The sequence below is a fragment of the Parasteatoda tepidariorum genome, chromosome 8, assembly GCF_982258835.1.
Source record: "Parasteatoda tepidariorum strain Cologne lab strain chromosome 8, Ptep-v5.0, whole genome shotgun sequence".
Classification (NCBI taxonomy): Eukaryota; Metazoa; Arthropoda; class Arachnida; order Araneae; family Theridiidae; genus Parasteatoda; species Parasteatoda tepidariorum.
The window spans coordinates 49350997-49495175 of record NC_141762.1 but is presented as its reverse complement, the minus strand read 5'-3'; the positions used below and the strand labels follow the sequence as shown (position 1 = coordinate 49495175).

General features: G+C 29.1%; 3 protein-coding genes across 8 annotated transcripts in view; 1 reads left to right on the top strand and 2 right to left on the bottom strand.

Moving 5' to 3' along the window:
* The window catches only part of ATPsynO (ATP synthase subunit O, mitochondrial), a 19187-nt gene extending 10541 nt beyond the window's left edge, over positions 1-8646 (bottom strand). Inside the window, exons 1-5 of the mRNA XM_043039200.3 lie at positions 8367-8646; positions 7364-7411; positions 5164-5274; positions 2324-2396; positions 1257-1316 (exon numbers count right to left, since the gene is read on the bottom strand). Of these exons, the coding sequence (XP_042895134.1) occupies positions 1257-1316; positions 2324-2396; positions 5164-5274; positions 7364-7411; positions 8367-8396 (322 nt within the window). The 5' untranslated portion in view covers positions 8397-8646. The remainder of the gene's footprint in view (positions 1-1256; positions 1317-2323; positions 2397-5163; positions 5275-7363; positions 7412-8366) is intronic.
* Positions 8647-9414: 768 nt separating this feature from the next.
* Positions 9415-52170, top strand: LOC107446916 (uncharacterized). Of its 4 annotated transcripts, none has more exons than XM_087150271.1 (14): positions 9415-9651; positions 11733-11914; positions 13241-13556; positions 17786-17931; positions 20505-20647; positions 22172-22384; positions 25657-25761; positions 27436-27516; positions 27593-27687; positions 28705-28872; positions 31795-32031; positions 34064-34179; positions 37607-37696; positions 50466-52170. In XM_087150271.1, exons 2-14 carry the CDS (start codon positions 11816-11818, stop codon positions 51891-51893), a joined length of 3237 nt encoding a protein of 1078 aa, XP_087006397.1. In that variant the 5' UTR covers positions 9415-9651; positions 11733-11815; the 3' UTR covers positions 51894-52170. The 4 variants fall into 4 exon arrangements, with proteins under 4 accessions (XP_087006397.1, XP_042895130.2, XP_087006398.1 ...); XM_043039196.3 differs by having other exon boundaries at positions 9586-9902; XM_087150272.1 differs by lacking the exon at positions 9415-9651 and adding an exon at positions 10077-10333.
* Positions 52171-58475: 6305 nt separating this feature from the next.
* fwd (phosphatidylinositol 4-kinase beta fwd) lies at positions 58476-132344 on the bottom strand. 3 transcript variants are annotated; one of them, XM_087150274.1, is made up of 15 exons: positions 122249-122463; positions 121923-121970; positions 105579-106396; positions 73340-73457; positions 71981-72112; positions 70549-70637; positions 70292-70464; positions 69614-69704; positions 69360-69502; positions 67974-68195; positions 66469-66618; positions 64602-64784; positions 62154-62419; positions 61207-61339; positions 58476-60703 (listed from the first exon to the last, which is right to left on the bottom strand). In XM_087150274.1, exons 3-15 carry the CDS (start codon positions 106321-106323, stop codon positions 60398-60400), a joined length of 2751 nt encoding a protein of 916 aa, XP_087006400.1. In that variant the 5' UTR covers positions 106324-106396; positions 121923-121970; positions 122249-122463; the 3' UTR covers positions 58476-60397. The 3 variants fall into 3 exon arrangements, with proteins under 3 accessions (XP_087006400.1, XP_042895135.1, XP_042895136.1); XM_043039201.3 differs by lacking the exons at positions 121923-121970; positions 122249-122463 and adding an exon at positions 131718-132344; XM_043039202.3 differs by lacking the exon at positions 121923-121970 and having other exon boundaries at positions 122209-122499.
* Positions 132345-144179: the final 11835 nt, after the last annotated feature.

Genomic DNA, 144179 nt, shown 5'->3' with positions numbered 1-144179 from the left:
ATTATCCATTAAAAAGAATGTCTGCGGCTGCTAACCTTTTAGGTAACAGAATTAGTACCAGTATTTGTTTAGTACCATAAGTGCATAAAAGATTTGATATTCATGCTATAAAATTAACCAATTTCAACAAATTAACTTGATAAATTCATTTTTCCATAAACTATAAGATATAAACCAATAGCAATAACGTTTGAAAATCTTTAATCACATTAAATAATCTATTTAAATTTTTTTTCCTCTTAAGAACTTAAATAAAACTTTTAAATTGCAGAACTTTTTCTTAAAATGTAAGAACGAAAAATTTACTTATAGAAAAAGTATAATCTTAGGCATGGCTTTGCCCCTTTATTTATGAAACACGAGGAGACATACTCGCAACATATACTTCTAAACAAAAATAGTGGGTACACATTCTATTAAAAAATTCACCTAAAATATAAAACAAAGACGCAAGAATTGAAAGCTTTGTCAATTGAAAATTAGTATTGAGGGATCGAAAAAGCTCCAAACAAAATTCTCAAGCTATATACAAAAATATGGTTTTTATACTTATTTTTAAAAAAATACTGTTTGAAATTTTAAAATTTAGTCAATCAGAGTAGAAATAATAACAACTTGCTTAACTAATAAATAATAACAATAAAATGAAATAATAACAACTTGCTAAGTTAATGCTAATATTAACCTAACTAGAAGTCAAATATATGTTCCTATTCAAATAATCAAGCTCTAATGACTTCTCTAGTCATATTCTAGTGTATAATGGTTCAACTTTATCTTTTTACATCGACGTTTTTTTAAAAAAAAATTTTTTTTAATGAGTATTGAACGCGAATGTAAAATTGGTTTGTTTTTATACTCAAGACTGATCAGAATTATTGTTTTTTATACATGAAAAAAAGGGGAAAAGAACTAATAAGTAGAATATTAACAGTTGAAGAAAAATGAATTACTTAAGAATTGATCTAAGGCTTTTTATAAATCATGACTGTTATATATTTTACACTTTATTCTTAAAAACTAAAATTATCATGATTGCAAATGATATTCTTTTAATTAAAAGTGATTAATTAAGTGAAAATGAAATAACATAGAACAAGGGATGCCAATAAAAATTTAAATAAGATTAAAAAATAAAAAAGGTACAGTTTAGTAAGAATTGTACTAAAACATGAAATTGGAAGAAAGTATTATTAATACTTATAATAAATAAAAATATAAAAATAAATACTTTTTTAGCAGTAAACACATCTTACCCAATAAATTACCAGTAAGTGGTGAGTAATTTTTCTTAGTACAAACTTTCCTCAAAATATCTGAAAATATTTTAGAAATCTTTAACTCTTAATTTTCAGTAATACAAAATTATGCAAATCAAAAAATTTGCCATTGGCAATAAGCAAAATACATTGTTGCTTATTACCAACAACAAAATTTAACAATAATACTTTTTAAAAAAAATTATAATTATAAGAAAAACACAAAGATGAAACATGTATGAACTATAAGACATAATCCTAATAATGTTTATTAAACTATTAACAAGAGATACTGTGCGCCAGTAAGTATATTTAGAAAAAGTCCAAATATCTTGAAAAAATGAAGTAAAATAAAAAGTTATAGTTGTAGTAACATACAAGAAATATTTTAAGTATGAAAGATTTTGGAATAGCAATTCTGAACAAAAGGACTTCAATTAAATTAGCAAAATTTTTAAAGTAACAGTAATAGATTCAGCAGTTAACCTACCTCTATTTTTAACAATTGATAAATAATTTGAATAGTTTTCACACACATTGATAGGTGTACAATAGAAAATTACGATAAAAGTGATATTTTTCTTTGCATCCGTAAATACACACAAGCTCCACAAAAGTAATAGAAAAGTGTCAAAGTAATAGAAAATAATCATTAAAAGAGGAAAATCAGAAAAGAATAGGAGGGCAAACAGAGTAACTGCTAGTAGAAAAAAGAGTTTTTAAAAATTAAAGACTTCCAATAACTAGTTTTAATTAAAAAAATAATAAATAAATAAATAAATGAAAACTATCATAACCAGAAAACGATAAAATTTGAGAAGTAACTATATGACTAACATACTGAACACAAATAAGTAGACAATCAAGAGGTTTTTTCTTGCACTTTATACTCGAATAGATCATGCCTAAATTACTTTAACATGCAAGAAGTTAATATGATATAAATAATTTTCTTGCACTTTATACTTGAACAGATCATGCCTAAATTACTTTAACATGCAAGAAGTTAATATGATATAAATTTTTCAATAGAAGCTTATAAAAAAATTAAAAAGAACATTCACCTGTTTTAATTTTTGGCTTCATTAAGGGATTGACAATGAATTCTGCGAACCTTTTGTCTTTTTGCACCAAATTCTATGAAAAAATAAAATATAAAAATATTAAAGTTATGAAAAGTTATGCAAGTTACTGATGCGAGACAGTGGGTTTCTGTCCATAAAAGAGTTCAAAAGGAGTCTTATTTTTAAAATTATGACAAATTCTGCTTTTAATGTCGATGACTTGAACATGAGGCATGATGATTTGAACAATCAAGCAAGTTTGAAGTCAAACTTAAAAGACAAACAATGATATCAAAAGATCTCAGACTTTTATACTAAAATGTAGTTGTATTATAAACCAATTTACAATACACTGCCCCTTTTACATCTTATTAACTTAACAAAAAAATAACAAGTTTAGTTTTAGCATCCGTGCACATATTTAAAAGGTAATAAGTTATAGAAGAGGTATGCTACTCTTTCAGGAAAAAGGTCATAACCTTGAACTTTAAATTTTTCTACATCAAGATGAGTTGGAAAAAGCGTAATATGAGGGAAGATCCAACCGATTAGTCAAAATATTTCAACATGGTACAATCTAGCTTTAAGTAAGGATTTTTTTTCTTTATTTATTATGTCTTAATAAATTATTTTCAGGTACTTAATCACATAATTTACCTAAAATTGGAATTTTTTAACTAATATTTAATGCTTTAATGTGTTTGCAATTGCTTTGCAATCATACACAATAGAATTTTGCACATTTTGAAGAAATCATTGAAATGCATAATTTTTAACTTAAAGTTAGATCAAATACATTCATTTATTGTATATTCAATAACTATTTTAATGATTTTTAAACATATATTTTTTACATAATTTGTTGTTCGCAATAGATGCTGTAATTTCACAATTTTCATGAAGCTAAGTTTTGTGGGTGTGGCGTATATCTGAGAGCAGCATTTCTCAGTGAAATTGCATAGTGATTTTTAGAGTCAACCATATAATGTAGAGGCACACAGCAGTCTCTGACCTAGAGTATAAATAGAGCTCTTGAATGGTAAATATTCAGTCTTGCCCTATTCAGTTTACACAGTGAAACCTCGGTTAAGGGAACATTCTTGGGATTGAACCGAAACAATTGTTCGTTTAAGGGAAGGATACCCTAATAACAAAGTTTAACACCGTAAATTGTTTTTAGAACATTTCAAAAGATATAGAAATAATCTACTATAACTATCTACAAGGATATTTATTTAAACTTTAAAAAATTATTTCTTCAATAAAAAAGAAAATATAAAAAAATTATGCGTGGAGTCTCTCCACGCGGAAGAAGTTAAATTTCGTAACCTGCAATGTTAATTGTAGAAGAATCAGCAGTCGTAGAAGGATCACTAGTTCCATTCAACGACTCTTTTTCCTGATCCGCTCGCTTCCGTGCTCTGTAATAACGGAAATATTGTATATTTTCCCCTCGTGGACATCTTGAACCAGTGGAAGTGCTTGTGGTTGCCTTATCGTCTCGCCATGGAAAATGTATTTGTATTAATAATGTATGTGAATGCGTCATAATGTAATTTCAAAAGAGAAAACCTAACAATCAATTGATATTCACAAGAGACGTACCTTGACATAACCTTAAATCCGTGGGATTGTTTTCACTCATTTTTTAAGATTGTTATCCACTAAATTTGAAAATAAAAAATACTATCCTATTAAATTATATGTGTATCAATTCAAACTAAAAATATATTTATAGAAAAACAATACTTTTATGACTTTTATTATTTTCATGCTAGTGAGAACCAAAACAATATGGAAATGAATGAGGGAAAACTGGATCCTACCACGTGATTTCCCGGCCAATAAAAATGTAGCGTTAAACGTTTAACGCAACCTTGTTGGAAGTCGCATAAGAAGTATAACTTCAAAAAAGTTTGATATAGATACATAATTCTAGAAATATCTACAGATAAATAAATATAATTTTCCTATTAGCTCAGACAATCAAGTTAGACATATGATAAAGAATAGGAGCTTTCAGTTCTCAGTCGGTTTCAATTATTAGGTTTACATCCCTTAACACCTACCTATCACTCGATAGGAAACAGGGTTAATACCTCCTTGAAAATATAACTCCCCCAATTGACAGAAAAAAAGTAATGCATACCTGTAAGTCATGAGGAGTCTGAATAAATGTTTCATTTATATGAACACCTCAAAGATTATAATTCTGTTCTCTTTTTCTTTTTTTTTTTACCCCACCTGTGTTAAATACAGTCTTCAAATTGATAATAAAATGAAATAAATTTTCAGTGGAGAAGAAGCATTGAGAGCATTTAAGACGTCATTTCAACTTGAGGGGTCTCATAACCGGCATGGTCCAGATGAAGAGATGCCGCTGTCCAAATTATTTCACAAGAGCAGTATCATTTTCTCTCCTTTCTTTACAAAGATAAGGCAAGGTGACAGGAGAAAGACTGATTCTTCAGTAGTGAAATAGCTTAACAAACTTTTTAGTTATGGATAAGGATAAAAATTTAATTGCTTTAAAAATGGTGAGAAGTTGCATTTTAATTCCTGCAATTTAAAGCAGAAATAGTTTTTTACAATTTCAGAAAAAGCAATGTCCAACTAGAGGAGATAACAAAAAAAAAAAAAAAAAAAAACGTTTCAGAGCAAAAATCTCAAAATAAATGCAGTTCAAAGAATTATTTAAAATTAAAATTATTTATTCACAGTAAAAAAAAAATTGTTTCTCATACAAATTTTATTAAAAAAAAATTTTAGATTTATAAACAAATAATTTTAAAATATTTATTTTTAAAAATATATACTTTCTATAAAAATACAATTTTTACCTTCAAGTCAATCAAATCTTTTTCTACTGCATCAATTTTCTTTTCTTTCATTGCAGCAGAATAAAAAGCTGTGACATAGCGACCTGCCACACCAAATACAGCAACGGGGGGCTAGCAATGAAAAGAAACATCACTTAAAATAGTAGAACTTTATGAATAGCTTATAGCATGTTATTTTTATTTAATAAAATAACATTACAGATACCTATAAAATTTTATACAATAAAGAGGAAAAGATTATTATTTAAAATGCGTTTCCAAGCACTTGAGTTTTAGTAAACCATGAATCTTTGAATATTGTTACGAATACATTAACCATGTTCTTTTGAATCAAGCAATCTATTTTTATAAAGCGTATTAATACTACTCTTTATTACGAAGATGGTTCAATTATAGCATTTAATAAATAGGGTTGGTTAGCCTACCCTCTCCAGTGCCAAGGAAGAAAAAAAATTCTGCCCAATATTAATACACACATGAAAATAACAATTGAATAAATTGTAAACATTTCATTAAGTTAGAAAATTTTTACATGCTTATTGTTATCTGAATGACTGGAGGAAACAGTTATTGTATTTTCCAATATAATGCAAATTTTTATTTATCATGAAACAGTACAAATTCAAAATAAAATGAATACTGAATATACAGGATTGCACAACCTATGGCCCAAGGGCCAAAATTGGCCACTGAAATTAATGACTTGACCCCAAAGTTAGTTTTGTCTTCTTCATTTTTTTTTTACTGGCTATTTTACTTTTTTTTATTTACATATTACTTTAGTGCATACCTGAACCATATTGTTTTTCAAGTTTTATTTATTCTCACGAGTTCAATGCTTGGAGGATAATGCAATTTCTTAAACATTTTACACATTATTTTGAGTATGATTTCGCGTGTTACTTTCAATTAAGATCTATGTAATCATAAAATTTTTATGATTACAGTTTTTCCTCACTTGTCGACCCCCAAACATGGCATTTTTTAGTTTCTGTGGCACCCCTTATCAAAAAAAGTTGTGCATCCCTGGTGAATACAATTCATCCTGATGAAATACACACGCCATAAGTTTTTATAAAAGAGTTATAAAGTAAATTGCTTTCCTTAGTGTACAGGAAGCCTTTCTTTCTCAGTTTTGGAGGTCAGTAAGTAAAGATGATGAATAGATAACCACTCGGTCCAGCCTTGTTGAGATATAAATTCAATTCCTTAGATCGAAAATGCCATTTTTTTTTTTTTTTTTAACGCCTATAACAATGTGTGTATGAGGCTGATCTTTTTAATATAGAGCTCAAAATATAGTTTTATTTTTTTCATTCCTGAGAAATATAATTCATAATAAGTGTTAAGCATTTTTGCCCTTTCTATACAAAAATGATTTCATTGATAATTAGGGATTTCACGGGGTTTCTAAGAGAGATATACACTAACTTTTTTGATTAAATTAGAATTTAGTGTGATAAAAATGTCATATGCAAAATCAATCTTAACCAATGGCATTTGTCTAAAAAGTAGGTGTTATTTTTGGATACACATGTTTTTTTTTTTTTTATTAAATAAACACATACTTATTTTTTACATCATACAATTGCAAATTTTAAATTAAATTTAAAAGGAACTTTTCGCCTTCACTGGTGAGTAAATTCAACCATTTTATTTTATTTATTTACTTTTTTAAACTGCCACCACCTAAAAAATACTTAACACATAACAGTAAAATTTATTTGAACCCAGTGACAGGAAGTTTAATACCGAGCGATGAAATGAATTTTTAGACTATTTAATAAGCTATATTAATCAAAATGCTTAGATGACCATTGAACTTCCTTTTAAGATTAGAGAAAGTATACATAACATTGATGTATAGACACAACAATTTTTATTTATCCCAAAAGTATAACATCTTAAATAGAATTGATTTATTTTCTGTTGATAGTAAGATTTTGTTTAGTTATTGAATTCTGTAATATTTACTTCCATAAAATGGTATCTGAAAAAAGAAAGAAAAAAAAGCTCTAATACTCTTTAATTTTTAAATAAAGCTCCAAAGCTTTAATTTTTAATAAATACAGTTGTGTATATATATATGAATGCTGTAAAAGTTTCAAAAGAACAGAATAAAAATTGAAGAGGTTAATGTGCAAAAAACAAACAGTTTTGAGAAAACTTGTAGATGAATAAATTATGCATATAAACTCACCTTTATCATAGCAGCACATAATGATGGCGAGCTGCCAAACTTTCTAGTCTAAAGTAATTAAAAAAAATTAATTTTATAAGAAAACTTATAACTAAAAAAATGTCTGAAAACTCTATCACACAAATTAAAATTTAAGAATACAATTGAAAAAAAATCCTATGTTTTATCATAAATCACTGCTTTTAGATGTGTATTAAAGGGGATATTTCCGTGTTATGATCTATTTCTCTAACTACAGCCGTTAAGTCACTAAATGGATTTTAAATTTTCATTTTTATTTTAAAAAACATGCAAAGGTTTGCACCGAGTTCATAAGAGTTAGTTCCCTTCACTTATAATTTTTTTTCCATTCCTCGTGAATAGCTGGTCAAAAGTTGCCAAGACACTCCAATGATTCTACCGCAGATCACGATACAGAAATCTTTCCATATTAAACTAAACCCATCGAAGACAAAAATGGAGTTTGTTGAATGGCGATGTTTGCGTATCGTAACTTGTCGGGCCAATTACAACCACTGAGGCGTCACATAGATCTTAAACCGGAAATTTGGTATAAAAAAAAAACGTGGAGAGATTTGCCCAGGGGAGGCTACAAGTTATAGGCTTTGAGTGATGTTTTTCTTAGTTTCCCCAGGAGCTGCTGCCCTGAAGTTGCGTAGATCAGGAAGCGAAAATCCTCCCTGTTGAACCTTGTACACCCAACAATATAATCAAAATAATTTATTTTCATATTAGTTTGAATATTTCTTGAACGTGAAATTTCTGTTTTAAATTTATTCACTATAAAAATACCTTGCGATTATAATAATTAGAAAAATGTATAATTAGACGTATCACTCATTGAGAATATATACATCTTTTTTGCTTATCTAACCATAAAATCAGAGATACTGAATTCAGTTATGCTCTCTTACATCTGCGGTAGCTTTTAAGCTACTATTTCAGAATTATATGTATATTAAAATTAAACAATCATAAGGAAGAAACTTATGAAAAGTCTTACGCAAGTCACCAAGTTCTTGCTGATTGACATATTAAGTATATAATATGAACTATACTAGAAAGGAATAATATAAAAATTTTATTTATTTTAAAAAGTTCTCAGAAGAAAATTTTTTGTGAGACTCAGATTTCGATGCAAACAGAAGGTCAACCAAATACGTGTTGCCATCTAAAAATTAATAGAAAAGAAATTCTCAAAACTTTTTAATTCTGTTGTTGTTAATGACGTCGCACTAAAGCTGCACAATTGGCGATCGAAATGGGCTGCAGGTGGCGTACAGCAGAACTCTTTTCCTATGGCAACACTTCACATGCTTTCCCCATTAGCGTGCGGAAAGTCATAGAGGAAGGAAGTACGTTAGTTTCTCTCTTGATTTTCATATAGATTAAAATCTTTCAACTTGAAACACTATATGAAACTGAAAACTGCATTAAACATAGTTCTAAAGAAAAGTATCACGGAAATTTTAAAAAATATTTTGATTAAATAAAAAGGAAAAATATTAAGAAAAGGGAAAATATCGTAGTACATTCCTATACAACTGAAAAGAGGAGGAGAGGGAAGGGAGAAGGGCTAAAGGCATGAAACCGGTCTCTCCCCAGATGGCGTATTCGAGTGTTGCGATCGCGAATGTTGATCCTCTGTGGAGGGGAAGGCAACCCCGCTTCGGTAGCCCGACGACCTGCACGTGAAGTCGAGCACTTTACGGTTGCACAGTTTAACGAGGACCAGTACCGCACACCCTCGATCCCTACGCAGACTGATCCAAGTGGTCACCCACCCGCACACTGACCGTAGCCAGTGATGCTTGACTTAGGTGATTTGCTGGGAACCGTGTCTTAACGATCAGTCCATTTTAATTCATTAAATTGCGGATGCAGCATGTAACTCATTAACGTGAGTGGCCCCTGAAAGTTTCGTTTGAAAATTCAATAAAGTATAAATCATTTGCGCAAATAAAAAAAAAAGTTTATCTTTCTGAAATATATTATTAATCTGTTACAAGCCCTCTAAATTGATTATTTTTTTGTAAATAATTAAAATAAATGATCTACTGATGATAAATGAGCTTGGGCCAATTTTTCATTGCGAATATAAATATTAAGAGACAGTACCAAAATTTAACTGACATTATATCGAATACATGATTTGATATTCTAAGCTAAAAATATCAATTTATTTAGATTGTTTATATGCAAAGAAGTACTCAGTATTACGTAATTCAATGATATTTTAAGTATTTTGCAGTACCGCCACCTCTCGTTTGGAGTTGTAAATTTACGTGGTAAACAACTTTTATTTGTTTGGAATGGATCCAGTATTGCAAATCAAGGAAAAGTTATTCTTTTTCGTATTTCAGAACTGAAATTCATTTGTCGTCTGATATCCTTCAGTAGTTTTTCATTTCGATCATATTATGGTTGTTGTTTAGATAATGTTGTATAATCGCCAACAAATATTTTAAGCCCCATCTAATTCGTCTTGTCGCAGTACGTAATATTTTTCGTCCCACCCCTCCAAGGATTACATGATTCAGTTAGTAGTTTCACATGTTTCGTTGTATAGTAATATTAAATTGTTTCAAAAATGTGATTTTTTTTATTTAACTTAGAGATTAAGTGTTAAAAAATCTACGAATAATTTGAAAAAAAATTTATTATTATGTTTTTATTCATGCTATCGGCGCATTGAACATTTCCTGGTAAACAAATTCCCATGACGAGGTCGTTTACGCACATGACGTGATTGTTATTTAGGAAATGTTCGGTTTTGTTTATCAATCTATTTCTTATAATTTGTCTCTTCTTTCATTTATTATTTATCTTAATTAAAATTTTCGAAAATACAATTTAAAAAATGTGTATAAAAGCTTGCTATTTATGAATTTCTAATTATATAACTATGTTTAAAAACACTCTTTTTACCAAGCAATAAGTTATTTATTTCACTTTTCTTATATTTTTTAAGTATGCTATATTTTCAAACAATTTTTTTATAATTACTCTTTAAATAAAATCATTTTATTTTTCTGTGTTCAGTAATTAGTATGCTCATCATCTAATCATATTTCAACATATTCATGTTAGTTTTTGTGTGTTTGTCATTAATGATAATATTTTTAACTATTTAAAATTTGTTTTATCAAGTAAAGTCAGGTTTAAGTTTGTTGATCTAGAATTAGCTTATATTGATATTTTTAGTTTTATCAGTCATTCTCATCATAAAAACAATATGCTCTGTAAATTAAACTGTACATGATAATCTTTTAGGATATTTCGTTTTCAAAATTATTAAAATATATTATTTCACTTCATATAAAATATATATATGATTTCATTTTGTATAAGAAACTCAAAACTTTCAAAGTAAAATTTTTTTCTAGAATTTCTTTCTCTCCTTAAATTTTATCTTAATGAATTTGTCTGAAGATTTCATTTGAATAATTAATCAGTGTTAGATTGAGGTTCTTATTAAAATATTAAGTTGCGACTGATTGGTATGTTAAAGTATTATCTCTCGTTGATAAATATTTCCACTAAATTACTTTCACTTTGAAGCATTATTATTTTATCTCATTTGAAAGTGCAATTGAAAATAAAAATCTTTTTTCTGTCTTTATAAACATCTCATCTTGATTGAAATATGAATTTCATGATAGATTTTTATTATCTTTCAACTTCGCTGTTTTTTCCTAAAGTACAATTTTTGCAATTTTTTTTTCCTATTTAGTTTTGTGGGAATCCAGGTTGGAAAAAATCTTTAGATAGGAGTGTTTTAATAAGATTAAAGTAAAATTTTATTTAAAAATTTTATGTTTGTGATTGTGAAAAACTGTAACTAGAAAAAAATCATGTATAATTTTTTTAAAATATAGTTACTATTCCTCAACTACCGTTTTAAATATCAAATTAGAAAAATTTTAATATTTATATTGCAAAAATTAGTAATTTTTTTAAATCAATTTTCTTAGGACATAAAAAATTTTTTTACATATTTTTTTGAAAAGTTTAAAAGAAAATTTTTGCCATGCAAATATATGAAATATGCAAGTGTACACATGACCCTTCTTTGGGCAACCTGCTGTGTAAGTGACTCTTCACTCCAAGAGGTTATCCACACCTAATTAAGTCTGTTTATGAATGATTTGTTCGCAAGTAATACATTTCTTTGAAGCTAGTTGTTATCAAGGTTATATCACTGTGTAATAATATAATTTTTTCCTGCAGTTATGTATTTAAGAATTATATCTAAATTATTTGGATGTTTAGAAAAAAATTGCTTCTGCATAATAATTAAAGGATAACAAAAATGTTTATAAATTTTTTTAATGATTTCCTGATTCTTACTTCTTGTAATTATTTTTAGGATAATGCAGCATGATCTTTAAGTTACTACCAACAATGTAAATGTAACTCTTTTTAAAAAAAGTCTTCTAGACTTTTAAAATTATGTCTGATAAAAAAGACGATAAGTCAAATATGGCTAATCCAGCAGGATCTGGATTACTATCTGACATTCGAAAGGCTGGGATTCTTAGAAAACTAAAAGTAAGTTTATTAATTCATTTAAGCTGCATTCTGTAATTTAGTTATACTCAACTGCATGCTATTAATATTTAAATATAAATCTTTAATATTGATCCATATGTATGTTTTAATGTTATAGAATAATTTTGATTGGCCAATTTAATAAAATAAAAAAAAACTGACATTTTCTTCAAGAGTAACTATTTTAAAAAGATGTTTTTTTAAAAAAAAATTTCTTTATTTAGTAAATATGCTCAAATTGATTTGATGGACAATGACATTTAAAATTAAGGTTACTAATTTTTAACTATAAAAGCAACTTATTTGATTTGTTTAAGAAGTATTCAAAATTAATGATATGGAAATTTATGCAGCTTAAGAGTAAATTTAATCTTTTTAAAGTTTTTTTTTTTAAAAATTAAAATGAGGTAAAGGGCCATTAAAATGTTATGTAAACATACTATATTTTTAAAGCTTTCAGACTCTCTTGTGAGCAAGAATGAAACAAATTGCAATTTTTCCTTTCTCCACTGTGCTTATATGATTTTTCTTTTTAATAAGGATTTTTATTTCAAATGAAATTATTTTTCTATTTATAATTTGTTTTCTGACATAATGGGACTTTATTATCTTACATATGTATCTCTTATCTTAAGTGCTTACATAATATTTGAACTGCTTTAAATAGTTATTTTTTACTTTACTAGAAAGTTGATGAGTTTCTATTTCTTTATCTGAGTTTTGAAAAATTATAATTTATTAAATATCCACGTTCATCACTTTGTCAGGTTAAAATGCTAAGAGGGACTTTAAAAAAAAAAAAAGTTTATGTGCTTGTTGCCATTTATAGACGTAATAGAGAGTTCTTGCTTAAATGATATTAATAAGAACCTTCATGAAGCAACTGAGTAGACGGTATCATTTTAAAGTTTAACATTTGAACACAGTTTTGTGTATCCGTTAAAATGTTATTTTTTTCCACCACAGATATAACCTGAAATAAATATCAGTTTAATAATATGTTCGCAAAATATCATGGTAGTTACATTTTGTATAAACAGTTTTGAGAACATGTTTTAAATATTTAAGTTAACAAACTTAATGTATAAAGCTTTTAAGAAATAATATTTAGCTTATACATGGTTATTTAAATTTCTAAAAAGAGTAAAGGAATTTTATTGTTTATGATAATAGATTCATTAAAGAAAATTATTAACAGTATTATAGTTGCTTAAAAGGTCATGAAAATTTAATTCAGAGTTTGAAATAAAGGGAAAATAAAATCTTTGCACTTAAGCTCCTTTTAATTTTAAGTTTTTGTATAAAAGATTTTCTTTTATTTTTCAGACTATGAAAAAGAAGTATTTTGTTTTAAGAACTGAATCTGATAGTGGACCTGCAAGGTTAGAATATTATGACAGTGAGAAGAAATATAAAGCTGGAGGTGTTGCAAAAAGAAGCATATCTATAAAGACTTGTTTTAATATAAACCGTAAAATAGATGCAAAGCACAAATTTGCTATTGCATTGTACACTAAAGACGATTGTTTTTCTGTTGTTACGGATAATGAAAATTCTCGAGAAGACTGGTTAAATGCCATGTTGGAATTGCAGCTTGATGGTCCATGCATGAACGGTGGTGCTAAATTAAAACCAAAGTTTGGTAAGTATCTACCAAACTTTTTTTTAAAATTTATTTTTGACTGTTTCAGAGATGTTTCTAAAGAATGCTGATTGTGAAATTTTATAAAACTTCCTAATTATCATGTAAGGAAATTTTAAATATAAAGTAGTTATTGAAGGGAAATTAAAAAAAATTTGGAAATGAAATGTACAATTCTCTATTTGTTAACAGAAAATTGAAGGAAAATATTTAAAACTCAATTAAAATATATTTAAAAATCGAAAACATCAAATGTTTTTAAGTACCTGAAACATAATTTTAATATCCTAACAAATACAAAATGTTTTCTTAAATAACATCAGAATTTTAAACAGCTTTCTAATATTTTCAGCTAAATCTTTGCATTTATTATTATCTATCAACATTTTATATTAACCGTTTGATGGATGGCATTATACAAGGTTTAAAAATTGTCTGTTTAAGTATTTTTCAAAAAAATCAAAACCTCAAAAAAGAATCCTTCACAAAATTTGAAAATTCCTTAATCAATCCTTTAACAAAACCCATTTTTTAAAATTGTATTTGATTAATCTTTTATTTTGTTTTTATATTTTCAAATGAAAAAGTAATTTTAAATTGTAGAAATGAATTTTTGTGGGAATAAATGTGCATTTTTATATGATGACTTAAATAAAAGTTTATTTGCTAACATCTGTTGTAAGACTGATATTTATTTTTCCATTTCGAAAGTGCTTGTTTATAGATTTTTCTGTATTTAAAAATTCTTAAATGAATGAAATTCTTAGCTAAATTATATGTATGATGTAGGTGTTATCAGTTTTAATTTTTTTTGAAATTTTTGCTATACTTCCATTTTTTTTATTCTTATCTTATTTCTGTTGCTATATAGTCTAAAAGTTTAGTAATCAATAAAGCAGTTTTTGTGACCACAGTTTTTACTACAGCCAGGGTGCGTAGCGTTTGTAAAAAGTACTTAAAGGTGCTTTTTTGGGCATTTCGTTTTTAAAAGCTTTTAAAGGTGCATTTTTCAGCTGGCGTTTTTAAAAAGTGCTTTTTTTTCCCCTTCAGTGATATCTGGTGGATCCCATGCATTTCACGAAAAATGGGGTGTTTGCTACGTAATCATTCACGCTGACTTCAAGTCGTACCCACGTTATGACTTGCGCATGCGCACAGACTTGAAACCGAAACCCTAGTGCTCCAATTCGGATGGAGAATATCAGATCCTTATGAAATGTTTTTCTTCTTAATTTATTTTGATTTTATTATTGTTTATTTTACTTCTAACACTTTTTTGACGTAGGGGGTACGGGTACTTTTGTTCTGAGTTCAGGGTCAAGTTGAATTCACTCGATGATGTGGGAAAGTACTGATTGTTTCGATTTACGTCTGTTTCTTTTTGGGTTTTTTTTTAATGCTAAAACTGTTTGCAAAAAGTTTTTGTTTTTCAATGATATCACTGATTGAATATGAATTTTTTGAGTGCTTGAAAATTTTTGTAAAGTGCTTGAAAAGTTTTTAAAAAGTGCTTATTTTTGATTCAAAGATTTGGCTACGCACCCTGTACAGCACATTGTAAAAAATTTACTTATTTCTGTCACATTTTGTATGAACTTATAACTACCAAGAAAATTGCACACTTAGTTTCAAAATTCCTTAGACTTTCAAATTTTTTTACGGATTTGCAATGAAGTCTTCATAACTCTCAAGCAGCAAAAAAAAAAGACAAAAAACAAAAAATAATAAAAAAATTTTATAGTCGGAATTTGAAATTCTTGGATTGTAATAGCATATTTTTTTAAAAAAGAAATATCAAGATTTTAAAAACTAAATAAAAATCTCTCCGCTATAGTCTGATTTAGGAAATTGCATGGATTTACCATAAAATCCCCACAGAGTTCCTCTAAAAGTGATTTTTTAAATGTTACATTTGAAATTCCCCAGACAAAATGTCTTTTTAAAATATTGAAAAAAATATGTGATAATTGCCGAAAAGGAGATTGACTAAACAACGTTAATTTTATCGCTGGTAGCATTGTGAAACGAAAAAGTAATGATTCAAATGTGATATTCTTTGTATGTTTTAATGAAACCATCGATTTTAGAAACTGCCTAACAATAATATCAGAAGTTATTGGCTAAGCCTTTGTTATCTTGTTCAAGGTTGTTTTCTTTTCCTTTATTGGTTGCACCACTTTTTTTCTCATTATGATTTTCCATCATTCTGCATTTGCACACAGAAAAAGGTTTTTATTTATAGGACTGCAATATAGTATATCCATTTTTTATGCTTTTATTTGTCCTTAATTCACTTTGCTTTACATTATTGAAACAAGACCTGCACTAACAACTTCAAATTATTAGCCAAAGGCAAATCTTAACAATTTTTTTATGATTAATTTTTTTCCCATTGAAAAATTCAAATCAAAATATAAATTTACTTTAAACTGAACTATTTTATAAAATTCAAATCAGGAGTAATTTTACAGTTGGGGAGAGAAGTAAACGAGCAATGAATGGGAGATCGGATGAAAAATGTAGATGTTTTATCATCTTGGAGGAAAATAAATAGAAATATGTTGGGGATCATTTTTGATAACTTCTTAGACTAGAGTAGTAATATAAGGATAAACCTGAAGCAACATTTGGTTCTATCAGACTATCTTTTAAATGTATATATATTTCATTTTAAGTTAAACGTTTCATACAAGTCTTATTTTTAATAAAAGAATTCTTTACTGTCTCGCTTATTTTTTATTGTAGCGATGTAATCATTCGAAGAAACAAGAATAACTGTAGAAGATAAGTTATTTGAATAATGTAATTCTACATCATACTGATTTAAGGTGTTTAAGGTAGATGTGTAAGGTAGCCACAGATATTTTTTTTTCTTTCTATTTCTAGGTTTTTTTTTTGTAAATTTTCAACTATATATATATTTTTTGATAGCTGTTATTCGTGTTTTATGTGTCTTGCATTTTTATTAAAGTTTTTTTTCCCTTTACCTTATACCAATAATACAGTTAAATTTTGATTATTTATTAAAAGCGCCTAAACTTATTTCTATATAAAAAATAATGTGTTAATGATTTTTTATTTTATTTTAATTTTGCTGCTCGGCTGCAGAGTATTCGGTCAAATCACTATTCCTTACATTCTTAGATACAAGATTTGTTCAGATAAAATTCGTATTGATGTAGTTTTCAGGATTGAGGAGAATCTGTTTTTATTATTTTAGAAATACTCATTAGCCAATATTCTTTGCCAAAACACAATTTGTTTTGCCAAATTTCGGATTTGATCGCATTTGGCGAGGTAGCAAATGCTTAACACGAGCCTTGTCCAAGCCATAAGATTTTCTAAAAAATGGTCAGAAAAAGAAGATCTAGAGATTATTACTCAAAAGTTCTATTTAAAATTGTTTGTCATGATAATGTATTAAAAAATCAGGATTTTAAAAATGGAGTAAATTTTTATGGCACTAATTGAAAAAACACTATAAAAAATTAAGGAAGATCTAAAGCTAGTGAAATTTAGTTTTGCTCATGTACAGCAAAAGAATGTACATTTCTTTTGTTTTACTAAGCAGCATTACATAATGTTTATAAGTAATACTAGTAAGTTTAAGTCAAATGTACTTCATAACAGTCGAGAGCTTATATTTTCAACTATAATGCATTTCAAGATAGTGAGTGAATAGAAATACAACACTTTCAAGACCTTGGAACTTTTTTCAAAGGGATATAAGATAAATTTCTAATTAAATTTTTTTGTAACTTTTTAAAAAATTTTATTCTTATGCCTGTAAAATATATATCACTATAGAAATATATAGAAGTTATTAAAAAAATTTATTTCTTCAGACCAGAACCTTTATATTCAACAAATATTTTTCACAATATTCTCTATTGCTTTTCTTGAAATCTCGAAACGCATGCGTGATAGGAAATCTTAGATTAATACCTGTTGTAATCCGTACTTTTGCACAATTATTTCTGTTACAACAGCTACAAAAGTATTTAAAATGATCTAAACATATCATCAGCTGTGGAACTAATTACACCAAGTGGAAAATACTAAAAAACATGCTAGGATGTGTACCATCTCTAACAAATATTCAAACACCACTTTTTTTAAAAATAAACAATTTTGGGATTTTATATTAGGTTATGCAATTGATAAACTATTTTCACAAAACCTATATAAAGTACCAGCTTGTGAATTAAAAATCACTTTATTTTTTCCAGAACATGTTTGGCAGGTGACGGTTGGAGATAAATCGTTAGCATCTTCACGCAATATGAAGGGGCTCTATCGACTATGTTTAACCCCTAGTGCTTTGGCTTTAGTCAAGGTTGATCAGTCTGATAATCCAGAAACACTGGAATTTCCTGTAAGTTTAGTTTACTCAATTGTAATGATTGATTTTACATTTTGTCTCTTAATGGGTCTTCTCTACAAATAGGCTATTTTCAGTTAGAGACAACTGGAAAAAAAAAATTGTTAGAAATTTCCAATTTTGTTTGTAATTAAATACAGAAGAAGGTACTAAATAAAATTAAAAAAAAACAAAAACAAATCTGCCACCATGAACATCACAGTGGCTTAGTTTTTGAGAGGAACCAAATTAAAATAAACTCACAATAGTTCTCTAAATTTCATACACAAGTAGAAATTTTTTATCTGCTAAATATTTGCAAAGAGATTATTTTTATCTCTTTCTTGTTTTTTCTTGATGAATTAAGTTGATGATTCATAAAATATTTATTTATTTGTCTAAATATTTAGGGAGACAATAACTCCCTATCACCATCAACATCCATATCTGTCATGTTTAATATTTAAAAGTATACTAAGATTATTATTATTTTTTTAAAGTGAGAAAGTGGTAACAAGACACAGGAATAATAATTTTAATTATAAACATGTTTAAAATAATTTCAATGCATATATTTAAATATATCTGTCTTTAACTGCTATATAAAATAACGTGAAAGAAATTTTTTTTTTTTTTTTTGACCGTCACTAAAATTTAATATTTTTACTGTAAAAAAATTAGAAAATTTTTGTTTTTAAAGCTTAATCTCATAAATAAAATTAAAATAACACTATATATTCTTAAACTATCTCTTTAGAGAGAATAAAACATTTATTATTAATACATTCTTAGAAAGTAACTTCATAAATTACAAAAGTTTAATTTTCTCACAATGCGGGAATGATAAGTGAGGGAATGAAAATGTAAACCAGGGGTCTGTCCAAGCCGAATTTACTACCATTTAGCCGTACCTTCACAAGTTCAACTTTAGGATACAAAATACTTTTTCTTAAAATTTTATTTTTGTATCCCTTACGAAACGATAAATCCATATTTTTGTGTGGATTTTTTGATATTTTTAATTTTTCACAAATTATGTCTAAATTTTCACAAAATAGGTACCTCTCAGAAAAACCTAGATAGACCCCTGTAAACAGTATTTGCCATAAACTAATTCCCATGAATGAAATTAAAATAACATTATATATTCTTTAAGTATCCTTTTAGGAGAAATTGAAACTCTTATTACATTTTTTGTAATAGCATCATATTAAAAATATCGAATATAAAAACCATGTAAAAAATGCTGTTAAAATGATATATAACTGACGCAAAACTTATCATAAAACGAGGAGAAATTGTGGTAGAATCTAATGCATCAAATAGTGATAACTCAAATTTGAATTTTGAACGTTGCGAAAAAATTATCAAATGACTTAAAATTATGATGAAATCATCATGAATCGAGTGCTTCAAAAAAGTGATAACTCAAGTTCAAAAAACGCATGTCGTAATAATGTATAAATGTTTGTCATATGACATATAGGGGAGTGTCAGGTACCCCCGCCCACTGCCAATTTCATATGTATAGAATATTTTTTCAAGTAAATGGGCCATTGGACATTAATTGTTATATTAAAAAAAGACTATTTTCAAAGTTTCCAAGTATTTATGATAAAATATTCGTGATATACTCAAGTATTTGATGTACTCAAGTATTTGTGATAAAAATGATAAATGAGGTTTATCTATTGTCAATACATTGGTCATTTTCATTTACACCTGAAAAAGCAGTCAAAAAACATAATTTTTGTAACTGGGCGGGGCTACCAGACACATTTTGAAAAGAGCTGAGAAACATGTTTTTTTTTAAATTTCTATTTTTTTAAGTTAAGCCATTTTTTTGGTTTATTCTTTTTGCATTATTTAATTAGATGATAAAACAATCGAAACATACAAAAATATTGATTATTACTCAATATTATACAGGAATATAAGCAATACTCTTTAAGTGGGCGGGGCTACCCGACTGTCCCCTATTATATACAATTTGAAAATCTATAGGGGAAGGGTCAGGAAAAAAACCAGATTGATTCCGGCTGAAACACAATATATTTCTGTTGAGAGAACTAACAGAAAACCACGTGGATTTACCAAGGAGGAAAAAAAAAGACATAAAAGTCGTTTAATATACGTTGTTTAATATATCGGGGCGCATGTTCAGATTTGTAGGGCATGCGGGTCAAATTTTTTTTTTTTTTTTAGATAGGCAAATGGGGCGCACCGCAAACCCCGCCTAGAATTAATCCTGTATAAGGTAAAAAAAGTAATTGAAAGACTTTTAACATACTTTATTTGTATTTTTTTTAACTTCTTAAGCTGTGCACTATGAACTTCCTTTAAAGCAAATATCAATTATATTATGTTTAATAAATAGTAAGTATTAAATATTTTCTTGAATCTCAATTTTAATGCTTTTATTTATTTAAAATATGATTTTTTTTTAAAAAAAGGTAACTTGTTTGAGCAGTTTATAGTTTGGAAATAAATATTAATTTTGGTTTATATCTTGAAAATAAACATTAATTTAGCCAGCATTGTTAGCATAAAGCTGCGTAATCAATTTAAAAATTTCATTTATTTTTTAGTTGATGAGTATAAGAAGATGCGGGCATACTAACAATTATTTTGTTATTGAACTTGGTCGATCTTCCGTAACTGGAGCTGGGGAATTGTGGCTTGAAACTGAAGATGTTGTCATAGCTCAAAATATGCATGAAGTCACTCTTAAGTAAGGAGATCAGTTTATTACAAATGGTGTAAAGTTTATTAAACTCTTAAATTATTTAAAACTTTTCCACATTCAATGATATGTTATTGCTTTTGATTGTATATAAATTTAAGTTAATCTAATATTTTAAATTATGAAATAGGGCACGTAAACCTACTGTACATATTTAAAAATACTTTATTTCAAACGGAATTGAATTCTATATATTAAAAATATGAAGGATTGCCACAAATTGAAAAATATGGCCCCAATGGTTTCGCTCAAAGGTTTATTTCCTTTATTATTAATTTACTGAGATAGTTTCTCCCATAGTGATATGATTTAATAATATCCCTATATAAGACCCACATATTAAGATAACCAAATGTTCTACCACTCTTCTTATTAGATTTTCGATACTGTAATTTTCTGTTTGTTGCTATCTCCATGTTTTGATGGCCAAGAATTTTTGTAAAGAAATAAAAATTGCTTAGTAGTCAAACTTTCCTTAAATTTTTATCAAGTTGATTGGTTTGGTTGACTTTGGTTTCTCTCTACTTAATAGTGTTAGTTATGTCTATTTGTTTTCCATTGAATCATTGTATTAATTTTACCATAATATCCTTTTTAAAAGTTATGTTTGAAAAACATAAATAGCACACCTTTTCCATGTTGATTTTCGATTTTCGCTACGAATCATGCAAAAAGACGCAGTTCACATTGTTCTATTTAACATTTTCACAGTTAATTCAACCCCAATCTATTTTGATGTATTGTCGGTCCGTAGCGTATGAAAGTGCCATTTGTTTTACATGATTCAAAACTTCGAGATTTTTGACAATTGTCAAAAATAATGCCAAAAGTTTTTTTTTTGACATGATGGTTGAAACAAGAAAAAACAGTCAATTTTTAAAAACTTTCCAATCCTGCCTAATTGTGATATTTTTTTTTTTAAAGTGCTAGAAAATATTTTTTGAGTGCTTGAAAAGTGCTTAAAAGATGCTTATTTTTTGTTGAATAATTTGGCTAAGCACCCTGTTTAATTAGTTCAAGACCAGCCTATATTAGTAGGGTTTCAATTCATTAGTTTTTTCAGTTTTACAAAAATAATAAATTAGCTAAATTGCTAGTACCTTTAGACATTGTTTTACATTCTAGAAAACCCACTTTTGGTGGCCGACTTCCTCCGGGTCATGAATTTCATGGACATTGTTCAGCCCTGCTAATTTTGGACATTGTTTTATAAAGAAATTTTCTTAAGTCTACTATAATAGATGGTGCAATTTTTACTGTTCTGCTCTATCTAGTTCTAAAACAGAAAAGTTTCTTTTAGACTGCATAAATCATGTATCAACAGATTAGTTTTTGTCGCAAAAGTCAGAACTCTAGGAATTTATTTTTTGTTATAAATCTTGGTTGATCTAAAATTGTTAATCTTAAGTTTATAAAGATTGCTTCTTAAGACTGATCTAATAAATTCAGCCACATAAAACTAGCTTAAATAATTCTTGAAAATTAAATTAGCTCTTTTACCATTGTTTTTAGTGCGATGAAATCTTGTCGGGAGCATGAAGATCTGGGTCCTCTTTCAAGACCAAGGAGTGCATCTAACAGTGAAAATTCCAGACCTATTGCAACTAGAAGACCAGTTGCTGTAGTTAGTCCACAAACTATATCTTATGGAGGTATCAGAGATCGTTGTGATAGTATGCCCTCAAGATCTCGCACTATTAGTGAAGGACAGCAAGTCAATAACAGGTATTTTCATACTTAAAATACAATCGAACTTCAATTTGACGGCTCCTAAGCATCAAAAGATTACTAGCATACATACTAGATTGATGTTACCCTATAACTGTGGCCTATAAACCCCGCATTCAATTCAACCCTATTACTCTTATGACAATAAATCAAAATTTGAACTGATAGAAAACTACAATTAAACAGGAAAAAAATATATTGATTTTTCTTTCGTAATATTGTATCATTATTTCTGATAGAAAAAAAACAAAGGTGTTTTATTTTCTCAATCTCTTTTTTAGATGCTAATAATTTTGAGTAATTCTACTCCTAGCTGAATGCTTATACATTCAAAACTACTTGAAAAGGGTTCCCAATAATTCGAAGTCTTGGATTTTTCAATAGACATCTGGACCTGTGAATATCAGATAACTGGCTTTATTAATCATTTGAGAGTGATATATTTGCATGATAAAATATTCTAAATAAGCAATAGTTTAGTTTTTTCCTTTTCTTCCTTTTCTACTAGATGCTATTTTATAAAGTGAATTTTCTTAGTTTAAGTTTGTTTTGAAAACTAATTTTTTCTCTAATGTTCTAGTTATGTTGACTGTTTTTGCATATGTGTATAAAATTTTATTGGTCCTTTTATTTTTATCAATGATAAAGCAAATCTGTTTTTAAATATTTGATTATGTTGAAATGAAAAAGCATTTTTAGGAATGTGCTCTTCAACCAAACTTTGAGAGTCATTCCATAAATTGCAATTCGATTTTGGAATAGTATTTTCTCAATCATTTTATTTTGTTAACCTATGGGCATCATACAGGCGTACCACTTTTCTATGAATTCTGCTAAATTCCTCCTGTATTCTATCATAAGACTTAACAGTTCTAAAACTCCATAAATTGTTATGTTGAACTTGGGGACCATCTTCAAACTGTACATAAGTGATTGAAGTTATCTATTCTAATCCATTACTTTCAGAATTATTTATATTTTTAAATATTGCGATGAGAAAAGATTGATAAATTTTCCTATCATAAAATTTTCCTATCATACTATAATTAAGGGTCTTATAATTATTTACTATTTTAAAGAAAATCAATTTTATATGGTACAGCTGAGTTGCTTCAAAAATTTGCATTTTCTTTGTAAATTTATTTAAATGCTTTTAAATTCACGATTACTGTAGTCACAAATAAAGAGTTGTAAACAAATTATTTGAAAAAATAATGTTTGGTAGCATTCAAGTCTAAAGAAACATTTTAGTTAAAAATATTAAGTAATGGTAAAATTATGAAACCAAATTACAATTTTTAACCAAGTAATAAATAGTTAAATTATTTTTTGGAAATGGTTTGGGTTCAATTAGTAATGTTATCTTGAAACATAACGAAAAGTTATGTAACTTACCGTAAATAATGTAACTAATTGTAAGTGAAATTATTTTAAATAATTGCTTAAAAAAAAGTATTTTTAATATAATATATACTTTGTATAATCTGGCATTTCGTCTGAAAATTAATAATTTTAATTTTGGTTAAATTTGTAATTAATATTTAATTTATGGTTTGGAAAATAGGTTTCTAAAATTTTATGCTGCTATGCAAAGTTCTTTTCTTCCAAAACTGTTGTAGCATATATTAATCCTATCTTAATGGATGAAGCAATAAATTTCATCTCTCTATCCTTGTAATTTTTTAACCTAAATCGAAAGACAAAAATCTTCTGAGACTAATCTAGGAAATTAATCCACATTTGATTTACATTTCGAGATAAAGTTCCTGCTGATTGATTAATTTCTGCCATAACCTGTTGTGAACCTGGTGGTTGTAGAAGTTTAGACTCCTCAAGTAGTTGACCAATAGCATGCTGTTCACATTGTGAATAAAGTGGCTTAACTTCTTGGACTAATTAGTACAGATTAATCTGAACTTGGATGAGCTTTAAGCTGACAATGAGGATCGAATTCTGTCTTTCTTTCAAGCTCACGCCTTTAACCACTATGTCATTGTGGCTCAGTTGTTTTTAATGTCTGTAGGGGTAAATATGTTTAGGAATAGATTAGTCATTTGCCAGGATTTGAACCTGGAATTGAATAATAAATCTTAAATTTCATTTGATTAAAGTATTAACAAAGTTTAAACTCAATTTTAATTATGGCACTGAAATAAATCAGATTATCGTTATTTTTGACAGAAATGTTTTCAAATGCTTTATTTAAGAATCAAGTTTATATTATTTTTAAAAACAAACGTTACTCTTGCTTAATCTAATTTCATTAATATTGTACAGTTTTACAACATTTTTGAAATAGCCTGAAAGATAAATAAGTAACTTGCAGTAGATGGAATAAAATAAATTACAGTAATCTACGAAACTGGAAGTGATATACTCAAAAAAAAAAAAAAATACTGTTTAAAATTACGATTTTTTTTTTTTTTTTTTAAGAGCAGTCACAATGACTTTTACATGCCTTTTTGAGGTAATTAGACTCACAATTGCTTCAATAATGTCAAATATTTACTAAGTATTTTTGACACAAGACACATCTAATTGCTTGGCCTTAGTCTCTTACAAGAACAAGGTGATAATTACTGGTTTATATTATCTATCAATGAATTATCATTTGATATTAAATTAAAATCTATAAATTTTTTGTATTTTGTTGCATATTTTCATATTTACTTTTATTTTTAAATTTATTATACTAGTTCTTCTTCTCATTGGCACGACAGCCCAGGATGGGCCATGGCCTTCTCAACAAGCCTATGCCAAGACATTCTTCCCTTAGCCAAGGTTCTCCAGTTAATTATCTTTAAAATTTGTAGGTCCTTTTCAAGGCAGTCTAAAAATCTTAGGTTTGGTCGTCCTCTTTTTCTTGTACCTGTTGGCCTGGCACAGAAAACTTTTTTGGTTGTCCTGCTATCCTCCATTCTTATAATGTGGCCTGCCCTTTTAATCCTTTGAATTTTGATAAATTTAATGACATCAGGTTCTTTATATGCTTTGTAGAGTTCCGTATTTGATCTTCTAAACCAGGTACCGTTTTTACTTATTCCACCAAAAATGCTTCACAGTATTTTTCTCTCAAAACTAGCTATCATATTTTCATCTCCGCGATTGTCCAGGTCTCACATGCGTATGTAAGCACTGATCGTATAAGATTATTATACTAGTTAGCAGAGATTAAATTGTTTATGCCCAATCTGTAGTATTAAATAAAATGTTTATTTTTTTATTCTTTGTACTTTTTTTAATTTTGATCATTTTATTCTATTTTTCAGAGGAATTTATTCACATCAATTTGTGTATGATTCATTGAGGCCACATAATAGTAGTTATTCCAGAACGGTGTCCTGCTCACCTCCTGGTAACCATAACCCTCTAAGGTAGAGAATCTTTAGCATTTATTCATTATAAATTTATTTAACATTGCAATAGTGTTGAAAATTTCTTTAAATATAGTAAATATAGTTTAGATATAGTGGAAGATATCAATTTAAGACTACAAAAAGAAAATTACTACATGCTTTTATACAAAACAATTTTGTCGTATGGGCTTAACGATACCTTCCAACATACACAGATTAACTTTAATAACTCCTCAACTTACTCATTTTTCCTTATTAAAGCTAAGCGTACAAATCGAGGTAAATGAGATCAAGAAGTAGTAAAAACTCTCTTAATAGTAACAAAGTAAATTTAAATGTTATTTCTTATATGGAAAGAGATTTTAATGAACATTATAATATTAAACCAATGAAAGACTTTGTTTTCTCCCTTAAGAATAATGATTATTAGAGTCAAAATCTTATTAACTTTTCTTTTATTAATTTACACTTCAAAATTCTTTGTTTCGATCTTGTAAAAACTGAAATGAGTAAAATTTCCTCAAATAAAAAAATTCATTAAATATTATTTTTCCTGAAAAATTAATCTTGCTTCGTAATCATGATGATAATATTAATTTTAATTTTTTGGATTTAGGTATTAAAAAAAGAAGAAATATCTGCTTTTTTGATTTATACAATAAAAGAAATTATTTTAATTTTGATATGAATAAAGTAATTACTTTGATTTCTAATGTTTCTAAAAAGAATCTATTTAAATACCATTTTTAGTCAAATGAATAGAATTAAAGGAATATGTAGTAATGTTTATTTATCCAAAAAAACAAATAGTGAAATCAAAACTCTTTCAAAATTTGATTTAAAAAAACATTGGATACCCAACTAAAGTAATTAAATTCTATATAAAGTCATTAAGTTAATTGTATGTTATTATCAATAAATTGATTAACAACTTGTTTGTTGATTTATATTTTTTCACGTGCAAATCCAATTTGGACAAATCTGTGCAAAATGAACAAGTCATAGTCTCTCTCTCTTTCTTTTTTAAATTTGTATAATTAAATATCAACCTTATTAATTGTAAACTTCTTTAAATTATCCAGTATACATATCCAGTATAATATAACCTTGCGTTCATCCATTTTCGTGCCGTTCCTTGGTAGCTAAAAAGTCAAACCCGCTTCAGTACTCCAGTAAGAACGTACCATAAAACAAAATCCCTCTATTTACGCTTTTAGCTCAATTTGCACTTCAGTTTTCATATTTTGTAATCTGGCAATATTATTAGGAAAATTTTTTAGCATTTTTGAAAGTTTCCCGTACATATAAGTTCATTTGAATTCACTACTTGCTTTATAAATTTTGCTATTTTTGAATTGTTTATTGAAAACATTAGTTAATAGTTAAATGAAATAGTTTAATTCTATAAAATACTTAAGAATAGTTTGATTAATTTCAATTAAGGGCTTATAATATTAAAAAAAAAAAGAAAAAAAAAAGGTTTAAACCAACAAAAGAAAAGTTTTTTTTTTTTTTTCAACCCTGATTTCTAGTTATAAGTTGGTATTTACATTATTTTTTTTCTTACATTATAATGTTTGTTTTTGTTTAGAAAATGAGTTGGTTTGTGTTATAAGAAAAACAAGCTATCATAACAAAAATAACTAAATTTTATTAATAATTTTTTAATCATGTTTTATTTATATTTTCTAGCCCCAGCTCAAATGATAGTGCTGGTAGTTCTCTTTCTATTGATGAGTTTGATGCTGGTCAACAAACAGATTTTGCTCATGGGTGAGTATTAATTTCTCTTGATTCATAAATCTATTTTTCGCTTCACAAATTTAACGCAAACAATTTTAAATCTTAGACGTTATATCCATTGTCATCCTACTGATGGAGCACTTCATACTGAACCTCCCATCAAAGAAGAGCAACTGGATGATTATGTGCCTATGTCTGTAGGCAAGTATATGTTTAGTTTCCATTATTTAATACAAATAAACTGTTTATAAACTTAGTGTAAATAAGTTCTCTCATATTAAATTTATTTTTACATAAAAGTTTATACTTTTTTTAACCTACTTCATCTAATTATCTTACCGAGTTTTTGTGATGCTAAGGATTTCCTTCACCTGTTGTTTTTTCTGCAGCAAAAATAGTTTTCTTTCTTGTTGTATGATGAGAAATTTTTGTATAAGCTAGTCCAAATATGTAACTCATAGTCAGTTAAGGCACTTTTCTTATCGTACTACCAGCGTTTGAAATCTGCGCTCATATAACTCTGGAGTCTGAGATCAAATTTTCCACAAACACTCTTTACAAAATCTTCAATAATTACAGATGCGACCTACTTTTGTCCTAACCATGCACATTATGTTCATTTTCAAATGTTTTCTTTTTTTAACCGTTCCCTTTTTCATAATGTTTCCTTCATATACTTTATTTATCTGGCTATGAATTTCAGTGATTTTTAAGGTAAGAAAACTGATGACAGCACAGTTCACATTAGGTACGATTTTTCTATTAGCAGGCATTTTCAATCATCACAAGCATGTAAACATAACCATTGAATTCTTCCACAGGTAGGCCTATGTGTAGTCCACAGGTATCTCAAAATACATGGTTTAAAAGGCCACCAAATTTCAAAGTGGTACTTTCAGGACATGCCTTTATTCATTCTATTTATTCTATTTTGCTTTTTGTTTAAAAAAGAAAGAAATAGAAATGTTAGTGAAATTTGAAGTTATTGCTAAATGTTCAATATTGTTTTTATGATTTATTTAAAGTTTTTTTTTTATAGTTGGGGATTTGAGTGTAACTGTTAAATCTCAATTTTTTGATTTTAAAATTTTAATAAACAGTTAATTTATTGAATGCGTAATTAAAATATTTGCAAAAAGTATTCTTATCAAAAAGTAATGATTCTTTTTTTTTTTTTTTGTGTGCAAAAATAAACTTTTGAATCTTTTTTATTTGCAGGAAGTTGTAGTAGTACTACTGATGGTTATTTATCAATGGCTCCTATATCTTCATCTGTTCCAACTAGTATGTCTTTACATTTAAACACTTCTGATGCCATTTCATATCCAAGTTCCTTGCCTTCGATAACTCAACCTAATGACTATATGGAGATGAAGTCCCCTACTGGTAGAGTACAATTTATTTTAATCTTTTTAATTTACTCAAATTATGTATAATATTTATCATGTAAAGTAGTTGGAGTATTCATAGTAGTTAGTAGTTCAATCATGAAATATAACTTCATTTTATTATTTTTTTAATATTAAGGTTTACATTTTATATGAACACAATGTAGTTTTTAACTATGAAAATATTTTATTTAAAATAACTTTTAACTGCAGAGTTATAAAAACAATTTAGATGACTAACTTTTACGAAGATATTTGGCAGTGCTATCTTTTTATGATTTTGTAATAGCAAAGATTTTTTTCATTTATCCTGTTTTTCACTTTTATTATTAGAGCCTAGATTTTAATGACCTAAAAAATTCTCTTAAAGGACTAATTAATGTAATATGACTAATTATTTGGGTTATAACACCAATATTTGTCCTGGTTGAATGAGCTTTGATTTAGTTTATAACAATTTATGTCATGAGTATTCTTTTTTACTATTTATATTATATTAAATATTGCCTTAAGTTTTGCACAAAAGTACCTCATAATGTATTAGAAATAATATATTAGAAATTATTGAAAATTTCTAACAAAGTAGATTTATTCGAAAATATTTTATAATTCGAAATATTTTAGAAATTTATGTTTAATTGAAAAGTTTGTGTATTAGTATTAAACCCTTAGAACTAAATGGTTAAATAATTTAATTATTAGAATATTAATTAATAAGAATTATTAGTAATTATTTTTAATTTGAAAGTTTCTAAGAAATAATGCTTCATTACATTATATTTAGGGAATGAACATCTTTAGTAGTTTTTGAAAATGAAACTGTTAAAATATCTCTTGAAAATTTTTTAAAACATTTCTAGGTTTGAAACTTATGAAAACAATAGTAAGACAGGTGCCAGTAATAGGTGCATATAAGGAATTTCTTTTTAAAGTTACATTTTATTAATAGTTATAGATATAGTATTTAAATATTTTTAAAGAATATATTAATCTGTCTACAGAATTACTAATTACAACTAGTTTCAGAGCTGTTGATCAAGAATATTAACAATATCCCTTGATTGTGAAATATGCAGCGAATTATGAAAAAATGAAGGTTAAATTTTTATTATTTAAATTGACCTATACAATTATTTAACAGTAACTAATAAAGAAATAGTTCAAATATAAAATAAATAAAATTTTGTATAATACTGGAAAATGCAATTCTTTTAGTCTGAAACTTTTTAAAAAGTAACTATTTTTATATTTGTTTTAATTTTATACAGAATTTTTAAATAATTTATTTTAAATTGTAATTTATGTAATAATTATTTTCCTAAATATCTTACTAATCACTTATATGTTGATAAATTGTGTGTACTTATATTGTTTTCAGTTTACTAAATATTTTATTTAAAGAATTATCTAAAACAAATATTGCTTGCTGAAATATTAATTTAAAAAATTAAAAATTATTGAAAAATTATCTAAATTTTTGAAATGGTTAAATTTTTATTGCAATTTTTTTAATGAAATATAATTTTTCGTAATTTTATATATTAGTTTTGTTTTCAATTAAATTTCTTTAAAAAAAAACTTTTATTTCAAATTAAAATAACTAGTTTTTCTTTCTAAATTTGTAATATTAGTGAATACTAAGCAAAATACTGTAAAGTTATCAAAATGTGAAGGGGGAAAAACAATCTTAAATATAACATTTATGTTTGGAAACTTACTAGTTTTGTTTTTAAAATAAAACTTGTAAGTCTTTAGATAATTTTCAGTGGGTTAGGGTCCCTTTGCCATCAAGCTAACCATGGGAGGCTCTCATGGTCTTCCTCTCCATGTAACGCAAATGCGGATTAGTTCCATCAGAAAGTCCTCCATGAAGGCAAAATATCTCCCAATACTTGATCCAAGAGTTCCCTTGTCTTCTGAATTGGGTTCAAAATTACAAGGCTGAGGAGTTAAAAATTAGTAGTCATAAGCTCAAAAATTGGGTCGGCTGTTCAACAACTGTCATAAAATAAAAACAATTCGGGAAAAAAAATCAAAAATTATTTACATTTTTATATCAGAATCTTCTTAAACATTAGACAAAAATATTTACAAAATTTCATATTTTTCATCCATAAGTTTTTGTGTAATACCTATATTATATAAAATGCTAATACGTATGTATCAATAAAACCGATGATATTTCTTTTCTCGCGTTGGCAACATTTTTCTTTTTAATTGATAGGATTCGACGCGCAAGAGCACACAGTGAGCATCATGTGGCTAATCTATATTATATGAAACGCTAATACGTTTTAATTAATAGGCTTCGTCGTGCAAGAGCACGTAGTGAGTATCATATGTCTAATCGGGTGAATTCTCACCGAATTATCAAAAGCATTCTCACAAAATGATCTTCATCGAAGCCGATGCTTTACATCCGGCGTTCAGTACTATTTCATATTGTTTTACAACACATGGTTTTAGCCCTCTGGTGGGAAAGACTTTAAAAGAAAACTTACAACAGTTGCTTTTCTCAACAACTGAAATTTAGAATGGTGTGATTAAGAAAAATATGCGAACTGTTTCCAATTTCAACTTAATATTGAAATGCACAGGTTTAGAATTTTCTACATTGAAAAGTTTTCGGAACTTCAGTGTTCAAAAAAGTATACAAAAGCTAGACGTTAAGAACATATCCAATGAGCGAGCAAAGCAAGCATTGGATTGCGAAGCAATCAGAAATGAACTGCGAAAGCAGTTCCAGGGATTGGCGAGCGCCAGCGAGCAGGAGGCGAAGCCTCCTAGTAAGAAATAATTCTTTGAATGAGTAGTTTTCCTTTTTCTTTTTTTTATTATTTTTTTTCATTTATTTATAGAGGGAAAAAAACTTTAAAAAAATACTTTCAATGTCTTGCTAACTTTTAAATTAAATTTTCAGAAGGCTATATAAATATGAGTCCTCTAAGTATTGCTGCTACTTCCAATGAACTTAACACCAGTAAATTGTCTTCCTCAATGGACATTGTGAATAATGATTCCAGTCAAGTCAATGATGGATATATTCCTATGGCTCCGATTCGTGATCATTGTTCTTCAATTTCTTCAACGTCAACAACTCATGATGGTTATTTAGACATGGCCCCATTATCTTCATCTTTGCCAAAAACATTCTCTGGTGAGATACATTGAAATTTTTTAAATCATTTATTGTTGTTATAAAATCTGTGTAAGAATTATTTAGCTTCCACCTTGCTTTATTAGTGTCATGTGTACACTGCTGAGTAATAAAAATCAGTGCATCAAAAGAAATAAAACATTTCATTTTATTGATCTTTTTTCAATTAAATTTATGTCTCTCAATTTTAATAGATATTTCAGGTCACTACTGTTTTTTGGCTGTTTAGACCAATTTTCTCATATTTTAAAAAATTTCATAAATTAGAGACATTTATTAAAAGCAAAGTGCATTTTTTCATGTTTGTATGTACCATGTAAAAATTGAAGCATTTATTAGGTTTTCCTACCTAATGTTTAGTGAAGATAGTGCCTGAACCAGTATAATTTATTTCTTTTTCATTATTATAAATTTTATCCTTCCAAATTTCGCCTTAGCTTTCTGATAAACGATGAAAATTCAAATTCAAGAAATAAACTTCATTTGGATTAGTTCTCTTTACGCCAGGTGGCACATGCAGTGGTGGAACGCCACAATTTTGGCGTTCCACCACTTCCCTTGTACTCCACCAACTCAGCTAACCCAAGATGTCTCTTTTTTGTGGCTTTCTGAGTTTCTATGACTAGCTCACATATAACAGTTACATATATTTTGAGATAAATATATTAATTATAAAAATGGCTTTGTTTCATTTTTTCCTACTTTAAATTTTAGCTAGATATTATTAGAATTCTGAAATATTATTTCATAAATTACCAAAGTTCTTTATTCATATTCATAAATATAATTATCAATAATTATTTATAATTATTCCTAAATTTCAAATGTTATCAATAGATATTCATAAATTTCAAAAATAGTTTTTTGAAATTTATGAATTATTTCTATGTAATGTGTTTTAGTTTTCATAGTTTGAGAAGCATAATTTATTTTTTTATTGTACATAAACAGCAATTTTATGATAATTTGATAGTAAGGAAAACATTAGACATGACTACTCTTTCAATTGTCTGAAGATTGTGAAACATACTTTTTTTTGAATTATACCTGAAAATTGTGAATTGATGAGTATCATATGCTTGTGAAAATAATGAAGATATTCTTGAAGATTTTGAAAGCATGGTCTATGATATCTATTCAAACATTGTTATTGTTCTTTCTAATGCCACTTGCTGATATGAATTTAAGGCCGAGGGTGCGTTTCTTGTTTTTCAGTAGTGCCATATTTGGCGAAGGATGCGACTTCAGCCCTTTTATAAAGCGGGCCCATACGTACGTGCAGTCATTCATCCACAGATTTACTTGAGATCGACAGTGACCCAACAGATTTAACGTGCACCAGTCACCATTACTACGGGAGTCTTCGGCCAGTGGATATTGAACTCAAGACCTCTTGGACATGGGCCCAACGCCCTACCAACTAGGCTAACCCGGCCTAATTAAACTTTTGAAGACCGTCTTCATATTCTCTCATAATCATGCTACTGTGGAATGGAGCTTTTCTGTTTTTAAGCAAATTATGGCTAATACAAGGTCAAGGATTAGTTTAAGCACATTAGTAGGTCTGAGAGTTATTAAAGATTTGTTTAAATAAAAGGCAGCTTGTGAAGTTACTCAAGATGCAGTATTACGACGAAACACGCAGCAATAAAAAGTGCAACAAGGGACGTATGGGGAAATTAGATGTTCCCAGAAAAACAAATTTCAACCTAAACATAGTCTATTTTCAAAAAATAATTAACTAAACAAGAATTTTGAAGATTATTGTTGGAGAAAAATCTGAGATTATAATGGAACTCTATGAGTTACATAGAAGCTTTTATTGAGGTTGGTGACAATCGAAGCATTACAATATGAATTACTGCATATTAAAATCAAACATTGTACGTAATAAAAATATCTTTGAGCTTCAAATAAAATGTTAATAAATATAATGTACATAATCCAGTTTTTCTATTATTTAATTTGGATTTTCTTTGTTAAATTAACTATTATAAGTCTGCTGTATCATCTTTGATTTACTTTTTTCTAGTGATTTCTAATCATAGCACTAGTATGTCATCTCGTAAGGACAGTAACTCAAAACTTTCAGACACACCAGTGTCAACTCCGAGCAGCACAAATTTGGAGGATTTCCCTCTTGATAAGGTATCTTTCTTGCATTATTTTTTAACTGTATTAATCAGAGTATATACCATTAAATTCGTTGATTGCTTTTAAGGAGATTTTGAGATGTATATTGTCTAAGGGCAAAAACCATTGATTACACAGGTTTGCAATGAAAAACTGATCATAAAATCTGTAGTGTTTTTATTTTATTTATTTTGTTTTATTTATTTTTTGGGGTGGAAAGCTCATTTCTAGAAAATCATGAAAACATCTTATGTGCAACAACAACAAAAATGAACCACCCTGAATAATTTGTGATCTAATGATCGGATCTTGATGTTTTGGGACTCAATTCAAATATGCTAATTAATAATGGCAGAAGATATTTTAAGAAGATATTCAGTCAAATTGTTCCTTAAAAAACTAGTTTTAAGTATGGGACTTTTTTGAAATTGAATTTCTCAGGAACTATTCAACCGATTTTGGCTCCAATTTTGTTTTCTGCTATGTAAAATTATCTTAAAAAATTGTGAAAAAATTGTATACCTTACAATTCAAAATTTTTTGGAACCATTATTAAATAAAGTATTAAAAACTATTAAATATTTACTAAAAGTTAACTTTTGCTTGGAGTTAGTTATCTTTGGAGGAACAGATTTTATAATTGTGTGCAAAAAATTTTAAATTCCCTTAAAAAGTTCTTGAGATGCAGCAAAATATGCCAAAAATTAAATTAACATTGAGGGGTCCAAACTTTGGAATGCTCTCCTGACCAAACTATTGGAACCTTATTTCCCAAAATACAACTGCCACCTGTATTTTGGGGGTCAGAAATCCGTATCCGTTGAAATGTTTATTCAGAGAAAGTGCATTTTTGTATCTTTATATGCAGTCAGTATTTTGTAACTTAAAATATTGTCTGCACTTATTAATTAGCATATTTGAAGTCACTCACTTGAACCATTAAGGTTGAGTCCTAGAACGTCAAGATCCGATCAATAAATCAAAAGTTATTCAGAGTGGTCCTTTTTTTTGCACTCTATACATTATCACAAATCTCATGTAAATCATTATCTTAAATTTCAATCTTTTTTTTTTTATATATATATACAAATTTAGCATATTTTATCTATTTGTATTCTTTTTTACGAAAAAAAGATATATTTATGCAATACTTGACAATAATATTTATGAACTTAAAGTAGTACATTAGAAGATAAAATAACTAAGCAATAAAGAAAAAGCTATTTTATTCTAAAATATTGCGGAATCAAAAAGCTGTCATTATATTATTTGTGGCAATTTCTGTTTCACTTGTTCAGTAGAAGGGTTACACAACAGATGCAGAAAAAAAAACAAAAATCATTATATTAAGAAAAAGTGGCTTTAAGATCTTTCTCAAAATTATTGAAATTGACTAGTTGGTCAGAAGAAAGAGTGTTACTTACACCACTTTATATAAAATTAGATCTTATGAAATAGTTTGTCAAATCTCTCTCAAGGAAGGTGAATGTTGCGTATACCTTTATGAACAGGGCCTGAAATGAGAAAAAGTTTGACTATTCATTGCTAACAAAACCTTTCAAACTATAGTCATTACTAGTTTTCTTGGAAACGAAAGGGACAGCAACTCTTGATAAAAGAGAAGATTTTTTTTTTTCTTCAAAAAAAAACAAAAAAATCCAAATTTTATGTTGCGTGAGCTTAAAAGTTGACTTTCATGATTTAACATTTGAACTATTTTCCTGAAAATTTAGGTACTGATAGCAGGGTTGGGAAAAAAAGTTTTTTTTTTGGGGTTTATTTAAGGCAAAAAATTAAATAATATTTTAAGCCCCAAGTTAAAAGTAACTAAAGCTTTAAAAAGTATTTCACAGAAATCTTTTTTTAACTGTTAATTAATATTTTGAATTATAAACTCAATAACATTTACTTCACTCCAGTTCTATAAATATGCAAACATGCTAAAAAAAATATGACTAAAGTAGTAAATATAATTATTTACTACTTTACAATTCCCCTTAACATGCAAATAAACATTTATTATCTCTTTCAGTAGTGCATGCATGTAAAAGTTAGTGTCCTCCCATTGATTGTCAGTACATGTAAAAATGTTGTAATGCAGCATTTTGTCTTAATGTTATTATCTAGCATTCTTCAGTATGTAACATTATCCATTACTTATATAAACATTTCTTGTTTCTTCTTTTTTAATTTATTTATTGATTCAGTACAAATTTTAGTATGAAGTGCGAGGTATTCAAGGCAATACATATTTAAATTAAAAATTATTTAAAATAAGTAAATGAAAGGAAACATATGGGCTTTATAAATACATATAAAATAGTAAGGGTGTATTTAAGTGTTAATGGTTTGTAAACTAAACAATAAATTACTTTTTCATTTATTTCAACATAGGTGCTTTAAATTTAACAATATTCTTGCTTATGTATTACATCATAAAGTAACTAAGAAAAAATTGTTTAAAAAAATTTTAATTGAATTTTGAATATTTTTACTTTAATTTTTTTAAAAAATATAACATAAAAAATTTAATTGTAATGAATAAGTTGCGTTACAATAATAAATAAGTGTAAAATATTCCAATAATGAATATAAACATACTGCATAAAAACAGTACAAATTTGCTTACACTGCTGACAGAAATAATTCTAAAATTAAAATGAAAAAATAAATAGAACTATAAAAATAATAAATAAAAGAAAAAAAGCAGCGGTAATCAGTGTTACTTTTTTACCACTGCTTTTTTTCTCTCCCTAATTTATATTTAAAAAATGATCATTTTTTATAATAAAAATTAATCATTTTTTAAAAATGGTTCAATTTCCCTGACAACAAAATGGTATTTTTCACTTTTTTTTACCCCTCTTTTAGTTTGAAAAACTGTTAGGCGCCCTGTGTAAAAAAAATTATGATACGATAGAAATAAATTAATTTCGTTTTCAGAATCAGTATTAAAAATAAAATAAAAATATTTAGTCCTTAAATTGGAAACTATTTTCGAAAAGTGTCTTTTTGCATGACTATGTTATTAATATTTTCCAATGACATATGAATGTGAAGTTGTTTATTTTTAATTTGCCTTTGCTGATTTAATTCAAAGTTTATTTAAGAGAATACTGTAAGTATCTCTTTAAAAAAAAGTGTAAAATTTTAAGAGAAATACAATAAATAAATATTAATATGTGTATTCTTAAAGTTATTCCATATTAAAAAAAATCATTTTTATTACTAATTTTACAGCTTAAATTTTAGTATTTTGTACCCGATTTTTCTGATTTGTTCTGATTGCCATAAGAAATGTAATGAATAAGAGGTATAAAGGTTGGTGTAAATTGTTGTTTGCAATTAAACGTAACCTGTAATTTTGTTAAAATTTTCTTATAGAACCTGTTATAAACAAAGAAAACAGTATTGATACCCTTTGACTAACTTCTAATTTTAGGTGAAATCTTTTCTTGCTGACCCAGATGATTCATCTTGTGATTCATATATTCGTCCAGTTCGTGCATATTCAATGGGAAGCCGTCCTCAGGTTGGTGATGATACTTTAGATAGCGATATTGGCTTTTGTTTTTGCTTTTTAAAGTTGTGTAGATTTGTTCGAAAAGCTTTTTGTGAGCATTGCAATTAAATTTGATTTATTACAAAATATTAACGATTCCATTTTACTTCATATTAATTCTAAATATATTAACTATTACATATGAAAAGAAGCCAAATTAAATATGAAAAAAAATTTCAGGTTCTTATGCCTCTAAGATTTAATAATTTTAATGAGTTCTACAAAGGATTAATAACTATTAAAATTACATGTGCGTGTACTGCATGCTATCTCTGGTGAAATAGTGTAAGGAATTTCTTAATTTTTTTTATTTTATACAACATGTATGTTAAAGTATGCCTTTTTTTTAATCAGAAAATTACACAAATAGTATATTTTTGAGATTTTTTCTAAATTTCCGTTTTATAGCTTCTTTAAAAAAAAAAAACTAAAATTACTTTTTATCATTTTAAAATGTTAAATAGCCATATTTTGTAAAATGCTTGGAAGAATAATTTTAATAAATTTCTAACAGGGAAAAAACATAGGAAAAACAACAGGGAAATAGGAAACAGTGAAATTTATTTATTGAAGTTTAACCAGGCAATTAATTAGAGAACAATTAAAAAAAAATAGTTTTAATACTGTCAGCTTTAAAAATATTATGAAGCTGGTTTAGAAAATTAATTGAATTGCATCTTTTTATTACTCTTTATCCTGAGCAAATATATGTTTTTTTTTTTTTAGCTTTTATCTCTTCATATTTTCTTATACATAGAAAAATAAATATTTATTCCAGCAGAGCAACTATTACCAATGGTATAGACATTCATATACAGAAAAAATAATGATGTATGGTTTGCTATCTTTTACAATGTGATACGTGAACTAGGAATTTACTCTACCCAAACTTAAAAATTAGTTATAAATAAGATTGACCTATGTCACTTATAGCTAAACAAATTACTTAATAATATGTCTGTTGCATATCAGACCATGCGAACTGAAATTTTTGTCCTCAGACTATACATTGTTGCTGCAAAGTATAATTATTTTTGAAACAATATTTTATAGTTTTTCACATTTTACCCCGCGTTGATGAATTTTTGACTTTGCCTTTTGTGACTTAGTGAGATTTATAATTTTTTTCTAAGCAGAATGCAGTAAACTGTATTATCTTCTGCCACTTTTTTTTAAATTGATTTAAATCGCCTGTTATTTTTGACTCCTGACAAGCCTAGTGCGAGAAACCTTCCAGCATGGTCTACTGATATTCACAGTATTTGTAGATTAATTTTGCTTCATGAAATTAAAAGATTTTACTTTAATATCATCTACAAGTTTACCTTTTATATAGATTTTTTTTCTTTTTTTCCTGCATTTTTCCCCTTCTGATTTCTTTATTGTGCTTTAATGTGTACAACCAGGCCTTCTGCTCTAGAGCTGAGCTATTTATTAAGTCCTACCCTTCCTTTTTAAGCATCTAAACTTGTTTTTTTTTATCAAAGTTATAATGAATTTACAGATTATCGCTTTGGACAAAAGAGAAATTATTACTTGATTACTGGCTTTTATAGTACACGAATAAAAATTTAAGCTACTAAATTTTTTCTGCTATTTTTAAATACCTTATACCAGGGGTGATTGTATCCGGAGTGTACCCCAGAATTCCGGGTTTTTTGTATCATCCCTCTAGGTCTAGGAGCAGGGCATATGATTTTTCGCAGCTAAATTTTTACTGCAATCTAAAATTTTAATTTTGAAACCTTTGCTGAATCGCGTTAACAAGACGATTTCGTACGCGTAACTCTTCCGCAATTTTGAAAATGCATATTTTTGGGGGGCGTTTGCCCGATTTTTATGGTTCTTAATCTTTGAAACTATGCCTGCATCCGCTAATATCGCCATTCATATTCACGCGATTTCAATATCAAATATTGATTTTCGTATTTACCTGATTTAAAAGTTACTCATTGTTAAATAATGTGATTTAAAAGTCTTACATAGTAATTCCTATTTACATGATTTTAAAATCCAATATTGCAATTTGTATTTAACCATTTTTAAAATTAATATTGTGATTCATTTTCACTCGAGTTTAAAATCCAATATCGTAATTCTTGTAAGTACTGAGCTTTTTTCTTAAGTTAATTACTATAGAAGTATGATATTCTTTATTGGTAGGTAATTTGATTAAAAATCTTAGTTCAAAAAATTATATAAAATATGAATACATGGTGCGTAATGTTTTTAAAAAGTGCTTATTTTCGATTTTCGTTTTTTAAACGCCCTTAAAAGTGCTTTTTTCATTAGGTGTTTTTAAAAAAGGCTTAATTTTCCCTTTTCGAAAATGAGAATTTTTTTCTTCACCATGTCGATTTTTGCCACGTATTATGCAAATGAATGCTTTTCACATTGTTCTATTGAACGTTTTCACAATTCATTTAACCACAACCTATTTCGACTAACCATCGCCCATAGCGTATGAAAGTGCCAATCATTTTACATGTTTGATGAAATTCTTGTGAGTGCGCACATGTGCGTCTACTGAGCTGGGCTTGATGAGATTGTTGCTCTCTTGTGCAACTCTGCTGCAATTTGTAAGATATTATGAATTTCAGGCTTCATTTTCCACTCTCTGATATTGAACTGAAAAATCTCTTGATCATTTTATAGTGGCTAATATAATCAAGAAAAGAGTTCTTTGTCAGAAACTAGTTATTTAATCATGATCATGTAAAGTCTTTCAAAATTATTTTGCATTTTGTTAATGTCTATAGTGCTTAAAAGGTGCTTATTTTTTGTTGATAGATTTGGCTACGCACCTTAGAATAGCATATAAATTGATATTTTATCGAGTTTTTGCACATAAAACTTTCAGGGGTTTTCACTTAGTGTCACAATCACCCCTGTTATATATATTTGTAAATTTTGCTAAGTGTGTATGATTTTTTACATTAATAATCTCTATCTGTCTACATTGTTATCACGGACCAATTTCAATTTATGGAAGTAGTCTGCTAATCAATGCGTAATTTTTATAGCTATTTATTAGAGTCAGTTCTTGACTGTAAGAAGTTTAAAATACTATGAAAACTTATTCCTTGAATAAAGAAACTAACCAAATTGTAGTATCCTTATTATATGTTTTTATATTATCCTTATTAAACAAATTACCGAAATAAAATTCACCCATGGATTCCATTCTAATTTGTTTTTTTATTCACCATTTAAATAAGAATTCAAATTATTTCTTATGGATTCATGATTGCTTAGTATGAGACATAACTTTCAGTCCAAAATAAATATAAATAAGTTTACACTGTACTAAAGATTTAAAAATTCAAACCCTATTTTCTTCAAAAGTTTTTCTAATTTTTAATGTTTTATTTAATAAAGACTCTTAAATTACAGTGATTTGCAATAATTATTTTTTAGATGCATTTTATTGTTCACAAGTAAGCATAATTTGCAATTGATGTTATTTTGTTATAAATGTAGATTTACAAAAATCAATTTTTTAATTTTCTTCTGTCATTTGATTTTGGAAGAAACATGAAATTATTCTTTGTTATTTTTCCAAGTTTTCTTTTCAAACTTTCCAATGATGTTGAATGTTTGTTTTATTTGCACTTCTTTTTAAGTGTTTTATCCTTTTTGATGTTGGAAAGTCATCCTAAAACAATTTTGTGTATCTATATGTTATTGTACTGAATTCAACTTGAATCTTGGCCTCCAAAATGTTATTTGCTTATGAGAGAATTGTTCACAACATTGTTTCATTTATTTTTAAAATGTTGTGAATTGGTTTAGGAAAATAAAATCTTGCGTGTATAGAATCTTATTTTATATTGCCTAACTGTTTCATAGTACATAATATTCTGTGCATTTAGTTAGTTATATTTATAATATTGGATCACTCTAAAATTTCCATTGTTTCTTTTGCAAAATTTTAGTAGTATCTTCCATTTCTGCTGCTGTATATATATTAATAAAAAAATATTCTTTTTTTTTAACCAGAAACCATATGCAATTGCAAATAAATTTACAGTCTTTAAATGTATCAGTTTACTGACATTAGATTTCTGTTAACTAAACAAAATTAAAAAAGTGATTTCTGTGTGCATGAATGCCTACTCATTTTGGAATTGTCTTGATAAATAGTTACCATTAATGAATAATCATCGTCCAAATGATTATTTGATATTTGAATTTTCCTCCTTCTGTCATAAATACTCAAGAGCTTTGTTGTTTTCCTTTTGGATTCTCTTAACCAAAGGAATTTTTCATTATCATACTTATAAAGTATTGACAAATTTCAAATTTGTAGCTCTTTGACTACTTTGGTGATATTTTTGAATTGTTATTTATGCCTGTTCCAATTTTTCAGTACTCTTTGCACTGATGAATAGACTTGGGCTTTGTTATATTCATACAATTATGAATATTTATCTATTTACATTTTCTATTATACTTAGGTTTTATTGATAGAGTATTATTCTTTATTAAAATAATTTTTTAAAATTTACAAAGTTTTTTCTTGATGTATTTAATTTGTTTATATTGTTGTATGAATAAATTTTCAAAATATGTCTTCATCAAATTCTTTTTTTTACTCATATTTCTTTCGTAGACAAAAAAAAAATTTTTTTTCTTCTGAAACATAGGAAAATTACTTTACAATTTATGCCACACAATACTCAATATATGAGATGCTCAATAAGTTCTCAATTGGTATTTTTATCATAACATAAACATAAAACAAATCTTCTAGTGCTTAATAATTTATAACCTAGAATTTGGGAAGTATTTAAAACTGATGTCCTTGGGTGCAAAGCTTTCATGTAAAGGATCAATTTAAGGCAAACCATAAAAACTTGGTGCCAGGATTTCAAAACTCATCTTTAACCTCTTGCCTACCACGGGTGTATATATATATATGCTTCACTAAGCCAATGCGTTCACTACCCCTAGCGTATTAACCTACCCCTAGCGTATTCACTACCCCTAGCGTATTTTTATATATTTTAATATTAATAATATTATGCCTTTCCAAAGTATACAATGTGCCTTGCCATGTGCTGCTACTTGTAAAACTACTCTCACAGCTTTGGAATGCAATAGAATAAACTTGAGAGTGTTTTCAAAGACTTTTAGACTACATGGATGAGATTTTTCCGCTTTTTAGCGGATTTCTGCTTTTTTCACTTTTATCTCTTGAATTTCAGTTTTTTTAATCAAAAATTCGGATTTTTCTAAAAATTTCACTTTTTTTTTTATAAGTATTCCGCTTTTTCAGAAAATTCTCCGATTTTCAAAAAGAAACAGAAATTCAAACTACGTAGCTACCAATCCTTTCTCATTTTTACTTATTATAGCTATTTTCTCCCCTTTTACTCGCAGCAGATAAGATTTTCCGAATTTTTTTTTCCCGCCCTCCAGATAAATCTCATTTTTGTAGTTCAAACGACGCTGCTTCTGACAAGCCATTTAGAGGTCCCAAGCCTGGAATCTGCCAATATCTCGATTCTTATTCACACGATTTTAATATCAAACATAGCTTTTCATATTTGCATGTTGCGATTCTTATTCACGCGACTTAAATATTGTATGTTGCGATTCTTATTTACGAGATTTAAAAATCCGATATTGTGATTCGTATTTATGCCTTTTTAAAAACCTATGTAGCGATTCGTATTCACTCAAGTTTAAGATTAATGTTTTGATTTGCTTATGCGGTTTATAATATCAAACATTGATTTTCGTATTTATACATGATTTTAAAATAAGGCATTGGGATTCGCATTCACGCATTCTAAAAATTATGCATCATAATTCTTATTTATGCAATCTAAAAATTACGGATCATGATTCGTATTTAAGCGATCTAAAAATTGTGAATCGTGATTTGTATTTACGCGTTTTAAAAATTCTATATCCCAGTTTGTATTTCCTCATTTTTAAAATCGTATATCTGGTTTCACATTTATGTGATTTCAAAATCCATAATTGTTATTCATATTCACTCAATTTTAAGATCAACTATCGCGATCCTTGTAAGAAGTAAATTTTTTTAAAAATTAGTTACTATAAAGGTGACTGTTTTTCTAACGACGATTATTAGTATATGTAAGTGTTACAACATCAGAGAAACTGGAAGGGAATATATTCAAAGCTTACATTCTGTGCTTGCAAAGAAGAAAAAATAGGATTTGTCACAAGATGTTTGAAGATGGACTAACGACTAAATATAGCAAACATAAAAGATATAGCAAACAAAAGCAATCACTTAAAAAGGGATTTAATAAATTTTTTTTTGGACAAAGAGTTAATTAACTCAACATCAAAATTTTATTTATAATTCCTGTTATTTATGCTATAAAAGGCAAAATTCTTATCAAATAAAAAACAATTATCTAAGCAGTTGCTGATTGTCTTGTAATTTTTCAAACTAAAATAGCAATTTTTGTATGTTAAGGAGTTACTATATATTTCTACTTCACTGTTATTGATATGTTTCAAAGGGCTCTAGTTAAATTAGACTACAATATGAGCATAATGACTCGGTCCATTGTAAAAGTTTTTTTTTTTCAATATAATTTAAAAAGCAATATTACTGATATATTTAAATATATCACATAACAACTATAAATCACATAACAGTATTTATTAAGAGAAATGAAATATTAATGTATATTCTCGGTAGTTTTAATTTGCTAAACCAGGTAGTTTTTCAAATAATAATTGTCTCTTATGTGAACTGAGGAAAAATATAATTTCCAGCTTTATTTTTTCAATTGGTAATTTTTATTTTCACTAAATGTTAAGTAGCAATGTAATCATTTATGTAATAATAGATTAGTACACAATTGTATGTCAACACATTATTTATTACCTTAAACTGTCTGGAATTTCTTATTAAAGGGTTGCGCTTGCGTAAAATTTACTATCGTGGAGATTCAGCTTTCTTGCCTTTTGGCTAATCTCATTCCTGAGACTAGAAAAGGATAAGAAGGGAAAGCTTCTAGAAATTGAGTCACTGCTGTGCAGCTTCTCTTTTTTAGTAGTACGCATCTTTTTTACTTTCCTTTCGCTTCTGTTTTTGCCTACGTGTGTAATAAAAGTTTTTATTTTTTGTGCAAATACGTCTGAGATTAAATTAAATGATTATTTTCCTTCATTTTCGGAATCTGGCATTATTATTTTTTCATTTATTACAACAATTTTTTTTATTATTATTCTTCTGTTATACTTTTAATTTTGTATTTCGTTATTTCTTTCTTTTTTTGTGTGTGTAAAAGTAAACAATTTTTAGAAACAGTCTATGAAAATCTATGGCACTAGAGGTATGAATCTAGAAATTTTCCTCGGCAGGCAAAGGGTTAATAATTTGGAGAAATTTCTAAAAAGGAAAACTTTGTTTTCGCAAAAGAGGGAGTTTAAATTAGTGTTGAAGTCTACAGAAAATAAATTTTGCAGGGAGTGCTTTTATCCACTTCTAACTATGTATAAGGACTATTATTAACTAAGAGCAAAATGGTGCTCCTTTAGATTGAACACTTTCTTCCATTTGCACAGAAGATAGTATATTTGAATTTTTGCAAAACATGACTGGCCTCCAAACTCTCTGAATCTTTATCAATTCTATTATTTTCCATGGTGTTACATGCTATTAAAACTGACTGACGTAAAGTGCACAAATTAGAACCTATTTTCTAGTATTGCAGATTGAGTACGAAAGAAAACTCAATGGATGATGCTTGGTTTTGTGCATAATATTGTTTCTGTTGGTGTAAATAAAATAATTTTAAATCTGTTTAAAATTTTTTGTTCAATCAGTCTGAGGACTAATCGTACACATTCAATATGTTGTGAGTTGTAGTGATTTAAAAGCTTTTTAAATTGCATTTGCTAAGCAAGAATTTAAATAAAGAGAGTTTAATACCAGAATTAATAATCTTCCACAAATAATGTTAAAGTTGGCAGCTATATTCGAAGCTGCATGGTCAGAAATAATAATTATATAGATGGCCCAGAATCTAAAAGTGAATGAAAGTGTAAATGTGAGCAAGCCTTTGAGAGAAATTTTAAAAAAATTATATTTTTACGGGTTAAAATTATAATATTGGGGGTTTTGTTACCTCATTTTATTAAAGTTCCTCTCGAGCACATGAAAAGATAAGATTCTACATTCTGCGAGCAACCCATATTTTACAGCTTTTAGTTAATTTGACACTGAGCCGTTTGTTCACACGTTGGCAAAAATTTCAATATAGCACCTACAGTAACATTTAAAGCAATAGTTCTTTATCATTTACAAACACATACACCAAACCTTTGTTCAACTCTGCAAGTGGAAAATCTATTCTTCAAAGAAAAAAATATTCAGATATTTAAAGTGTCATTAAATCAACCCATTAGGTAATATTGTAATTTCAATGCTGAGTTCAAACTAAAAGTCAAAATTCATTTACATGGCCGTTTACTTAACCAAGCATTTCACATAATACAGGGTGCCCACTAAAGCCTGTATCCACTCTCCTAATTTTTAAACAGCTAAAGTTATAAAAGTGGTGCATTGGTATAGTAAAGTAGCTATGTGGTATATGAGACATTTACAGCACCACCTGATGAAAAATTTATTTTCCTCTTCAAAAACTGTTCAAGAAATTAAAAAAATAAATCTGAATTACAAATTTGTTCAGCATCATTAATTAAATACTAATTGAACTCGAGTGCAAAAATTTCTAAAAAAAAGTTAATTTCAGTTTGTTATTGATATCCTACATTTTAATGTTAAAGAAAAATGAGTTTTCGCTGTTTAACTTTATTTCTATTAGTTCAAACTTCTTTTAAGCTTTGTATGACAAAAATAAAAATATTTTGATCAATTTTTTATTCTTTTTAAACCCTTTCGTGACATGATTGAGAAAATCATGAACAAACAAGTGATCACTTGTTTTATATTTTTTTCTTAGAAATAATTTCTTCTAATTATCGATTTGAAGTAAATCAATGATGTTCTACAACCTTGTAAATGTTCTAGACCCTAAATCATTTTCAAGATAGAGACCCTACATTCAGTTTTCTACTAGATAAGTAGTCTCATTTCACAGTGTATAGCCACTTTACTATATCTAGATGCAACTTTTATAAATTTTGTTGCAGCTTTCCAAACTGAGAAGTAGGGACGTGGACATAAATAGGCACCTTTTATGGTGTTTTGATTAAATTTTCAAATATTAGTACTTATTAAACAATAGATTTTTATTCTAATTTACTAGCTTCTCTCTCAATTCTCTAATACAATTTGCATCATTGTATAAGATAGTGCCATTTTCTTGTAAGATAGACCAAAGAAATAATTGCAACAGAAAATCTTTATATGAACTCAACTTTATTCTAGTTAGTTGAAAACCTGAATGCAAATGTGCTATTTATTTTGAGGCTGTTTAAATAATTTCTAAGTTATTCCTTCAAAAACTGTTTTATTGAATTGCAAAGGAAAAAAGAGGTTACAATTTAATTCCCATTAGCAGAGGAAAGGTAAATTTCTTCAATTCGTAAAAACTCAGTTTTCAAAATCATTAAAATATTTATATTTTGATTCTGAAAAGCTGAGTTATTCTTGATAAAGAAGCGGCCCTGTTTTGGTTCATATTATAGAAGAACTTCTATAAAAACTGCCCACTTGAATTGTAAATCCAAAACATTTTTAAACTTTTCTGGAAACAATGTTAGATAAGATGAACACAAATGAATTTCCTATCATTGTGAAATTTCAGTTGTCTGAACTGCTGAGACTTAATGCTAATAACAAACGTTTATTTTTTATCGCAGCTTGAAAGGTTTCGAAAAACTTTTTGGAAACCATTCTAAAGATCTTAAAATAAATACTTGATTTTAGTACCTTAAAACCTGTATTAAAAAAGTGTCTGTTATTAACGTTTTGTTTGTGACAAAATACTACATTTCCTTGTTTGAACGAAACTTCAGAGTCTTTCACTCTATTCATTAAAAAATAAATAAACTCGTATGCAGCAAATATATCTTTTACAATTAAAAGTTTTTTACTATTCTTTTTTTCAGTTATCCAATATTGACTGCATGCAGGGTGGTCCATAATTAAATTTATTAATGTTTGAATAGAAAAAATTTAAATTTTCATCAGTTGAATCGTAAGTGAGGAAAATGGGGCGAGCATCATTAAACTCATTTAAGCTGGGAAGGTTTTTCTAATAATCTCCTTTTCCAGCAATCAAACAGGTTTTAATGTTTTCAATCCCATTTTTCTAACTTGTGATTCCGCAAATTTAAGTAGCGTTCTTGTCTTTTTCTCTGCTTAAATATTAATTTGCAAATCCTAATGCACCAACAAAAATTTTAAATTATTCATTATGGAACACCCTGTGTGTCAGTCTAACATATACAGAATATATAGGATAGTTGTTTGAATTGCTCTGAAAATAAAAATTTTATAGTAATAAACAGGTGTTAGATATTGAAACTTTTGTTGATGCCCATATAATGGTGTTTTGAGTAGATATTGAAAAATCTTGTACCTTTAGAATATTTAATAAAATTTTTTTTTTATTATTTTAGATTAGATAATTCTAAATGAAAAAACTAGTTTTATATAGGTTGTGGTTTCCAATTTTTTTGTGATGTGAAATTATTGCATGCTCATTGTGTCTTATATGCTTAATTGTTAATGAGAACACTTTGTAAATAATTTTAAAAATGATGGGGACAAGGTATATTTAAAATGTTTCACAACATTCCTTATCAGGGTGCTTTGGTGCCCAGTTTAGAAATCTCTGGTATTGAAATCGAGGGATTTTGCTAAAAGGATGAAGGAGCATTAGTTGCATTAGTTGTTTTTATGTAAAACCAAAAATTTGTCATAATTCTAATAATTACCTTTAAATTATCTGTATAAAAAATGCTTTTATTTCAATGATGTATTTATTCTAAAAGCTTCAAAATAATCAAGTGACAGTGTTGCCATTAGAAGGATATTTTCAAAAGTAAACTTGTGTCCAACTCATTATTTTATAAATTTGGCAACTTTTAAACCCCAGCACCTGAAATAGGGAAAATTTTCTAGAGCATAAAAAGTGCTTTTTCAGTTGATTGTCATGTACTATAGTTATGTCAGAAAAATGAAATAATCAGAAGGGAGTGCTTTGACATTTATACACTTGTTATATGTAACTAACTAACTCAGTGGCGCGACAGCCCATCTCAGTTTTCTTGACCTTGGGCTCTGGGGTGCAGGAGCATATGTTCCGGTCAGGTGGTCAGCCGAACGCGGAACCCCCAGTGTTAGTTCCCAAGCATGCTTGGTACTCATTTTATCGACCCACTAAAGGGATGAAAGGCTGAGTCGGCCTTGCCCGGCCCAGGGATCGAACCAAGGACCTGTGGCACGGCAGCGCGAAGCGCTACCACTCAGCCACCGGGCGTCGTTATATGTAACTAACAAACTATAAAACCTGAATATGGCTAGTATAAAATTTAAAAAAATCAGATATAAAAACATTCAGCTTTATAAATTTTTCAAAGATTATTGAACATAAAAATTAAATAAATATTCAGGATGTGTGTGAATAATTTGTTTTTAAGCTTTACAAATTTTGCTTTAATTTTTCACATTTCACTTATAATTGTTTAATTTATTACAGGGTTGGGTTTTTGCCATCAAAAACTGGTTTTTGACATGACAGTGGTAAAAACAGTGTTTTTACCAGTAAAAACCGTCAGAAACCTACTGTTTTCTTTAATTTGTGGTATATAGCAGACAATATATCATTTTCACATAATTGCCTTTATAACTGAATGTTGTAAATGATTGCTATTGATTTTGCAACTATATACATGTATTCTTATAGAAGGATATACATTCATATAGAAATATTGTAACATACTTATTGAAAATAGTGATACTTACTTTTATCATTATAGCTTGATTTGCAAAGGATTCAAAATTTTGCACTTCTTAATTGTTACAAACAAGGAAACAAACAAACTAACTAACTAACATTAATAAATTCAAGAACTAAAAAGAAGAACTTAAAATTTGGCATTTCTTAAAATATTACAAATAAACTAAACAAAACTTTCAAAGCTTGTAACTGCTAACAAACTCTAAGTCAAGAATTACTTGACATTCTTCAGTAATGTAATATGTCAAACAAAATGATTCTTGGAAATGTTGAAAATTTTGTTTAGTATCCTAATATTTTACTTCAAATAGTATGTTTTGATATAATCATGTTGGGAAAATGCAAGAAACTGTTCTTAAATATCTTTTAACAACTTTTTTTCTAATTTTATTGCCCAAAAATGAATTAATTTTAAATTATAAGCAGTTAAACTCAAATAAAAATACAGTTTTACCAAAACTATGGGTTTTTGACAGAGGGGTTTTTGACGTGACGGTAAAAACCATGGTATAAACCGGTAAAAACCGCCATGTGTCAAAAACTTGCCAACCCTGTTTTATTATATATTTTAATAACTTAAATGATAAAAAAATCAGATATAAAAACATTCAGTTTTATAAATTTTTCAAAGATTATTGAACATAAAAGTTAAATAAATATTCAGGATGTGTGTGAATAATTTGTTTTTAAGCTTTACAAATTTTGCTTTAATTTTTCACATTTCACTTATAATTGTTTATTTTATTATATATTTTAATAACTTAAATGATAAGTAAAGCAAAATATATGCTGTTAATATTTTTTTCTTATTTTAGCCTAAAAAGTCTCACCTGCCTGTGCAACTAGATGGCTCAAGGATTCGAGCTTACTCAGTAGGAAGTCAAGCAGCTCAGAAGCGAATTACCAATCCAGCAGAGCGAGAGTTAAATAATTTTATTACTATTGATCCTAGAACTGGTGCTAAATCATCTAGTGCGCCTCTTCTAAATAACAGGCCACCAAGGGTGCGTTCTTCTGCTAGTCGAGGTGATGTTGGGGAAGATCTAATGGAAATTGATTACAATAGATTAAAATATTCTTCATGTGGTATTGACTTTTGTGATTCAAACTTCACTATTGAACCTGTTGGGCGAAGTCGTAGTGGCAGCTATTCATCGTCAACGAATGCTGCTATAAAAATCCTTCATGACAGAGATAAATCTAAGTCACATTCCATTGGTCAAAGTTGTTCTGACGACACACAATTATCTAGTGACTATCTACAAATGTCACCTGTAGGTGACTCCTTGAAATCTTTATCACGATCACCAGCTTCTTCTATCTGCTCACCGTCTACTCTATTATCCAATACTTCTACTGCTGCTAGGCAAAATGAACCTATGCACCCTTCCGGTGATTATGTGAGCTTAGATCCTACTAGTACCTACCAAAAACTTGAAAATAGTCCTATGAGTAGTTTATCGAAAGGGTTTGCCCCTGCTATACTTAGAAATTCCCGGTCAAGGAGTCCACATTCCTCCTTATCATCAACACTGAGTCACTTGGAGGAAAAAAGTCAAAATAATAGTAATAAGGATATTTATGAGCATAATGCCTACAATAATCAACAGTTGTCCACCACAAAGGATGCAGCTTCAGATTATATGTGCATGAATTTTAGTCAAAATGGTGCTGAAACAAACTCTTTATTGCAAGCAAAAAAGTTGACCACTGACCATTCCTCACCTAAAATATCTAGAGCTAATTTTGAAAAGCAATTGGTGGAACCAAAACCCGTCAAGAAATGTCCTTTACCTCCCCTGCCTCAGGTAAATGAATCCTCCAAGCTTCCTTCTCCAGATTCAAAATCACCCTCTCCTCAACTAAGTGGCTCAGTATCTAGCAAGTTTGAACCTAAAACACCTCCTCCATCACCTTGTTACGGTGCCATATCCCCTCAACTCTCTGGTGCTCCTCTTGTTGAGAATCTAGTACGTCGCCTTTCTCAACCTTCTTATCCTGGAGGGACACCATCTGACACAAACTCTTGCAGTAACTCAGTTTGTGGAGAAGTACGCCTAAATTATGCTTCTCTGGATTTACCGCCTGCTTCAGACGATGATGCCAAACTTGTGTGCAACAGGTTGAAAAAATCACTCGAAGGTGAAACCAAAGAAGCTCCTCTGACTTATGCACAAATAGATTTTTCTCCAGTCAAAAAGCAAAAAGCTTTCCAAGACACTGAGAGTTTGAGCCATTTGTAAATTGCTGTTAGTTCCCATTTTCTTTAATCCAGTGCCTGGTTATGAGTGTTATCTAACAAAAGATATGCAGGATTCTTGCTTTCAGAGGATTTTCTGATCATCATGTAGCTTTGATTTTTCAAAATAATGATTAATATTTTGAGTATGAAGTGTATTTTCTTTAAATGTTGATCTATTCAACAAAACTTCTGGGGGATCTAGTTATAATGAACCCATTCCTTCTCTGAGTGTAATGTCATAACAATAGTAGAAGTAAAATTAAATCTAATTTGTAGTACCTTTGCTTACTGAATTCTATTTTCTTTCGCTTAAATATCATCATTACAGTAAATAAATATCTGTATCCGTCTCTTGTTTTTAAAATTATATTTAAATTACATTTCTTATAAAAACAAAAACTTTAAATTCTTTTTTTAAAGTTGATATTTAATTTTATTCTAACAAATTTTATATATTCTATATTAAATTATTATTTCTAAGTAAATGTTTTATTTACTAAGTTATTTTATTTTGGCTTGTGTAAATTATATATTGTTATATATTATGTAGAGTTTCGATTAAATTATAATTAAGTTTCATCGTTATCAATTATTCTAATTTTGATTCAGTTTTTCAAAAAATTTTGTTTTTTCTTGTTCGTAATTTTGAAATCCAACAAAATAATCTTTCGAAATTATTAAAATAAACTACAAAATATTCTTTGAAATATTTTGTGCCTTACTATTATGTTTTCTCGTTAGAAATTAAACAATTTAAAACATAACAAGTAAATATAAACTAAACATTTATTAAAAGACAAGAAATATTTTGAAAAAACTGAAACTTATCCTTGCTTGAACTTCTTAGTTAGTTTTGCATGAATAAAAAGTCAAGTTGTAAAAAAAAATTAAAATTAATTGCAATGCGCATATTAAAGTAATTCAAAAATAGGGTGAAGTTCAAGATTGTCTAGCATCTTTTAAAAATAAAAATTGTGGCCTATAGATGAAAGAAATCTGTTAATATTTAGATGTAATGACTGCAGTTGAAAAGAACATTGCCTAGAAAAGTAACAGATTGTTATTTGATGCATTAAAACAAATGTTAACAAAATAGAACAAAACTAGTTTGACTAAATTTTCTAAACTTTCAAATTTTCTGTTCATTAGTTTCTGGGCTTAAAGAAGTGCTATATAGCATATGTTCTATTTTATTTTCCAAAACTTGAAATCGAGAGATCTCATCTGAGAAAAATTTTGTCGGTATATATAAATTTAGGAAATCTTTAATGTCCATCTACTTTAATAATCTGCAAAATTCCTCTCTGAACTGGAATCTATATTTAAGTGGTTAATTTACATGTGAGAAATGTATCAGAAAACTTTAAATATGTTTTTCTTTAAGTTAAATGTCCTCAACTGTGTTTTTCTTATAATGTATATATACTTACGTTTAAGCCATACTACTAAGTGATATACTTGTTGAAATTTTGATATCTATTTTATAATTATTTCTTGGTTAAATAATCAAAATTATCATTTTATAGAATTATTCAAACTTAAAAGATAAGTTTATTCCTATTTAAATAGAAAGCAACTCTTGTTAATTGAAGTTTGTATGAAGCTATTTGGAATAGTATAAAATAGTTCAAGTAGATTCAAAATCAGTAGGTTTCCTTTGTAATTATATGCTAGTTGCAATTATATGCCTTTGTAATTATATGCCTGTGAACTAAGAAGTGTTATGAATATAGGTTTGCACCTGTTTTTATTGATTTTATTTATACAAAACAAAATTATTTTATTTAATTGAAAGTGTAATTTAATACCGGACAACTATTATTTCCAAAATAATAATTTGTCGCTAACAATAATAATTTGCAACACCTATTTTTCAGTTCTTCCCCCCTTGAAGATCTAATAGTTATTGTGCCTTTTAATCTAAGCTTAAATTATACAGTATTGTTTGATGAAGCATTTGGACTTTGTGTCATTAAACCCTACATTTAATCAATCTAAGCATAATTTGCATTTCCAATAAAATTAAATAATTTTGATTTATAAATATCAAAATATATTTTTAAAAATTTTAATTTAGCTAAAGGCATGTTATAAAAATTATTTCAATATGTTTTATTAAAAGTAGATTTTTTGAAAACATTTATTTCAATCTAGCATTTTTATTAACCTTTGACAACTATCTCTGTTAACCTTCTTGCATCACTTTATAAAATTAATAAATAAAATATATTAGTTTGAAAATAAAAGTTAGTAATATAATCAGTTTATCTGCATCTGACTCTAAATATATGCTTAAACTTCATATTCCAATACCACACTTTGTTTTAAACTGGTTATTTCACTTTTTTTTTTCGTTCTTAAATATACTTATATGACTGATTTTCAGCAACATTAAAAATTAGGTTTCATGGATGGTATTGTAAACCTTATAATTTGAACCTATTGAAATTTGCTTAAAAAGTCTTATCTGCTCATATAGATAAAATTACTCTCTATTGCAAAAGAATTAATTATATGCATGTAAATTAACTGTTATATTAGTGTATCATTCAAGTTAATTTCTTATCCTGTAGGTTTCTGTCTATGGGTTTTAATAATTTTTACATCTAATCATTTTGGCTTTCCAAATTTCTGGGGTAACTTTTCTCTCAATAAAATAATATGAAGTGTATAAAGTCGTTCTGCTGTGGAGCTGTTTAGGATGAAGGGTAAATATATCCATATGTAGGACCTTCAAGAGGTTATAAATAATTAACTTTTGCTATATAAACATATAGTTGCTTTTTTTCTACCCTTTCATTAACAAATAACAAATATTCTAAAGCAAAAGAAAAGGTGTGCCACAGGAATGTCATTTGAACCCTGACTTCATATTTTTGATTAAAACAAAATACACTATTTTTGTTGTTCCTGAAGAAAAAAAAATTGTTATTTTGTTGTGTTCATATAAAAATTCATTTATATCATATAAATGTTGGCTAGCAGTTATATGCTAAATCACTATGTGACATAGTTTGTATATGTCTACGTGTTGTCCGAATTAAGTCTATGAGAGAGAGATAAAATAACATTTAGGTATTCCTGTACATTATTATACCTCATAAATAGTTATTTGTTAATGGCAATTGTTTTAAGTTAAAGTTTAAACTAACACAGATGTTAAACTTATCTATTTAGATAGCTCGAGCTTTTGTGGTAGTTGTTGTTTACGAGTAAAATAATGTGTATGAGAGTTTTAATTTTTATAAATATATATATATATTATGAACATATAATCATCAATAATAATACAATTACTGTGTACAAATGATTTGTGGAAGTTTTCATTTGACTGTAAAAAATTGTGTGGAGGAAGTTTCTCTGCCACAAGAAATATTGGATATGTATAGTGTTAATATTTTTTAAAAAGAAAATTTAATGAAGAATATTAAATGAAAACTTGCATAATTGTGTAAAATATTGAAACACTGCCAATGGCTTTATTCATATAAATTAATTGATTTATTGGAATTGTTTTCTTTGCCAAAAATAAAGTCTTAAGATGCTTCAGTTTGTGTTTTTATTTGATTTTTTATCAAAATGGTTGCACAGGAAATTATTTTCTACAATAAATATACCAATCATAGTAACACCCCCTTTTTTGGTGTTTTAATGCAAGTGAGATGGGTTATTAAAATAACATACATGTTAGAACTGTGGTTACCAACTGGCGGCCCGCGGGCCACATCCGTTCGAAGCCTTTTTTTGAGGCCCGCGAACTAAAATATATTAGTTGTCATTCTTATGGGGACAATTTTCGTAAAAAATATACGTGGGTTAAAAATACTTTTCTTTCGTTAAAAAAACATAATTTCTTCGTTTCTGTGAAATTTAACATACCAACGGTGCAAAAAAATTTATTTCTCAGGTAAAAATCTACTTCTTATTTTAATTTGTAATTCAATACTTTTGTGTTGTACAACTTGAAAAAGTCTGACAGTAATATTTAATGTTCCTTCAATCATAAAAGAGTCCTATATAAAATTTTGATAAAGTTGCGGCCCGCCATTTGACTGGTGTTTTTAATTGCGGCCCCCGGCCTCATGTAAGTTAGAAACCCCTGTGTTAGAATAATGGATTTCGATAAGTCATGGCAGGTAATTTATTGTTATAAAATATTCTATTTCTCCATTCTATTGTTATAAGGGTTGTTTTTACTATATCATCACTGTTCCATATTTGAATGAGTTGTGCCCAGATACAACTAGTCTCATTAAGGTACTACATTAAGCAATAATTTTTTTTTTTGTAAAATGATTACAGTATCATTACATATAACACCATGCTTTATATTGTAACGATATGTAACATTCAAAATTTAAGCCACAATGTAGGATTTTCTGAAATGAATATTCCTTCATATAATAAACTAATCTCTATTTTTATATAACATTCATTCATACTTGAACCTTTACTGAGATAAAAAAATATAAACCATTAAAATTATGCTAGTTTATATTGCTCAATCAACAAAATTTTCTATTAATTACTTTTTATTTTGGAAAATGTGAGTAAGGATGTAGCACAAATTGCTTCATTCTTTATGTGTATAAAATATTAGTGAATGAAGGTACCAAGTGGCAGTCTGAGCATTTTTAGGATTAGAAAGTATACGTGCATTTAGAAACAACAGTGAAAAACCTGTATTAGTATAGAAAATTAAAATGCCAAACGTGTTAATGTTTGACTCAAACAGTTTTAATGAGAGTTATGGATTTGTTGCTTTTCATTAGAAATTTACTGACTAACTTAATAAAATAAACTTGTACGTTTTTTTTCAAAGTGTAAACTTTAAAGTTAGTTACTTTAATCCCTTAAAACTTACTAAAAACTATTTTGATAAAAGAAATCTAAAATTATGTATATAATTTCAAACAACTCAATAATAACAAAGCACCAGGAATCGGCAGCATAGACAATATTATCATCAATAATTTAATTCACCATTTTCATAATTCTCCAACACATGTTCAAGATTATCAACATTTCCGAACTTTTTTACATTTGGCCAACTCACTCTATTCTTAAAACCTGGAAAAGATACAAAAAAAAATGTTTTGAAGAATGTGTTTTTAATTCATATATACTGAGTGGCTAAATTATTATGACCACCTAACAGTTTATGCAAAATGAGCTATTGCGTCTCAGGGTCCCTGATAGAGGGCGAGATAGCTACGAAAGGGAATGCAAGGCAATGCATCAATTGCAATCGCTTGGAGATATGGGTAAGAAACTAGTTTCAATGCAAGATGATTGCAGACGCTCAAAGCGTCGGAACCAGTATCAGCAAAACTGCTGCTCGTGTGAAGTCTTGGAGAGCACCAATTATTGTTTACAGAGAGTGGACTACCAAGCAGAAAACTGGGTCTCAACGCCAAGCTTGTGGTGGTCACAGGCTTCTGAATGCTTGAGCTGATAGGAGACTTGTGAGAGTGGTCCTGCCCAACAGGAGAGTGACAGTATATCAAATATCTTAATAAAGGTGCAACTGCGAACGTCTCTGAACGCCACACATGACACAATGTAGATTACCTGCTTCTGCTGTCAGTCTTGAACAAGAGCAGAGTCTCCAGTTTTTAAAGGAGCAGACAGTAGGTGACTAGAATTGGGTAATGTGGTCTGATGAATTAAGTTTTTAATTACACCATGCAGATGGCAGGGTTTGGATATGGCGAAAATTGCACAAAGGCATGGGCCTCAGTTGCATTGCCACAACACTTTGTTTTCTTGACATTGCACGAGTCCTTTGATTCCTGTGGAACGTCTGAATGCCCAAAAAGTTGGCTGAATGCTCGAAGTGTTATTTCAGGGATATTGCAGATTAGGTTCATTCTGTTATGTTAATGGCGTACCCTGCCAGGGATGAATGCTTTCAGCAACACACTGTTTATTATCATACAGCTGATAGTTGTCAGATGGTTTGTAGACGGTGACTTTACCTTGCTTCGTTGGCCTGCACAATCACCAGATCTCAATCCAAATGAGAATTAGTGGGATGAGATTGAACAAGGCATCAAACAGCTGGATATAGTGCCATCCAATCTGACAGAACTGAAAAGTGCAGTTCATCAGATATGAGGTCAAATTCCTCTTACCAACTCACATAGAATCTACACCAAGCTAAGATGGTCCAACATTGTATTGAGAGGGTGGTCATAATAATTTGATCACTCAGTATATATTTTGATCAACTCAAACCTAATTATAGTGAAGGGGGGAATATATAGGAAATCAAAACCTAAGTTCATACTGAGAAAAGCAGACATTTTCCGATAGAAACTTTTAAAAAAATATATATGTGTTATTTTGTCTTTATACATTGGAGTAATAGTTTATTCTAAAAATATTTTGAATAGATGGCTTTTGTTCCTCGGGAAATTGTTTTCTTAAATATTAGATAAAATTATACCAACTTAATGTTTTGTAATAAATTTTTAAGACTTTCAATTCAACTTTAATTCAAGGTAGTGAAACTTAAAATATTTTTTTAAAAAAAATTTCATCATGTTTTAAGTGTGTTATTTATAAAAACTTTCAAGATAAATATATATATAAGAATTTATTTGATCTTTAAGGTACATTATCAATAACATATGTACAAAAAATTACACTCTAAATATATGAATAATGTTTTTTAACAGAATACATATACCAAGGAAGTGCTTTATTTTAATTGAGACTGAAAATTATCTTCAGAAGCATTTATTTTAAAGTCACACTATTATGTACAATACTTTTTACATACTATTAGGTCTTTACAAGCTTTTATAAATATATTTTTGTAAAACAATGGTATTGAGATCAAAATACTATATAAATTAGAATCATAAAATATCAACAAATAGTCAAAAATGCATGCAAAAAAAATTAAAAAACAATCTATTTTCGTTAACCTGCAATATTTGTTAAAAAGTGACTAATAAATACTTGTATTCTTCTGTATTAAATTATCACATGAATAACATACAATAAAAACGGCTACAACTCTAAATGTTGCATTTGGTTATTTTAAAATTGTTAATACCTATTAAACCTACTTATTGCCCTATTTATTGGATTATTGCAATATTAGATGGAAGAAAAATTGTAATGAATATTTTATAGATAGTTTAATGACTCAAATTATCTTAAGTATATAAATTAACCCTTTAATAAACCTTATAAGGTAAAAAAAAATGGTTTTTAACCAAAGAGTCATACATATTTATAAAACAAATTAATACTTAAAACATGAAAGTTTAATAATGGATAAAAAAAATTTCATTAATTCAAGATGTGATGTCAATCAACCAGAAACCTTAATAGAATTATATAAATTAGTGGTTAAATGCTTCAACCAGAAATTTCAGTGAAAACAGTTTTCATTAACTCTGGTATAAAGTTGCATAATTATTATAAGTATGAAAATCACTTTGTTGAATATGTATAATTATAGGGGTTATGGTAAGGCTGACCTTATATATTTTAAGAATTTTTATCAATATTATAGTCAATATGCATTAAAAGTTGCCAATTAATGTTATGGCGAAGAAAAAAGACAATATTGAAATCTGACAAATCACAGTTAAGGAAGGTGGGTAAACAGTGCATCAAAATCTGTTTGATTGCAGGTTGAAACTAGAAGGTATTACTAATTAACATCTTTCAACTTATGTTTTCTCCCAAAATGAAACAGGTTTTGACACGTGCTATCCTCAAATATGATTTGGCGTGTTTCGATAGTGTTTTCATATTTTTCCTTGTTTAATTATTAATTTGTGGTCCCCAAAGTGTAAACTTATGTTTTTATTTTTACCCAGGGTTCATAATATATGTATCATGGGTGATGTTTACGAAACACCCTGTATATGTTACTTTAAAATTAACTTGAATAGAGAACTTTATAATCCAACTTATGACACAATGAAAATTGTATAAAATTTTTATGTTAAAGAAACAGAATATTTTCCTGGATATTTCGATTGTTCCTGGAAAACAGAAGTTTTTCTTATTTTATTTTCAATACTATTTAGATTGCACTGATCCAAACAACTTTCTAAATTTTTTGTTTTTGAAAATCAGTCAGAAATGCATAGCTCTCATATAAACTTTGGAAATTTCACACACGACAATAACTTACACTTCACATAAATTAAATTCATAAAACATGTGGGGTTTACTTCATTGGAAGAATTAAAACTTTTTGATTAAAAAAAAAAAGTATTAACACATCTAATCCAAATCCAAAGCAAAAAATGAACCCTTAAAAAATTTCTCATATATAATGACACAGATATATTAACATTAAAAAAATAAGAAATCACTTTAAGAGCAGTCAAAAAGTTCATCAGCGCAATTTACAGCATAAAATACAATTGTTTTTATATAATACATATCATTCAAATTGAAGCTGACTACTAACACAACAAGAGCCAGATGATTACATATTTAAAGTGCACTTCATTCAATTGGAAGAAACTGTTAATTTCAAAGGATTCCATTGGTAAAGTATTGAAATCCATCGTACAATTTAGTGGTAATGGAGTGCATGCTGGATTCAACCATACTGTCAACCAGTAGTTGAAGTTGTTCTTCAGTTAGACCCATGTGGAACCGTTCCCTAAGCGCACGAATAGCACTAGCACCGTTCTTAAAACATGGAAGTTGGCAGGAGGCTTGCATAATTTCAACAAGTGTGATGATACGCTCACAATGTTTACGAGCTGCAACCAACCCCTGAAGCATCAAGATTTTAAAGTATTCAAACATATCATTGCCAGGTCCACCCATTACCTGAATAGAAAAAAAAATTAATGACAAATTTTTTTTAAAGATTATCATTCATAAAAAATGTTTCAGATTATTTTAAAGTACACCCAATACACATAAATAGCAGAAAATCTGTATTAAAAGTATGTCTGGGTATTTTGGTTTGAAAAGTTTATGAAAGATATTTAAATCAATGATAGAAAGTGTAGATTAATAATGTTCATGTAGTAATAATTCTCAACTTTTTCAATTATTAAATCATAAAAAAATATTGTTCCTAAACATTTAAAAGCACAACAGACACAAATGACAGAAAATTAATCTTAATTGAAAGTATGCCCGAGTATCTTATTTTGATTAACAAAGTTTTCGAAAGACAATTTAATTAATGATAGAAAATATAGATTATTCATGTTCAAAGCCTAGGTACATGAATAATTTCATAAATATAAAAAAATAAACTACAATCTTAGTTGGAAAAAACACCTTACTAAATTGTACAATTAATAGAATATCTGATTACTTACATCAACAAACTCTTGGGTAAGTTTAAAAGGAGAATTCTCAAAGCCCAAATTTTTTGGGGAAGATGACAATATAAATCCAAAATCTATATGTATAATATGGCCTTCCCCATCTAGAAGAATATTGCCATTATGCCTGGAATATAAAGAATATATAACATTAATTAGCAATAAATTAAAAAGGCACAAACAATAAAAGAGTGAAATAATAAGGTAAACTAAACACAATACACAAATGATAAAAACACAAAATTAATTATGCTTGCAAACACTAGAGTCCCTATATCTAATACAAAATTTTTATAATTAATTTGATAATTATTATAATAATTATATATAATATATTATAATTAATTCAATATTAATTAAAATAATTTTTTAATTTTTTCAGAATTTTAAAACAAAAATTACTTTTAGTGTAGAAAACATTAAAACTTTGTTTTATATTTTATTTGTATAGATAAATGCAGTAAACTAGCAAAGACATTTGAAAACAGTGTTTTCCACATTTCTGTTAATAAAAATTCTGTCATAAATTTCAGAATATTTTTTTAACGAACTCAAAATTTGCTACCAATCGACAAAACAATTTTGGATTTAAAAACATCAATAACACTTAGCTTCAATAATTTTAGGTTAATAGTTTCATTAGGTTTTAAGTTTATTTTCCCCATTCGATATTTATATTAATAATGTTTGAAACTGTGATTCTTTTTCATGCTTTCTAACTTACTAAACATTGTTTAGATATAGGAACTCTAGCCAACACAACACCAATTGAACTTTGACTTTTTTAAAATCAATAGAATACAGGCAAAATTATTTTGCATGCCAGTAGTTTCCACTATGATAATAATCAACACTCTTTTCATAATACACTGTTGAAGAATGCTACATACATAACTTTGTAAAAACAGTAAAATTCTAGAAAGAAAAAAATTTAAACCTACCTATCTTTTACTTGGACTAGATATGACACCAAGCAGTAAGCAGCACAGCTTTGCACAAAATTTCGCTGAGCTGTCAAGAAGTCTTCAGAGGTTCCACAGCCAAATTCTTGAAGAAAATATTCCAATAAAGACATCTTGCTATGTTTTTTGACTTGATGCAAAGATACTGTATTCAAAATGGGTTCAATCATGCCGCTATCATCAGATGTGACTAATATACGGTAGGGTCGAACCCAAAGAGGCACCCTCTCATCTTCCCAAATTTTCTAAAATTGAAGCATAAAATTTAGATTTTTCAATTAAAAGTAAAGTCATCAGAAACAGCTTATTGAAAAATATTTAGATATCAGCATTTATAATACATAGATTTATCAACACTTACGAAGCGATGGAACAACTAGGGAAAAATCACTTTGGGTTGAAACTTTGTGTACGAGTAATAATATTTTAGGTTTTCAACCCATAAAATAGAGAAAATTTGTCAGTCTTTAAAAATTTGTCCAGAATAAAAGTTATAAATTAATTTAACTCAGACTAACAGCACTGCAGCCTAGGTAGAAAAGTACATAACTGCCTTAGATTCCAGCTGATTGTCTATTTCTTATTTATTTAAAAATTGTTTCATGAAAAGAACCATAAGAATTTTTATTTAAGACTATACCAATTTTGATGTGTAACTTTACCAGTGTGTTTGGGACTCATGTTTTTAATATAGCTGAAGCTATAATGTGAAAGATTGGAAAAAAACATGATAGTTATAAACAAAAATTCTAATAGCCCTTGTTATCAACAAACATAATTAAAAGCTTTAAAATATCCCACTTATCTGTCATTGTGTCTGTCGTTATTATCAGCACAATTTATATCAGTATTAATACATCTTATTTTAAACATAAGATTGAATCATTTCTGAAATTTAAAGATTAGAACCTTTAAAAAAAATTAATAAAATTTATTAAGAGTTTTATTTTTAAAAAATTTCCTATTTTAAAGAATAAAAAAAGTCTATAATTATCAACCCCGAACATCAGCGTGTCAAGCAAGTATGCTACAAACAGTTTCATTGGTTATAATGACAGTTAACAAAACCAGTGCACCATTTAAATTTTTAAAAGCTTTTTCCAGATATGACTAGCCAGTGTGCACCATTATTTTAAGTGTTGAGTCCCCTTAAAGTATACTACTAATATACCAAGTAATTAGTAAATTTTCAGTTATACCCCCCTTTTGTTTGTTTTATTAGTAAATTTAATAGAATAAATTGAAATTTACAAAACGTTCATTAAATTTATTCAATTAGATCTAGATTTTTACCAAGTTAGTAAAATTTTGATAAAGTAAATGTATTAAATATAATTAATATAATAAAATTCCTTTCAAGCACCAAGTGCAAACAACTGGAGTATCCTAGTGCGGAAGAAAGCAGAATGAAAAAAGATTCCAAAGATTCTGTTAAAAGTTAACAAATTTTTTGTTACTACATATTGTTTTTTTTAAAATCATTTTTGTATTTCTTTTTATTGGTCATTTATTTAAATAATGTGTAATAAAAGGGAGCAGTTTGGAAAAATTAGTTCAAACTGTTTGCAATACGGATATAGTGAACTCCCGCTTATAGTGGACCCAAATTTCGGTTCTTTGAAGGTCTGACTGTACTTCTAAAAAAATTTAACAGTATAATTTTCTTTATCAACCTGGTTGATGATCACTCTATTTTAATTGCTTTCTTTAGCAATAAAAAAAAAACGAATTTTAGTATTTTAATTTGCAATCTAGAAATAACCCAAAATCACTTATGGTTTTTCATTTTCATAATAGCTCCACAGAATATCAAAAGCCCAATGAGTGTTTCTAACCATCCTATTTTGAAGAGAAAGCAAGACTCAAAATTAATAATTTATAATGAGCCAGACTCTTTTAAAATTAATAATTTATAATGAGACAGACTCTTTTAAAATTAATAATTTATAATGAGACAGACTCTTTTAAAATTAATAATTTATAATGAGACAGACTCTTTTAAAATTAATAATTTATAATGAGACAAACTCTTTTAAAATAAATAATTTATAATGAGACAGACTCTTTTAAAATTAATAATTTATAATGAGACAGACTCTTTTAAAATTAATAATTTATAATGAGACAAACTCTTTTAAAATTAATAATTTATAATGAGACAAACTCTTTTAAAATTAATAATTTATAATGAGACAGACTCTTTTAAAATTAATAATTTATAATGAGACAGACTCTTTTAAAATTAATAATTTATAATGAGACAGACTTTTAAAATTAATAATTTATAATGAGCCAGACTCTTAAAATTAATAATTTATAATGAGCCAGACTCTTTTAAAATTAATAATTTATAATGAGATAGACTCGTTTAAAATTAATAATTTATAATGAATCACAGCAATAAGTGATGATGTAAGATGAAAATACCTGCAAAGTGGCTAATAGCTGATAGGCCATTAATTCTTGTCTCAGATCATCACCACATTTGATAATGGCTGAGAGAAGATTCCAGTTAGGAAGATGACCATAAGGGGAGGATTCTCTAATGCGCCTCACTTTTTCTTCCCAAGGCTCCTTCAGTGCTGCAGCTGAAGGATCTTCTGGATCACGCTGAAGAGGGGAAAAAATAAAGGCATTGTTTAAAATTGTTACTGTTGGTAAACAATAGCTTACAGGTATACATTTTAATTGCTTCTCTCACCAATTTCTTTTTTTAAATTCAAAAAAATCAATATATTTTCCTATTTTATTAATAAATACAAGAAACTAAAACAAAACATAATACAAAAATTAAAAATTTTTTTAATGTGTAAAAAAAAACTTCATTTACCATCAGTTTACTATCACAAGTTATCTCTGGCAAATGAAAAGAGTTAAATATTAGTCTTTATATGATAGTTCTTAAGACAAGGGACAACACAAAGGTGATATTTTTCAAACACCAGTGAAGTAATACGGCATTCGTCTTTTTTCTATGTAAATTCAGCAACCATCGTATATACAATCGCACAAAACACTTGTGCAGTTCCACAATCCAGTAGCTAAACTCCCAAACATAACTTGGCAAACTTCCAATCACAGTAGATTATTATTTTTTTTCCTACTTCCGGCAAAGTAAAAACGTGATAAAACAAAACGTACTGATAAATTCTGCTACACCCAAGTTTTCTCCGGATAGTAAATATTTGCGATATATACATACCCTGGTTAACTCAGGACAATCAGAGAAGCAGCTAACAGTCACAAAAAACTGCCATTTAGCAAACAGAGAATATTATATAAGAGTTAACACAAAGTTTGCTAAAACCAAGACATTGCAAATTTTAGATATTGATTCCCATTTATAGGTAGTAGGCAGATTTATTAAACATATTTTCTATAGTATTTACAAATGCAATTAAAATCGAATAGACATTTTTGTATTTTTATAAAAAATTAATACTTTATTTTTTACAGAAAAATATTAAACAATTCAAAAAAAAGAAAATTTTTTTTGAACAAATTGACAAGCCTTACATAACAAGTCTAAGAAGCCTGTATTATGAGTTTAGGAATAGGGAATTTTTTTATAAAAATAATAATATTGGTAAATATTTTATTAAAAGCCTTGTAGAAAAATTAATAGATAAATTGGAGTACAGACAAATTTGTATTAACAATCAATATAATACTTAAAAGAATAGTTCAAAATTTCAAATTTTTAAAAACTCATTATAAAACTATTTTTTTTAAAGATGGAAAAAAATCTAATATATCTGAGAGTAATAATATAGTACTAAAAATAAAATTAAAAATAAAACAAATTTAAATGAACCGATGTATCAGTAAATTCATTTTTTCATTGATTGATTTCATTTCTTTTCAAAATGTGTCAGTAATTAATATTTTCTACAATTAAATTTTTTAAAAAAAAGAACAATAGAGTAGATTAAAATTTTAAATATATATATATATATATATATTAAGAATTATTTCTACTTTTGCAGAGGGTAAACACCACCAACATTACATATTTAGCATCACAAAATCATACAGTGTCATAAACAAAGCCCGGCATAAAAATAGTCCTAATTAATTGAGAAAACATCACTAAAGAATAAAGTCATAATTAAGAAGTTATAATAATTTGCATTTCCAGATTCTTAAGTATGGCTATGCTTTCTTAAAAAAAAGAAAACAAAAAAAATATTAACATATAACTTGCAACAACAAATTACTCGATAAAACATATTGTTATACCCCATATCGTGTTTGCAATAATTATAATAATTAAAGAGTAGAAAATTCTAGGTACCTTAAAAGTACTTTTTGGTGCATTTATATTTTCAGAGAGTCTTCTCCTAATGTCACCAGCAGCAACAAAAGTTGGCTCTCCACTAGTACCACTGTCTTGAGACATCTGAGAAAGGGCATCTCGATCCTTAGGTTTAGTACAGGAAGCATACTGGAATACATTGTGCAGAGTTACTTAAATTGGCATTTGTCATTTCAACAAAAATAATTAATATCTTATTAAAATATCTTCACAAATATAAAGACTATGTATGATGGATAAGACAAAAAAAATATTGAGATTATGAAGAGAGAAAAAAGTTTTAAAGGTAATTAACATAATCTTGTGTTAAAAAACTTATGTTTAAAAATCTCAATTAAATCAAAGCTTTATTAAATTAAATGAATAATAGAGAGATTAAGCTTTGTAATTTTTTACTGCCCTGAGGACCCCACATGAAAATACATAATTAGTGAATGATACCCAAGTTAAGTTGGAAGATTATGGTACTGATCCATAAAAAGAAAAGCACAAGGTCATTAGCTTGCCAGTGATGAAGACGATGGCGCTTTACCAATAATGAAATAAACAAGTGAAATAAAATTTAATTTTACTAAAAGGAAAAAATGTGGTAATATTTAGTTGGTCCCCATGATAAGCAAAATGTAAGACTTTTCGGTTTGATTTTATTGAGCAGAAAGTAAAACCTTAAATTGAGAATCTCTTGAAAAATGCAGCAGAGTTGCGTGTGAGAGTGCAAAACTCCTTCACACCAAGTCCAGGTCAGTATACGTACACGCAGACCCGCAAATATTTAATGTAAAAAGTCAAATGATTGGCGCTTTCATAAGCTATGAACCAACATTTTCCCAAAATGGATTATGTTTGAATTGGGAAAACATTGAATAGAACAATGTGAAAATCACACCTCTTGCACAATTCATGGCAAAAATAGATACCGTAATGGCAAAAATAGATACCGTAAAGAAAAAATATTTTAGAAAAAGGAAAATTAAGCACTTTTTAAAAACACCCAAGCAAAAAAGCACCTTTAAAGACTTTTTTTAAAATGAAAATAAGCACCTTTAAGCACTTTTTAAAAACGCTACACACCGTGTTAAGTGATCAAAGCCATAAAAGAATGTAGAAACTGAAAAATTAACACATTTATTGCACAAAATAATAATTTTAACTTAAAATAAGGTTAACATAAAGTCTCAATGGTTTCAATATCTTCCACATATCATTAAAAGTCACTAAGGAAAAATATCAGAAACACCATCAGTCAATTACAGCCCTAGTGTTCAGTCATGTCACAAATGGTGAGCTAGGGTGTGGAAATTTTGCTCCTTGACATAGAATTTAGTTAAATAGAGAGAAAACTATATAAATGTTATCTGTTACAGTGCCAAGTGTGTAATTTGCAGCCAAAAGTTGGCATGTTTTACGTGTATAAGTGTATATGCACATGTATATGCATAATGAAAAATAGTATATTTTAGTTTAGGGCATCTATTTCAACTCACCTGCATAGAAATAGCGTCATCTTCTTGAGTCCAGCAGTCCCCATCATCATCAAGAGCAGGATGAACAGAAAAAGATACCCCACTAAAATCTTGAGTGTCAAAATAATCTGGAAGATTTTCTTCAGAGCGTGTCTGCCTCAGGGCATTTATCATTTTTGGAGGAACAGGTGCACAGTGAATATTATCTACCTCAATGACTTCAACATAAATAAGATATGGTGCCTAATGAAACAAACACAGAAGTTTTAATAAATCATATATTTTATTGATTACTTATAAATAAAGATGAATAACACAGAGATGAGAGTAGGAAAAGAATAAAAACTCAGAAAATAAATAAAAAAGTGTGAAACTATTTCGCGATAAAAGAAAACATTTAAATTATTGAAATACACTTTTTTTTAAAAAATTATATGTGTGCATTGACAGTCCAACAAACTTTTAAGAATTAAAAGTATATAAATAATGGTTAATGAGAATAAAATAATAATAAAGTTAAACAAAATAAGGTAGAAATATTACAAAAAAAGTCATTTAACATAACTTTGTTTTCATTATTATCTTCTCTCTAGAAAAATTTACTGCTATTTTTAATATTTGTCGACAAATATTTTCGTAAGTTTAGAAAGTCAGAAATTCGGCCAAGAGTCAGAAGAAACTCATATCTGGTAACAAAAGATGCACTTTCAAGCATGGTTTGCCAAAAATATCCCTACAAAAATTTTTTATAAACTTTGTAAAGTTCTGTCAATCGATGACATGAAATATGATAATCAACTGACATTACAAGCTAAACTCATACTTTTATTAATATTTAGGAATCTTTTTATTTTCACTTCTTTTTGGTGATCTTTGTGTTTGTCAAGAGGTAGCAGAGTTGCAGATTAAATCATTAGTATAATTAGCATTTGTTTTAAGTTGGGAGTAAACCATAATGCTCGGGCCAGCCACAGCGCTGACTTAAAATATCCTCAGTGGTAGACTGATTATAAGTTGAGTCCCTTTGCCATCAGGGTAACCATGGGAGGATTTCGTGGTTTTCCCTCTCCATGTAATGCATATGTCAGTTAGTTTCCTCAAAAACTCCTCCGCAAAAGGAAATCACTCCCAATACTTGAGTCAAGAATTTCCTTGTCTTTTGGATCAGGTTCAAAATTACAAGGCCACGGAGTTGTACATTGGTAAACTCATCATTGGGTCGACTGTTCAACGACGGTTATAAAATAAAAATCTTAATACTGTGTTTTATAGATTGAAAAATAATAATAAATTGATAAGAACACAAATAGTCTTAGAAAATATTCAATTTTTTCACATTATAATGTTAAGACATTGTTCATTTTCAAGTATACAAAATTATACGCATTTAACATAAAAATTACTTACTTTATCTTTGGAATTTAAAACCACAGATGCTTGAGGCGGGATCCGTAAAATCAAGTGTTTAGTAGTTTCTGCATGAATTGGAAGCCAAACACGAGCTGGTAAATTTAGATTTAACATTGATAGCTCTGCTTGAAGCTTTTGAGCTGCAAAAATATTAAAGTATATTTTAATCATTTTAAAAGGTCTATTTGCATTGCTTTTGATATAGACTATAAGAGAATAAGACAAAGAAATGAAACAACAAATTAACATACTTTTTAATTCTTTAGTTAAGACCGGCTGCAAACGCAGCCCGATAGACATTAATGCTTGCACAAAGTCTTGCTCAGCACTTAAACGAGGAGCCTAAAACAAAATAAATATAATGCCAATAAAGTCATGTAAAAATTACAAATGAAATTTATATTAAAACTAACATTTTCTCATTAAATGCCGAAAACTAATAATTGTATTCATTTGTGAACTAAACAAGACTATTCATTAAAGTTTATTTGAACTGAAGATTATAACATTTCCTAATTTTAAAATAAATGACAATCTGTTATAGACATTATGTTAGATTCATAACACAAATTGTTCACTTTTTAAAATATTTTTACACCAATGAAAATTACTAAAAATTGGATAAAATATCAATGATATCAAAAGCTATTTTAACAAAAAATAATTTGAACTACTTTTTTTTAAAGCCAAGTTATGTGTTTTCTAAATCTGCAAACATGGCATTCGTAAACGATGGAATTGCTCCTCTGAATTGATCTAAAAATTCAATCAGGTGAGTTAATGGAACGATGGAATTGCTCCTTTGAATTGATCAATATTTCGATCGGGTGAGTTAATGGAACGATGGAATCGCTTTTTTGTATTGATCTAAAATTTCAATTAGGTGAGTTAAAAATTGTCAATGAATTTCCAAAATAATATTTAATTACCTGGCAATGACAATGAACAATCTGTCCTCTCAAATCACTGCATATACTTTGGCAGCTTTCGAAACATTTACATCCATTATCAAAAGCTTGACCCGATGCAAGATCTTTAGGAGCATGTTTACTTAAGCCACCTAATGTAGCACTTCTTCTCATAGCATTGCTACCGCCTAAACCTAAAAGAAAATTTACTGCTATTAGAAATTATATTCTGAATAAATATGTGCCAATATACAAGGTGAAAAGGATTTAATATCTACCGGTAGCATCTGAAAAAGATCTTTGATGAGTCTTTTTAGGTGATATAATAGAGCTTGCAGGTGGACAGGGAATGATAGGTTCCTTTGGCCTAAAAGGAAACAGATAAAATATGTTTATAATGTGTAATAATGTATAGGTAATACCAGTTTTCAAATGCAGTCAAATTTGCTTGCTACCAACAAAATTAACACCTTTCATTTTATTAAAGGCAAATCTCAAACATTGATACACTTTGAAACATTTTATAATTAAAAGACATAATTATGCTTATAGATAATATCATAATAACACGCATGTAGATAATATCAAACTTTTCAAGCGCAATTAAATAAATATAAAACAAAATTAGATTAATTGTGCTAAGCAAGAGAATTTTAATGAAAGAGAGGGCAGCCCAAGTTACTACTGCATAGATAAGTGTTAAATTTTATAAATTTTAGTGCTATGGAGATGCTATGCAACTGAAGAGAATAGTGTTGCTTATACCACCACATTTTAGTCACATACATCCTTTAGGCTGTCCGATTATTTAGTGAGCATATTTTTGGCAATTTCAGACAATCTCTTCCCCTTTGAAAGTAAAAGTAAACAAATCATAACCCCCTCCATATTTATGTAACAAAGTCACAACACCCTCTCTCCTTGTTTTCCTTAATATTATTCATTCTTTTATTTTAATACTCTAATTTTATAATTAAATTCAAATAAAAGGTGGAAGTGGTTTGGGGTTAGTTAAAAATTTATATGCTAGACATTGACAAGAGCAGTGTCGTGAAGAGGTCTGAAAGGTAACTACTGTGCATTAAGTTAAAAGTGGCAAGATGTTAGGTTAAAGTCTTAAAACAAGACAATAAGGCCAACATGTGGCATATTTAGGAATATATTATTTTACTAACTATTTTATTTAGGAACATATTATTTTGCCAATTATTATTATTTAATACACTATTTTACCAATCAATCAACATTTTAAAAGAAACAATAAATTGTACATATTTCCTAATTAGGAATAGCTGGAATAAGAATTAAACTAATTTTTTCTTCTTCCTTAAGTAGCACTAAAACTTGGAGAAATAATTTACTTACACCTTCATCACATAAGAAAAGTATTCCACTATTTGGTTAGATACATATTAAATATATGTGATAAAAAAATAGTTTTATTTTATTAAAAATTAACATAATCAAAAAAATTTTTAAATAAAATTTTTTGATACAAATAAAAATTTTATTTGAAATTAAAGCAATTGTTTAATGAATATGCAAAAGAATAATTTAATAAATGGGAAAACAACACAGAATAATAACTAACAGCTGCTATTATTAACTACTAACAAATGATCGAATCAGAACTGGGACAAAATGTATCAACATCATTTTAAAATATTTTATTTTTAAATAGAATGATGAAAATAATTAATATTTTCTAACCTTAATTCTTCAGAAAGAATTAATTTCTTCAATTTTGAGCCTTGAGACTTTTTACGGGACGGCGTATTTTCAGAACAAAATGCTTGTAGTAACCATGCTAACTGTAGTGAAAACTTTATACTATTTCGACACCTAAAAATTAAAATTACTTTTATTACTCAAATAATACTAAGCACAACACAAAAGCATAAACATTTAGTCTAATTAAATACTTCCAAAAATAATATTTAACTATACACATTTTCAACATAAAATGAACAACTCTCAATTCTTAAATGAAATATTTTAGGCACAGCAGAAGATACAATATGGATGCTAATTTATAAAAATAACTTCCTGTGATTACAGAGCTATTTAACCATAGTAACAGCCTGCCTCACTCTCAGATAATGACCCAGTGTCTCAAATATAAATTACTCCCTCTTGATGACTTAATTTCATCATTTTTGACAAATGAAAACGATACATTCTATGCATATATAGGAAAAAAATCTAGAAACTAATGCTTTGTTCTGAATTGGCATGAATTCTTGGCATTTCAAGATGTACGAAACTTCTTTGAAACACAGTGCTTATACCTTAGATATAGGTATAACATTCTTCATTCAAAAACAAAACTTTACAGTAAAATAAAGAGAACTTAACTTCTTACTTATAAAAATAATCCTGTCAGATGAGCTTATTGTGACCAAATTTCCTACTCTCCCTCCCTACCAAACTGTCACTTTCAGAAATAGCAGGCCTGTGACAAATGAACAAATGGTGATTTTAAGGACTAAGAATAAAGTAAATTAGAGTAGGAGGACAACGTAGACCCATTCTAAATATATCTTGTTTCTTTATCCACTGTTATTTACAAACATTTTTTTTTTAAAAAAAAGTTTATATTTTGAGTTGTGTACAATTTTTTTTTTTTTTTTTTTACTTGACATTAAAAAATGTCCTCTTTTTAAAAGTCAAATCTAATTGTCGATATTTGTTGACTGTATAACAAAATATTATTATTACACCTATATAAAACTATATTACAAAAATGAAAAGAAAAAAAACTGCCAGGAAAAAAGGGACTATTAAAAAATAGGAAAACTTTTTATAGCTTCCGAAAGTTTTCTGAAATTCTGTAGTACATATTGGTATGAGAATTTTTCTGGTAAATTAATATTATGTCTGGTAAATAAAATCTGCAGTAATTAACATGCCGCGAAAACTATGTTAAACTAAAATACTGGATACAAACTATTTTTTCAATATAGTAAGATAAATTGATCAATTGTAAATAAATTACACTTTCTTGAAATCATACTTGCTCTACAAATTCAATAATTCAATCGCTTTTTACAAAGAATTCATAATTCTTACCTGTACACAAGGTATGGATGAATAGCTTCGGCTATATCGGAATGGTGGACGTACAAGCTCACAAGTTGCGGCAAGTAGAAATCTACACTTTGATCATCGAAAGTGAACATTCGATTGCCTAAAATAAGAAGGAAAAATATTACTAATGCAGATTTTTTAAAAACCAAATAAATACATAAACACATTACGGCAGTTACAAATTAATTGACTTACCAAAAATGCTCAATTTGGAAACAAATAGAAAATAATAAAGATTTCTAAGAAATGTCGCTTAATTTTGACTGTGGTACAACAGAGAAAAAAAAATATCAGAAAGGTAACCAACTTGAAGGGTATCACTCAAAAGTCCTTGTCCCCTTCCCGAATTTTCGCTAAGTAAAAAAAAACTCGAAACGCCTTGACAATGTAAGCTGGAGTAAACAAGAACAAGCATCTATACAAAAATATCCCCAATAAGTAAGTTTCATTTTCAAAGGATAATATTAAATTCTTAGAAAAGGGCATTTGCACCAAACATTAACAGTGATTAAGTAGTCAGTAATAGGAAAGGTAATCAAACAATTTTATAATAGTATTCCCATAAACAAAGTTTGATGCTACAAAGTAATCTTACTTTCATGAACACTAAGTTGATGGAACTTCCACCTTCCAGATATGATTAATACACGTATATACCGCGCGATATGCATAGCATAATATACTACGGAAACCGTTCACTAAAAATTTGGCATTATTTTGTGTTCGCAGGAAGTTTTTCATTTTATTTAAATCTGCTTCCAGCGCCAATCTAAATTCGGAAAAATCGATCACATTGAATTTAGATTGATAAACTGAACTATACTATAACTTCAATCAGGATATCAGGAAGGCTGTCATATCAGGAAGAAGAAACTTAAGCCCATTAACGGTCCTTTCACAAGCTATTTCATCCTTAAAACGGACCATTTATAGTATTTTTTATCTTTAAAAACGGAACCTCCATAAAATTCTTTCATAAACATACGAAGCCGAATCAGCAAATGATTTTGTTAATTATCTTGAATGAATATAATTTTAGCACGATCGCAATGGTATTTTTCGTACAATCGAATAAATCGAACCTTAATTTTACACATTTACAAAAAATCATGGCCCAATTCTGATTAACAAAACTGAGCACATTTTTCACAAATTAACAAGAACAGAACCTTTTATATAAAAAAAGTCTGAAGAAACCTCTGCTGACTACATAACCCGCAGTCAACGGAAAACAGCTATGAAATTTTTTTTACATTAATACTTTCTTTTTTTTTTTTTTTTTGTGAACTAAAAAAGAGAAAATTTTAAAAACTTTGAAGGGAAAAAATAAAAATTATTCTTTGAAAGTTCGACATTTCCCCTTAAATAGAGAAAAAAAAAAAAAAAAAAGTCACCAATATCACAACACTACAGAAACCAAAAATCTTAAATAACAGAACTCAGCTTTCAGAAAAAAACAGCCCGTAAGACCAGTCATAAAATCAAGTTATGTAACCTCTGCTCAGTATCAAAGAATAAATGGGAATTTGAACTCATGAATCATCCTCTCTTGAAGGACAATACAAAAGCTGCACAATGAATGAATACAACGCTGAGGAAGTATGAAACGAGTAATAATAATAATAAAAAACATTCCATAGATTCCTCATCTTTTACTACCCCCCCAACTAAACTAAGGGACTGTACTTTAATAACGTTAAAAAACTCTCCAGTAATTTTAAGAGTATTTCCGGTAATTCTCTTATCCCAATTAACTCTCCCTTTCTTGTACAAGATTATTACTCAGAAACCTAAAAGCCTTAATTTTATGTAATAAAATTCATCATTTGGGGTCGCATTTTTTTCTTAATATTTTTGACCCTCCGCCTCTTTTATCAAGTGCCACACTTAATCATTTCCACAATTCTTCCTTGTTACAAGTCACGCGATATCGCAGAAAAATTGTACTAGTACCTCAGGAACAAAACACAGGTTATGGATCATAATTCTAATTTCACTTTCACACTTTTATGAGCATTATAATGATTAGCTGTGAACTCATTTTGACGAAAAATGTGCAAAAATATAAAAACTAATATTAAAATATTTAATCACTGATTTAAAATATTGTATTTTTTTTTAACCAAAATCTGTATGACACACTTGTTACTACTTCCTTCCTCCCTCCTTACCTGAATTTCTTGAAACTCCTTCCTTCAAGCGTGTAATGAGTATTAGTTAATAGCTTTGCGATAATTAATAATTCATTTAAACTGTTAATTAAATGTGTTGATTTTTTTCATATTTTCTTATTTAAGATCAAAAAAATTAACGTAAGTTATGAAAAATACTCTAAAAATTTGTCAAAATAATAGTTAAGTGATGAAATTAAAAACTTGCTATCTTTAAAGATGTTAAGAGAGTTTACAAAAGTCGAAAGCCAATTTTAGTAAAGTTTAGTTATTCTACGATTCTACTCACTTAAATTAAGTTAAAATGTATGACCGACTGCTTTAGTATTTTAGTTACATTTAAAGGGCTGAATTTTTTATCAATTTATAAGGATTTTTTAAGCATTAATTTATCAACACACTTTATACTTCACGTAAAATTTGAATAATTCTACTACAGAAAATTATAATAAAACACCCAGCATAAAAAATATATAAATACAAATTACAACCCAAATATGTTATCAAATAACAACCCAAAAATTTAGAATATTTTAGAGGAGTTAGAGCAAATATAAATAAAATTTAAAAAAATAACTATCCGTTTGATATTTTTTTTTTCCAAGTATCAATGACGATGTTCTCTGGCCAGTCTTATAATGGACACTTTTTAAAAAAAAAAAATTCAGTGAAAAAGTATAAAGAGAAATTTTTTTGAAATCTTAAAAAGAGAAACTGAGAATAACAGCTACAATAAACATATTGTATTCAATGAAAATATTTCTGTATTTTAAATGAATAGATATGTCAAATTGCCAAAACCTAAAAATATATATATATATATATATTTCATTAACTGATTTTTAAATTGGATCACTTATGCGGCCACATATAAGAAGCAAAAGTAACAGATTATAATTAGAAAATAAACCGCATAGTTGAGGAATTTTAAAATTAATACTAGTAAGGCAAAAGAAGAAAAAAAAAATACGTAAAAAATTACAACACCTTTCACTGTTGTTAAAATCTCGAATAAGATTTACAGATAGCCAACCGAAAAATAGAAATTCATTTTCCTATTATTGATAATTTTCAGATGAAAAAAAAAGCAAGATCAACAATGAATATCAAATCGGTAAGAATTAATAATATAATGAACAAATAATCTGAGTGCAAAATTGAACACCCCTTACCTCCATTTTTTCAAAACATTCCTTCATAAAAGCATTATAATCCACCATTTTCTTTTCTTTGCTCTGTTATACATAGGGGGAGATTTCACTATAATGCATTAACTATGCAGTTCTCGTCATTGTTGTCAAAAATGCAGTCTTCTAGATATAAAGACCCCGCGTTAGTGAACCTGAACAGTCCGCAAGATACCTTCTATTCTTAACGATAAAAAGGTCAGAGGTATGAAACTCAGTTTGAAATTTTTTCCCACTAAGCTTCACAATCCCCCCTCTCCAAATATTTGATTGTCGGACAATTAAAAAAAAAAAAAAAACCTACGGAATATTTTAAGTTTAAATTTATTCTACACTGGTTTATGAAATGAAAGTATCCATCAAACGCATCTTTTCAGGGGTTAGCGGGAAGGGGAAGATTCCATAGGATTTTTAATAGAGGGAGAATTTGAACCAAATTACGTATAGGCTTGATCGTAAATTAAATACTTTGGCTCTGAAATGGGGTATCAATTCAATTGAGTGCACAGCTTGTCTTAATATTTAAATCTTGAAGAAATTTATTATGCCCGTAGTTTTTATATACATAACTCATTATTTATTAATGTATATTAATAATTCACAATTTATTAATATATATTCAGGGGTCTGACCAGAAATTTTGTGAAAGGTCCGTTTTTGTAAAATTGTGAAAGAATTACTCGCAATTTGTGAATATAAAATAAACGTTAAGTCACATTCTTTCAACCAGGGTCCGCTTTCGTGAATTTGTGCAAATAGGGTCCGTTATTGAAAAAAAAAATTTTTTTTAAATTAGTTTTTAAATTGTAAAGACATACAAGATTATGCTCAACACTGTAAAATTATAATTAGAAAAATTAAATTTTAAAAAATAAACAGCAATTGCTGCTACTATTTTAGAGATGCAACATACAAATATTTGGTATTTAGCCTATACTGCTGAACGCAGAATATTCATTTCGGACGAATAAAGGAAGAAGCTTCTGCCGAAAACAAAACTTAGTTCGTTTGCATTTGTCTTTCTTCCCACCCCCTTCCTGGGAAGAGTTTATTCGATTAACAAATTTGTGAAGGGTCCGATTAAAAGATAAATTATTTTGTGAAGGGTCCGTTTTTATGAAAAGATATTTTGTGAAGGGTCTGTTAACGGACCCAAATTTCTTCTAAACAGATCCCTGATATTAATAATTCACTATATTATATTATCATCTAATGCCCAAAAACAATTTTAAAACTTCCTTCAAAAACAACTAGAATCTCCAATTTGTATTTTCTAAGTTTTGCCCACGTATGCGTAAAACCTAAATATTATTTTAAATAAAAAAAAAATTATTATTATAATACGAAACGTTATATTGAAAATTATTTTACAAAAATCAATGAAATTGTTTTAGCAGTAATTAAATACATTAATGATAAACAACTGGGGGGGGGATTTTCTCCCAATCGCCAATATGACTCAAAAATTCGAAAGATCAACGCACTGACTTATTTAAATTTGTTACCCATAATCACCTCAAAACCATCCAAAAACGAAACGAAGAAGTTCCCAAACGCTAATTAAAATCCTAAGAGACACTCGTCTCAGCTAAATATTCTTTGGAGCCTCAAATAAATCGCCAAGAGTCTTTAATCAAATGAACAAGTCACAGATTTAACTTGGCACTGCTAATATATTAAAACTAACACGTGCTACCAAATGAAGTGACAGTGTGTTAAAGTCAGAGAGAATATTAAAAAAAATGGAGCAATTAAAAGATCGTTAAAACGCAAAGATAGATAACCGGAAATTGAACACATTAATTAGAGTCTGTTGCAGGACTTTCTCTTACAGTTGAAGATTAACAGAATGTAAGAATATTTCACTTTTTATGTCCCGATAAGATTGTGTAGATAATCAATCCCAAGGAGCTGAGTTTTGTAGAGCAAGTTAAAACTAATTAGCGTTTCTTTGAATTTGAGTTTTTCTTTTTTTTTTTTACACCGCAATTATTTATAAGTAATTTTACAGAAAATATATAAGCGTTTCAGACACTAATACAAATAAAACACTGAACGAATGTAGAATTGAATTCGAAGAACAGAAGGTCTAATTTAATACTTTCGAAATTACACAAGGTGGTTGTGAGAGCATTGATCTTAATAAAACAATAACGCTAATTAGTTTTAATAAAACAAAACAAAATAAAATAATAAAACAAAACAAAAAAAAATTTATTATTAAAAAATTATTTATTTTTTAGTTTTTTCCGCTTTTAATTACTAGTGGTTGAAAAAACTCGCAGGTAACATTTAAATCCAAAAATAATTACCGATATACATATTAAGGTTATCAGAAGAAAAAAACTGAACAAATTTGAAATAAAATAAAAACACTTATAAATATACGACTATTAAAAAAAATTACATTAACTTGTAAAAAGTTAGCTTAATGCTAGACATAGCTGATGTTAAAGCAACGAAAAGGAAAAAAAAAGACAATGTCATACTAGCCGCCTTTGGCAAAGGCAACCAGCTTCCGTCATTTTTCAAAAATATCTTCACTTATCAACAAATAAACTTTAATGGTAACTGCACACCTGCATTTAAATGTTTTAATTCTTTAGCCCCTCCTTTAATCTTAACGTCTTAATTAGTTTCAAATAATATACTAACCAAATTTTTTGATCGTCTAACTATTCTCCGTGCGGACGTACTTAGAGTTCAATTTTAATTATTTTCAAAAGATGCCTACGATATTATCAAAGTTCTTCTTAAACTCAAATTTAGTAAACATCCCAATGCTCCACATCCATTACAAGCTGTACTACTTCCTCGAGCCATATCTTCGAAAATAAAAAATAACTTGGCCCTCATTCATGAATCTTGGCTCAGTAAGGGTTCTAAGGACCTTCATTTTTCCAATATTGGCCCTAAATAAATTTTTCCGATTCACCCGATATTTTACAGCCACTTTACAACCAATATCGGTCTTATATAGCATTGTCAGATAAACCCGCTATTTTATATCCATTATTTACCCAATGTGAGTTCTATATTGGCCAATGTAGGCCCTATATAGGGCCATTCTAGGACCAATATTAAAAAATCTAGTCATCCCAATTTTTGTTAGAGATAATATTTGTGCTATTGCTCGAAAAAGTCACGTACACGGTACCATAGCATAGCTTATGTCTAAAATTTGTTCAAATATTTTAGAACGGATCAAATATAAATCTAAATAATTATTTCTTAACTAAGCATTTCGATAAAAAACACAAAATTATTCTAATTCTATTCTATTCATTATAGAACCGCAACGATCGTATATCTATTTATATGTGATTAGTGTTAGTTATTTTAACTTTATTTAAAGGTTATTATATTAACTGTTAAACTTTTGTTAAATTGCTAAAAAACTAGCATAACAACGATAGAGTATTCGATTCTAAAATCGTAATGGAAGGAAACATTCAAAAGCACAAAATTATTCTAATTCTATTCTATTCATTATAGAACCGCAACGATCGTATATCTATTTATATGTGATTAGTGTTAGTTATTTTAACTTTATTTATAGGTTATTATATTAACTGTTAAACTTTTGTTAAAATGCCTAAAAAACAAGCATAACAATGACAGAGTATTCGATTCTAAAATCGTAATGGAAGGAAACATTCAAAAGCAAAATTATTCTAATTCTATTCTATTCATTATAGAACCGCAACGATCGTATATCTATTTATATGTGATTAGTGTTAGTTTTTTTCCACGTTATTTTAACTTTATTTATAGGTTATTATATTAACTGTTAAACTTTTGTTAAAATGCCTAAAAAACAAGCATAACAATGATAGAGTATTCGATTCTAAAATCGTAATGAAAGGAAACATTCAAAAGCCAAAGAATTCTTTTGTAAGATATTTAGTTCATTTGGCGACGACACAATTCTTAACTGGTTGATGTAATGTTAGTTATGTAAATCGCCTAATCCAAGCGAGAAAAGACATTCAAGTAGAAAATTTGACTTGATTCCCGAAGAATAAGCATTGACATACTACTTGCACACTTAGAGCATAAAAATAAGCAAACCTGGAGAAATATAAAAACAATGTTAACTAAAACAAAGCTTCTATTTTACTTCTGTCGTTCCAAACTTAATTAAGTCTATTTTAAAATCAACATTGTTCGTTAAAGCACTTAGTGTTACGTAAACTGTAACAAAAGTTAAAATCTTTGAAATGACGAAATCAATGGAATGAGACATAACATATCCATAAACAAATGCTAAAAAAAAGTTACTTAAAAAATAAATAAAATTGTGTTAATGTTAGAGAAAGCATTTAAAATTAAAGAATTAATAAACAAAATTAAAACGATTCGGAAAAATTAATTAAAATTGTTTCAATACTAAAATGGCCTTCAAACATTTATACATTTTATTTTTTCTCTCCACATCGTAATTTCCACTTTTAAATAATATTGCCAATTATTTCTAAAAAGGAAATCGTTTATAAAAGAAGTAACAAAGAGAAATCCATAATCAACAAAAAAATAAAAGGGTAGATTTTTAAGGTAAGTGAGGAAAAGGTAAATTAGTGAAGCTTTTAACAAAAGGCAGAAGAAAAACATGCCCTATTAGCAAAGAACTGGAGTAGTTTTTTCGTGTAAGAGTCCTTACTGACCTATTTTTGGTGCCAGATTCGGCAGGACGCGTGTCCCTGACAAAGGAAAAGGTTCTAGACAAGCACGCCAACCATTAAGAGCTGGCCAAAACACAAGACATCCGGTACATGTCCCTGACATTTTTCGGGAAGAATCATAATTTCAAATAGTATATTATTTATGCGAAAAAGTAGGATACATAAGGTCATCATACAGTAACGAAAATAATAAAGAAATAAAAAAAATCAATATACATTAAGTCGCTAACTAATACTTTTAGATAAAAGTATTAGTTAAGCGAATTAAAGCGAACATAGCGAATTAAAAAAAGCAATTCAAATAAGTATATCATACGTATGAATAAAAATGAGTTTAAAAACTTTAAACTAATTTTTCGGTTATTTTCAAATAAAATAACTTTGTTAGCAGCAATTTTTTTTAAATAATTTTTCAATGAATAGATTTCACGTCATCTAATAACAATATATGAATTAAGGGCTATCCATAAGTGATATCTACACTTTTTTTTTTACCCTAATATTTTTAATGCTTCCACCTTTGTAAAAAAGAGCCACACTTCACCATGCCACCCCCCCCCCCTCCTTTGTCCCATGACATGATGTCATCAACATTTCTAGTCTATCACATCTGGAGAAAACAATTAAGTATTGAATATGTACTTATTCATGAAAAAATATAAAACAAATAATAAAAAAATTCTTAGATGTTTTTATTTAAATGATTTTATTTCAACAAAATTAAGTTTTTTTTAAATTTTATTTATTTAATAATCGGCGTTAAATAGTCGGTCGAATTCTGAGTTTTAAGAATTAGTTCAACTCCGTAATCTTATACTTTTGAACTCAACCCAGTATGCAAGGAAATTCACCACACAATGTTTGAAACTAGCAATCGTGGAGGATATCTTGTAGCAAACTAACAAAACATAGAAAGGAAACCTACGAAAACCACCAACTGTAAGCCTGACGACAAGGGGATTCTAACCCATGATTCGTCTATCACTAAGAATATTTTACGTCAGCGCTGCGGTCGGTGAGAGCCAGGAGCAGAATTTGCATCACCAAGCCACTGCTGGGATTCGAATCTGGGTCACCTCTTTAGGAGGCGAAAGTGCTAACTCCTGAACTATTAAACCAGTTGGACGTCTATATTTATATAATTTCCAACCATAATTTACAAACTCACACAGATATTTAAACACGGTATGTTTCGAACTATTATTTCTACTTTATTAGTATTCATAAATAACAAAATATATTAACGAGCCACAGTTTAACACAAAAACTCTACAGGTTTAATGCTTTCCAAAGTTTCCGCCAAGTTTTTAGACTATTTAAACCAGGCTTTCATTGCAAGAACAAATTATGGTTAAGGGCTGTTTTAAAAAAAAAAATATCAAAAATAAAAACAATAACAAATATTAAACAACTTAAATATTTATTGTTTACTTGCTTCGTGAATTTAATAATTTAAGCATTTCATTATTTAAACCATAAAAGTCTTTATATTTAATTGATTAAATATTAAATTAAATACTTTGATTTCTACGGATATGGAAGAAATCGAAATTAAACCAAAAAATTATTACATATATAGACGATCCCTTACTAATTACTAACGGAAACAAACATTAGTAACAATTTTTCTTTACTTCTACAAAAGATTTGCCATTTATGAGCATACAATTGCCATTATTTTGACGAAATACAAGTGCTTTAAAAAAATTAACTTAATGCCTCTAAGGTCGTTTTTTTAACAAGTCACATGATAGCTTTCATGACCACGAAATTGTTTCCCAAGGCCATCAAGTTCTTCCGCACGCTGTAGTGTAAATGCTATTTTAGTTCTAAAAACAAACCACAACACCCTCCAGTTGAGGAAATACGCTTAATGAATACTAAATGACAAATGTGGCCGGAATTTTCTCCCCCCCCCCCTTTTTATGATTAAGAACTACTATAATTTCGCGTTAATTGAATTCGGCTGAATTTAATACACTCAACAAAAAAAGCTAAAAACGAGTCGTAAAATATGTTACTAACTGTAAAAGATGAAATAGTGCTTCTCTGCTAGTACGACTGCTACATGGGCCGTTAATAACTGGTCGCTAAAGAATGGGCCCCAAGACATGAATATGTTGACATTTATATATATTAAGTCTTTAAATTACATTATAATTCCTTGAAATTTAAATTGCGAGCATGATTTTTAACTTAATTATTACAATTATTCTAATTTTAGTCTCCTTTTCTGTCCCTATTCTATATTATTATTGTAAAAAAAATTAATAAAAAAATCTGCATTTTAAGTTGCGATGTGATTAACAACTCTTAATTTAATTCTAGTAGATAAATCGAGTATTTATTAAATAAAAATCCTATTTTTAAACAAACGTAAGTGAAAACAATAAAGCTGATAAAATGTAAGAATAAGAAATTACAAATTTAAACATCTAAAAAAAAAAAAAAAAAAAAAAAAAATAGTAGCCGAAATTTTTAACGCTTAAAGGATTCTTAGGCACAAAGACAAATCAGACGCTATACCGATTTGAAAAATAAGGTGTCAGAAAAAAAATACATAAATTCGAAGTTTCAGGGAAAGATACACATCCAATGTAACTAAATTTGTTTCGAACTTAGACAAAAAATTCTTTAAAAAACGATTACGATTCGATAGTTAAAATTTAAAATACTTATTCGATATAAAGTTTGCTGCATTCTTTAAAAATCAATGTGTAAATAAACATTGTTGTGATTAAACCTTACATTAAAATACTCCAGCAATTTATTACAAAGGATACATAAATACAGCAAACAAAGCAGTGTTTTATTTACATTTTTTGCCATGATTTAAGGAGAAAAACACGATATTAAAAAGGCGGAGGAGGATATCGATTGCGGAGCGAATCGAACTTTAAGGTCAACGCTCTCTCAACATCCATACCAGATGTGATAGGATGAGCGTTTCAGGTTATTAAATGACAACAATATGACAGGTTTGCAGGAAGAGAAAGAGCCGAGACACCTAATTTAATTCCAAATAAAGTGAATATAAATGAACAATGACACATTCTCAAAGGCGACAAAGTTATAAAATCTTTATTACAGTTTCCTTTCCGTTTCTCAGACGGATCTTAAAGTGGCAATTTTTAAATAATTTTTCGACAATATTTTAACTTCACCGTTCAAAAAAGGTCAAATTACAGCATCTTTCCTTATAAAAAAAATTTACAATTATTTTAAAAACATATAATTTTTTTTATCTGCATTAATTGATTATTTAAAAATAAATAATCGTTCCTCCCATAAAATCAAATATTCTCTTTAAAAATGACTGGATATTAAAATTAAAACAATTTTAGACAATTATTACCTTTTGAATGTAATTTTAGCAAACTAAATCATTTTGTTTGCACCCAAAAAAATCACAAAAAAATGTTCACCACAAAAAGTATTCTAACAAAAGGATATTTTTCTGTGATTAACAACTGTTTACTTTACTTAACTGTTATCGCCAAAGTTATTAACATTTCATTACTTCTAAACAGGAAATAAAAGCATGACTATTAACATTTCCAACAAATCATATAAGGCCTAGATATTTGATTAAAACATTTTAGTATTATTCAATGTCATCCCATCTTGTCTGAGAAGCAAAGAAAAAGTTGATTTGAAAGGGGGAAAAAATACTTCCAAGAAGAAAATCAGATACCTATCTCCATAACATGAAATTATGTTTTTTTGTGAATAATATATTCTCATAGCTGATCTGAGTTTGCAACAACTCATGACCGCAAGGTCAAGTTTAGCCTATCTTTAGCCAGCGCCCTATGTTTATTCTGAAAATGGTGCAAAACGTTAATATGGAGAAAAGTCACAGTTGTAAAAAAAGAAAAGCTATTTTTTAATAATTAAAATATTACTCCAATACTGCATTACCTGGGCTTATAAAAATCGGCAACATATGGGAACAGGGCACCGATTTTGATAATTTTCATCTAAATGGAAAAATGTCGCCAAATTGGAGATTTTTAAAAAAGTTTAATAACTTTGAAAATATTTTAATAATTTGTCCGGTCTAAAGCCCAAATAATTCTGTACAGCAAGAAGGCATTAACAGTAAATAATCATAGTCTTGTTTCAAAGTGTAAGGCATTTAAGCTGTGGCTTTTTTTTATTTTTCTTGGCGACAAAATCTTCTATAAACCATGTCATAAGCAAACTGAAAATCGTACAGAAACCACACTTCAACAAGCTTTTCTAAAATAAAAGAAAGGGGGAGGACTTCTCTTGGAAAAACTAAAACCAGTTGTCAACAATGTCCAAACCACTTATATCTCAGAGTGCAAAAAATTTTATTCACTCGAAGCCTCTGAAAGGACGGAAAAAAATGACAATCTTGTGTTTAATTACATGGGTGTTTATCTCTCTATTCACATAGTGGACAATGAAGAAACATTATAATGTAATAAGAAAAAACTCTTAACAATTTCTCTAGCAATTTTAGCTGGCATCCATTGCAGATTACAACATACCAACAAAGCATACAATTTCGATGTTGGGCAAGCACGCAAAGCGGCAACGCTGTGCTGGTCAACCGTGAAGTATGTCACACACCTAGTCACTTTTACTGGAATTACTATAATTACTACGATGGCGCTCTTAAGCTGTGTTTACATCTCACTAGAGAAGTTTCGCCAATGAGGAAAAGTTATACTAACCTAAAGAAAATGAATACCACGTAGTGAAAGTTGAAAAGCATTAAGTCGATGGCTATTTTAACTCCCCACTCCCATTATTTACTTAGCTTCACAATAACAAAAAAAAAAGGTTATGATCTGATAGATTCAAATAAAAGTAATGCTTTGGAAAAGGGGTGATGGTATTCAAAAATTGAAAAAGGTTACAAAATTATATCTGCAAACATGTAAATCAAGTTGGGAAAAATTATTCTATATCTATTTTATCTGAAAGATTAGCACAAAAAGAAAAATGTTTTTTTTTTAAATGTAATAAGGAAGTAGCCTTGTTTTTTAATTGTTTCATTTAAATTGAAAGATTGAATTATTTTAAACTATGAGGTCATCTAAACAAGAATTACCCGAATTCGAATGAAAAAAATTTACAGTAAGTCAAGAGGGTGATAAATTAGGGTTCCGCTTAAGACTCATACACATAAACAATAATCCACATAAGACCACTAAGATAAAATTTTAAATGAGAAAACTTTTAAAAATAAATAAATAAATGGTTCGAGCCGGAAGAACTTTAATCCGAGCCCGAGATACATGAGGTTTACTTAGAGCCAGAGTTTGTCTGGGATATACGTCGGTCAAATTTAAAAAGGCCAAATTTTTGCTATTAGGACTTAGTTGTCTAAAAAAGGAAATTAACCATTAAAACCATTTCCTCAGAATTAATAAGTTTTACATTTTTTATACTTGATAACTGTACCAAACGTTTGTTTAAAAATAATAAAAAGTTTACGAAAATTTTATTATGAGTCCGAGACCAGCCGAGCCTAAAAAACTATTGCCAGTTAACAAGCCAGAGACGTCTTATCTCTAAAGCAGGTTTAAAAAACACACACGGTCAAAGTTTTCGACTCGTGTTTAACAGATTACGTAAAATTATTTCTGAGGCCATCCTAAACATCTTTATTACATACTTGTTTTAAATTATTTCTTTATTTTTCGAAAATATCGATCACACAATTAAAATTGATAGCCATTAAAAATCAAACGGTTATTTACGAAAAATAAAACAGTTATATGCGATAAAAAAACACACGTTTTTATCGCATATAAAAAGCACACGTTCATATAAATATGAATGGACAATTACGATCGATTATTAAGGTACAATTCAGCTAAGATTTAATAGGAGTTTTTACCATTTAGTGTCATGGCACTTTCAATGAAAAAAATAATTATGACATTTAATATTTTTGATAACGATTGCTTCTTTTTAATTTTATAACAATATTGATGTTACAGGCATGCCTAATGTATGTAAATCTCGTTGAAATTTTATTACGAGTCAGAGCATTATCCGAATACCATTAGTTTTTAGCACGCCCAGAAAAAAAAGTAAAATAATTTGATAGAGATGGTGACATAGCCCAAATTAATTATTTTTGTTTAATAAATAAAAAAAAAAAAAAAAAAACTTTATTACTATCTACTTTGTTTAATGTTAATAGCCAGCCATTAATTGTCGGTTTTTTTTACAACTTTTTTTAGAAGCGCAGCTTCCAAAGTTTTTTTTTTCTTCCCTCTCTCTTTATTTTGCCAGAAATACGTCACTAGAAAATTATTCATTCATGGTAAGTGTGAGATAAAGGCAGTCCCAAGGATAAGGTGTTTTCTCAAGGATGAAACATTTTACAAGAATCCTTAAAAATCTTGAGCCTCCCAGACTCGCATTTGGCAATCTTCCTTCCTCATAGATTAGTCAGATGGCGAAGAAAACGCCACGCCCTCCCAAGGGCCCTTCAAGAGAAGCATAAAAACTGCAATCCATAACTTTTAGCCCTAACAAATTAATTCGTAATGCAGCTAAATACTCTGTTCGCGTGCATGCAGCATATCTGTCAATTGCTTTTCCTATATCAGTCAGGAGGGACTTAAAACAAAGAAAAGTTTCTCATCCAGTTAAAGGTTAAGGTCCGCGCACCATTTTACTTCCATTACTTATTTTGATTTTATTTATAGATTTACCCTTCGCATGTTGGTTTGTTATTTTTAAGTGGTAGTTAGGCAGGAAGAGTGTGGAGTTAGGGGTGTAATAATTGAACTCAAATTACTTTTCGTACTGTGAATTTCACAAGAAAGAAAATTCTACTCATAAATTATTATGATAACAAAACGCATTGTTTAAGAAACAAAGCTGTTATTTTGCGTTAATTTGGTACAAATTTCAGTATAAGGAAGCCCCGCTCGCCAACCCGAGAAGTACTTAGTAAAATCAAAATTTCGATTAACCATGACAAAATAATTAAATAATAATCAAAGAAACAAGGCAAACTTAATAAATAAAAACAAACTTATAAAAATAAAAAAAATACAATTTTTAGGGAGAAAACTCAAGCAAACGATTTAATGCAGCCCCAAATGGAAACACAGTTTTGTCAAAGATGCACAAAGTGACCAGTGAAGCCTTTTAATTTGGCTCTGAACTGTCTTTAACACTAATAAAAAAATTGAGAAAAAAATCAAAATATATGAAGGAAAAAAAGTAATGGAAAAATATTTGGGCTCCTGTGCTTTGTGATTGATTGATTTCGATCTTTCTCAGAGTACCAGATTGCAACCATTTAATTTTGCAAGTTCTGTTTAAAGCAATGTCTTAGTATATGAGCTATGATGGCTCAGGCGATAGAACGTTCGCCTTCCAATGAGGTGAATCGGGTTTGAATCCCACCGATGGCTGGTCGATACGAATTCGCATCCGGCTTGCACCGATCACAGTGCTGATGCGAAATATTCTCAGTGGTAGATGGATCATGGGATAGAGTCACTTTGCCGTCAGGCTAGCCTTGGGAGGTTCTCGTGGTCTCCATGTAACGTAATTGAGGGTTCCACCGAAAAGTCATCCACGAAGGCTAATTTCTCCCAATACTTGATCCAGGAGTTCCTATGTCTTCTGGATTGGGTTCAAAATTACAAGGCTACGGAGTTGAACATTAGTCGTAAACCCGATAATTGGGTCGGCTGATCAATGACGGTAATAAAATAAAATGTCTTAGTATTAACAGTAAAAAATTTCTAATGCATTTTTACAAATGAATGGGAAAGATTCCTTATTCGAACAGTAAGTACTAAAGCATGTGATTTTAAGATTCCAATCCCGTTAATCCGATACTATATCAGGAACAGTAAAAATTTTGTTTCTAACTAAAAAAAAAACAGAATAAATTAATTTTTAAGGTAAATAATTTTTTTTAAATTATTTGTCATTGTAATCTGTTTGATTTTTCAGGGGTGATTGTGAGCCCAAGTCGAAATTCCGGAAAATTTCTTGAGTAAGAAAAAAAAAAATTTTTTTAAATCGGAAAATTAGAAAAAAAAATTAAACAAGATTTTTTCCTTTTTCTCAATACTTCTTAGTCAGGGTGCGTGGTCAAATTATTCAACAAAAATAAGCACCTTTTAAGCACTTTTCAAGCACTCAAAAAATATTTTTAAGCACTTTAAAAAATATAACTAGGCAGGGTTGGAAAGTTTTTGAGAATCGACGGTTTTATCTTGTTTTAACCGTCATGTCAAAAAAAAAGCTTTCGGCATTGTTTTTGACAATTGTCCAAAATTATGAAATTTTGAATAATATAAAACGAATAGCGTTTTCATACGCCAATGAGTGACTGACTGAGTGATTGGGGTTGAATTAATTATGAAAACGTTGAAGAGAACAATGTGAACTGCGTCTTTTTGCATAATTCGAAGCGAAAATCTCATTTTGAAAAAGGGAAAATTAAGCACTTTTTAAAAACTCCCAATGAAAAAAGCACATTTAAGGGCTTTTAAGAAACGAAAATCGAAAATAAGCACCCTGAAGCACTTTTTAAAAACGCTACGCACCCTGTTAGTTTACTTAAAATATATTTAAAATTTTACACATACCTATACCATTTACACATACCAATGATGACTTGGAGAAGTAATTGAAATTTACAAAGATGTCTTTCTTTGTTGAGTTTATGATTATAATAACTATTTACTGATAAAAAAAATGAATATTAATCTTGAATATAAGCTGATAAAATATCTGGCTCTCCCTTACAAACAAATAAAATAAACTGAGTTTTTAAGTTCCACCTTTGAAAATTTGATTTCCGGAAACCTTTGTGATCAGTGATTTTTTTAGACGTCTTAACATTCGATCTCCGGAAACTTCCGGATCACGGTTAGCGAAAAATCCGGAAATCCGTATTTTTTCCGGAGCACAATCAGACCTGCTTTTTAAACATCCATCTACGTTTAGAGTAATTTAGACTACGTTTAGACTAAATATGTTTATTTAATTTATTCTATCTTTAATCTTTACTATATGAAGAATTTAGTTGGGCATGTGTAACTCATATTAGTTGCTCATTCCTGATTTCTAATTTAGAGAAGAAAAAAGGAAGAAAAAAGAAGAAAAAAAAAAAACAGAGGGAGTTACAAACCTCCTTTTCAAATATAATATAAAAAAATATTAAAAAAAACTAAAGAACAAAAGTTCTTTAGATAACATGAGATAATGAAATCCCACAAAAACTTTCTTAGAACATCTCATTTCATTTAGAGCAACTCAAGTTCAACAATGCGATAAGTGATAAACAAAACAGAGAAATCTTCGTAAGTGAATATGAGGCCCGTTGAAAGATCAGATAAAAAATAGTTAAGCTATATTTAAACTGTAGCTGGTAATGTTGTTGAGCAATTGAAATATTTTTTTAGCTAAAAAGACTCATGTCATAACAGAGAATTACCATCAGTCACTCGTCAATAAAGGACAAGAAATAAATCTCATCAACATTTAGTTCACACAAACCAAGAATTATTTCCAAGTACTTAAATCAAACTTACAACGTTACAGTCCAAGGTAAACAGACCAGAGATAAAACTCTCAGTTATGATTCATTATTAATAATTAGTCACATCTATCCTGTTTTACCATGATAGATGTGTAAATAGATATCAAGGCTGAACGGATTTTCCAACACAACTAAGATAGATTATAGAAGTCTAAACTATATTATCTCTTACTCATTTCTCACTCATAATTTGATAGCATTTGAGACATTTAAAGTGAAATGTGATGAAAAACAGAACATATTTAGAACTTTTGATCTAACGATTGAATTATCACATATTAATAGATCGACCTATGCATTGACTTTAAATATAATAATTAATTTGTTGAGCAGATGATATTTTTGTTGCGAAATGAATTACACTTTCTCTGAATAAACGACCCCCCGATGCATTTGAATCTGAAAAAATAGGGTCCCTGTATAGTTCAGGCAGGAGAACAATCAAAATTATAGCCCTTTAATAAATGTAAATTTCAATCTTAAATTATTTTGCGTATCCTTGGATTTAAGAGAATCTAAATTTTGAAAACTATAAAATTCGCTTTTCAAATACTATAATGTAAATAATGATTCGTTATTTAACTTAATGCTCGAAAAACCTTTAAATTGTAAGATAAACCAAATTTTACGTAATTTTAAACTGTATAATTCTTACCGTCAAAATTCATAATTTGAATAGAATCGGTCACAACTTCACCCTTTTTTTTCCTCTTTAATTTTATTATTTAGAAACTATTTAACCGATTTCGCTAAAATTTTGTATGTCTACCTTACCAGGGGTCTGCCCAGACGTTTTGTGAAAGGTCCGTTTTTCGTGAAATTGTGAAAAAATTACTCACATTCTTTCAACCAGGGTCCGCTTTTATAAATTTGTGCAAATAGGGTCCGTTATTGCGAAAAAAAACTTTTTCAAGGAGTTTTTAAATTGTAAAGACATACACAAGATTATGCTCAACACTGTCAAATTATAATTTAAAAAATAAACAACAATTGCTGCTTCTAAATTAGAGATGCAACATAAAAATGTTTGGTATTTAGCCTATACTGCTGAACGCAGAATATTCATTTCGGACGAATAATGGAAGAAGCGTCTGCCGAAGACAAAACTTAATTCGTTTACACCTGTCTTTCTTGTTTTCTGCCCTGGAAAGGGTTTTTCGATTAACAAAATAATGATGAAGATAAACAAATTTGTGAAAGGTCCGATTGAAAGAAAAATCATTTTGTGAAGGGTCCGTTTTTAAGTTAAAATATTTTGTGAAGGGTCCGTTTTTATGAAAAGATATTTTGTGAAGGGTCCGTTAAAGCAGCGGTTCTTAACCTATGGGTCGCGACCCAAAATTGGGTCGCGAAGCATATTTCTTGGGTCGCGCTGAGTCGAACCAAAAAAAGTTAGTAATACACCAAATAATAAGTAATACCAACACCTCCTAGAAGAAGTCATTGTGGCTTACTCAGCCTAATTTTGACTTTTTTTTGGGTCGCGACATGAACATATTTCTCAAATTTGGGTCGCGGCTTAAAAAGGTTAAGAACCACTGCGTTAAAGGACCCAAATTTCCTCTAAACAGACCCCCTGCTTACAATTCAAATTTTTTTGGGGTTATTAAATGAAAGAAGAAAAATTAAAATTATATTTTGCATGAAATTATTTTTCGGAAAACGAGTTTTTAAATTAGTCTAAAACTATTTAATTTCTCTTAAATAGTTCCACAAATCGAGCGAAATGCGCTAAAATAGCAATTAACAAACAGAAAGTAGCCCTAGCTTTCAAGAGCTTCCTTTCGCACAATTTTACTTCGCTTTAATTATATGACTTAGTAAGATAATTATTAAAATACAACTATAAAAATTATTTGTGTGTCAAAAAGAAAGCGATGCGCGAACAGAAAAGAAAAAAGAAAACGTTTAAGCTAAAAAAAAAAAAAAATAACTAACTGAAAAATATTAGGGAATGCGCTTGTTTGAAACAGGAGTTAATCAAGAATAATTTCATTAGAAATAAAGAATCAGTTGTTTTAATAAATTATTTAATTTTAAGATAATTTTTCCACTGAACACTTTGCCGAACGAACGAATGGTGGAGTAAGGTGGACACCCAGAGCCATCGAGTATTTTTTAACTGCTACAGACGTCGAGAATACTTAACAATAAGAACTCGCCGATTAGTCGGCAAAATATTAATAACTAGCATCAATTTCAATGGCATACAAAAATATAACATGTTGTTAAAATAAAATGTAAATTCATTCAATTTCAACAAAATAGCTAACAACCTTGCTAAGAAAATCGTCTTTCTTAAATGTGACCTGTCAAATTACCCATGAAAAATAATTCTAATTTTCAAGACACTGAAAGAAAAAAAAATGTTCAAATCAAATAACAGATTACGTTAAGCAGATTAACATATTTCACTAGGAAAAAATTCACAACAGATACACTCACAAGACTAAAACTAATTATGACAGATCTAGCATTAATCTTTAAATCCCTGTGTGCGTGAATATTTTCACCGTATTATATCATAAGCGAGGGTTATTCTAGACTTTTCGTAAAAAACCAACTCCAACTTTGTAAATTATGAAGGTGATTTGTTAGTGATTTTAAGAAAAACAATAAAAACTAGTGCTCTAAGACTTTTTGAACGAGGTCCTGATTTTGCAATTGTCTTGATTTTCTGAAAAATCTACTACTTATTTCATGAATTGTGAAGAAAAAAATTTCCCTGTTTTAGTGATTTTAAGAAAAACCACAAAAACTAGTACTCTCCCCAAGACGTTTTGAATAAGATATCCTATTTTTGTAAAAATCTACTTCCTAATTTTGTGAATTAGTGAAAAAAAAAAGATTCCCGAATTTAAGGGGAAAAAAACCTAAAACCACAAAAACTAGTGCTTTGTCCAAGTCTTTTTGAGAGAGGTCCTGCCTCTGTTATTTTGTGAAAAATCAACTCATAACTTTTTGAATTTATAAGTACAATAATCCTTTCGGATTCCTTCCGTTTTTTTCGTGAGTGTTTGAAAATAATTTTTGTGCGAGGAAAAAATTACACAAAAGTCATGTCTTTCACGGAGTGTTATAGTTCTAAAATTATGAATTTAAGAAGTCATTACTCTCGTATTTACAAATGTAATTGGGATCTGCTTTTAAGATAAAATATTTTGTGATGGGTCCGTTTTTACGATAAAATATTTGTAGAGGGTTTGTTTTTCCGATAAAATAATTAGTGATGGGTCCGTTAAGGCAACTAAGAACTTTCAAATGTTAATATAACATTTTAAAATAAAAACTTTTTAAATCGGAGAAAAATTGATGAAGTTATGGCGATTTTTGTTTTCACTACTCCCTTTTTTTATACATTTGCAGCTGGCTATACACCCAAATACGCTTTTGTTTGTTTTTTAAAATTCTATTTATTTTTTTAAATTATAAAGCATCTGATTATTTAACTAATTTATAAGATCATATTTAAAGTTGCTTGCTTAAAACAAAGAAATATTTGTTCAAAATTTGATTTTGTAAAAAAATTGATAGGAAATTTTTTTTTCTCAAACTGTCCTTTTTGACAAATTTATGAATTTCTAACTGTTCCAGCGAAAAGAATGTTATTAACATTTAGTTGGAAATTTGTTTATAATTTAGTAAAAAAAAATACTACGAAAATGCTGGTTCTTGACTTCTTTTTTACTGTTTTCTGTTTCCATGGGGGGAAAAAAAAGAAAAGTGCTGCGCATATTTCTTTTTGCCTAACATATAATATTTTAAAAGAATTTTGTCATTTTAACAAACGAGAGGATTAATATAAAAATTTCCAATTTTAATTTTTTTTAATTTTAAAATATCTTTTTGAAGTTTAGTATAAAGTTGTTTTTTTCATTATAAACCTATACTAAAAATTTCAAACCCTTGGTAATTTTTAAAAAAAAAGTGTAAAAATCCTTTGTCGCCTCAAGGGTACTAATTTTGCCATGGAAGACCTAATTAGAGTTATAAATTGTCTGACACAACAACGATTTCTTTGTTTTTTCTTTTAGCAACAATAAAACCAAAACTAAATAAAGCAGAACTGATCGAAACAATTACTAAAAATAAAGATCAATATTGATAGGAGTTTCAAATGAAAAAGTTAAGAAGTTCTTCGCCTCCTCCACCGCCTATTCAATTAACCTATTCATGTCGAATTCAAGGCCGAATTTCGTGATATATTGAAACAAACAATGCATTTAATAAAATGTATTTCACAGTGCACTTAATTTTTTTTCTCCTGACGACAAGGTAATAACAAATAAAGTTACTAACATTGAGAAACAATGCAGAGTCATTCTTAAGAGCACGGGCATTTAAAAGTGTAAAACCTTTCAAAGAAATAAAAAAAGAAATCTGAAGGTAAAAATCCAACTACGTGCAGCCTATTGGAGAACCTTGCCCTTTCGGCGCTTAAGTACGAACTATATATACAGCGCCTCGCTTGCTTAATTTCACAAAAAGTTCAATAATCAGCAACTCTCGATTTAAATATTAAATTTAAAAACTTTACATCAATCATAATCATCAGGTCTAATTTACTTGTGATCGTCTTAAATCATTAAGACTGTCACATTAGCAAAAGTCAAGACCCACAGGTTATATCAACAGCAAAATCTAGAAAAGGTAATTTGATAGCACCTTGCCGTATTAAATGAGTAAGCACTAAGTGCTACTATCAAGTTATTTATCGATAATTTATGACAATAACAAAAGAGCAATAGAAAAAGAAAATTAAAGTATATTTTTTCATACAATTTAAGCGAATTTTTGGGTGACGCAGTTTTACAAAAAGTTATAAATAATATATTTTTAACAAATAAAAATTTTACGAGACACACACAGCCAGCGAGAAGAAAAGATATTTAACTAAAAACTAAGCAAAATAAAACCGAATTTGCATTAAAATTTCGGAATGACTCTACTGAACAATTCAATCCTTAAAGCATTTCATTGAAATTTTTATTTATTCCTTTTTTTCTGCTCTTTCGGATTTCAATTCAACTAAGCAAAAATTCCTATGAATGATTCTCATTGAATTTTTATATTAGTAATAAAAACCGAAGCGGCAAGCAAAATCATACAGTGCTGAATAATGTACTTAAATCAGCTGTCTCAGATAACATATTAAAAGTCACGTTTTCTCAGCTTTTGAGACATCGACTAAATTTATAACCGCGGTTTTCTTCAACAACAGACGAATTTATGAACTGTAAATACTGTGATATCTTTTCCCAGATACGACTTGAAAAACATTCTGAAGAAAACTAAATATTGATAACAACGTTAGTCATTCGTCTTAAAAATGTCTTATACTATGCTGGCGAAAACAAAGCTATCATCGGTTAAAAGTTAATGGATTCAATGAAAAATCGTCATTTGTTAGATTATTTTTGTTCAACGGACAAGAGTTCAATTCCAACAAAGTTTACACTGTAATAATTGGGTACCTGCAAGCGACGTCAAGCGTGGGTGTAGGACCTGATTGGCTTCTGAATCGTGGCACTGTTTATGTCATGATTCACCAGCCAATCAGGTGCAAGACACACGTGCATGACCGCGCTAGCGGTACCCATTTAAACCTGATCTGAAAATCGATTCCACAAATCAAGCCTTAATAAGCTGTAACGTTAACAAGCAGTCTTGTTTATAAACTACTATTTGATTTCAACAATCTTTTTCTCGAGCTTACCAAGTTGTTAAGCAGTTCTTCCGACTTTGTTGTATCGCAAAAAAATATTGAAAACTTAATTCTGTTGAGGCAGAAAATAAAATAAACCTTAATTATTCTAAATGACTTGCAAATTCCATAAATTAGGCCATATCATTCGAAGATTTGAGTTTCATTTTAATGTCGGGGATAGTCGGAGATCACCTGTCACCTCGTACGTCAATATCCATAAGCTCTTTATTGCGAATATAGCATAACATAATCTATGTGTGTCCGTTATGACACTTACTATTAAAATAAGGAATTATAAAGAATCTTATTTGCCTTGCCATTTATTTGCTTTTTAACTATTGTGAAAAATATTCCTGCTTACTTTTTCAGATTTTTTATGAGTTTAATTTAACAATAAATTGCTGCATATAAAATTCTTTTTAGTTGAATAAAGAACGTAAATGAACACAGTAAAAAAATATATCAGGAAACTTTTACAGAGAAATACAGTAAAATGCAGTCTCTACCCGTGGTACTATTTTACTTTTATCGAAAATTAGTCGTGGAAAATAGTTCTCTGTCAGAAATGGGTCAAAATAGCCTTCTTCTCATCCGCCATGACGTCACGGCCTATTCTATATAATAATTTATCTGACTTTAAATCAGTTTAACCATAAAAAAAACTCGTGTTTATTTTATAAGTGCTAATTTAGAACTTTCAATCCAAATAGTCGTTAGCAAATTGAAATCCAAAAAAAAAAAATTCTTAATTTTTTATACTTAAAACTTTTTTTATTTATAACATTTTTTTAACATTGACCAGTTAAAACTGACAAAATACATTATTAATGCTCAATTTATTTAAAAACGCCGTTTTAATTATATACTTAAGATTCTAAATAAAATTGTATAAATTATTTCATTATGACCGACTGAATAAATACAATGATTGCTATTTTTATTCAAGCTTAACATCCTCATAAATTTGTTAAGATAAAAAGACTCAATTTATAAAACATCAAGCGAATAAATTAATATATACATCAAGAAACAAACAAAAAGCATGGTACAAATCTGTCTTCCATATCACCTATTTAATAACTTTTTAAAGAACTTATATTCCAATAAAGATAAAACTAAATGGGATAAATGAAATATGTTTATTAATAACCCCTTCAGGACAGGCAGAAGGAGAACAAAGCGCTTTCTCATGCGCACACTTCGAGCTTGTACGTACTAACAAGAGATGCAATACGAGAGTACAGAATTAAGATGATGTCCATGCAATCTTGGGCCCCTAGAGCCAGAAAAGCTCGATTCAGGTATGACACCGCAGGCCATGAAAAAAAAAAAAAAAAAAAAAAAACTGCGCGATCAGATACATGTGGATTACGGACATAAAGAGGATACATCGCAAATTATTTTACATACAGTTAATAAAAAATTAGTTTTGACATGCAAAAAAAATTAAGAAAAAAAATCACTATCCAAGGATATATTTATAAATTAAATTGTAACAAACCAGTCTCTAAGCCGACTGGGGTTTCAGTAGCGCGCCCCTGGTGGTCACTGGAGGAACTTATCAGAATGTCGTCAGTTCGAGTTTCGGAACTAGAGCATAATGATTACTTAATTCTCTTTTCCCAGAGATTTGTGAATTATTTTATTTTTCATTCCTCTTCATATTACTTTCCTTTTTTCCCCCCATCTTTGTGTTGAGTAGTGTATTTTGTTTGATTAAACTCCTTTTATCAAATTGTTAATTTTGAACTTCAATAGCAGCACATATATCGCGACAATAAAGTTGTTGTAGTTCATATACGTCGCACTAGAGCTGCACAATGGGCTATTGGTGAAGGTCTGGGCAGCATCCCTGAGGATGATCCGAAGACACGCCATCACAATTTTGATCCTCTGCAGAGGGGATGGCACCCCGCTTCGGCAGCCCGACAACCTGCATGCGAAGTCGAGCACTTTACAGTAGAACAGTTTAACGAGGACCCATGCCGCCCACCCTCGGTCCCTATGCAGACTGATCAAAGTGGCCACTCGCCCGCACACTGACCGCAGCCAGTGATGCTTGATTTCGGTGATCTGCTTGGAACCGTGTCTTAACGATCAGTCCACTGCGGGACCGCGACAGAGTGAAAATATTTTCGATTCATATCAATAATTTAAATTTAAAAAAAACTACAGGTGGTTTAAATCAATGATATAAAAAAATTAATCAAACCACGAATAATCAGGAATACGTGTCTTCCCATCAAGCAAAATATTTTCTGGTTAAAAAAAATACGTCATGAAAAATATATAAAACTTTAAATGCAATTGAAAAATTAAATACTCCATTCGAAACTTTTTGCGCTTTTAAATAGAAATCACTTATTAATAAACATAGAGGCATATTTAAAGGTGCTGATTCTAATCGTAACTCCAATAAGGTTACGCATTCGAGGTAATTTTACAATCAACGCAGATGCATTTTTATCAGAATATAGATCTGCTCTGATTACAATCAAAGGGCACGCGCGCTGATAGCAATTTCTACTCAGAATAGCCTACGCTGTTTAGAACTTTTAAATAAAAACAAGAGTTTGTGATGTACCAGTGTTCCTACAGGGAGGTGCAATTATTGTTCACAATCATTATCAATAAAGGAGCTGATAACAGAGTTGTTTACATAGAAGTATATCCCTAGATAGATCAAAGCGTTAACTTTATTCTAATTTTATCTCGCCCAGTTTTTGCATTCAATAGAGGGCGATTCGCGCATTCTGTAACTAAAAAAAGAATAAAAATAAATTGTTTAAATTAGAAATATAGGATAATTGCAAGGAAAGGAAACAAGTAATACAATTGAACCAACTTTATGGCGGACCCCAAGTCATTCTTACCAGACGTGTGACCCTATAAGAATGAAAAATGTAGAGATGGTATAGGCTGATTTGTCAGCATAATTTTGAGATATTAATGCACAATTAAACAAAAAAGATACTGAGATCTACTAAAAAAAAAATACTGAAAAAACACGTATCTGCTTAGATTATAAGATAACTATTGACAACGTTAAACATTTTGATTGGGCAAAAAAATAGGAATTGCATTAAAAAATTAATTGCTTGGAATAAAATTTCAAAAATTGTTTTAAAACACAATGTTATGTTTAAAGCAATGTAAATGTAATGTGCAATGCAACAAAAGTAATATTTGAAATAAAACTATAGAAATTAATATAAACAGATATACAATGAAACAATCTTTAAATAATTATATGTCTGATAACGAGATAAAACTAGTTTAACGGATCGTTCACAGTACTAAGATGTTATAACCCCTCCCCCTCAAAAAAAATTGAGAAATGCATTGTTAAATTAGAGGTTTCCAATTTTTCCCGGGTACAACAATCCAATGATCGAGCTTTGTTTGGCTATTTTACCCCATAGAAAAGGATATTTACTAAACATAATTTTTTAAATACTTTTTTGCTTATTTAGTATTAATTTAAGTCAAAATAAATGAAATATAATATATTTAACATTTTAATAATTTATGGCCATGATAAACATGGCTCACTTCCAAAATTCTTCAAATTTGCACCAATTTGCAGTTTACATCTAAGAGAAACAGTCATTCATCTTTAAAATTTCTTTAATTTATACAATTATTGAAAACTTTTGAATATGAATAAAATATATATATATATATTTTTTTTTTATTTTGGCACTGCCTTTTAACATTAATGTAAGATTGTGTTCGAAATACTGTTGAGAAAATTAAAAAAAAATTTAAAAAAAAGTCATCAAAATAATGTAAAGTGAGTTTTCTAATTTTCAGGAGCAAAATTCAGACTGTCACCTAATTTTATTTTTAGGATTGTATACAAAATAAAGCTGGAATAATAAAAGAAAAAGGTGGTGGTAGTTAAAAAGTGATCAGACAAAGCATTATCGAAATTGGAATTTTCTCAATTTAGATTAAAAATACGAAATTAGCCCCCAAAAGTTTATTATGTAATAAATAAAGGTAAGCAAATCAAGCAAAAGGCGATATTCCTCGCTCAAAAAAATGCAGGTTTAATTTTTTTGAATTTCCGCATAGTTCGGAGGCAAACCAAAAGGCTACAAAAGTCTGAACTTTCGTAACGAGAAAAATAACATCCAGATGAAGAAATAGTTAAGTTAGATGGTTAAGAATAGAAAAAATTTAAGAGCACTAACATATAAACTATCTACAATAATAATTTATATAGGGTTTAAAAGTAATCTACATTTTCTAATTTCAATACATGATTATAAAAAAATAATAACCCCTCAAGATTTAAGATTCAACTAAAATGAAAATAATTTAATTTGCCTTTCGCAAATCATAAAAAAAAAAAAAAAAACATCACATTACCCTCCAACCGAGGCCTATAAACTGAGACGACAAAACTAGAGAATGTTAAAAAACAAATTAAATAGCTAATAGAATAATTTTAAAACTTGTTTTTGGAGACAGAGGAAAACTTAAGATTTTAAATTAAAAGTAGCCCATCTTATCAGAAATGATCAATAAGCGGTCCAGTAGCCTTGTGATCTATTTCACACGAAGCAGACAAGACAATGTAGCTGAATAATTAGGTACATTTCTTGGAACATTTTTCCACCTTAGTCGTTTTCTCGTTTTCCTATGTTCTTTATCGCACGAATGTTTTACCCCACTCATTTTGAATCACTTTTCCGTCCAGACAAAAGCAAATGATAAATGAAAGTTTCGCCAACTCTTATGCCAACCGGTTCTTAAATAGAACGATAAACAAACTTGTATAAACGAAAAAAAAAAAAAAAAAAAAAAAAGATAAAGCTATATAATCCATGTTTAATTATTAAAAAATATTTATTAATTATTAAAAATTTATGACAACTATCAGTCCGATCCAATGAGACGTAAGTTATTTTTTTTACAACACAAATTTACATCTGATGAAACATCTTAGTAAAAAGAAGAAAAAAAAGTGCGGTTGTTCAAAGATGCTTGTTTATTTTATTTTTTTTCACTCGCTGATGCCTCTGTAAGAAAATCGGATCCATCTCCCCTATTTCCAGCTTGGTTTTTATTGAAATTAATGATTAAATTTAAAAGAAAGACTTAACTTTGGATAAAATAAAATTCATTTCATATAATTTTGAGTAAAACATTATTTTGAAATTTTTTGTTTTCCTTTGAAGTCAAAAACTTCAGAAACTAAAAATTTTCCAATTTTTTTTTAAAATAAGGCGATTTTTAAGTCTTAGGTAAGCATCACTCAGACCCTTCCTCCTCTCGTTGCCAGAAAATTTTTATTAAAAAAAGTTAATCAAGATCCCCTTTACTCTAGTATGGTGCTTTACAAAATAATTAATTGGCCCCTTCAAACGAAATATGTTGAATGAAATGAATACAATATTTTCAGACGTAACACAGTTTAGTGTGAAAAGAACCCTGAATTTTAAAAGGGATTTGTGAAAATGTCATCTAAGATATGTAAATTATTTTTCAATATAAATATATTATCTCTAATGTAAAAAATCACAGAGAGAAAATCTAATCTGACACTTTTCTCAAAAGGTCAATGCAGTACTTCTGACACTAAGTAGCAATAGTCTCAAACAAAATTTAGTTTTCAGAACAAAAATCATAACAGGGGTCTGTTTAGAAGAAATTTTGTTCCGTTAACGGACTCTTCACAAAATATCTTTTTATAAAAACGGACCCTTCGCAAAATATATTTTTATAAAAACGGACCCTTCACAAAATATTTTAGCTTTTAATCGGACCCTTCACAAATTTGTTTTTCTTCATTACTGTTTTGTTAATCGAATAAACCATTCCCAGGAAGGGGGGGGAGGGAGAAAGACAGATGTAAACGAATTTTTTTTTTTTTTTTTTTTTTTTGCAATAACGGACCCTGGTTGAAAGAATGTGACTCACCGTTTATTTTATATTCACAAATTACGATTAATTTTTTCACAATTTAACAAAAACGGACCTTTCACAAAATGTCTGGACAGACCCCTGCATAATAAATGTGTATAAATTTATTTTATAGAAAAGACATTTCCATTAATAATTTTAATTTTTTTTTTTTCTTTTTTTACAATACGCAATAATGAGTTTCTTCTGCCTAATCTGAATGTACATTTTTCGTTTCTTAAGAAAAAAATTTTTAGAATATAAAGTTAACTTGAAGTAAAGGGAGAAAAAAAAACATTTAAATACAGTGAAAACAATGTTATCCAGGATGGGTTTTCAATCGCGCAGTGTCTCTCTCACCGCAAGAAGTCTTTTTGAAAACACTAAAATCTAGAAATAATAAGCACGATAGATATATATTACAAAAAAAAGAAGACAAGCAATATAACTGTCATCTACCGGCACTGTTTCAAACATAAGTCAGTGAATAATTAGCATAAAATTGCAATTTTCATTCACGCGGCGAGAGATCGTGAACATGTAAAGTGGAGGAGCGTTCATGAAGCTTATAGAAAACAAATCACACTTTTTTTTTTTTCCTGTACAATGCTTCCCTCTTTGACGTGATGACATACAAGTTCAAGCAGCCCACCCTCCGAAACCTATGCCAGACTTCTATCTGGAACTAGGCCAAAAATAAAAGTTAGACGGGATATGCAAAAACATCACGAGACACAAAAGGAAAAATTATAAACATGAAGAAAAAAAAATTTCAGTCAGTTCATGCTGAACATTCAGTTCAAGGTTCAACTTGGTTTTACTTAAAGACGAAAAAAATCTTACATTTCTTGTCAACATAATATCTTTTTTGCTATCTTTATTACTACTATCGCTATCATTATCACACATTTTAGGGTAGACATAAGCACATAAACAAGTACCGAGTAAACGTTGATATTTACTAAGTTGCATATTAAGCACTTATCTGTTCTGATAGAACTTTCTTCTCGTATACATTTCATTTCAAGAGTTGCGTTGAAACAGTATTTTTCAGAATTATCAAACCAATTTTTAACAATAGAAATGCATCAATACCCCATTAAAAAAAATCTAGCAAAAATTTCAAATTAAGCAACGGACCCTTCAGAAAATATCTTTTCATAAAAACGGACCCTTCACAAAATATTTTAACTTAAAAACGGACCCTTCACAAAATAATTTATCTTTTAATCGGACCCTTCACAATCTTTATCTTCATTATTGTTTTGTTAATGGAATAAACCCTTCCCAGGAGAAGAAAGACAGATGTAAACGAACTAAAAGTTTGATCTTCGGCAAACGCTTCTTCCTTCCTTTCTTTATTCGTCCGAAATGAATATTCTGCGTTCAGCAGTATAGGCTAAATACCAAATATTTGTATGTTGCATCTCTAATTAAGAAGCAGCAATTGCTGTTTATTTTTGAAAATTTAAATTTTTTTTTTTTCATTATAATTTTACAGTGCTGAGCCAACACCTCCTAGAATAAGGAAGGCCTCAGCACGGATCAAATTAGTAGTCCGATGTGACGAAGTTAACTGCGCAGTTGATGAAAAATAAGAAAGATCTCATTACGTTCGGGGTACTAAACTGCGCAGTGGTTGAAAATACGAAATAAGTCATTACGTTTGGACTACTAAAGGATATTTATGGTAACCCGTGCAGAGGCCTACTCTTTTCTAGGAGGTGTTGGCTGAGCATAATCTTGTATCTATTTACAATTTAAAAACTCCTTGAAAAAGTTTTTTGCAATAACCGGACCCTATTTGCACAAATTCATAAAAGCAGGACCCTGGTTGAAAGAATGTGAGTAATTTTTTTCACAATTTCACGAAAACCAGACCTTTCACAAAATGTCTGGACAGACCCCTGCTTTTAATTGAAACGTGATTTGATTATTGTAATAAAAATAATAATAATTTGGGGGATAAGGTGTTTAAAAGAAATGATTGTGCAAGGCAATGTCAAAAACAGTGTTTACCTTTTAGAAGTAACATTGCAGAAAGAAAAAAAAAAGAAAGAAACGTCCATAACTCTAACTTGAAAAATAACAGTTAACTGAAGACCATAACACCAGGACACAAAGATTAACATGGGATGGGGGATCTAGTAAAGAGAATTAATGACCAAAAAAAAAGTCCATCTTCTATCATGGAATCGACGAATAGGGGTCCATTCTGTTCTCAAACAAGGAACCATAGGGTGAATTATAGAGTCAGTGAGTCAATTTTATACATTGAATAAATAATCCCAAGAAACTGAAGCAGTAAGATATTAACAGAATAAATTCCATTCTCTTCAGGGGGGAAAAAAAATAGTCGACATGTTCCAAGCACATCAAAAATAGGCTCGTTTTCAAGACTTGCCAGGAATGAAGTTGTACTTTAGTCGCCAGTTGTACTTTATGTTGCACAGATACTAAAGTTGTATCTAACGTTTTATACTTCAAATCACTTTTGTTTCTCCTCATTCACGTCTGGCAAGTCTTGAAAATAGGTGCCTATTTTTTTAGTGCTTGAAACATAGACCATTTTCTTCTTTTTTATGCATTCTTGAAGTGAATGAAGTTCTTAATCAGGTAATATGCAATATTATTAATATAATATATAACGAGGCCATGTTAAAACGATGCCATTGATCATCAATTCAAAATACAGTTGGGATTTGATTTTCATGCAGGCAAACATTCCAATTACCCATAATGTAGAATTAAAAGCCAGAATCAACTATATTAAGGCCAAACCTAAATGACACAATATCTAGATACAAAGAAGAGTGACAGAAAAAAAAAAGGAATTTAGATCCTTGGATAATTCAGTAAGAGATTTTAAATTCGGGTATAGGACCTCAAGGTTTCACGAATTTTCATGAAACAAACTTACTTGAAGAATGCTTGTAGATGAGATACAAAACTAAATTATAGATATTGAGTATTGACTTGAGATAAAATAATGCTTCTGGACTTACCCAAGTACGTCTGTACTCCAGGTTCTTTAGAATTGAAGAGATAAGTAATCGCTATAGACATATCAAACAAAGTAGATTCAAACAACCGAAGTAAGAGCGACTCTTTGGGTGGCGGTTTAGAAAACATCACAACTTTAGCATTAGAATCTAACGACTCATTCGAGTTCGTGAGTCTATCAGTCTCATTATCACATACTAAATCATCCACAGCCTCCTCGGCCATGTCGACAACTAAATTATCTTTGGGCAAATCACACGTCGAGGAATGCTTGAGGATGTGACTGTGGCTGATGTCCAGAGTCAGCCGAGAATGTTGACGATCACCATCGTCCGAATTAAAGATGCCACTGTCGTCGGACGCTAAACTCGTCCGATCCGTGTTGTCTCGGACAGGAATGAGGCAAGACGGACTCGCGGAAGAGGGCGGAGTGTCCAGCGAGACGCTGTCACTGCTTGTGTCATGGAGTTTAGAGACTTGGCAATGGAGGGGTTGTTGGTGGAAGCTTGAAGATCCGCTTTCAGGAATTTGCTGGAGGACTGAATCCAGACTCCTGTTCCGATGATGAGTCTGTTGCTGTATAGGGTCACCAATTCGGCAGTCTAAGCTGTGATTGCGATGGTGCGTGGAATAAGAATTAGGATGCAATTTTGTGAAGGCGTGACCATGGACGCCAACATCCAGCGAAAGACGGAGACGCTTCGACAACGAATCCTCTTCAAGGATTTTAGAGGGTATACCTTCCATGTCAAAAAATCAACGATGAACTTCTTGATACCTCCTCTACACGCCGCACCACATCATGCCTGCCGTTTAACACCTAGGGAAAACAGAACACACCGATTATTAACATCATAAAAACAGTACATATTTTGACGCAATAAAGCAAAAACGGTAACCATCAAAGTTTCATTCCCAATTTTATTTCAACACTTGTTATTCTAGAAATGACAATCAAATTAACTAACATTTAGATAAATGTGATTCAGCAGTACATATTCTGCTCATTATTCATACAAGGAAATAATTTTTAATAATGAAAAGTGAGTCATTTAAAAAATTTTGTTGACTTGCTGATAGTTTTATTTAATGATATCTTTATTCAACATCATTGACATTCCAATTGGTCACTAAGGGAATATTACATTGTTCTAATTAAACTAAAACTAACTAATAACTAAGTTCGCTTACTCAAACAAAATATGATTTGAAAGTGATATGCGTGAAATAATTTCACAACGCCTCGATTTGCTTGCTCCATGGGATCAAAAAATAATTTGTACGCTTTATTTTAAATTGCCAGCTAACTTCAAAATTTGCGGCTTACTTTGCAAGCGTATTTATCATTGCACATATTTATTATTTGCGTATTTATCATTGCACACAATTAAGCTTTTTTTCTTTTTTTAATATAAGATACAAAATTATCAAGTTTTTGATCCTTTAAAAGTCTCTTACACGAGATTCTAACTATATAGCATAATTAATAATCAGCAAAAACCACTATTCTATACATCCGAATAGAGGAATTCTAATTTTGCATTCAATTAGCACATAGCATTTAAAGGTAATTTTTCCCTTATATATCCTACATTTATTTCAAACAGGATATGTTTTTTCAACAACTTAGGGAGAGACTATTCTTATACAGGAATAAACAGTGCACAAAAAGAAAGACTGAACAACTTATGCTCTAATCATCGAATTTTCACGAACTACAACTCTAACTTAGCTAACTAACGAACTACAACTCTAACTTAATTAACACAGACCATATTTGAAGCTACGAAATCAGAAGCAAAAACATACTTTCTCTTAATTAACATAACTCCTTCTCAAAAATACAGTCCCAATTGATCAAGAGAGCGGTCAAAATTTTGGATTTCTTAATGTTAATTTCACTTTTTGTGCATTTCTCTAAACTCAAGAACTTTTCAAGCAAATCGAAAAACTTTAGCACGCATAGATGGTCACTAATCCAAGAAACATAGGGGGAAAAGTTATGTTTATTCATAAAAAGTACGTTTTAGTGTCAAATTTCATACCAGAAAATATCGTCTACAGCTAATTAAATTGTATATTTAAGGATGAACTTTAGAACCACTAAAACTGAGTCTTAACACATCAAAATTCGATTGCTAGATAAAAATTTATACAGGTGTCTAAGTTTTGTGCACTACATGCAACAACACTTTGAAAATTTTCAGAATCTAAAATGCGTGATCGAATTTAGAGAAAATATTATCACCTATTACATTTAATGACAAAGCAAACATTTGATCAAAAAAGTACAAAATTATGATCGATATCAACAAAAGTAAGAGTATGACATGCCAGCATTAACGCCAAGACGATGAATCTAAATAACAATTCCGGAATTTTCAGAGAAAAATAATGATTCATGTAGTTTATCTTTCGGGTTATTCTAATTTACGATAAATCCAGCTGGGCCGGAAACATGAAAAACAGAAGTATTGCCTCTGCTGACATTAATTACATGAAAACAGAGAAATTCTTCCAATCATATGATATGACTGGGAATAATGCACCCATCATTTCCAAAAGAACGCATGGAATCGAATTTAGTTTCTTCTTCTAAAAACCATGACGAAAAACCGGAAGTTAGTTCTCATTATGAAATAATTTTTAATTTTATTCTCCATCAATTTCGAAGCCAGAAAGGAGAGAGAAAAGAAAAACAGTTTAAAAGGAAATTCGATTATTGATGCGATTAAAATTTCTTGCACGCCATTTTATTTTCATTAAACTTTTTAATTATCACACATCCCAGCGATGTTCCTTCCAATCACTCGCACAGATAATCTGATGGTTTAAAATTACACGAATAAAAAATTATATTAATATTTAAAATTTTTGGCATAAATACATTTAAGTTTCGACAAAATATAATACGGGTATTCACATATCAAAAATTCGACGGCGAAATAGTGATTTCATAGCACAATTTTTTATAACTATAAATTTTAGAAAGTGTAAGAATTGTATTAATTTACAGAACTTTCTTCGATTATATTTTAAACTATAACATATTTTTTAGAAAACAAATTAAACAGAAAGAATAAATATTCGTTTTTATTTAAAAATATAAAAGAAATAATGGAATACTGTCAGACCATTCCATATTTTACTCCATACACAAGACAGAAAGATACGTTCGGGAAGTGAATTCTCAAAATACCCGAATATTAAGTCACACAATTTAGGATTCATACTTAATTATAGATTTTTTTTTTTTTTTACTCTTCCAGATATTTTATTTTGTAACCACCGTTGAACAGCCAACCCAATTCTGAGTTTATGACTATCATTGTACAACTTCGTAGCCTTGTAATTTTGAACCCAACCCCGAAGACAAGGAACTCCTTTAACAATTATTGGGAGAAATTTTAGCCTTTGTGGAGGACGTTTTGATGGAACTAACCCGCATTTGCGTTTCATGGAGAGGAAAACGACGAAAGCCTCTCACGGACATCCTAAAGGCAAGGAGGCTCTAATCGATGATCCGTCAATCACTGAGGATATTCTACGTTAGCACCGTGCACGGTGCGAGACGGGTGCGGTATTCATATGAACCAGCCATAGCTGAGATTTGAATTCGGCTCATCTCATTGGGATACGAAATCTCTATTCTCTGAGCCACATCTGCTCTCTCTTCAGATATTTTAGGAAAATTAAGAGCTCTTGACAATATTTTATATATAACACAACCTTCCATCATCAGGGGTCTGTCCAGACATTTTGCGAAAGGTCCGTTTTTCGTGAAATTGTGAAAAAATTACTCACATTCTTTCAACCAGGGTCCGCTTTTGTGAATTTGTGCAAATAGGGTCCGTTATTGCAAAAAAAGACTTTTTCAAGAAGTTTTTAAATTGTAAAGATATACAAGATTATGCTCAACACTGTAAAATTATAATTAAAAAAATTAAATTTTAAAAAATAAACAACAATTGCTGCTTCTAAATTAGAGATGTAACATACAAATATTTGGTATTTAGCCTATACTGCTGAACGCAGAATATTCATTTCGGACGAATAATGGAAGAATCGTCTGCCGAAGACAAAACTTAATTCGTTTACATCCCTCTTTCTTGTTTTCTGCCCTGGGAAGGGTTTATTCGATTAACAAAACAATAATGAAGATAAACAAATTTGTGAAGGGTCATTTGAAAAGAAAAATCATTTTGTGAAGGGTCCGTTTTTAAGTTAAAATATTTTGTGAAGGGTCCGTTTTTAAGTTAAAATATTTTGTGAAGGGTCCGTTTTTATGAAAAGATATTTTGTGAAGGGTCCGTTAACGGACCCAAATTTCTTCTAAACAGACCCCTGATTACTGAATTTTATAGTCTGCTCTTCTGAGACTACCCTACATAATCGATCAAACTAAAGTTGAGAAATTAAAGTAATTAAGAGCAGTCATCGCTCTGTTCACGGTTCGACATACAGCAAGTGCTGGCCTTGACAAACCTCTCAATTTGTATGCTCCCAGACGAAAACAGACATTTCATTCCACGATGCATCCAAACAAGAGCCGCCAGTTATCTGCCTTTTTGGAGACGGCTCCTCGCAGGTACTTATTAACAATTAACGCTATTCTTAGGAATGGTGTCAGTCAATTTGACATCATTTCAGTCATTATTATTGTTTTCACTCGCGATCGTGACACTGAGAAGGACGACTGCAGGGAAGGCCGGAGAGATCTAATTGTTGAAAATCTGCTGCCTTTAAATGAATAACAGCTGACAAAATACGATTGAGGGAAATTACAAAAGGTAAAAAGTAAATTTACTTTTAGAGAGAATAACAACACTTCCATCACGTAATTGTGACGTTATTCGTAGAGATTACTTTAAAACACAACCAGCTGTGTAGAGGAAAATCTTTAGTGTATGACAATAGATTATTATAATAACGGCAACCACGTAAAACATGGATAAGCGATAAACGCGTAGAAAAAAACATTTCACTCACATACTTTACAATTTCCAGAAGTGACTACTCGTACTGTTAAATAAAAATCGAAATTTTTAATTCATTTCATAAAACAATGTAAAGCGGTAAGAAAAAATAAAAAAAGTCAATTGAGAACTTAAAAAATTAAATTTACAAAAAATTTTAAAAGTGGAGATAATCGATTTTGGAAGTGAAGCGATCATATGTTTATGTATAATACAAAAAAAAGGACTTCCACACACAAAAATAACGTACTTTTTAAAATTCGATTTTTTAAGAACTTTTTGACCACTTTCACGCAAATTTATTTTGCCATGTGAAATTGCTTTCTTTGACATAAAAACTGCGCACTTCCCAATTTAAAAATTTTTGGAACTATTAAATAAAATAAAAAATATTAAATATTTACTTAGTTATTTTTTGCATTTGATGCATGTTTTTATCTTTGGATAAACGAATTTCATAATTGAGTGCAAAGTTTTTCCAATTCGCTTAAAAAGTTCTTGAACTATGGTGAAAGAAAAAAATTAACATTAAGAGGTCCAAAATTTAGATCGCTTTCCTGACTAAACTATTGGGACCATATCTCCCAGATTGCGGCTACATCCATATTTCCGACGTCAAAATTCCGAATCCGCCGAAAAACAAAGGTTTGTTTATTCACAGAAAGTACGTTTTTGTGTCTGAATTTGTAACTATTGTCTGTACTAATTCGCATATTTAAGGTCACAACATTAAACCATTATTTATTTTTATTTGTACATTATACATAAATTAAATAAAAAGAAATAAATATAGAATAGAAAGAATAAAAATAAAAATTATTTCATTTTTCTAAATGGTAACGAAATAGGCATTTCAAGACATTTTTAGTTATAACTACAGCATACAATTCAGAAAACATCTCTTATTGAACACAGTAGGTGAATAAATACTGAGACCACAAGAAATACGGTACTTCAATTTCTAAAAACAGCTTCCAATGAAGTTATTGCACTTCCATAAAAATATTATTGAGTTCTTTTAAAAAAAAAGGGGGGGAGTGGAGCTGTTAGAATAGAAAACAGCCGCGGCATCATATTGAAGTGAGTCTGGAATAAAATTGTTTTGACACATCTATGCATTATATTCTATGTATAATATTTTTGTTTAATTTAGTTGAAGCAACTTAAGATTTATTACTAATATCACAGTAACTTCTTAGTTCAATATAACTAACCGTCAAATTTATTTCGATAAAATCTATAGCAAATATTTACATAGCAGAAAAATACAAATAAAAACTTTTTCTCATTTTATATGTATTTCTTTTATTATTATTAAGGCTCTCAAATAATTAAATTTCCTTTTTTTTTAAGAAAAAAAAAAGAGAGATAACTACACAGAAAAACTAGTATTAAACTGCACTACGACTATTTTTTCCCATACAAAAAAAAAAATTATGTATTGAAAAGATTAATATCAACTTCAATTAAAAGACGAGAAAATATCCTTTACTTATTAGAGAGCTTATTGTGAAACAATTAAAAACTACAATGCAAACAAAAACAAGCCACAAATAAATAAATTGTGTTTCAAAGATTTGGAGGAATTTTTTTCTACATATTTGTTCATACTCTAAATCAATTGTTCCCAGAAGGCATTTCGCGGAACCCTAAGGTTCCGTGAAAAGAGCACAGGTAACTCCATGAGTTGAGACTTTTTTTAACCAGTAATTATTTTTGAAACCTGTAATAGATTTGTATCCAACCAACAATTGATTTTTAATTTAATATTTCAGTTATATTTATGAAATTATTTAAATAAAATGTCAATAAAAAATAGAAAAGTTTTAAAGAATACTTTTTATCCAAATATACATTAAATTTACTTAAGTGATGTGCATTTACAACTGTTTGCATCAGGATTTCTCACCGAACTTTAAAAATCAGAATAAAATGACCAAATTCAAGCATAAAGAATTTTTTTTCTTTCTTCGATAACTTATCTCAGTTTATAAGAGTTCTTTTTCAAAAACCATAGGTCAGCTTATTATTCAATTTGATTTATGCATAGGTCAAAAACTAATGAACTGTAAGTCGTTGTAAACTCACCAACTGTCTAACATAAAACTTAGTTTTAAGATTGATGAAACAATAAAATAAAATAAATTGTTTTATTTTTCACTAATGTTTCTAAATATTTATTTATTGTAAACACATAAACACTTGAAAGAAAAAAAAAAGTTTTTTTTAAGAGTCAGGTTTCCGGTTAAGTAGCTGAAAAAATCGGGACCCGCTGCTCTAAGTCTTTTAAATAACAGTATTTATACTTTTACAAATCCTTTAAAAAACTTACAAAGAAAAACCTTTAAGTTATCTACTCGAGCGATTGCCTTAATTACAATAAAAAGAAATTTCCTGATTGAATCAAAAAGAGAGGGGAAAAAAAAAAAGACGCGGCATCTTACTGATTCACAACAGTGCATAAAACATTCAATTAAACAAAAAATAGCCCAAAAACCATTACCTTAGTTATAATGTCAAAAGATACCTGCAATGATTCTAATTACAGCAACAGTGGTCTATAGTTAATATTGGATTTAATTCAAATAAAAAAAAATTAAATTAAGGAAGTAGATACTTTCGCTTTCACAGCTTGGAATTTTCACAATCCACGTGCAATAAGCCGCAGATGCTTTCCTACGATGCGAACACCCGCGGGAGATTGACATGCAACGAAATAGAATTCTAGTGCAATAAAATCTAAAAATAAAGACCTCCCTTACAGAAAAAAAAAGTATTGTCTCGTGCGTGAGTAACTCTCCTACACGTCCAAAAGAGAAATAAAAATTGGGGATGAATGCAACACAACAGTCAAAGAAAATGATGAGCCTTCCGCTCTACATTTTAAGATTCGAACAGTAAGTTACATGGTGCAATAGCCCTGCATCATGCAACATTTGACAATTTATGTTTATGACTCTTTCACATATTATACAAGTTTGCGAGTGATTTAGAAATGTAAGAACTACACGAATCATAGATGGAATTTTTAAAAAAATGCTTTTTATCAATTTTATTATAAATTTTGAAGAAAATAAAATGTAGTCAGTTTCAAAAAATTGTTATTTAAAAAACTAAGATAATAACTGTATCAAACTTTAAAGCTGAAGATTAGAGCATATTTATAATACACCTGTATACACAGCCGTGCATTTGAAAAATCAACGCAAGTGCTTCAAGATAAATTTCGAGAAAAATGGCTTGACAAGCATTTTCTTTCTATTGCTATGAATAATAAAATTTCAGTAAATTGATAAAACGAAATTAATTTTTGAAAAAAAAAAATAATAATTTTGCAATAAATAGCTCATCGTAGAAAAACTGACAAATATGTAAAAATCTCAATTTAAAATATTTTTACGCTTACGTTGATTTCTTTTTTCTTATTGCACGGCAGCATTAGGATTTTAGAGCAAATTCTTAACTCATTTCTAGCGTTACAGCCAAAAACAAGTCCAGGGCCGTCCCGACAGTTTCTTTTCCAATCAGTCAACCAAATACTGTTTTTTTATTTAACATCAATTCATATAAAGTGGAGGTCTTCCCGGTATACAAGTGCCACCTGGCTTGTTGAAGGTCAATACGTTTGTGAAATTGTTACCTTCTGATCGAAGTTAGTGACTAATGCATCTTATTCAGTTCGATTTCATGATTTTTACTATATCTGGCCGCCCATATCTAGCATAAATTTCATGATTGTAGAAAATTCGCCAGACGTTACTTTCTTGGATATCACCGAAAATTTTGCGTAATGTTTTTCTTTCAAAAATTAAAAGAAATTTTAATTAATTGAATTCACATCAAATGGTGCAAGTAGGTGCAGGGAAGCACATGGAATGTGGGGTGAGATAGTCAGACTAATGGTTGCCCTCCTGTTATACCATAACTGAACTAATCTGAAGTAGAGCCTGTAGGAACAGGAACGCACTACGGGAGAAGAATGGTTTGGAATTTTGGTTGGATAGCCACTCCCCTTGACAAATGCTTACCCTCTCATGCTAAGATTTGGAAATATTTAAAAATGATCATAAAAAATAACTTAAAAATAAAATAATAATGACTTAAAAATGAAAAAACATAAAATTAAACTTTTTCCGGTTAGTTAAAAATTCGACAAATACTTCAGATGTTTTAGATAAATAATTTTACAGTGAATAAAAATATAATTCGAATGAATATTACCAGAAATAATAGCTGCTTCAGATTCGGAAAAATATTTTAAAAAACAGTAGAAAAATATTAACTAAAATTTGCTGATTTTCGGTTAATTTGCCAACTTCTTCAAAGGCTCGGCATGGCTTGACTGCAACAAAGCGTCGTGTCACAGAAGACTTTGAATCATTTAGAAGTAGTAGTGCGTAAAAACCTTATAAATCAAATTTATTAAACCAAGATTCATATATTAAAAGACTACCACTCGAAAATATTTATTCGATGTACAGAGCAAGTTGGCATCTCTGTATTGCGACAATTATTTAAATTGTAGCTTATCATTACATTAATTTTTTACTTTAAATTAACCTCTCAAAAAACCTTGATAATAATGACTTTTAAATAATATGACTTTTAATAATAATGATTTTTAATAATAATGACTTTTAATAATAATGACTTTTAATAATAATTACTTTTAATAATAATGATAATAATGACTTTTAAAACCTTGAAAATAATGACTTTTTAAAATGTAGTTTTTAATGAATGAATTACACTTTTAACTCTAACCCTACATACATACGAAATATACGATTTAAAATTAACTTTCACAACGCAATAATATTAATTTTTTTTTATTAGAATTTAATGAATATTTTAATAAGGCACAAGACAGAGTTGTGTTTCTAAAAAGGCTCAATGATAAGTCCCGAGTTCATTTCAAATGCTGAACACACATCTGGGTTGAAAATGGATGAAGTAACAAATTTTAATTTGTTAGTTGTAAATAGGCTGATGGACATTGGACAACGACCTTTTATAAATTGCAGTTTTAAACAGTATCTTTTAAAACAATATTTAAAATGTTTAACACAAATCACGAGTTCAGCAGCACTTCATAGAAGGAAATTACATGGGTAATGATGTTGCCGGAAACGAACACAAGAGAAAGTGAAGGCCGAACAAATTTAATAAAGCACTCGACTCTGACTACCGAATTTTGAACAAGGTCCACTGCTTTCTGCAAAATTAGGCTAGCATTTGCTCAAGTAGAATTCATAAGAGTGAATTGAACAATAATTAATTACAGCTCAGTTGGCAACCGAAAAAGAACTACTGCTCCAGTTTCTGAAAAATTCTCTAATAGAAGTAGCTGGTTATTGTCTGACAAGAAATGCCCTCCGAACTTGACAGTATTTATTTTTCAAGAAGGATATTAACCAGAGATCCCTAAGGGAATGTGACGAGTTTCGGACGTGCGAATTCTCATTACCATGATCCCTTATTTCTTATAATAAAAGATTCTGGGTGAACAACCTTTCTTTTAAGAGGGCTTAGCTTTCTTTAGGGGGTTCACAATCAATTGAGTTTTCATAGCAACTGATCATAACTTAATTATTTTCTAGAGCATAAAAAATTATATCAGAATTAAAAAACCTAAGTATATGTATACTTTCGAATTTAAAAGCAATAAAAATTTTGCATTCTACCCTCTGTGTAAGAAAACGGTTAATTTTTCAAGAGGTTAATTTTTTTTTCTTTACTGCATATAAATAAATAAAATAACTTTCAAATAAGGTTGACAAAAATCATGATTTTATTTTTAAAAAAATCAAAGAATCTGATTTTTTTTGTAATTAAATATCAGATTTTTTTTAATATGTACCTCCAAATCATCTGATACATACAAATCATCAGTACTAATAATGCTTAAAATCAATTATGTGATTTAAGCAGATAATATTTAACTAAAATGTTTCAAAAATCATTTAATTATTACAACCTAATCATTGAAAATCTTAGTTACTATTTTAGTTCAGGCTATTAAGTACTAATTAAATAAGTGGAAAAAAGGAATTAAACCCTATTTTTCAAAAATCAAATTAAAGAAAGAAAAAAGATTACTAATTTTTTATTTTTTTCCTAGCATATTTTAAATTAAAACGCACTACTAAATAATTTTAGTTTGCGTTGATTATAATCAAATTCACCGCAAGAAAGAATTTAATCCTAGATGCAATAAAATATAAAATTAGCATTCAATGAAAAGCCACAAAAATGCAAACAACTTTTCCTCTTGCATAGGCTATTCAAAATCAAATTCCACTATTATCTTACAATACACACATACAAGACCAAGGTCAAGCAATAGTCACGTGAAATGAAAAGCACTTAGATTCACCACATTAAGGTTAATCATGAGGGGGGGGGAGGGAATTAGAGAAAAATTTAAACTTGCACAGTTATTTTTTGTAGCTCTACAGGAAAACTCACTGCAGCAAAGAAACGCACTTCCTAGTCAATGGAATTATTATTTAGGGAAAATAAGAACAATAAATTGAATAAAATCGGGATGGAATGTTTTAATCACACTTAAACAATGCTAATTAATATATTTACATGGTTGATACAGATACTTATGACTATAACATTTGATTTGGGAAGATACTAGAAAATCGTATACGAACTAAAAAATTGAAAATCGTTTTCGCAATTAGGAAATGTATAACAAATTTGACTTAAACAGTCAAATTTTTTTATTAACAGGATAGCAAATATAAATTCCCTTCTTTTTTTGGGGGGGGGGGGATTTTTTTTTTTTTTTAACTTTCTCACAGATGAAATAAAAATGTTTTGCCTTAATCCGGATAAATTTAAAAATATATTATTTTATCTTTGTCTTCGTTTTGTTGTATTTATTAATGGATAAAAAATATTTAATGATCTATAAATGAGCCATAAAAAAGAAATTGAAAACAGTTTAAAATTATCAGTTTTGAATTTAGGCATTTTAAAATTTTAATAACTCAAAATAAGTTTTAAGATCTTAACTGAACAAAATCCGATCATAATTGTTTACACTAGTTATTTCTAAAAATACACACACATATCACTTCTTCCCTAGGGATGACTTCTTCCTAGGGAACATCCCCCCTAATGTAAATACCCCTAATTCAGAAAAATATATATATGTGATAATTTTCTGATTAAAATTCCTTTTTTTTAGTTATCCAATTATTTTCCAATTAGTAACATTTTGTAAAACATTTTCAAAAGACGGTGTTAAGATTTTAAATGAACAGTTATCTGGAGTTATTTAAGCCTTTTAATGAATGTAGCATATGGTTTTTTCGGAAATGAGGACTATTAGTAATTATGGACCAATCTTACTATAAAGTGTGATTTCAATGGAAAATAAATATTTAACAGAGCTTATATTATTTTGACAGTTTTTTTAGGAATTCAACCAATCTCTACAAAAACTGGCACTGTGCATTCCTATCCGACTTAAGCAAGGATCATGAAAGTATTAGCCTATTTTTGATATTTGCCATGAAATTTAAATAGACAAATTGAGAAGATAATATAATTGCATGAGTTGAAAATTAAACAAAAACTACTGAAAAAACACCTCCCATCAAAAAGGATTTTAAAAATACCATCCTGTTTTAAAAGAATGAGAGAAGTCCAGATCTCATGCCACTAAACCACTGGTTATAAATGTACTTTTTCTGTTTGTTAACTCGTACTTTTGAAATTCACGAGTTGAAGATTTAATAAATTTGGATTAAAAAATATCTATTTTCTGGGCTTTTAACTTGAAAAAACTATTAATATTAGTAAAAGGGTATAATAACACAAATTCAATCCCTCTAATCTTAAAACAAAGTAATGCCGATACAATCTTAAAATATTGAAGGTATGATGGAGAAACTAGGAATGCACAGAATAACTAATCAGTGTTTGGCTACTGAAGCGGAATAAATAGCAGTTGGTCTAGCCGAGTATTTTTCTTTTTAAATAAAATCCTTACTATAAATGTATAGAAAAGTTAAATGCTAAAATTTGTACTAGATTTATTCAAATTGCCTATTTCTAACTATAATGAAGAACATCTTTAAAGGAAAAACTGGAAAATTTTATTCTAAATTTCAGTTAAACAGGAAAACAATTCATTTTTAAACTATTCTTACACTTTTAATAAATCAATTTACATTAATTACACTTCTCTCATAAGTTTTTAAAAAAAAGTATTTTTTCAAAATGTGACTATAAAAGAAATTTTCTTACAAAAACTAGCAGATTGAATAGAGTAGAAAGATTAGGTGCTATTTAGATTAATAAAATAAATCAAGTTTTAAAAGTATTGATTTAGTAAATTATAACTCTTTTATTTATATTAATTTCTTCATACAAAAATATAAAAATACCTAGTCATTTTAAAATCTGACAGGTACTATTTTGATATATATTTTACATGATTTTATCATTTAATATTTGCTCTGCACTTTCCACCACTGATTTTCAGAATTAAAATAAATTACTCAATCGCAGATTTGTATTAATGTATGTATTCCAACTCATGATAGAGATTTATAATTTAATCATTTGATTATACTATCAGGGGTCTGTTTAAAAGAAATTTGGATCCGTTAACGGACCTTTCACAAAATATCTTTTCATTAAAACGGACCATTCACAAATTATTTTAACTTAAAAACGGACCCTTCACAAAATGTTTTTCTCTTTTAATCGAACCTTTCACAAATTTGCCTATCTTCATTATTGTTTTGTTAATCGAATAAACCCTTCCAAGTGAGAAAAAAAAAAAGAAAGATGTATGTAAATGAATTAAGTTTTGTCTTCGGCCATTATTCGTCCGAAATGAATATTCTGTGTTCAGCAGTATAGGCTAAATACCAAATATTTGTATGTTGCATCTCTAATTTAGAAGCAGCAATTGCTGTTGATTTTTGAAATTTTAATTTTCTTAATTACAATTTTACAGTTTTGTGCATAATTTTGCACCTATTTACAATTTAAAAACTCCTTAAAAAAGTTTTTTGTAATAACAGGATCCTATTTACACAAATTCATAAAAGAAGGGCCCTGGTTGAAAGAATGCGACTTAACGTTTATTTTATATTCACAAATTACGAGCAATTTTTTCACAATTTTACAAAAACCGGATATTTCACAAAATGTATGGTAAAAAATGAATAAGTAAAAAATGTACGTCCGGTAAAATTCACTATTCGATTAATTTTCTATTCGAAACACAATAATCAGAAATTCAAAAATTATAAACTGTATCCAAAACAGGATAAGATAAGAAAGATATGATAAATAAGCTTACCTCAAAACCAGGGTTGGGTTTTTGACGTCAAAAAGTGCTTTTTGACATGACAAGGGTATAATACTGGTTTAAACCGTCAAAAATGTCAAAAACTGAAGTTTGCCAAGAAAATATATAAACTTCAAAGCTACCAACAGTTGCCATGCATTATATTGAAATTTAATTATACTATAGGTAATCAGCAGGTTTTAAAATATTTTTTAATTAAAATTAAGGTAAAATAACAGATTTAAAATCTCAGAAATTTATATTCAAATGCATGTGCAGAAAAATTTTGCACTAAAATTGTTTAAATATTTATATTTAAAAAATTTTTTTTTCTTCTTTTTGATGCTTAAGAAAATTAAAAGTTTATTACTATGCATTTTTGACATATAAGGAACATATAACTAATATTTAAAAAGAACTTACAAGTTATGTTGTATAAATACAAACTTGATGTAAGATACAAGTGTATAAAAAATTTTTTTTAATGTTATACCGAATATCTTTATTATCCAGTATGTTAATTTGAATTTAAAAGTAGTTATATTTATGAATAATGATAAATATAATTCATATTGTTTATTATATTTATTTATAATTATAACACTTATCATTTTTAAAAAATTTTATCTCTTAATTTTTTTTTCTCCACTTGTATTAAGAATACAAATTATGCATATCTTGAAAGCAAGAAGTAATTATTCAACAGCTGAATATTTAGATATCCAACAAAACTTTATCGTATTCAGCAAAATGAAATTCACAAGTATTTGGATAAACTAAATTTTCAGCACAGTAAATGAATAGGCTGAATATACTGTAAATCGACACTAACTACTCTGTGTATTTAACAGAAAGCACTTAAATTTGTATTGTCTTATGTTAAAAAGATTATTAAGAAGATTTAAAAGAATATTAAAAAGATTTTTCTTTAAAAGATGAATATTTGTGCAAAACTGCTAATGTTAAAAATGTCTAATTTTTAGTATAATCTATACTATACACTATACACTAAATTTGGTTATAAATAAATTTCTTAATAATATCACTGCAGATTTTCAATAACACATGAAAATGAATACATAATATTACAAAAGATGTGAGTTTTCAAAAGTACAAGATTTTGGTTACTATTCAAAATATAAGTGTTTCTTCAAAATTTTAAATTTATTTTTTCTAGAACATATTTAGAAACACTATCCTTTAAAAAATATATAAATTTTATATATTAATTAAATTTCACATATGAAAATAGGTTTTTGACATTTTCGACAGTGAGGTTTTTGACGTGACGGTTTAAACCATGGTTTAAACTGTCAAAAACTGTCACATGTCAAAAACCTGCCAACCCTGCTCAAAACATTTACCATTTAATACCTCATAAGAGTGTAGCTAATGTTCGAAATAATGCCTCCTCATTAATACCCTATCCTATTACAAAATACCTTTAACCCTAAATAAGCAAATTTATATTACTCATTTATAAGTAGCAAACTATCCTTTTTAAAAACAACAATTTTTATTAACAAATGATTCTTTTTTTTTTCAAAACTAATAAGAAAAGAAAGTAGTTTTAAAAGATTGTAAAGATTGTTTTAAAAGTATGATCTCATTTATGTAGTGTTGTAGTGTCAATAAATACTACTTTATAACAATCTATTGGTAAATTTTGTTCATTTCGCTAAAAAAAAACTTATTACTATACTACATCATTATAATTATTTCTCCAATATATATATAATTAATTACGTTTACATTGAAAGGCTTACATTTAACTGATTTACAATTTTATTTAATACTATCTGTTAAATAAGTTTAAGCAAATAGTCATAACAAAAATATCAACAAAATCGACATTAATGATGATAGTTTATCTTCACCTTCAGAAAGGCATAAAGCAGTGAAGAAAAATTCCTCGGACAAATTACAAGATTAATTCAAATATTTCAGCTGCTTAACGGAAATACTGATTACAAAGAATTGATATTAAACTTGGGTTTTCAAGAGATTTAAAAAAAAAGAGCTACAAATGTAAATGAAAATTGTGCCTTCACCTCGCGAATCAACACGTGATTTTTTGTAAACATATGTTCACAACATGTCTAAAAACATGCAAAATCTTCAAACAAATTTAAAAAAAAAACATGCAACCAAAAGATACAAATATTTTCAGAAAGTTATGAAGCAGTTAAAAAAAATTTCAGAGAAATTAGATTAATTCAAGCATTTCAGCTGCTTAACAGAAATACTGATTTCAAAGAATTGATATTAAACTTGGGTTTTCAAGAAATGATTACGAAAAAAAAAAAGCTAAAATGTCAATGAAAATTGTGCACTCACCTCGCGTATTAACACGTGATTTTCGTAAACATATATTCACAACATGTCTTAAACATGCAAATAAAACACAAATTATATTTCCGCCAAAGATTTCCAGAAGAAAATTTCAGAAGGTCGTCGAACCATAAAGATTTGGCAGACGAATAATAAAAACAAACCAGTAAAGAAAACACTTAAAAATAATTTCTTCCTGATGTCAACAATAAAGCACGATCCTCACACAATCGCCTATCGTTCATTTTACGAAGTGAGTACTCCTTGCACATTTTGCAACTTGACCACGAAGTTTTTGGCGACAACCGGCGAATCGGTCGCCAAAGCTAGTGCTTTTCAATCAAGGTCGGAGAAAAGATAGTCGAATTTTCTGAGCGTATTAACAAATAATGATTTTCGATAAGGAGAAATGTATTTATTAAAGGGCTCTAACTTATTATCATGAAATGTAAATAATAAAAGTTCTACATATTTTTTTATTCAGAGAACAACTTAAATTTAAAATATATTTACTATTTAAATAGGTCAGTTCTTAGCTTCCGATAAAATTTAAAAACGCTTAAAAAACACATTTTATGCAGTATCTGTGCTATGTTTGAAATTTTAATTTATTCAATAAATATTAAAAGTTTCTAACCACTATTAAATCATATTGAAGAGAGTACAAATTACCGAAAGAATTTAATTTATAATTTATCTACAATTCAGAAAGAAAAAGTTAGCGCATATAAAAATTACTCTTTTTTATTATGCTTTTAAATTGGTTTCTTTGAATGGTGATTAAACAATTATACATAGTAATGCTGCATTTTTAGATGATATTATGTTAATAAATAAGATCAGATTTTTCGGAAGATTTTAAATTTGGAAATAGAACTCAACTGAAATATGTGGCTTAAAATGAATTGTTTCCCTCCTTCAAATAATTAAGTATCTTTCATAAGTAGTAATTCAGTTTTTGCTGTTTTTTTTCTTCTTTTTTGTAAAAATGTTTAGTTTTATAATGAATTTTTAAAAAAAATATTAACTATTTATTAAGTATTACTGAATATATTAGTCTTAAATTTGTATAATTCAAAAATGTATTATTCTTAGAATTGTATAAATCGAAAATGTATCAGTCTTAGATTTTTATTAGCCAAAATTGTGAAGAATAAACATCACATGTGCTTAGTAGAAAGAAATTGCACATTACGTACAAGCAGTTTGATGCTAAATAATAATAAAAAAAATTCATTTTTACACTTCTACAAATCATTCCAAAAAAATATCAAAAAAATTAAAATCATATTTTATAGCAAAAAAAATAAGAAAAGATTTTAGCACACATTAATTTTTATCAAAAATTAGCTTAATTGAAGTAACAGGGAATTGCACAAGTTCGAACTTAATTCGGAGTCAAATAAAAGACAACAGTTTCTGAAAAAATATAAGTCATAATAATTTTCTATAGTTACTATGGTTATCATCCTCTTAACAATTTCGTTCCAACAACAAAAATGTAAGTTTCTTTTCTTTTTTTCTTTTCAGAGAACTGTTGGACGATTTTAATTTCATCCACATGCTCTTTATTTCTTTATTTTTTCCACTCAAGTAATTTTGGCAATGCAGAATATGTCTGGTCAGAAAAACACGTGAGTTTTAACGCCCTAAATTTTAAGTGATTGCTGAATGGCCACATTGCTTTCCAATCTCACTATAAGCACAACACTTCAATTTAGGCATTTATTATAATTTATTTTATCCAGATTGGACACGAATTTTTGGAATCATTTAAAACTATGTCTTACTTAATAAAATAAAAAAAATAAACACTTTTAAACATTATTGAAAAAACCACTTGCTTACACTTCACCACTCTAATAGAAAAATTCAAATGGGAAACAGCAAATTTCATTATTGTAATAAATGATTTTAAAAAAATTTTTTTACCAAAATAATAATTCTTCCAAACTTGATGAAAATACACATCCCTGAAGAGGAAAAAAAAATTCTCGTCAAAGACAGGTAGTGAAGCAGAAATATAGAAAAGGAAACACTTCCCTTAGAAAAACTATGAAGGATGTACAGTAAGTTGGAGCCAGACAGATAGTGGCCACATGAATGAATACAAGCGTTCTGGTTAAATTATCAAAACTTCATTATTTTAAAACTATCAACCTTATTGTTAAAATGAAACATTTGATAGGAAGGAGGTCTAAAAAATATTAGCAAAGATTCAGGTGATCATAGTCGCCAAGAAATAGGAAAAAATTCAGTGGATTTTGCAATCATTATGAAAAACACAGGGAATACACCCACATACAGGGAATTTTAAAACTTTTTGAAAAATTAAGTTAAAATATATTTTAATATTAGCAACTACAAAATTAAATCAGCTGCAATGTTCTCAGTTTGAGACACCCACTAAATAAGCTTGAATAAAAAAAAATAATGTTTGCTAGATATTTTTTTACTTATAATTTTGGAAAGAGAAAATTTAAATTTATTCTATGTAGAACAGAAAGTTTCTAAAAAAATATAAATAAAGAAAAACTACAATAGGAAATTTTCGAAATCTAAAGATCTTTTTCAAGAATTTTCCCAATATAAAGTAATTTTCGACTTAAAAAAAAAAAAAAAAAAAAAAGAATAATTTTGGACAAAATTTAAAAAACTACAAGTAACTGGCATAATCCAGCAAAATAATAAAAAAATTCAGTCGAGCTGATAGTTATGTGCTATATTTGCCTTTTATTCGGAAAACATGGCTAATTTTAAAAACAATGTGAAACACAAAGCTATTGAATGATTAATCCACTTGTTTAGCTAAGAAAAATGTAAAGGAGGAGGCTTTAAGGGAATGAGGTAAATCCTCAAGTTTAAAATTAAGTTATGGGACCATGATACATCGTAAGTCAAATAATCATTATTTTCGTTTTTTAAATTCTTGATTTGCAAGTACTTTTAAGAAGTTATGAATATACTAAAGATTAAGACTTAATCTAAAACCCTATCACATTTAAAAATAATATGATTACAATAAAATTTGCTAAAAATTTCAACTAAATCTAATATAGAATTTAAGCCTCATTTTTAGCAAAAGCAAAAATATATAAAATAAAAATAAAAACTTTTTAAAACAAAAAGTTTAGTGATTTTTACAAACAATTTATGTTATTTATAAAACAATTTATATTAATTCTAAAACTAATAAAAAATATAAGAAAAATATTATATTAAAAATCTGAAGGGTCATTATATGACCATCAATGCGAAACCATGGCTAACAAACTTTCATCAATCGTGTATGATTACAACAAAATACTTTTCTAAATGAAACAAGCACAAAAAACTTTGCATCGTGTGCATACATATCATAAATACAGGGTGACAAAAAGTAACTTGAATACATAATACTTATTGAAATATCATAACCAAACTCTCATTTAAACATTAACATATGCTTGTAGCAAATTTGTAAAAAGTATCAAAGTGACTGTCTTCGGATTTTTAGCACAGCAGCAAAACTTCACGTCATGGGCCGCAACTCACCTATAGTTTATCTATAGAAAGAACACCCCTTGCCACAAAGTCTAGGATTGTCTGCTGCGACAGAAACAAGAAATAGTCCAATTCAAAGAAGGGAGCTTCTCTCTCCCCTGATTTCCTTTATCTTATCAACTAGAGCCAAAACCTGTCTTAAATATTAACCAAACACCCCTATTTGAAATAATTCTCTAGATGAATGACAAGATGAGTTCGTTAGATAGACAGACTATACTGTCCCATGTCTAGCAAAAAATTTCTATAGAGATGCCCAAGTCTTATTACAAGCATAAACCCATGCCTCCAAAACTGACCAATGAACAAAAAAGCTATTCAATGTGAATCTGAAGGGAAAAAAATGGTCATCCTTACTGCGAAATTTTTTTTTTTTGTCTTGCACTATTGAGAAACTTTAGTTTGATGTACTAGAGCAGAATAATGGATGTTACTTAACACAACTTTTATGCACATGTTAAGACTGAGAAAAACTACAACATTTTCGAGAGGTACCTCAATAACATTTAGATTCACTGGGGTTAGAAAGATTCCTTGAAATCAGCATGTAAGAGACAGTGAAAAATAAGTTTAGATGTTTCAAACAATATTTAACCTTAAAATTTTTTTTAAACTTTGGTGATAGGTAAATCATTTAGTTTTAAACCTCTTAACCTTGTCATCTGGTAGACTCTTAGAGAAGTCCAAGTCTTGTCCTAAAATATTAGAACTACGTTTTTAAATAAATAATGATCAATAGTATTATATGAAGAGAATTGTTTCAAGTTTCTCACATCAGCTACTAATTTTCTTGCAAAACAGACATATTTAATTAATTTTTTCTGTTATATATGCCTTTCATGTCTATATTTATATTGGTTCAAAGTATGTAGCATTAATTTTCTCAGCAATAGACAAATCATGAAGCATTGACATCAACACTGTTAAAGGACAAGACAGGGAAATTTATCTGGTGGTCGTCGACCACAGGAGGTAAATATATTGGTGACCACTTTTTCCCTTCAACTAGCCACTTTTTGCATTGAAAGTACCTTAATGATTTTGCTTCTAAATTGTTATATAATAAAATATTTATTTTTCTTAATTTAAAAAAATGTAATTAATATTAAAAGATATTACAATAAAAATTATTATACATATATAATTATAACATATCATGTCTTAAGGAAAAATAATAATTAAAAAAATGGAAAAAGAATAGATAATGTGTGCTAGACTTGTTTTTCTCTTAATCAGTTTTTAACTTCTGTATCAGAATGAAATATAACTAACTCTGAAAAATTAAGCTGTTGTTAAAGCTCATTCACGCCACACTAGAGCTGCACAATGGGCTATTCACGACGGTCTGGGAAACATCCCCGAGGATGATCCGAAGACATGCCATCACAATTTTGATCCTCTGCAGAGGGGATGGCACCCCCGTTTCGGTAGCTCAACGACCTGCACGCGAAGTCGAGCACTTTACGGTAGCACAGTTTAACGATGACCTATACCGCACACCCTCTGTCCCTACGCAGACTGATCCAAGTGGTCACCCACCCGCACACTGACCGCAGTCAGTGACACTTGACATCAGTGATCTGCTGGGAACAGTGTCTTAACAATCAGTCCACTGCGGGACCTTGAAAATTAAGCATTAATTATATTAAAGTTAGAATTTCTGCAACTGCTGCTCTGAGCTTTATTTATCTTGGTATTCTTTTGCTGTTAATTCTTTATTTTTTCTTTTCTTTTATTATCTATCTTTTGCATCTGATTTGCCTTTTTCAGTTCTTATTTTTTCAGAAAAATCCTCCATTCATTTATACATTTTATTCTTTTAATTTTATTGTCAAATTTCTTTTGGAAATATTACTTTCAGGTGTTTATTTGCTATTTTTGTTATGATCCTTCCCGCTTCATTTCCATTTGGTACAGGTGCACCAAAGATGAAACACTACACTTGCCTTCTCATTCCCATTTCATCTTTCAGCAAAGAAATAATATCAAACATCAGTCACTCTTAAATGAATGGCATAAGCTATAAAATATATCTTAAATTTGCAAACCAAAAATCAACCATAATAACTTTCAATATTATTCTAATGTTCATATTATGATCATATGTTATTATTAAAAGGTATGAAGCATTTACTAAATCAAGGACACTAAACAACTAGATAACTAGACTTTAGTAACAACTAGATAACCAAATAACTAGAGGACCAAAAATGGCCAACAAAGCCTTTTAATTTGACCACTGCACTACTTTAAATATTAATAAAATATATGTACAAAAAGTTGCAGACAATTTTCTAAGCTAGGTCCTGTAACAGTTAAAAATATTTTTCAATATAATTCATTAATACAGAGATGCTTTTTTAATTTTTAATAAATTTTATTTTTAATACAATTTAATTTTATTAAAGATTTTATATTAAAAATTAATGAGAGAAGAATGTATGTAAATTATTCTTAGATGTTCTCAATATACTAATAAATAAAGAAAAGAGGATAAATGTGGATATACGTGACATGAAAATGATTTTCAATTAGCCAGTAAATAATTTGTTGTTTTTAATAAACATATTTTATTTATATACATTTGGTTTTGTTTTTCTTAAAACAGTCTTTCAAATCTTCCAACGAAAAATAAGCACCTTTTAAGTACTTTTTAACCTTCCGTTAGTCGCGCACTTGTTTCCGACATGGTTAATCGCGTTGCACCTGTGAGGTGTTTCTGATTTTTTGAAAGTCAAATGAAATTTAGTCTAGTTTAAATAGTTAATTGTTACCAATTTAAGACTCTTTAGAGAGATAAATATCAAAAAACTTATTTACCGAAGATAAATTTTTCTTACTCCCGCGTCGGATCTCTTCCTCCATCACAAGATGTTCAACTAATTAACGCAAGAAGGTTCTGCGGTTTTTTACTCCGTAACCATTTTTTGTGTATATAACTTGACCATTTATACCTGCTACGTTGAGTAGGACTGAAAATGAGATAAAATATATATTTTTAATTCATAAAAATATTATATCCATAATACTTGCGTCAATGGTCGCGCTGCACCAGAGGGGTGATTTGAGCGGTTCCAACTCTCCATCGACATGTTCTAAGGTCGGTTTTGCACGGACATTTGAGTAATCCAAAGTTAGGAACATAACATTAGGCTCGACCCCCGGAAAAATCTATTGACGGCAAAGGAGGTGAAAGTGCAGTAGGGATGCACCTGTGAGGTGCGCGCGACTAACGGAAGGTTAAGCACCCAAAAATATTTTTAAGCACTATATACATTAACAAAATGCAAAATAATTTTCATGATCATGATAAAATAACTCGTTTCTGGCAAAGAATTTTTTCTTGAATATATTAGCCAACATAAAAAGATGGAAAGATATTTCAGTTGGATTTCAGAGGGTGGAAAATGAAGCCTGAATTTAAGATTATCTTGCAAAATGCAGCAGAGTTGCACATGAGTGTGCTAGAATCTCATCGAACCCAACTCAATAGACGCACATGCGAACTCGCAAATATTTTATCGAACATGTAAAATTATTGGACCGACGTTAAAATGCTACATACACTACGGACCGGCAGTATGCCGAAATGGATTGCGGTTGAATTAATTGTGAAAACGTTGAATAGAATATTGTGAAAACCACGCTTTTGCATAATATGTAGCGAAAATCGACATGGTAAAGAAAAAAATTCTACTTTTCGAAAAGGTAATACTAAGCACTTTTTAAAAACCTCCAATAAAAAAAGCACCTTTAAGGACTTTTAAAAAACAAAAATTGAAAATAAGCATCTTCAAGCACTTTTTAAAAAAGTTTCACACCACGTAAAAACTTACCAAGCGCTTTTTATTTCAAAATATTTAGTCACTGGTTTACAGAACCAAAAACTAAAAGACATTACTAATCCTTAACATTTTATAGGTCTCAATTGTGGAAAAAAAAAAAAAAATATTAAGTTAACTAAAACCAGTTAGAAGTTAAACCAAAATTATATACAAATATAGAGTGTGTAATGTTCAAAATCAGGTTGAATTATGATATTTTGTGACAAAAACATGAAATCATAATCAAAAAACCAAAAGTGCATTTTTATTTTAAGTCAAATTCTAGTAGCCCAATGGACTCCTATTAATTTCAAACCCTGCATATTAAACGTAATGCTTATGTACATAAATAATAAATCAAAAAAATTTTTTTGCCTGGAGTTTAAAAGAACAAAAGTATTTTTCTTAATCTTATCTCATCTTAACTTAATTTTTATCTTATTTTAATTAATATTTTCACACCTTAATTTTCTGATATCTGACCAAGTTGGGTCCTGAGTAAAAATAAGTTTGATTTTATTTATTCAGGGATTACTGAATTTGAGGGATTCAGGGGTTTATAACTGCTCACGAATTACAAAAATGTTTTCGAAGTATTCTCAAACATAGGTATTTGCTAGTTAAATAAATTTCATAAATTAATTATGTATGAAGCTCTATTCTATATTCTTTTTTTTTAAAGTTTGCAATAAATATTAAATCATATTTTGAAACTGAATAAGTATCTTTTATACAACTAATTTCTTCATAAGCTAAAATTAATTTTTTGTAAAATGAATAAAAAAAGTTCGTAAATTAAAATAAATCAATGACTTAAAAAAAAATCAGCTTATTTAAAAAAGTAATCAGTAAAATCACCACAACCCTGCATAGAACAGAATGCATTTCACTTAGACTAATTTTTATAGCGGTATTCTATTTCTAGTTTTTCTCTCTTCTCTTTGCACCGAATTGGCAACAACAAAATAGCATATTAGTAAGCCAAAAACTAAGTTTATTTACTAAAATAAGTTTGTATTTTAATAGAAATTTCATAAACATAGTAAATAAAAATTTCAAAAAAAAAACAATACCTGATAGCTAATACTAACAAATTTAGCACAAATCTGAAATATATTATATACCACTGAAATGAAGGGGTGATTTCTGTATCATGACCAGCGGCGGAAAAATCGCCAAGTCTTGGCAACTTTAAGGCAGCAGCCCCAAGAAATAAAAATAAAGAAAACACAGAAAAGGACAAACTCGAAAAGTATAACTCGTAGCCACCCTCCAGGCAAACATCTACATGTTTTTTTTTTAAATTTTTAATTGCAAGTTTAGAATCTAATTGGCACCTTGGCGATTGTAGTTAGCGGGACAGATCAGGATATGAAAATATGCTCGAAACGAAATTGATTTAAATAGATATTATTTAGCGAACTGAGAATTTACTTAAAGTAGATATTCTCTTAATAAACTAATAAATATTTTAAGAATTGATCAAATTAATTAATTAACTAAAGATGCAATAACTATGAATGTAATTCATTTATACTACATACACTAAGTAAAAAGACAGTTGATTACAAAAACATGCTGACTTATCCCTTCATCAGCTATTTTAAATTAAAAAAATATTTCAATATGCACTTGGGAAAATAAAATAACAGACATTTTTCAAAAACTTGAATTTTAAAAGGGTAAAATTTGAAATAAAAAAGAATTATACTATGGAAATAACCATCTAAAATCGGTGTTATGACGTAGCTCAATTAGAATTGTCAAATTTATAATGTTAACTGCAATATTTAATAAAATCTTAATTTGATAAAAAAAATAATAATAAGGCGAGACATCATACGACCATAATTAGTAAAAATATAGTCAGTCAGAATATGCAACAAATTTTAAAGCATTGAGGTTATTTATGTCTGCATAATTAAAATTGAAGCCTGAAATCACATATAGATCATGTCGCAGACCTAACATACGACACAAACAGGACAATATTTAGCAAAAATTGAGTACACATGCACCCATCATGAAAAAAATAACAACTCAATGATATGTAATACTATCATATTAGTTTCATACCTATATATAATTATACATTAGTCAATAGAAAACATTATAAACAAACTTTCATATTCTCAAAAATATACTTACTTTAGATGTAGTTGGCATGACCTAAAATCATTAACACAAACCTAATCCAATAGTTATTAAGCAGCACTTTTAGAGGAATAAAATAGTTTTAATGATTGAAGAATAGGAAGTCAAAAATAAAATATCAAGATAAATGCATAATTAGGTCTAATTTTGACAGTATTTTGTCAACATAACAAAAACTAATTTCTAAACCTCTTGTCTGAAGAGTGACTCATAACCGCAATTGAATTCATTAACTGTGAATTTAAAAATGTTTCTTTTTTATTCCTACAAACTGCAATCAAAATATTTAATTAGGTTTTTTCTTGATTTAGAACTCATTTCAAATTATTTGATTAAATAAATAAAATAAATTCCTTCTACTTCAGCGTTACTTTCACTACGGATAAAAATCAACGATATTGGTGAATCTGATTGGTCCTATTCGAGAACTTTGATCAGCCCGTTTAGGGTTTGAGGGTGCGTGGTACCGGCCCTCGTTAAACTGTTCTACCATAAAGTGCTCGACTTCGGTGCTGGCCATCTGGCTACCAATGTGGAGGAGCCATACCCTCTGCAGAGGATCAAAATGTCTTCGAATCATCCTCAGGGATCTTTCCCAGAACGTCGCCTTTAGACCATTGTGCAATTCTATTCGCGAACGCCACGAACTATAGGGGGCGTTGTTGTATGAGACGAGTACCTGCGATTTTTATATGAACAATCATTCAGTTACTCTGGAGACGTCTTTAAGGTAGCATGTAGCATTGTAAAGTTCCTTCTTAATTGTGCTCGTTAAATTTAAAAAAGAAAAATGTTTGATATTCTTTCTTATGCAAATGAAAACAAAATGGTATCTCTTTTCTTTTAGAAAAGGAACATCCACCAAAGCACATCGGAAAAATATTTGTAAATAAACAGAAAAAAAAAATATGCATCTTCTTATTAGAGTTAAAACCTAATGCCTGAGAAATAGTTTTACTAAATTTAATGACATAACATGAAAGGCATATTTAAACTTTACAATCCATAGTCTTAAGAGTCATATTACTTCAAACACTAAAATAAGCAAAAAGTATACATAAGCCTCACAATTTTATATAATTTAATTTTGTAAAAAAAGTTTTTTGATAACTATATTTATCAAAAAAATTTAAAGTTTCAATAAAAATCATTATTTGGAAGCTAAAAAAACGTAAAAAAATAAAGAGGAATGCTTACAAAGAAGAAAAAAACTGTTTCAAAAATTCCTCACATTAAAATAAAAAGCTTTCATGTTTTTTGTTTTTGTTTTTTTTATTCATAATCAGACGTAGAAAACCATTCTATAGAAAATTATCATCAAATAAGAAAAAAAAAATTATTTACAAGTAAAATTTTTTATTTTATAAATTATAACGCTGACCTGCTTTATAAATCCGGAGAATTCCTAAATGATATGTTCTTCATTTGAAAACTTTATTCTCAAATAATATCTACACAGATTATCCCTTTATTACTTTAAGATGACATACCACACAATAAAATTTTATAATTGCAAGATCTCGATATGAATTTCAATACGTAACTTAGAAACAGAATATTTGTATTCTTGTTGAATTTTTGGTACTTACGTACTAACGCTACCGCTCTAAAGCGCCAATAAAGAGCAATCCTGTTGTTCGCACACATTAATCTTTTGGATTCCTTGTTGTTTGCGTCCCGCAGTGGACTGATCGTTAAGACACGGTTCCCAGCAGATCACCGAAGTCGAGCATCACTGGCTACGGTCAGTGTGCGGGTGGGTGACCACTTGGATCAGTCTGTGTAGGGACCGAGGGTGTGCGGTATTGGTCCTCGTTAACCTGTGCTACCATAAAGTGCTCGACTTCGCGCGCAGGTCATCGGGCTACCGAAGCGGGGGTGCCATCCCCTCCGCAGATGATCAAAATTGTGATGGCATGTATTCGGATCATCCTCCGAGATGTTTCCCAGACCGTCGCCAATAGCCTATTGTGCAGCTCTAGTGCGACGCAAAAATTTTAGGTGTTAGATTGGCGGCACTTAGAAACCACAAAATCTGTAACTGTGGTGTCGTTAATACGTAAGTACCGAATTTTAAATCATATTACATCAAACATTAGAATATGCAAGGAAATATACATAAACACATAATGTTATACCATTTAATTTAAAAAAAAAAGTATTTTGACAACAATTTTTATCAAAAAATTATAAACTAAAAAACGTAAAATAACGAATAGGATAAAAAAACGATTTTAAAAATTCCTCATATTGAAATAAAAAACTTTCATGTTGTTTCATTTTTTTATTCTTATAGTTCTTAATCAGACGTTAAAAACCATTCTGTAGGGAACTATCATCAAATAAAAAAATTATTTGCAAGCAAATTTTTTGTTATAAAAATCATAACAATCACCTGCTTTATAAATTCAGAGTATTCCAAATGAAATGCTCTTCGTTTAAAAATTTTACTTTCAAATAATGTATATATATATATATGCCTCAATCGTTTCCCAGCAGATCACCGAAGTCAAGCATTACTGGCTGCGGTCAGTGGGCGGGTGGGTGACCACTTGGATCAGTCTGCGTAGGGACTGAGGGTGTGCGGTATTGGTCCTCGTTAAACTGTTCGACTGTAAAGTGCTTGACTTCGCATGCAGGTCGTTGGGCTACCGAAGCAGGGGTGCCATCACCTCTGCAGAGGATCAAAATTGCGATGACTTGCCTTCGGATCATCCTCAGGGATGTTTCCCAGACCGTCGCCAATAGCCCATTGTGCAGCTCTAGTGCGACGTAAAGTAACTACAACAACAACAAATAATATATATATAGAATACCTTTTCATTATTTTTAGATAACATACCACACAGCAAAATTTTATAATTGTAAGATCTCGGTATGAATTTTAATATCTGGCTTAAGAACAGATAGTTGAATTATAGTTGAAATTATTCTTCCCAAACTAAAAAAAATACTTACCAAGGAAAACCATAAAAATGTATTAATAACCATCACGAATGATACAATTTCAAGTAATTCCGAAGATTCTTTATTGTTGTTTTCGGAATTATATAGATACAGAAATATATACTATTCTATAAAGAAGAATATTCTATAACTATTACAGTTTGGTAGGTTCTGAATTCACATTTATTCATTGGAATGAAGAAAGCAATGTTGATTTCACTTTAATTTGTAATGAATTGAAGATAGAAAAAATTTATTTTACCGTAATACACACATCTGTAACAGTAAGTGATCCCGAAATTGGAAGTTATCAGTTGCAAGTTTGTCGAGGATGGGTGATCATGTAAAGCCATAGATATAAAGGCAGAAAGATCAATCACTCGACCAAACGGACGTCACGGTGAACGTTGACATCACTGGTCTAGTAACTAGTTTGTACTCTATATCCACGCCCTCTAGTGAACTGCGGTGCTTGTTTATTGCAGCTGTACATAATTTGTTCTTTTTTTTATTTGATTTTTATAAAATGTAATGATTAATAATAATTGATAACATTCAGTCTCTTTGCCAGAAAAATCTGAAATTCGCAAATTTTATGACACATTTTTTTTCCAGATTTTTTTAAAGATTTATAATTCGTAAATTTTAAAATTAAAAAAAAAAGAAACTAATATGTTTTTAAAATTTAATTCTTTATATCATTCTGAAATTCAAATATTTGAAATAAAATAAAACACACAATTTATGTACTTACAAAAAATAAATAAATAAATAAAATAAAGAACATTTTAGTAAACATTCCAAGCTAGCCTGTTTGCGTACAATTAGTTTGCTAGTAAAGCGTTTTCTTGGTTTTCATTTGTGTGTAATGGAAATTCTAATTATTTTCATTCAAAATGTTTTTCAAAGTACGATTTTATTCCTCTATTTCAATAACAAGTTACTTTGATATCTGGGTCGTGTTAAAAGTTTAAAAATATAAGAAAAGTATTTCACAACATCCACTAAGATGACAAATTGTCTGTCAAGGATGATAAAAAAATTAATGGCTAAAAAAATAATTCATTGCGATAATGAACATACAGCTGTAATGTTATTATTGTTCAGTTATCTAAAAGACTTTTTCGTGGTTTTCCTTTGCATTTAACGCAACATTTGATTTGTCTAAATTTTAATTTAATTTTAAATACAATATAGGTTACTACAAAAGCTTTTATAAACATGATTTTCTCTGATATTTAAATTGCAAGGTACTTTGATTTTTGGGTCGTGTTAAAAGTGAAAAGTGTTTCACAACATCAACTAATATGACAATTAGTCTCTCAAGGATGATAAAAAAAATTAATTGTTGAAAAAATAATTCATTGCGATAATGAACATTTAGCTAGAATCCTATTACCGTTCAGCAATCTAAAAGACTTTTTTGCGGTTTTTCCTTGCATGTAACGCAAAATTTGATTATTTCTATTTAGTCTTAATTGAAATAAGTTATTTTCATAACTTTAATGATTATGATTGTACTCCAAGTAACTTATGAGTAATTTTGATTTCTGGGTTGAATTAAAAATAATAAGGACGTTTCCTTATATTCACATAGATGTTAAGCCATCTATCAAGGATGGGAAGAAAAAAAATTATTGATTATTTAAAAATAACTTCTTTTAGATAATGAACATTTAGCTGGAATACCTATTACCGATAAAAATAATCTGAAAAACGCATTTGTAGTTTTCTTTAGCATGTAACGCAAAATTTGATAATTTAATTTTATTTAAAATAGGTTATTTTTATAACTTTCATAAGTATATAATTGTAATTCGATACTTAAATTGTGGCTTATTTTGTTTTACTGGTTGAGTTAAAAAGAAGAGCTTTTCGTTTATATTCAGCAAGTTGATACCTTATCTATTTCATAATTTTATAACCTTCGTCGAACAGCCGACATAATTATATGCTTACGCCTACTCATGTTTAACTCCGTAAATTCAATTTTAAATCATATCCAAAAGACAGGGAGAGTCCTTTATAAAGTATTGAGAGAAATTTGCCTCCATATTGGACTTCTTGATGGAACTAGCCCGCATTTACGTTACGTTTTGAGGAAAACATCCCACGGTTAGCCTGACTTCAAGGAGACTCCTGATCTTCTGAACCACAACGGCTAGGCCTGATTAATAATAAAAAATGGCTGCTTATAAAAAAATAATTTCATTGAAATAAAGATGAACATTTAGTTGAAATCCTATTACCGCCAAGCAATCTGAAAAACATTTTCTAGGTTTTCCTTTGCGTGTAACGCAAAATTTTATTACTTTAATTTCAACTTAATCTTGGTTAAAATAAATTATTTTTATAACTTTTATAAACATTGTTTTACGCCGATATTTAAATTGCACGTTACTTTGATTTTTGGAATGAGTTAAAAATTACAAAAAAATAGGAAGAGCATCTCGCTATATTCACCGAAATAATTGACTGTCTGTCAAAGACGCTAAAAAAATTGTTTATTATATAAAAAAAATTCATTACGATTACTGAGCATTTCGCTGGAACTCCTTAAGCGTCAAGCAATCTGAAAGATATTTTCGTGGTTTCCCTTTACGTGTAACGCAAAATATGATTGTTTTCTTAAAAAAAAACATTCATAAAGGCAGCAATGTTTAAATATTTACATAAATTATGAATTATTTTATTCTATTCCTTGTAAATCAAAACAAAATGAAGAGCATTTGATTGTGGGCAATTAATTAGCAAGGTACATAGTCTTACGCGGACATTAAGCAATGAATTGGGAGATTTTGATACTGATATATATATATATATATATTATAATAATTTGAATAATTATTTGTGCAAAGGCATTAATAAGGATCGGAAATTAATAGATAATACAATCGAGTTCATAATAAATACTACGAATAATTATTTTCATGAAAAAAATTTTATTTTTAATTCTCATCGGAAAATTTAACAAATTTACGGTTGCATGGCTTTAAAAAAATGTGTCATTGATGTGCATTTTTAATTATTACGATTTTAAAACAATAATAGTAAACTTATAAAATTCAAAGGATTTCAGTTTCGAGCTCCTTCTGTTAAATCAAATTTTTAAATATAAAAGAATACTAATATAAGCATCTGTACTTCAGTTATAATAGAACCAGACGCTTCAAACTAATAACTATGGTTGGATAAGTAAATATCCTTCCTTCGGTTTTAATTCATCTAAGTTCTGAAAACCAAAACTAAATGTGGCGGCAGCACTTGCAACCACCTCTGTGTGGTAGCGCTACCTACAGACTGTTTTGCCGCAGTTGGAAAGTGAGGTTAGAGAGAAAATATTTGTCGTGAACACGGTCCAAGAAAAACATTCTACCGGTCGGTTCCTGGAGTTGCACGCGCTTTTATCCGGGAGTTGTAAGTCATTGAGGTTGTGAATATGTATTAATGTTTAATTATAATGTGTAAGTGTAAACCTGTTAATTACAAATAAATGTATGTCCTGTGAAGTATAACTTATTGATTCGAGACACTCGACAGTGGTGACCGACATTAACATGCTACCTTCTGATAACCATACATGACTGGTGAAAACTGCACATCTTCACGTGAACGGCAGAGAATGTGTTTAAGTTCCTGGAAATGCTCAGAACATCTCAATAAGTGCTTACCTTTTTCCGGCACTAAAAATTCTTCAAACATATCCAATCTATAGCTGGAAAAAGATTCATTCAGGTATGGAAAAGACCCCACGTGGCCCATACTAATCTTTTATACTGTATTTAATTTCATTTTAACTGTGCAGTAATATCCTTGTAAATATTTTTAAATTGTAAACATGTCAACATCACATGGTAGAATGCCTACTTTTTCTAAGCAAAATATTAAACTATTTTTTGCTCAACTAGATGCTGCATTTACCTTAAACAAAATCAATGATGAGCCCACCAAATATAATTATCTTGTAAATATATTAGATTCAGAGATTCTTTCCTCAGTTAGTGACTTAGTTTTTAACATTCCAGCAGATTTGCCATTCACTCAATTAAAGCAGAGACTTCTCACCATTTTCGAGCATTCTGCTGCCCAAAACACTAAAGCTCTTTTACAGGATCTTGCCTTAGGTGATCAGAAACCTAGCGTCTTGCTCAGACGCATGCGAGAGCTTGCAGATGGGCAAATAAAGGATGATTTCTTAAAAAATTTGTGGCTGCAACGCCTCCCAACAAATATTCAAACTGTCCTGGCTGTCAGTGATGACACACTAGACAAGCTTGCCTTACTGGCTGATAAGGTTATAGAACTGGCTGAACCATCTAATCTGTCTGTTAACGCTGCAGCCATTACAGAACAGAATGATTATAAAATTTTACAGTTACAAATTACTGAATTGTCCAAGAAATTGGATGCTCTAACAACCTCCCGCTCAAGATCTTATTCCCGCAATAATTTCAAAGGTTATAAAAGACGCAGCTTATCACGTAATAAGCGAGATGATTTTTGTTTCTATCATTCAAAATTTGGTTCACAAGCTCGCAATTGCAAGCCACCCTGTTCCTACCCACAGGGAAACGACAATCGTGCCTTGCAGTAGCGACATGTAACGGCACTAATTTGACTATACCAAGTCGCCTCAGTATATTAGATCCCTTAACAAAATCACGGTTTTTAATAGATTCAGGCGCTGATATTTCAGTGCTACCGAACAATTCTAGGCGCTTGCCTGAGCCCATTACCTTATTTGCTGCAAACAACTCAAGAATTGCTACTTATGGCCAAACCCTAATTGAGTTAAATTTAAATTTGTGTAGAAGTTTCAAGTGGCATTTTACCATTGCTGATGTTAAATTTCCCATAATTGGCTCAGATTTTTTAGCCCATTATGGTCTTCTAATTGATCTAAAAAACAATTGCCTTATTGACCCATTGACAAATTTGACAACTAAAGGTGAACGGATCAATGGTATTTTTACCTCTATTAAAACCATATCTAATAGTTCAGACATACACAAAATTTTAACAAAATATCCTAATCTGACTCGTCCTCGCCCTTTCAGCTCTGAGGTTAAACATAAAACGTACCACTTCATCGAAACTACAGGACCACCTGTATTTGCCAGGCCTAGGCGACTGAACCCTGCCCAACTGGCAGCGGCTAAAAAAGAGTTCCTCTACATGATGGAACAAGGCATTTGTAGGCCTAGTAAATCTAATTGGGCCTCACCTTTACACCTTGTTTCAAAAGGTTCAGGTGAGTGGCGGCCTACTGGGGATTATAGAGCCCTAAATAAAATTACAGTTCCTGATAATTATCCTGTCCCCCACTTACAAGATTTTACCCATAATCTCCATGGTTGTAAAATTTTTTCAAAAGTTGACATTGTCCGAGCTTTCCATCATGTCCCAGTTTTTCCAGCAGACATTCCTAAAACTGCTATTGTTACCCCATTCGGGTTATATGAATTCATTTTCATGCCTTTTGGCCTTTCTAATGCTGCACAGACCTTTCAACGGTTTATCCATGAGGTCCTTTCAGGATTGGATTTTTGTTTTCCATACCTGGATGATATCTTAATTGCCAGCAAAAACCATACTGAGCACGAGCAACATCTTCATCTCATATTTGACCGACTCAATGCTTATGGACTACAAGTTAATGCATCAAAGTGTGTATTTTCTGTCAGTCAAATCGAATTCTTAGGCCATCTTGTTACTGAAACTGGGTGCAAACCCCTTCCAAAGAAAGTAGAAGCTATCATACATTATCCTAAACCTGAAGATGTCTCACAGTTGAGAAGGTTTCTGGGAGCCATAAATTTCTATCGTCGTTTCCTACCTAACATGGCTGAGATACAACTACCGTTAAATTCTTATTTAACAAATTCAAAGAAAAATGAAAGAAGGAAGATTTCTTGGACTCCAGATGCTGAGCGAGCTTTTGAGCAGTGTAAAAAGGCATTGTCTGAGGCTGCTCTATTACACCATCCAGATACATCATCTACACTTGCACTGCATGTGGACGCTTCCGATATTGCTATTGGAGGTGCTTTACATCAATGCACAAGTATTGGTTTGCAACCACTTGCCTTCGTTTCAAAAAAATTATCTCCCGCGCAAAAACAATATTCAGCATATGACCGTGAACTCTTGGCAATATACGAGTCTGTGAAACACTTCCGGTATATGCTTGAAGCAAGAACTTTTTGTATTTATACAGACCATAACCCATTGTGTTATGCTTTCTCCCAGAAACTTGAAAAATGTTCACCACGCCAATTGCGGCAATTGGACTTAATTGGTCAGTTTACAACAGATATCAGGCATGTTCAAGGCAAAGAAAATATAATTGCAGATGCTCTCTCTCGAATACAACATATCTCATTACCACAAGCTGTAGATATAAAAACTATTGCAGAGTCACAACAGAATGACACTGAAGTGCTTCAGTTATTACAATCTGCATCGGACACCAGCCTGAAGTTGAAAAAGTTTCCACTAGAAACTGATCCATCATTAGAGCTGATCTGTGACACTTCAACTGATAAGATCCGACCCTTTGTGCCTCAACAACTTCGCCACCAGCTATTCAGTTCCTTGCATGGACTCTCACATCCTGGTACTAAAGCTAGCCTGAGCCTTATTAAGCAACGCTTCTGCTGGCCATCCATGAACGCTGACATTACAAACTGGTGCAAGGCTTGCATTCCTTGCCAGCGTAGCAAAATCCACAAGCACACCTCAAGTATTCCTGGCACAATTTCTACTCCTAGCTCACGTTTCGAACATGTTCATCTGGACATCGTTGGTCCACTTCCACCTTCTCAGAGCTACAGATTTCTCCTGACCATGATTGATCGCTTCAGTAGATGGCCGGAGGCCATACCTGTTGCAGATATCACCGCCGAAACCATTGCTAAAGCCTTCTACACACACTGGATCTGTCGTTTTGGCGTGCCATTAAAAGTGACAACTGATCGTGGGCGTCAATTCGATTCAAACCTCTTCCAGTCATTAACCACACTTATGGGTTCTCACTGCATACACACAACTCCATATCACCCAGCTTCTAATGGACTGATTGAACGCTGGCACAGAAGCCTAAAAGCAGCAATTCGATGTTATGCTACAGAACGTTGGGTTGAAATACTTCCAACCATTCTCCTTGGTCTACGTTCTTGTTTGAAAGGTGATCTTGGCTGCAGTGTAGCAGAACTAGTTTACGGTTCACCACTTCACCTTCCAGGTGAATTTTTCAAATCATCCTCTCAAGACGTGGATCCTGCTACTTTTGTGGGTTTTCTGCGAGAAACCATGTCTCGTATACAACCAGTACCAACAAACCTCCGCTCAGGAAGAACGGTGTTTGTCCATAGTGCCTTGGCTTCTTGTACACATGTGTTCCTGCGTCGAGATGCTGCACGCACCACCCTTACGCCTGCTTACATGGGTCCATATCGTGTCATTTCAAGAAACGACAAAACGTTTCTCATCCAACAGGATTCACGGAATGTGACAGTCAACATTGATCGTCTAAAACCAGCGTTTTTAGATGTTGAACCTGATGAGAGCAAAACAGCTACACCGACCATAATTATTTCAACACCTGTTACCACTCCAGGCCCTTCATCGCAATCTCATGCTCTTCTGCCTGGACAGCCTTATTTCACAAGGTCTGGGCGAAGAGTTAAATTTAATACCCGTTTCTTGTGAACTCTCGTTATCACTGGAGAGGGGGTCCTGTGGCGGCAGCACTTGCAACCACCTCTGTGTGGTAGCGCTACCTACAGACTGTTTTGCCGCAGTTGGAAAGTGAGGTTAGAGAGAAAATATTTGTCGTGAACACGGTCCAAGAAAAACATTCTACCGGTCGGTTCCTGGAGTTGCACGCGCTTTTATCCGGGAGTTGTAAGTCATTGAGGTTGTGAATATGTATTAATGTTTAATTATAATGTGTAAGTGTAAACCTGTTAATTACAAATAAATGTATGTCCTGTGAAGTATAACTTATTGATTCGAGACACTCGACACTAAACAAAACCGAAACTATAGTATATAATTGCTCGTAATCCGAATGATCTCTGCTTTTAAAGCTTCAATAAACAAACAAATAAATTATGAGTAATGAATAGACATCTTTAAGCAATATACAAAATAATATACTGGTTTACGGAAATGAAAAAGTTTTAGAATTTAAATTAAATTGCTTTTTAATGATCAACACTGATTACGCGCAACGCAAAGGTACGGCGGGGATGTCAGAAAATAATCACTACGACGACGCGAACGCCACTTTTTGTGCGTAAAACCGGTCTGTCAAAAGCGTGTTACTTTTCTACCCCCCCCGGGAACCCCCCCCTTCCAAACGCGTTCCAAACATTTGTTCGAACGAACCATTTCAATGGCATTTCCTATGTGAATTTAAGACGGCAAGATTTTTAGTTAATTATTGAAATAAATAAATTTATATAGCGCTTCTAAGGGACATATTCCTAATTTATGTAGTTTTCATTATACGGGGTATTCAGTAGATTTTACGAGTTAAGTGCATTAAATGCTATAAAAAAAGTTTCAAAATGGTTATCTTTAATTTTGATGTATAAAAATTTAAGCGTCAGTACTATTTTTAACTCTTGTTTCATGTTTATAATAATGCCTTATTTTATTTAGAATTTGTTACATATTCTTAACCTACATCTAATTTTTTTCTTTAGTTATGGAAAGGCATGCATTGTTTTAAAACGTTCAGAAATGATTTTTTAATCTATAATTAGATTGTATTTATCAATACTAATGTCTGTTTATTAAATTATACCTGATGATTAAATTTGTAGTTATTGTAAACTTTGTGTGCTTAAGATTTTCTGATTATTGCTGCTAATTCTCATAAGCTTTAGTTTTTAACTATTAAATAGGAATAAATTATGTAACTAACTTATTTAATATGTATACATATAGTTAAATCTGCATAGAGTTTTAGTTTAAACTCAGATTTATTTTGACTTGAGATTTTTTCTTGTTTGTATTTATCAGTTTTTAACAGTAGTTTTATGCATTAATTTTTTGAAAAAATTAAAATACCTTATTATTAAATAATTAATATTAGATTATTTCTTAACGTAACTAATGTAGTGCTTTGTTAAAGTGTAGTGTTATGTTAAAAGGGTCAATACTATGTATAGTTTCCAGAATTTTAATATATAGAATAGCTAAATTATTTTAGAATTTTAAATTTCTAATTTTCATTTTAAAATGTGAGAGGAACAATTTTTTTTAGGTGTTATATATGAATTTATCAAGAAAATCTCAGATTCCTATTTTATTCGATAAGAAAGTGCAACATGAATTTTTTTAGAATTCTTTAAAACATACTTATCCCATACATAAACTTTTATTTAACATTCATATTTATTAATCTATGTATTCACATAGGTGTTTAAATTTTACTTATTTAATAATATTAATTTCGCATGCATTTCAAATAAATATAATTCAAATTTTTAAGAAAATTTT

What these genes read in the sequence shown, in the direction of transcription:
- fwd (XM_043039201.3), bottom strand. Translation starts at nt 106,323, where the DNA reads ATGGAAGGTATACCCTCTAAAATCCTTGAAGAGGATTCGTTGTCGAAG. An exon ending in CTTAACTAAAGAATTAAAAA is followed by an intron (nt 69,503 to 69,613) that starts GTATGTTAATTT and finishes ATATTTTTGCAG; the next exon opens with CTCAAAAGCTTCAAGCAGAG. An exon ending in AGCTATTAGCCACTTTGCAG is followed by an intron (nt 62,420 to 64,601) that starts GTATTTTCATCT and finishes CTTCAATTTTAG; the next exon opens with AAAATTTGGGAAGATGAGAG.
- LOC107446916 (XM_087150271.1), top strand. Translation starts at nt 11,816, where the DNA reads ATGTCTGATAAAAAAGACGATAAGTCAAATATGGCTAATCCAGCAGGA. An exon ending in CAGAAACACTGGAATTTCCT is followed by an intron (nt 17,932 to 20,504) that starts GTAAGTTTAGTT and finishes TTTATTTTTTAG; the next exon opens with TTGATGAGTATAAGAAGATG. An exon ending in GGTAACCATAACCCTCTAAG is followed by an intron (nt 25,762 to 27,435) that starts GTAGAGAATCTT and finishes TATATTTTCTAG; the next exon opens with CCCCAGCTCAAATGATAGTG.